This window comes from Equus asinus, chromosome 25, assembly GCF_041296235.1.
Source record: "Equus asinus isolate D_3611 breed Donkey chromosome 25, EquAss-T2T_v2, whole genome shotgun sequence".
In the NCBI taxonomy this organism is placed as follows: domain Eukaryota; kingdom Metazoa; phylum Chordata; class Mammalia; order Perissodactyla; family Equidae; genus Equus; species Equus asinus.
Window position 1 is genome coordinate 25,444,080 of NC_091814.1, and position 140,456 is coordinate 25,584,535.

At 42.8% G+C, this 140,456-nt stretch overlaps 1 protein-coding gene and 1 non-coding gene across 4 annotated transcripts; one reads left to right on the forward strand and one right to left on the reverse strand.

The window, feature by feature from the left end:
- Nucleotides 1-28,396: 28,396 nt before the first annotated feature.
- UCK2 (uridine-cytidine kinase 2) lies at nucleotides 28,397-106,081 on the reverse strand. 3 transcript variants are annotated; one of them, XM_014841149.3, is made up of 7 exons: nucleotides 105,629-106,081; nucleotides 50,318-50,477; nucleotides 49,370-49,466; nucleotides 42,103-42,245; nucleotides 35,768-35,865; nucleotides 33,588-33,636; nucleotides 28,397-32,225 (listed from the first exon to the last, which is right to left on the reverse strand). In XM_014841149.3, exons 1-7 carry the CDS (start codon nucleotides 105,725-105,727, stop codon nucleotides 32,086-32,088), a joined length of 786 nt encoding a protein of 261 aa, XP_014696635.1. In that variant the 5' UTR covers nucleotides 105,728-106,081; the 3' UTR covers nucleotides 28,397-32,085. The 3 variants fall into 3 exon arrangements, with proteins under 3 accessions (XP_014696635.1, XP_044614735.1, XP_014696637.1); XM_044758800.2 differs by lacking the exon at nucleotides 105,629-106,081 and adding an exon at nucleotides 105,479-105,592; XM_014841151.3 differs by lacking the exon at nucleotides 105,629-106,081 and adding an exon at nucleotides 76,093-76,320.
- On the forward strand, nucleotides 85,298-85,404 carry LOC123280920 (U6 spliceosomal RNA). The gene has a single exon (XR_006520222.2). It is a non-coding gene; the product is annotated as a U6 spliceosomal RNA (small nuclear RNA).
- Nucleotides 106,082-140,456: the final 34,375 nt, after the last annotated feature.

Genomic DNA, 140,456 nt, shown 5'->3' on the forward strand with positions numbered 1-140,456 from the left:
TAAGGTATAACTCTACATATGATGCTACTCTACACCCAAAAGAAACCTCGATGTCTCCTCATGCCAGCAAATTAAATCTAACATCTTTCCAAGCCTCAAACAAGCTGAACCTGACCTATTTTTCTAGCTCTATTTCATATTGCATAGGGTGCTATGATTTAGGAAAATCAAACATGGTCCACTCTCTGAACTTGCCCCTCATTATCCCTCGTGTGCAATTTTGCTTGTGTCATCCCCTCCACCTCAAGTACCCTCTCATCTCGTTGTACCTATTGAACATCTAGCCATCCTTCTGGAGTCAACCCAAACCTCAACAAACTCAGAGCTCACCTTCCTCTTAACCTCCATAGCACCTGAGGGATGCCTCACTTACGATGTCACATCCTGCTTCATACTGCAGCTACTGAGTAGTATGTCAGTCTCCTCTACTGCGTTAAAAGTTTCTACTAGGTGGGGAAGTTGGTAGAGACACTTTTGTTACTGAGAGTATCTCGTATGTACTAAATACTCAAAAATGTCCTTTTGAACGAGTGAATGTTAAGTGAAAGGAGAAAGAAACAGCATGCCAGTCGTCTCTCTTGGGCGTCGAGCAGCCCCCAAGTAAAAAAACCAATATCTGTCTCCTTGAAGTACTCTGTTTAGTGCCTGTGAAGCTGCTGAGTTTGGTTCCCCAGTGTAGTGCTCACTGAATTGACTGATCAATGCCTAAGAGATTAGAAAAACTCCATTCCAGATGCACTGCCTCTTCTCTTGCTAATTATCTCCAATGTCTCCCGAACAAATTGCTCCGTAATCAGTAACTTCATCCTCTGCAGAGAGAAAGCCTGGATCCAACTGAAGATGTGAAAAACGGCTCCATCTTCTCCCACCTCCAACTGGGATAAGACGGCAGTCAGCAGGCCTGAGAATGGGCCTCACCACTAAGTGGGTTCAACACTCAGGTAGGAAGGCTGCAAGAGCTCAAAGGAATCTTTGACTATCTGACCCAATGCTCTCCTTTTACACACAAAGAAATCGAAGATCCAAGGGGAAGGCATCACCTCCCCCAAGGTCATCTAAGTCCCTTAGAGGTAGAAATGAGACTGGAACTCTGAAGCCCTATTCCCAGGACTGTTCTTACCATTAATTATGCCAGTATTTTCCCAAATCTTCCTGAGCACACAAATCACCTTATTGATAAGAAGAAAGAATCATTAAAACTTTGTTACCACTGGGTTATGGGTGATAAAGAATGCAGACTAAAAGGTGACTGAGGTTCTATGCTTAGGGGATTGAAAAAGAAGAGGGACTTTAACTAGAGAAAGGGGAATCACAAGACAATGCTGAATTGGAGGAGAGGAAATGACTGTGATCACTAAATGACTAGCAAAGACTTCTTGGAGGAGATGATGCTTGAGCCAGACTTTAAGGAAGAGCAGCGTTTAAATGCTGCTGCAGAGGAGAGAGGAGCCAGAGGAGTGGGAGGAGGAGTAATTTGCATGGCATTTGAGACCAGCCGTCATCAATTAAGGGATCAGGGAGACTTGACAAGCCATCATCAATTAAGGGATCAGGGAGACTTAAGAAAAAATGTTACAGTCAGTTGAGTAAATGATGTTTCTTTTCCACGGTCTCTTCCACTTTCCTCCTCCTGGTGCTCCTCCGCATCCCTGAACACTCACTTTCCCTGCCTATATTGCCCAGTGCCTGCTCACGACAACACCCCATTTGGATCTGTCCTGTCCTAGACAACTCCCATATTCTCAGCCTTCTTAGTCCTTCTTCCGAACTCCCAACGTAAACCATCCAGATCCCACGTCTGATCACCTCCTGGCCTTTGCAAATGACTGACTGATGAAACTAATACCAAAGTGTCCATAATAGAAAGTAATTCAATATACTATTCCAATAATAATAATTAGTTGACAGTACTGAGGGCTTACTATGTGCCAGGGCCTGTGCCAAACAAATGACATAGAGCATCTAATTTAGTACTCAAAATTGAGTACTTATAGTAGATATGGTTATTATTAGCACTTAACAGAAGAGTAAAATGGGTGTAGGAGGCCAAATAGCGCCCACTACAAAAATGTCCACACTCTAATCCCCAGAACCTATGACTATGTTACCTTCCATGGCAAAAGGGATTTTGCAGATGTGATTAAGTATCTTGAGATGGATAAATTATCCTGGACCTTCTGAGTGGGCCCAGTGTAACCATGTGGGTCCCTTTAAGAGGGAGACAGAAGCATCAACGTCAGAGAGAAGAGGTGATGGCAGAAGCAGAGGTTCAATTCCTGCATCTTGAAGATGGAGGAAGGGGTCATGAGCCAAGGAATGCAGGCAGCCTCTAGAAACTGCAAAGGCAAGGAACTTGATTCTCTCCTAAGAGCTCCCAGGAGGAACAAAGCTCTGCTAACACCTTGATTTTAACCCACATGAGCCATTTCAGACTTCCGACGTCCAAACTGGAGGAAAATAAATTTGTGTGGTTTTAAGCTACTAAGTTTGTTGTAATTTGTTACAGCAGCCCTAGAAAATTAAAACACTGGGTTTATACAACATTTGCACTTAATTATTATCTTTTCAGTGGAGTTTCTTCAAACATAGGAAATGTCATAAAACCTGGCGGGCCAATAGGAGAGATGGGTGTATACGTGAGTGTGTCTGTCTGTCTGTCTGTCTGTCTGTCTGTCTATCTGTCTGTCTTGTAGGGTGTGAGTGAGAGAGTGCTATTGGAGTATTTACAAATTCATCAAAATGGCAACAATCTGTTCCACTGGAGAGAAGTCTCCAGGTGGTTAACCCCACATCCAGGATGAGATTCTGACCCAGGTAACTAAGGAGACCTGGCCGTCACAGACCACACAGAGACCTCACTCCTTGTAGGGCTTTCCCATCCCTCTCACAGCATTAATACTGGAATCAGTGGCTGCAGTCTTTGTTCTCCAGGAGCCTGCTGTCAACCTGACTAATTAGGGTGGTGCAACAATCAGAAATGGGGACCGTACAGGGAAAACTGCTGAGCAGTTGGCTGCTCATTAGAGAAGGGCTGTGCCTATCACTCCCCATTAATAAAAGAAAGGTGGGACTTTGCATCAACCCTCAGCTCTAATATTGCCTGGCTGGATTTTATCGGCCATGGGAGACTCTGGGCAGGAGTTGCTGAAACAGTTCAAAAGCACTTTATCTTATAAGATTTATTTTGCAATCAATGAGGCAAAGTAAAGTTGCTCTGCTGGTGGTTAGCTGGTGGTGCGGCAGCTGAGCATATATTTCAGAAAAATATAATCAGTTATTGGGGGAAAGAAGTAAAATCTACTTTATGGTGTGATGAAAATGGCACTTTACCTCTGTGGTCTTCCCCCCAAAAACCTGAATCCCAGTCCAATCATGAGAAAAACATCAGATAAATCCTGATTGAGGGGCAGTCTACAAAACACCTAACCAGTTCTCCTCTCAACCGCAGTGTGTCCTGGCATCTGCAGAGACGGCATGCTCTGCAGTGTGTGAAAGCTCTGGCTCCCTGCTAGGGGTCCCCTACCACCGAGACCATCCTAAAAGCATGGCCTCATGATCCAGGCACGCAGTTCTCCTAACCTGAGAAATAACCACAGTAAATAAGTATCTACAGTTGCACACTCAGGGCTCAGGAGACAGGAGACGTGACCTTGGGCAATCGTCCCCTCCAGAATGCTGGCTCCCATTTGTAAAGTGAGGAGGTCGGTTTAGATCAGGGCTTGTCAGTCTCTAACTGCAGACGAATCACCCAAGGAAAAGTCAGCTGCAGACCCTCATTCCGTATATTTAGGGTGGGGCCCAAGAATTCACTTCTAACAAGTTCCTAGGCAAGCCTGATGCTACTGGACCATAGACCACATTTTGAGAAGCAAGGGTCTGGATCCGTGGTTCTCAAATGGGGAGGATTTTGCCCCACAGGGGACATTTAGTAATTCCTGGAGACAATTTTGGTTGTCACAACTGGGAGGTGGGTACTACTGGCATCTAGTGGATAGAGGCCAGGGATGCTGCTAAACATCCTACAATGCACAGGACAGCCTCCATAACAAAGAATTATCCAGCCCAAAATGACAATAGTGCCGAGGTTGAGAAACCCTCCACTGGTCTAGATCAGTGTGGTCCAATCAAACTTTAGTGCGCATCAGAATCTCCTGGAGGAATTGCTGAAACACAGATTGTGGCTTTTCCCAGAGTATCTGACTCAGTAAGCCTGGGTGAGGCCTGAGACTTTGCATCTATAACGTGTTCCCAGGTGATGCTGATGCCGCTGGTCCCAGGATGCACTTTCAGAACCCTTGGTCTTGATGATGGCTAAGATCCTTGCAGCTCCAGCTTGCCTTGCTCCTCTCACTGCCCACATAGAGGAGGCAGCAACTCCTTAATCTAGAACACATCAACACAGTCAGAACTTGTTGATTCCAAGATAGGAAACTCATTGCTCCCCTGTGACAGCATTAGATCTAAAGACAGGGCAGAATTAAGAGGGTAGAGTGGCATCAACTCCATCTTGAAGAATATTCCTGATACATCTGGCCTCATGTTTAGGTGGATCCACTTTTAAAAGAAACTAAAGATAGTTCTTCTCCTGAGGCTGTAAACAAAGTATTGGGGGACAGCCTATCACCACTTTTACTGCCCCTTCCACTTTTTGCTCCTCACAAGTGAATATTAAACGTCAGAACCATGTACAGTGATTTAGCTAATAGGCAAAGGATGACATGTAGGATGACACCTTGGTGGGCCCATGAGATGGCACACAGTGTGACCAAACTACCCTAACCCCTCCATTCTCCTCCCATGAAACAGCACAGAAAAAACTATCCCAATTAACTAAGATGATGTAGGAATGAGTACTTGTGCTCCCACCTCCCAGCTTGCCCACTTCTGTGTGACCTTGGACAAGGCACTTGACCTCTTGAAGCTTTGGTTTATAATCTGTAAATGAGAATGGTACAAGTACTTCACAGGGCTATGGGGAGGACTCGCTACTGATGGGCCATGTGAGGCCACATGTTACTGATTTCCTACTATGTGCCAGCATCATTTTAAGCATTGGGGTTACAGCAGTGGACAAAACAGACAAAAATCCCTGCCCCACTGGCTCTGAGTAGGCCTTCAAATTTTTTGTTGAATTTACCAAAGGAAAATTAATAGGGACACCTCTCCTAAGAGATCTGTCCAACGCAGCTTCCAATCTACCCGCAAAGAAAACGCCACCAGGCAGGGCAGCTAAAGCAGAGAAAATGGAGCCCAGTGAGCCTTCTCCAGCATGACTTATTTTTAGCTCAAGATGGTACAGGGCTGCGGCTCCCCAAGCTTTAAATTTTAAGGGTTTCATTATGACTTTCTCATTACCCCAAGCAGTACATTGCAGGAGACAAAGCAGCTCAGTGTGACCAGGCAGGAGGGCAGGCTGACTCGTGTCACAAACCTGGTCCTTTTGGTCATGGAACTGAGAGCTCCTGGAGAACAGGACTGTGTCCTGTTTATCTATGCAATAACAGGGGCTGGGCCACGCTTTGTGCCAGGCATGGTGCTGGGCACTGGGGCCATGGCGGAACCCTGGGTGCTGAGTGACTGGCTCTGCAGCAGACTGCCACACCCTGCCCCAGGACTCCTGAGAACCAGTGCTTTCTGGATGAAGGCTTCTTCTAGAAGATATCGGTGAGCTCCTGGCTGGTCGATAGGCAGATTGATCCAGAGCCTCTGCAGGCCCAGCGTCATGGGTTCAGTTCAATGGGGCCAGCAGCCTTAAGCCTACCCCTGCCCTGAGTCTGCCTCCAGTTTTCCATCATGACTTCTCTTTCAGAGCCCCATCTGGCCCCACCGGGCTGCTTCTCCCTGTTACTTCCTTCTCCTAAGGGAAGACTTCTCCCAGCTTCAGGGTCCCTCTATCCACATCCTTCAATGCTTACCCAGGCTGAGTCCCTTTCTCTCTGTCCCCACTCCATGCTGTTGATGGCTACCCAGAGGAGGTCGGTTATTCTCCAGGCAGGGGACAGCAGATGCGTCTTACCAGTGTCACTCCTCCCACAACATTGATTCGGTAAACATATATTTAAATACTTTCTGTAGATCTTCTGGAGACCAATTCTTTCTTTTTGTTTTTTTGGGGGGAGGAAGATTGGTGCTGAGCTAACATCTGTTGCCAATCTTCCTCTTTTTGCTTGAGGGAGACTGTTGCTGAGCTGACATCTGTGTCAAGATTCCTCTATTTTATGTGGGATGCCACCACAGCATGGCTTGATGAGTGGTGCTTGGTCCCTGCCCAGGATCTGAATCCATGAACCCTGGGCCGCCAAAGCAGAGCACAGGAATTTAACCACTCTGCCACCAGGCCAGCCCCTGGAGACTATTTCTTAATCCAAGGGAATAATGGATGTGGAAATTTGCAGCACCATGGAAAAATGTCAGGGGATTAAAGATAAGATATACTGAGGGGGCGGCGATGGCAAGGGGGACATGTACTTCCTGCTGTGATGGGCTGCCAAAGTCACAACAGCCTTAAGAAATAGATATCACACAGGCAAATTTTGGTCAGGAAGATTGGCCTTGAGCTAACATCTGTTGCCAATCTTCCTCTTTTATTTTCTTTTCTCCCCAAAGCCCCAGTACATAGTTGTATATCCTAGTTGTAGGTCATTCTACTTCTTCTATGTGGGATGCCACCATAGCATGGCTTGATGAGCGGTGCATAGGTCCATGCCCAGGGTCCAAATCAGAGAACCCCAGGCTGCCAAAGCACAGCGTGTGAACCAAACCACTCAGCCACAGGTCCGGCCCCATCTTTGGGGCAAATTTTTACAAGTGAAGAATCTCTGGAACAGGAACCAGACAAGGATGCCCACTGTCACCACTCTTATTTAACATAGTATTGGATGTCCTAGCCAGAGCAATCAGGCAAGAAAAAGAAATAAAAGGGATCCAGATTGGAAAAGAAGGAAAACTGTCACTCTTTGCAGATGACATGATTTTATATCTGGAAAACCCTAAAGAATCCACTAAAAAACTTTGACAAACAATAAGTGAATACAGTCAAGTCACAGGATACAAAATCAACATACAAAAATTGGTTGTGTTTCTATACACCAATAACGAAGTAGCAGAAAGAGAAATTAAGAATACAATTCCATTTACAATTGCAACAAAAGCAATAAAATACCTAGGAATAAACCTAACCAAAGAGGTGAAACATCTGTACACCGAAAACTATAAAACATTGTTGAAAGAAGTTGAAGAAGACACAAAGAAATGGAAAGATATTCCGTGCTCTTGGATTGGAAGAGTTAACATCGTTAAAATGTCCATACTTCCTAAAACAATCTATAGATTCAATGCAATCCCTATCAAAGTTCCAACAACATTTTTCACAGAAATAGAACAAAGAATCCTAAAATTTATATGGAACAACAAAAGACTCCAAATAGCCAAAAGATTCCTGAGAAAAAAGAACAAAGCTGGAGGTGTCATACTCCCTGATTTCAAAATATACTACAAAGCCATAGTAACCAAAACAGCATAGTACTGGCACAAAACCAGACACACAGATCAAAGGAACAGAATCGAGAGCCCAGAAATAAACCCACACATTTATGGACAGCTAATATTCAACAAGGGAGCCAAGAACATATGATGGAGAAAGGAGAGTCTCTTCAATAAATGGTGTTGGGAAACTGGACAGCCACATGCAAAAGAATGAAAGTAGACCATTCCCTTACACCATGCACAAAAATCAACTCAAAATGGATTAAAGACTTAAATGTAAGACCCAAAAGCATGAAACTTCTAGAAGAAAACATTGGCAGTACACTCTCTGACATCAGTCTTAGCAGCATATTTTCAAGTACTATGTCTGACCAGGCAACGGAAACAAAAGAAAAAATGAACAAATGGGACTACATCAAACTAAAAAGCTTCTGCACAGCAAAGGAAACCCTCAACAAAACAAAAAGACAACCTAACAATTGGGAGAAGATGTTTGCAAACCATATATCAGATAAGGGGTTAATATCCAAAATATACAAAGAACTCATACAGCTCAACATGAAAAAAACCAATAACCCAATTAAAAAAATGGGCAAAAGATCTAAACAGAGATTTCTCCAAAGAAGATATACGGATGGCCAACAGGCATATGAAAAGATGCTCAACATCATTAGCTATCAAGGAAATGCAGATCAAAACTACAATGAGGCATCACCTCACTCCGGTCAGAATGGCTATAATTAACAAGACAGGAAACAACAAATGTTGGAGAGGGTGTGGAGAGAAGGGAACCCTTGTACACTGCTGGTAGGAGTGCAAACTGGTGCAGCCACTATGGAAAACAGTATGGAGTATCCTCAGAAAATTAAGAATAGATCTACCATATGATCCAGCTATCCCACTGCTGGGTATTTATCCAAAGAACTTGAAAACACAAAGGCATAAGGATACATGCACCCCTATGTTCATTGCAGCATTATTCACAATAGCCAAGACTTGGAAGCAACCTAGGTGCCCATCAAGGGACCAATGGAATTAGAAAATGTGGTATTTGTACACGATGGACTACTACTCAGCCATGAGAAATAACGAAATCCGGCCATTTGTGACAACATGGATGGACCTTGAGGGTATTATGCTGAGTGAAATAAGTCAGAGGGAGAAAGTCAGATACCATACGATTTCACTCATAAGTAGAAGATAAAAACAAACACATAGCAATGGAGAATGGATTGGTGGTTACCATAGGGGAAGTGGGGGGGAGGGCAAAAGGGGTGATGAGGCACATGTGAGGGGATGGACTATAATTAGTTTTTGGGTGGTGAACACGATGTAATCTATACAGAATTCGAAATATATTACGATGTACATCTGAAAGCTATATAATGTTATAATCCAACGTCACTGCAATTAAAAAAAATTTTTTAAAAAGAATCTCTGGATTAGAGAGCTTAAGGAACTTGCTCAAGGGTAACATAGCTGCCAAAAGACCTCCTCTCCAAGGGTTTTCTGAATCACAAGCCCATCACATCTCATGGAGGAGGGAGAATGAGTGCAATAGAGACCATCCATGAGGAGCGCAGCCTGCTGATAAAATTTGGGGTAGGGAGCCTGGAGATACGAGGCCTCCCCAAACATCTGCACTGAACTCCCCCCTCATTTTCACTCCTAGCCCCCCAAAGCCCCAGTCTGTGGGATGTACCTAAAACAATTAGAGAAAGAGGTCCCGCCTGTGCCCATGGGGGAAATGAAGACAGCTCAGGTGTCCCCTGACAGGAATCGCAGTCAAGATCCAGGTAGTGACCCCACCTGAGAGCTCAGAGTCCAAGCCAGCCAGCTCTGATGGCGACAGCTGGCCCTCTGGAGCGTGGCTTCCTCAAGCTCCTCCCGGGGGGTCTGATGGAAGCCAAGCTGGCCAGCTAAAGCGAGTTGCAACCTAACAACTGGTGGTGGCGTCAAACCTCAGCCCTCTTGGGTCACACTGGCATTTCAACAGCCAGCCTTCTTCACTTTGCTACATTGGGAAAAAGGAGACGTGTTTAAGAGAGAATTGGGGTCTTTCCTAGACCCAGAAAAGTTTTTGATTCCCCAAGTGCTACTTTTCTATTTCTTAGGCAAGCCTTCCCACTGCGGCTGCTTCTCATTTCTTTCCTGTTGCAGTGGGAAGAGCTCCCCGGCTTTCAGGGCCCCCCGCCTGTCTCTCTTAGGCAAGTCAGCTTAGCCTCGGCTGGGGCTCCTAATTAGGCAAGGGCTCCTGCTAATGGGCTCCCTCCGTTCTTCCCTGGCCCAGGCTGGGAGGGGTCTCTGATGCCCCTTCTGCTGCCTCCCTGACTCTGTGCCACCCTCCTCCCCACCCTACCTGGGATTTCTATCTCAGATCCAGGGCCTTTGACTGCTGTGTTCCTGCCAGCTCCAAGCCGACCTGCTGACAACATCCTCTACCATCCCCCGCCCCCCACGCATGTGCCGATCCTATCACACCCACACACGCCCAGGGTAAGACGGAAAGGGCCTAGCGCTCAGAGCCAGGTGAGTCAGGTGTGACTCCCAGCTCTGCCACTTGTTAACTGTGTGGCCTTACTCAGGACACGTCATCTCTAAGCTTCCGTTTCCTCACCTAAGAAAGGGAGAGGAAACTCATACCGGCCTCACTCATGAAGTCATTGTGAAGGTCAAATAGGATCACACATTTAGGGGCCGATCAATAATCCTCCTGTCTTCTCCTTCTGAGCTCACAACTAATGGAAAAAAGACAAAAATGAAACAGAGTGGGGCTTTTTAATTAGTTTATTTGGTCGAGCTGAATTGGAGAACATGGATTGGATTTGTGGCCAATGGGGCTCCCTAACATTTCCCTTTATGTCTCTCCTGAATGCAAATAGGAAGGCGGAAGGAATTCATGAGTGGCACTCGGGAACAGGGGAGATACCGTTTTTATCTCCAAGCATGACTCATGAGACCTGAGGCAGGTGGGGCTGTTACTCGTTACAGAAGAGGAGACTACAGCCCAAAGAGATGAGGTGACTGCTCTAAGCTCACACGCCGAGCAAGTTGCAGGGCTGGGGTCTGAACCTGCCAGTGGATTCCGAAGCCCAGGATCTCACCACTAGCCTGGAGGAAACCGGGCCCAGCCAGCGGGTGAGTGACTTTACTGCCACTAGAGGAAAGGCATAGGATGACAGTCTCAACTCAGGGGTAACACTCCCGCTTTTCAGAGCGATTCCACTTGTGTTATCTCATTTCATTCCTTCACCCATTCGATAAGTATTTATTGAGCACATCCATGTGCTAGACAATCCTCTCGATTCAGCAGATACAGCAGAAGACAACACGAAGTCCTTGCCCACAAACGCTTACCTTCCCGTAAGGGGACAGACCCAAAAGAACTATGCATAGAAGGAAAGATGGGTAGATGGATCTAGAGCTGGACATGGATGACCTCAGTGAACAAATTAAAGCAGGGTTAGAGGATAGGCAGAGCAGTCAAGGATGGCTGCTCTGAGTGTCACACGCAGCAGGGACCCAAATGAAGTGAGAAAACGTGAATATCAGGGAAAGAACATTCCAGGCAGAAGGAACAGCCTATGCAAAGTTCCCAAGAAGGGAGTGGTGCAGCAATCAAGTACCATCAAGTAAGACATTAGTGCTGAAAGCAGCAATGAGGAGGGTGGTAGGAGGTGAGGTCTTAGAGCTGGGGGAGCAGGGGTGACAAGGGAGGCATGGAGTGGGATATATAGCCTTGCTGGTCACAGGGAAGACTCTGGATTTTATTCTTAAATGTGTGGGACCTGGAGGACTACAGGAAAAGTGAGTGGCTTGATTCGATTTACATTTTTAAAATACGGCTGTGGCTGTTACAGGGAGAACAGGCTGTAAAGGGCAAGCATGGAAGCAGAGAGCCCAGTCCAGGTATAAAGCTATTAGAGAACTTCATCGGACAGGTCCTGGTGGCTTGTACAGGGAGTAAACAGCGGTGTTGAGGAGTGGTTGGATTCGGGCCCTATTTTCAAGATAGAGTCAACAGGATTGTGATCCTCAAAACCCACGTGTGAAGACAGCAGGGGGGTTTTATCCCCAGAAACAGAGAAGGAAATACAGAGCCCTAGAGCAGGAAGGGTAGGATGAGTGTGCGGTGCAGGAGGTGAGCAGTTAATGAGAGCTGGCCAGGGACCTCTGCACTGGAGACACCAGAAGAACACAGAACATCCCACTAGAGCCCCAGCACCAGCCAAGGAACTGTCCTGGGTTCCTCACCCCTCCCCTGCCAAGATGGCAGGCCAGATGCACCATCTAACATTTGTTGTGTGTTTTTCAAATGACATTTCCCTAATAGTGAAAACACAGCATGCCACTTTAATGCAAGATGGTGGAACAAAGGCACAACTCCGGGGGAGGCACTTCAAATCTCTCCCATCCAGGGAGCCACGCCGTATGTCCCACCGAGAAGCTGGGGATGCTTCATTTCGATACATGTTGGGGCTTGCTGACGTGCCGAGTTGGACATTACAGGGCACTGTGCTCTCAGGCTGATGGTGGACAAGAGGCTGCAGGGATACAGGAGGAGTGAGTGATGAACCCAGGAGTGAGGAAAGGGGACCAGGAGAAGGTCTTCAATGTGTGCGCTGAGCAGGACTTGGTGACGTTGAGGGGGAAGGTGGACAGTCAGGTAGGACCAAGTGTGAGCAGAGGCGTGAAGGTGTGGAAAGGCGTGGGCACAGAGTAGTCCCGTGCAGGGAGAGTCCAGTGTGACCTGAGACACACGACCTGCAGCAGAAACAACTAATACTTACTGAGCAAAGTGCCAGGCAGGCCCTGCACGAAGAGCTTAAAGGCATTCGCTCCCTTAGTCGTAGCAACCCCGCGCAGTGGGCATTAGCAGGGCCCCATGGTAAGGGAGGAGGAAACTGAGGCTCAGAGAGCTTAAGTGACTTGACCAAGACTACACAATTAGTAAGAGGTGAAATTTGGATGTTTTTAATAAAATTTTTTTTACTGAAATATGAAACATATAGAAAAGATCACAAATCCTAAAGTATACAGTGGGATAAACGGTCACAAAGAGAACACGCACAGTAACTAACACCCAGGTCAGGAAGAGAATCTCTCCACGCTGAAGCCCCTCTCCCACCCCTCTGCAAAGCCTTCCTCTCTCTCCTCCCCAGAGGTGAGCACTACCCTGACCTCCGGCTCCATAGATTAGTGTTTGGAGTTGAGATTTGCACCCAGGTCTGTGGGAATCCAGAGACCAGGATTTTTAGCGGGCACAGTAAACGATCTGCATACGATTGCCAGGACTGTTTTTCCAACTGTATCTCATTCTTTTTTTTTTTTTGAGGAAGATGAGCCCTGAGCTAACATCTGCTGCCCATCCTCTTCTTTTTTGCTGAAGAAGACTGGCCCTAAGCTAACATCAGTGCCCATCTTCCTCTACTTTATATGTGGGACGCCTGCCACAGCATGGCTTGCCAAGCAGCGCGTAGATCCACACCTGGGATCTGAACTGGCAAAACCCCAGGCTGCCAAAGCAGAACGTGTGCACTTAACCGCAGCAACATCAGGCCGGCCCCTGTATCGCATTCTATGCTGTTCTCCTTGTAATCTCCTGGGTGGCTGCTGGGAGATAGGTGACAGCTCTAAAGAGAACTCTGGAAACAAGTGTGGAAGCTGCCTGCACCCATCCAGATGAGTCCCTTCTGTGCTCAATGAAATGGATGCACACTAGACTATAGGTCAGTGTGGTTTCCCACACCCCATCTTCAGGAAAAGACGATTTAATGACAAGTATGTCCTTTTGGAGAGAGAAAAGCAATAGCCCTGAACTGTGTCCTTGAATAGATTTAACCAATTTGTGAAATGTGAAAACTCTGTAGTCATTGTAAAATAAAATTTAAAAACTCCACTTTGTCAACTGGATGTAAGACTCGTCCCCCGCTCCCCCGTCCCACCCTTTGGTCTGTGTTCTGGTATAAGAACAAGAAATCAGCATGAACTTCACTGAGAAGTGATTAACTGGGCCCCCCTGCAGGCCTGAGCAACACAGGCCCTAACTGTCTTCGGCTCCCTTCACCCCCAACCCCATTTTGGCCAAATCCTCAAGACAGAATTCCATAGTCCAGCTCTTTGCTGACCACTTTCCTCTCAGCAAATCTTTTTCCTTTCACTCAGGCTAAGGTCGACCCCTGACCATCTCAGGCACATCCATCACTGCCCCACTCTCCTTACCTGATAGCACCCTGCACGCTCCCAGGAGTTCAGGAAGGAGCCACCTACAGGGAGACTCGGGCCAACTCACAGATCTCATTCAAAGAAATGCACATGAAAAGATGCTCAACATCACTAACTATTAGGGAAATGCAAATCAAAACCACAATGGGATATCATCTCATGCCTGTCAGAATGGCTATAGTTAACAACACAAGAGATAACAAGTGTTGGAGAGGTTGTGGAGAAAAGGGAACCCTCATACACTGCTGGTGGGAATGCAAACTGGTACAGCCACTGTGGAAAACAGTATGGAGATTCCTCAAAAAATTAAAAATAGAAATACCATATGACCCGGCTATCCCATTACTGGGTATTTATCCAAAGAACACAAAAACACTAAATCCAAAACATATATGCCCCTCTATGTTCTTTGTAGCATTATTCACAATAGCCAAGACTTGGAAATAACCTAAGTGCCCATCAATGGGTGAGTGGATAAAGAAGACAGAATACTACTTAGCCATAGAAAGGATGAAATCTTGCCATTTGTGACAACATCAATGGACCCTGAGGGTATTATGCTAAACAAAGTTAAGTCAGGTGGAGAAAGACAAATACCATATGATTTCATTCATATGTGGAAGACAAACAAACAAACACATAGATACAGAGAACAGATTGGTGATTACTGGAGGGAAAGTGGCCGGGACAGAGTGAAAGGGGTAAAGGGGCAGCTGTATACAGTGACAGATGCAACTGGACTTTTGGTGGTGAACACGATGTAGACTATACAGAAGTTGAAATATAATGACGTACCCCTGAAATTTCTATAATGTTATAAACCAATGTTATCTTAATTAAAAAAGAAATGCAGATGCTCCAACAGAGTCTGAGTTGGAGAAGTCAGTGACAAGGCCCTTTAATATGCAGATAGGAACGATACAGTCCCAAACGGCGATGTTATATGGGAACATGAGGCCCAGGCCAGCAGGCTGGAGTAATAATCCTCTGCTGGTCAGGTGAACAGGGACTTCCCAGAACTAGTTTAGTGGAGAGCAGGGCACTTGCAAAGATATCCAGGTGGGGTGCCAAATCTCAGTCTTTGAGACTGCATGACAGAACGGGCAGCCAGAAGTAAGGTATAGAGTTTAAGCTTTGCAATCAGAAAAACATGGGTTCAAATTCCAGCTTCTCGGGGCATTGCTGACTTGACGTAATTTACTTAGCCTCTCCTAAACCTCAATTCCTATTATGGAAAGTGAGGTAATATAACCCACCTCATAGAAGTCAACTGATATTTTAGACAAAATAATGTATTTCAACGACAGACATACATTAGAGGCTAGCTAGATAAATGGTTGACAAACGAAATAATGGGGAGAAATTTCCACTACACCCCCTGGTGGAGTTTTGAAGCCTAGCACATTGGAGAATGAAAGGCGCGTTTAGGAGATGGTATAACTATAGGATGTGTCATGGCCACACATACACACAGTCTGCCTCTGCCAGATCCTCCTTGCTGCGACCGTAGCAGACAGAGGCGGCCACATGTTAGTCCTTCCTCCCTGCGCTCACACACACAAAATGCCACCAAGGGAAAAGGCTCCAGATCTGAGCGTGTCCGGAAGCTGTATTACAAAATATCTATTAGTAAGTTGGATGGTGTTGCTGCTGACTGAGTGATCCTTGCAGGAATAAACAACTCACCTAAAACAGCAGTCAGATTGCTGATTAGAAGCATCTCAGAGGAAATGCTCTTCTAAAACAGCCTTGCCTTTGGTGCCCCTCCTAACCCCCAGCAGCCCCTACGCCCACATATACACACATTACTAAATGTCAGCGTGGAAATCTCACTGCAACTGAAGATTTTAAAACACTGGTTGTGATGAAATTGATAAACAGATTGTTTTTAACAAAGATTCTGGTGGCAGAGGGACCTAAGCATCTCACGGAGGTGTTCTTTGATGCAGTAGGAAGATCAGCATGGTGACATCTCTCTGGGCTGTCCCCCTTCCCCTCTTCCCAGGGACCATGGATAGTATCTGAAGTCCCCCATAAGCTGGAGAAGGAGTCTGTCTCCTTCCCTCAAGAGTGAGTGGGGATGGGAGAGCCCCCACTAGCCATTCGGTTCCTTTGTCACATTGGTCCTGAAAAGTGACAGCAGCTTTTCTTCTTGGGAGCTTGTTTCAGGGGTTAGGGAAGTGTCACACGCCACCCATACAGCCCAACTGCACCCTGGATCTCCTCTTCCTCAAGACCCCTGCCTGGGGAGGAAAGGGGCGCTCCCCAGGCTGAGGCAGATCCCTCCCACAGGGCCTGAGACACCCCTTCTCGGATGCCAGGCCACACCGTGCCGGGGAGCATCACAGCATGCTGTTCAGCCCAGCACATCAACGACACTGCTGTGATCTCAGCTCTGAAGTTTGTGTGAACCAGCCTGGTAAATATACTTCAACTAGTTGTGGGTCTTCTCTTCCGGAAGAGTTTACATTCTAATCAATTCAGTAAATGCCCACAGTGGACCCAACTTCCCTGAAGGAATTTTAGGGAAATTTATATGAACAATTACTTTCATGCCTCATAAGTATATGGTACTTACGAATTTGCACAGCATTTTGACTTTTATTACTTCACTTAAATATGACCCAACCCTGTGAGGTGGTAAGGACCGATATTATGATCTCTAAATAAAAAAATGGAGGCTTAGAGAGTGGTTAATCCAGGGTCACACAACTAGTCAATTGCAAAGGTAGGCCTATGAGGCCTCTACAGGAAACCCTGATGGGAATGTTAAGACATATACACACGAAACAACCGTATGGAGGTTGGGTGAGACTGAGTGGGTGGGTGACACAGGTCCTGTAGGCTTCCCTTCTATAGACTGACCAGTCTGAGTTCTACCAGGAAGATGTCAACAGTTGCTCCTCCCTGAGACCCGCCTTGGTCTAGGAACGGGAATCATCTCTCTTTGTAAACGTTCCATTCTGCCTTGTATGAGCGCTGTGTGTCTATACGTGTGTGGCCGCTGGCCATTTATGAGGTCCCTGAGGGTGGGGAGGGCTTGGCACAGTACCTGGCACGTGGACGTTGTTCGATATTTTTGAATTGACTGTCTTACGGCTGTTCCGAAGGTTAAAACGGACCTTGACTGTGCTGCGGCTCACTCCCGCCATCTAGTGGCCGGTTCTAAAAGAAACAGACCACTGATGGAGGGGAGTTTCCCAAGCGCCCCCGCTTCTTGGCTACCGTGGACCCTTCTGGTCAGGAACAACTCATACGTTCTTTGAAAATATGTGTGTATCTCATGCTAGCACAGTGCCTGGCTTCAAAGTAACATTTGGCTCTCTAGACAAAGCAGAATTTTTCTGGAGAAAAAAGTTTGAGAAAACCAATGGGATACTTGTATTTTTTTCATTATCATGGCTCAGCTAACCAGAAAACCCTTTTGCCACAAAATACCTAGAAATTCTGGATAAAATACAAAAAAGTCTTGCTTAATGCACAGTTGAGCACATAAGAAAATGAAGAAATTCTACAGGAGCCAAGAATAGGAATTGAAACATAAGAATAAAACACTGTAGAAAATCAACAAGCAGATTTGCAACATGATGAAATAGTTTTTCTAAAAGCTAAAAATACGGCCAATGAAATTAAAAACTCAGTGGATAAGTTTTAGACAGCAGGCTAAATGTGGGTGAAGAGACAATAAGTGAATTGGAAATAGAGCTGAGAAACTTTGCAAAAACAGCCTTGAGAAGGTAAAAAGATGAAAACCAAAATGAGAATGAGAGATTTAGAGGAGAAAAGAAAGGGTCCTACACAGATATAACTACAGATTCAGAGAGAGGGAATACAGAGACAGGTCAGGAGGCACATTAGAAAAGATGATAACTATGAACTTTCTATAATAAATGAAACCTATAGACCTTGCCAATTAGGAAGCACAAGTAGGATAATTAAAAATAAATCCATGTCTTAACACTTTGTGGCCAATTGCAGAACATCAAAGACAAAGAGGACTCTTTTTTAAAAAAAAAAAAAAGAAGAAAGTAGAAAAATATGTTCAAAATGTTGAGAGAAAATACACAGCTAAATTATCATTCAAAAGTGCAGATAAAAGAAAGACATTTTCCAACAAAGAGTGTACCACTAATATCCTCTGCAAAAGAATCACTGAAGGATGTGCTTTAGGAAGAAAAGGGAATCCAAAACAAAGAACAAGGCAAACTGAAATCACAAACAAAGGCATGGTAAAATTCTGGGTAAATCAAAACAAGCACTGATAGCATAAAACAATAATGGTTTTTAAAAAACAATAATGATAACTAATTAAGGGATATGAAAGCAAGATGGAGCTAAAATACTTAGCAACACTAACGTGTAAGATGGTCAGCATGATCAGAGTTAAAGCTTTCTAAAGCTCTTCTATTGTTTGCAAGTTAGAGATATTGTCAAGTATGCAATCAGCAGAGTACGAAATATACAATGTGTAATTTCCAAACCTATGGAGATGATAAAAGTGAATACAGAAATCTCAAGAAATTCTGGTTAAATATGGCAGATTGAACCACTGTTTTATCTCTGCTCCCTCCTGAAACCACTCTAAAAATAATATTAATGCTAATAAGTGAGGTTAGCAAGGTTACAACATAAAAGACCAGTATACAAAAATCAACTGAATTTTAAATGCTAGCAACAATTAGAAATTTGAATTTTAGAAAATACTATTTACAATAGCATCAAAAAATATGAAATACGTAGGAATAAATCTGACAAAAGATCTATAAGACCTATAAACTGAAAACTGCAAAACACTACTGAGAGAATTGAAAGAAGATCAAAATAAATGGAGAGATATACCTTATTCATAGGTCAAAAGACACAACATCGTTAAGATGTCAATTGTCCCGAAATTGATCTATGGATTCAACACCATCCCAAATAAAGTTCCAACAGGACTTTTTGTAGAAATTGACAAGCTAATTCTAAAATTCATATAGAAATGCAAAGGACCTGGAATAGCCAAACCTATTTTGAAAAAGAAGAACAAAGTAGAAGGGTTAGCGCTATCTGATTTCAAAACATTATAAAGCTACAGTAATTAAGATAGTGTGGCATTGACATCAAAATAGACAGATCAATGGAACAGACAGTCCAGAAACCAGCCCACAAATATGAACAGTTGATTTTTTACAAAGGTGCGAAGGCAATTCAAGGAGGATAGTTTTTTCAACAATGGCACTGGGACAAATGGCTATCACATGCAAAATAATGAACTTCCATCTATACTGCACACCGTAAACACAAATTACCTCAAAATGGATCACAGACCTAAATGTAAAACCTAAAACTGTAAACCTTCTAGAAGACAACCTAGGAGAAAATTTTTGTGACAGTGGGTCATGCAAAGATTGTTTAGATATGACACCAAAAGTACAATCAATTAAAAAAAATTGATGAATCAGACTTCACCAAAATTTTAAACATTAGCTCTCTGAATGACACTGTCATAGGAAAGTAAAAAGACTAGTCACGGATTGAGAGAAAATACTGAAAATGACGTGTATCCAGAATATATATGGAATTCTCAAACTCATTAAGAAAACAAACCCCTCTCCCCCAAAAAAGGGCAAAAATTTGATACGACATGGATCTCAAAATTATGCTGAGTGACAAAGCCAGACAAAAAAAGAGTATATACTATATGACTCCACTTATATAAAATTCTAGAAAATATAAAGCAGTCTATAGTGAGAAAGCAGATCAGTGGTTACCTGAGGAAGGAGGGAGAGAATTACGAAAGGGTGTGAGGGAACTTTAGGGAGCAATGAATGTATTTACTATCTTGACCGTGGTGATGGTTTCAAGAGTATATACCTATGTCAAAATTTATCTAATTATACACTTTAAATACGTGTAGTGTATCGTATGTCAATTATACTTTAATAAAGCTTTTTAAAAAAACAAAGCAAAAATTATATTAACAGCTATCATTTATTGAGCACTTGCCACACTTGATTGTTTTTCTGCTTATATTATCTTTTATTATCTATTTCACTCAGAGCAGGAATGCACTCAGCAAAAAGAGCACATTTCCCCAATCTCCCAAGCAGATAGATATAGACATAGACTAAGTTCCGGCCAATGAGATGTAAGCAGAACTGTCATGTGGTACTTTTGAAAAATCTTTAACATGAATAACATGAAGCATGCTCTTCTTTTCTTTCTTTTGTAGGGAATGCAGACCTGTTGGCTGGAGCTCCAGCAGCCTTTTTGGACGACAAATTGATCTTGAAAATATAAACCAAGTTCTGGTAATAGAAACATAGAGGCCCGAATCCCTGACAACATGATGAAATCATCATATTAGCACTGGATTTCCTATCCCTAGACTTCTTTTATGAGAAAAACAAACTACCTTGATTACAGGCAATTATTTTGGCTTTAGTTTACTTTAGTTTAGTTTGTTGTTAGTTTTTCTGTTACATGCAGCTGAACCTAATCCTAACTGAAAGAGCCTATTTCACTGATGCTTGGCATGGTGGAGCTACTTCTCACACTTTGGGAAAGTTAGATCTTGTGACAGGTTGACACTTTGACCAGAGGTAAAGAATGAATATTGTCTTCATGCTTCCTGCTGGTTCACGGACACTGCCCCAAAGCCACACTCTCCAACACAGGCTTCAACTCCATGAATCTACTTTGCTGTTTTATCCACTCTAATCTCTTTTCCAGCTGTGTACAGATGTCTTATTTTCCTCACCAACACGTTGGTCTGAGTCACTCTTGATCGTTTCTTAAGACCACTTTGGCCCGGTTACACTTTCCACTGAAAATAAATAAACACTTTGTATTATGGTTTTTATTGTTTCTAACTCATGTTATACCTATTCTTTCACGTGATCTACTAAACTATTAAGTTGAGGAGGGCAGAGATCGTGCTCTCATTTCTCAGATGGAGAGGACTGGCAGGAGAAGTGATGTGAACTTCCGACATCACAAGGAAAGAGAGGATGTTCAGACCAGAACGAGGTTTCCTGACTCGGTTTCTCCCAACTCTGCACCCATGCTGTGCTGCCTGCAGAGCTCTCCCTCCCTCACTCATTCTTTTATTCCCTTTGCTTTTCAAATGTCTGTTGAGCACCTGTCTGTGGCAGAACTATGGCACACTGAGCGCTGGGGATACTAAGAGGAGCCAAACACACTCTTGGCTCTCAAGGAGCTCGCCCTGTAGGAGGAGAGACAACTAATTAGACACAACATGGTGTACACTGTGGACAAGTGTGCTAGCAGGAGTGTAGCATCTCTGTGTAGAAGGCTGAGCTGTGGTGAAGACGATTCCCTGGTGTCTTCCATTATCTGTTTTTAGGCAAGAACTAGAGGATTCTGGGACTTCCTCCTCTTCTGGTTTCATTCTCAGTCATTTCCACTTTCCATTTCACAATCATCTCCTTTTGACCTCCGTGGGATAAATGCATCTTTAAGGCGTTCCCATCTCTTTGATATCATCTCAAAGATTTTGCCTTACCACATTCCCTGTTGACAGTTTTCCTTCTATATCCCCCCACCCTGAATTTCTTTGAAAAGGTTGTTTTCTCCTCATCCATTGCTTAACCAGCATATATTCCTCTTGCTGGGATGTGACTCCTTCTGCCATCGCCATATCCCCCTTGAGCCCTTCACTCCTTCACGATTTTCTCTCTTTAGCTGTTTCCCTGGTATCCCTATTCACTGGGGTTCCAGAGGGGGCACCCCCAAACCTGGGCCTCTCCTGAAGGACTCAAAGCCTTTGGCCTCAGGCGTGGGAAAATGTAAACTTTCCCAAAGGGCAGCATCATGGCAGAATCCCCACCAGACTGGGGCCTAACCAAGGCCCGGCTCTCTAGCTGACTAGCCATGACCTGGGGCAGGTCTTACTCTCTCTGGGCCCCAGTACCCTCTTTGGTAAAAGGAGAGCATTAAGTTGGAGCCCTTGCCTGGCCCTGACACAAGAGAATTCCATCTATATTGACCTGCACAGTCCAATAAGGCAGCCACTAGCCATGTAGCCACTGAGCCCTTGACATGTGGCCAGTCCAAGTCAAGATGTGCTCTGAGTACAAAATAGGCACCAGATTTCAGACTCTGTACCAAAAAAAGGAGAAAAGAAATCTCTCACAATTTTTATACTGATTACTTGTTGAAATAATAGTATTTTGGATATTTGGGTTAAACAAAATACAATGATAAAATTAATTTCACCTTTTTATTCTTTTAAATGAGGTTCCAAGAACATTTTCCATTACATTTGTGATGCTCATTGTGTTGCTATTGGCCAGTGCCCGCACAGCTGTCTCACAAGAAGAAACCCAGCGCCATGGCTGGGGCCTGGCTTCCACGAGACACACAGCAAAAGGGAACAACTATGTCTGCCTTCATCACCAGGTGACCTGGAAGATTTGGTCTAGCCCAGCAGTTCTTAATCTCAGGATTAAGGACAGAAGCCTTGGGCAGAATTCAGGCGGTCTACCAACTTCAAAGTTTACATCTTGATTTTCACTAGCCTCTAACTGAAAATTAGCATTTCCTTCCAATATGCAAAAAATTTAGGCAACAAACCACGTGAATATTAGTTGTCCCTGTTTAGCAACAACAGAAATTGTTTTCTATATTATAGTTGCAGAATTTCAAAATATCATTTAGGTTCATCCCTACGACACCATCATGGTAGTTATTAGACTTGCTGCTGGATCTTATTATTCCATGTGTTAATAAGGAAGCACATATATATCTATATCACAGATTTGTTTTTACATTTTCGTAACTATGTCTCAATACAGTTTATTTCCTTTGATGTCTTTGCATGTTATTTCATGTATGTAAAAACCTTACTCTGAGAGGAGGTCCTTAGACTCCAGCTTGCTGAAAGGGTCCATGGCACTAAAAAAAGATTAAAAACCCTAATCAAGAAAGGCGAGGGACTTTCATCAGCCAGGGTCCCAGCACATCCTGAATGGTGGGGACCCCCGCCCGGAAGGGGGTGCCAGGCACAACGTAGGCTGTCCCACTGAAGGTGCCCAGAGCCCCACAGAGTCTTCAGCTACAGGAACAGAGGACACGACATCTGACTCCATTTTGGCGCCAGGACTTTTTGATATTCATTATTTTGAGGTCCTAAAAAGCACACAGTTAAGTTTTTGGATCCATTTGAAATTATTGAATAATATGTACAATGAAGATCCTTCTTTACTCCATCCCTGAACCCAACTCATCTCAGAGCCTCACACCATGGGAAGCGTCAGGGTTGACAGAGGCCCAGAAACGGGTGAGTCTCAGTCTGGAAGGCTCCTCGCCCTGGGGTGGGCTAAAGCTGTGAACCCCATGGGGTATGTCTCTGCATCAAAATAGCCTGTTTTGGTTTTGCTAAACCCTCCTCTGGCAGCAGATGAGCTCAGCCAGGGGGCAAGGCTCTAGAAGTGGCTGCAGGGATATCTAGTTTAAGGATTCGTCCCCAAACCAGTCAGCCTCTCCCAAATGACTTGAGCTACAGAGGAGAAAAGGCCTTCCAGCGACTCAGTCTCACCATGCAGCCCAATCACTAGGAGCACAAAAAACAGCCACCACTCCCTGGGCACCTGATGTCCACGCACAGTCCTGCCTCTCTGCCCACATGCCCTCATTCAACACTGGGGGCAAAGCAGGGGTCTTGTCCCTGGGTTACAGCCTGCCCAAGACCACACAGCTATTACGTGAAAGGGCCAACATTGCAAGTCAGGCCTGCTAAGTCCAGAGTTACTTCCCCCAACAGGCTGCTTCCCTTTTTAGCCAAAGCCAGACAACACTGTAATCATTGAGCAGAAGGGGGAATCCCTTTTACAAAACGCAGCTGATACCAGCTAACCAAATGTAATTTTTAAAACATTTTCCATGATCTTCTCCCCCCATTCTCCCGCCTTCTGCCAACCAAGTGTATATAACCCAGGTGATCCTGATGAGGATTTTTAGGCTGCTTAATTTTAAATGAGGATTTTTAGGCTGCTTAATTTTAAATGAGGATTTTTAGGCTGGTTACTTTTAAAACTACAGATGAGAGGGAGGCTCCAAGGAGTAGAATTTGCTTGTCCCTTTGTTGGGAAACATTTACGTTTCTAAGGGAAACCTCTACCTGTGTACTCTCCACCCAACTTTGCAGCAGAGGCAGCAGAAGCAGCAGAGGCAGCAGCAGAAGCAGCAGCAGAAGCGGCAGCAGCAACATGCCACCGGCAGCAGCTCTGCCTGCCCATGGGTCCTGTCCCCATGCCAGCGGCGGCAGCAGCAGCTCCCCATGCCAGCAGCATCTCTGACTGCCCGTGGGACCTGTCCCCACGCAGCAGCTCTGACTGCCCATGGGTCCTGTCCCCATGCCAGCGGCGGCAGCAGCAGCTCCCCATGCCAGCAGCATCTCTGACTGCCCGTGGGACCTGTCCCCACGCAGCAGCTCTGACTGCCCATGGGTCCTGTCCCCGTGCTATTCTACACTATTCTCTAAATAGAAGAGCACTACTGCCAGATCTTAAGAGTCAAAGAAATCTTTCTTTCAACTCCTCGGCTCACCGACCCCGCATCAATCCTTCCTGTAGTGGCCAGAAAGAATCAGTTCAAGAGCAGAAGGCTCATCCCAACTTTCGCCACCAATGCCTGCCCCTGGGGACGTTCCAAGAGGTTGTGCAGGAGGAGAGCGTTGTTTTCTTTTAAGCCCTAATCAGGTCAACGCAGACCTAGAGCCAAGTAGTAGGCTCTCAACCCAGTCACTTTGCCTCTGGCCCCTTGTTTCCTCACCTGTAAAATGAAGGGCTTGGGCTTAAACGGTTTCAAAGAAAACCCTGAGGGGTCCAGCCTAGCGGTGTGGTGGTTAAGTTTACATGTTCCACTTCGGTGGCCCGGGGTTTGCCTGTTGGGATCCCGGGTGTGGACCTACGCACCCCTTGTCAAGCCATGCTGTGGCAGGTGTCCCACATATAAAGTGGAGGAAGATGGGCATGGATGTTATCTCAGGGCCAGTCTTCCTCAGCAAAAAGAGGAGGATTGGCAGCAGATGTTACCTCAGGGCTAATCTTCCTCAAAAAAGAAAAAGAAGAAAGAAAACCCTGAGAATTCTCCAGGGAGAGGCCGGGTGCGACTCAAGACGCGCTCTTGCCGGCTTTACTCACATTTCTGTTCTCTACATCGAGGCTCCAGGTAAGACCTCCAGGTAAGGACTCCATGACTACAACACGCTTGAAGACCACTGGACTAGACGACTCCTACAAGCTTGCCCAGCTCTGAGGACATCCTAAGAACTTCCCCAGGGCAGCTGTAGTTTAGAGTCTCCTGGGGGGGGGGGGGGGGGTCTTACAACCTAAGAGGGCAGTGCTGGATGTGAATGGCTTAAGAGCAGACTCAAACCCTCTTTCCCGTCCCCATGCAGGCAGAGAAGAGCCGTAAGCAGCACAGACACAGTTCTGGGAGGAACGGGCTCCTCAGTGCAATGAACACCACAGATCTGAATGGTCTACATGGCTCCATACACAGGGCCCCTGGTTTCCAACCCCGCCCATGCATCTGACACACCTGTACAGCTGGTTATAAGAGATTCTCTCCCTAGACCTACAGAATCAGAATTCAGGAATGGATCTCACTGATGGCTTTAACAAGCCCCCCAGGAATGATGATTGCCAGCTTGGGGATCCAGCACAATAGACTGTAGCAATAGAGAAACTAAGAGGGTCAGCACCTATCTGCCCTAGTGAATCCCTTGTAGGGGAGGAAGACATTTCCTCTTCCCAAATGTGGGTTTGTCTGGACGGAGAACGAATTAAATTCACATGAGACAGAATAGCAAGAGAAAATTAAACAAAGCTTTATGAGGAACCACGGCCCGGGGCCTTTCTTCCCGAAGGAAGAAAGGGCACCGAAGAAGTGGGGTGCACAGAGTGGTTATATACCCCCAAACAGGATGTTTCACATATGATTGAAATGTCCCTCCCACAATAGTCACAAGATTGCCCTGTCAGCACAGCGCTTGATGGACACAGCAGGTAGTGGTCTGCTGTCTCAGAGGGCGTAGCAGGAGGCAAGTCTATTGTCTGGAGCTGGGCGGTCACAGGTGAGCGCAGCAATCAGTTCCTAGCCTAAGGAAAGATGCTTAATCCTTAAAGAAATGCCAACGTTGGGAGGGGGAGGGAAGTCAGTTACAGGTTACCAGACAAGCACAATAAAATGCAGATGTAAGTCCTTGCCTTTGGCATTGATTAAGAGTTTCTATTGAGAAGGTCATCTCCTTTCTTCTTCCAGGTACAGAGAGGGAGGCACCTTTTACAGATAGAGATTTACCTTACAAATGTAAATGTGTCCTAACAAAGGGCAAGTTCCATTCCTCAGAGCCTGCTTCCCTGTCCCAGTTTATCAAAAGCAATCAGCCTCAAATAATCCTGATGCCAAAGAGACATACCTTGGGGTGACCAATTTCAGACCCCTACATCCTTAATAAAGACTTTCCAGGAAAAAAACAAAAAGGAAATCACATCACTAGTTATACTTCTCTGGGCACTGTGACAGCTCTCTTAGAAACCACGGCACCCAAGCAAATGACGTTAGTCCAGCAACCCAAGGCAAAGCTCCTGTTGAGATGAGTCCCACCACTAGGTGGCAGACACGCACCGGACAGCCTTCCCATACAGCTTGTCCCAGTTATTAGCAGCTTTGGGTTAAGTCTGTTCCCTCAGAAAAACTAGAGCAGGACCGCATTCCTCACATACTTTGTAGGACAGCTTTAAGGATCAAATAAAGTGAAGTGAAAGTAGACTGAAGGCTAGAGAAGTCCGATGTGAATATTGCCATGAAAGTTGGAAATTTAAGGAACTGAAAAGAAAGGACATGGAATCTTGAAACATCGACAACTCTACTTTGCTTGAAAGAATCCCAGGCTTTTCAGGATGAAATCTCATCATGACATGTGAGCTTTTCAGGCAGAGGCCATGCTGGCTTTCCCTGGCCTGGGAGTCAGTCAGTCAACAAACACTGCAGGGGACCCCATGCCATTTTCAAATTAGGCAACATATCACAGGTACCACTGATCTATTCCAAACAAACCTTCAGCACAAAAGGGGCACGCCAAGCCTGGACTGGACTGTATGAGCAAACAAGCTTGTGTAAGGCACAGTTTCATGTCCTCCCGCCCCTCACCTCCATTCACTAAGTGAGAATGTGTGTCTGGATTTAGTCTAGCTCCAATTGATTCACGTGGCTATTTTATGTTATTTTAGCTCAGTTTATTGAAAAAATATGTAAGCATATATTCAGGCATAGCCCGAGATTTAGCAAGTGGGTTAACTACATTCTGGGTTTTAGAAAATGATCTGTTTAAACTCAGCTTTAAAATAGAAATCTAAACATGCCCCAGATGATGATAGAAACGCGTCTCTCTGGACACATCCTCTCAAAGCAGACTTTCCCACATCCCAGGTCTCCTTCCCCAGCCCTCTTCTTCAAAATCTTTAAGCAGGTCCTAAGAGGTTTCTTTTAATCTCAGCTGATGAATGGTTTGATTAAAGCAGCACTAGTCAAACGGGTGTCTCCTATTGGGCAGCAGAAGGGTGGGCAGACAAAGCAAATTTGCTCAAAGATTTCACTGGCCAGCACCCCTGTCTCCCCAGTTATGACAAAGGAGCCGAACTGAGTTCTGAGAAGTGAGCTGAGTCCCAAGCAAAGTGCAAACTCCAAAGGTGGTCCACGGGGGACAGGGGAGATGTGACGGCAACACAAAGAGAAAACTGGATCACAGCTAAACTGGCTTGCACAACCATTACCTGTGTGACACCAGGCAAGCCACTTACTCTGCGATTCACAGGGTCTCCATCCGTCTGAGGATGATGGTCACATCTGATAATACCAGCTCTCACAGAGGCACCTAAGTGTTAAAAGCACAGCAACCTTCTGAGGGTGCATCCTCTTAAACCCTTTGGATCTGCTTAATTCCTTGATGGGTTTGCATCCATCGGTGGAACGAGTAGGCTGGACAGAGCAGAGCTGCTCTGGACAATCACGAGGGCCATTTGTCACCTAGGAGGCAGTGGGGGAAGGGATGACAGGGAAGCTGAGAAAGGTGGAGAGGTGGTGGGGGGCTAGAGAGCTACCAACAGCACAAAAGCCAATTCTTTTAAAATTCTCAGGGGTGGGCGACCTAGGTCTTTAAAAACAGGGAGAGATATGAATACCTATGTTGACTGACACACAAAGATCAATGAGATGTATGCGTTCAGAAGAATCTCATTCATATATATGTATTCAACTTGAAGTTGTTCGCATCGGTATAATGTAAACTTTCCTCCAGCCACTCCCAAAAGTTTACTTTATTTAGGTTTTGTTTTGCTTGTTAGTGTAGAAGTTGAGGAAGGCGTAGTGAATGGCCCAGGGAAAGCAGTGAGGGGGGAGACTGCATAAACTAGATGACATCAGTGAAAGCAGGGAGCCAGAACGTCCCAGAGAACAGAGCCTCCCAAAAAGGGACAGAGGAGAAATGCACCAAGTCACTCATCCTGCGCCAGCTAACCAGCCCGGGATGGCGAGGCTTAGCGACAGCATAACTGTAACTGTATTCACTCAGCAAACTCGGGGCGCTCCCCTCCCATCAGCCGCGGAGCTCTCACAGCCCGCTGGCCTCACTCACTGTGCCGCCTGCCCAAGCACCACAGAGAACGCAAGAGCTGGCTCATTTTGTTCAGTCTTTATTTACAGCAAAGTACATGATATGTGGTCATTTCGTAACTGCTAACAATAAAGGCAGGGCAGCAGAAAGAAAAGGGGAAGAGCAAGCATCTGAAAGAAGAAATACAAGCCTAAGTCTTGATTCAGCTACTCACCCTCTTCCTGAGGCAGGACTGGCTAGGCACTCCTGCCTCTAAGAGCAGCAAAGAAGCTGATCTGTAACACCAGCCACCTGGCCCGAGGAGGGTAGTAGAAGGCCCAGAGACAAAAGATCAAGGGGACTCTGAGCTCTAGGCTCCACGGTGATCTTCCCAACCTCTCTCTCCTTGGTTCATCTGATACCAAGACTGTCTCCCCTACTCCACCCTGAGCACAGGGTGAAGAGCAGGAATGGTAGACAAGTCCAGTCGGCCCTTCCCAGCAGAGCTCTGGCATCGCTGACAGGCAGCGGGGAGACTCCAGGGCAGAGGAAAATCCATCCTGCAATGGCCTTGGGCGCTAGCACAGGTCTAGGCTGCTAAGTCAAGGAAAGGCGCACAAGGACAGCAAAGGAGGTGATGCATAAACCAACTGGGCTCCAGTCCCTCCTGCTTCCCAACAGCTCTGAGAAGTGTGCAAGCCTTCAGCCTGACCTAGTGGCCTAATGAGAGACTGGCAACCCACCCTGGGTGTGGAGACAAGCGTTCAATCCTAAGCCCAGCATCTGCAGGAAGCCAGCGTCCACACGACCGCTGAGCAGCCAAGGCCAGAGCGGGATGGTGCAGGGACGATTGGTCTGAAGGGTGACCTGGAGACCTTTCCCTCTCACCCTCCCCCAGATGGCTCTTCAGAGATCCTGTTGTCTAACCACCACGTCTTCGAGAGCTTATCCTATCCATTCCAAATCAAAGGACATCTGGGGTCGCAACACTTGCATCTTCCTTATACAGACTCCCGTCTCTCTGCCCCTACTGGTCTCAGGCTGCTCAAGAAAAAGAAACCTGGGTCAGAAGCCCCATTAGCATGAAAGAGTGTGAAGCCAGGCCTTCCCATGACATGAGGCTTGGATGAGTGCGTCCAAAATACTTGGTCCACAGACAATATCTGGCAGGAAGGGAGAAGCAAGCACCGTTGGTGGCTCTGAAGCTAAGGGATGCCCATGCACACACGACCGACATTACCCGACTCTGCTCCTCGGCGTCTCCTCCCTGGACAGAAGAGTACCCAGATGACTCGTGTCATGATTTCCAGTCTAATGAGTCTCCCCTTGACTCTCCAGTGGAAATAGAGAGCTCTTAAAATACCAAGTCCAGGATTTGTGATTTAGAAAGCTCAAGTGCAGATACTCAGTTGGCTAAATGCTGGGGTCGCCAGAGAGGGGCAGAGCTTCCCATCCCTTCTTCGCCTCAGAGTGTGTCACAGAACCAGAGGATTCACCAGCGCTGCCCAGTGAGTACAGCTATTCCCCCAGCCAAGCCACCAAGAACTGGTGATGGTCTTACCAGGAGGCAGGACAGCCCTAGAGCTGCTCCCAAGCTAGGCCTGGGCTACTTAGAGCCACTGGAGGCTTGGTCCCAACACCACAGGTAGATGAGGAAGCGGCTAAGTGAGTCAAGGCTCAGAGATGAGAAGAATCCATCTTCCAAGGCAGTGGGATACACAGCCAAGGCACTAAATGGTTTGGCACCTGGGAGCTTCAAGTAAAGGGGAGTGTGCCACCCACCAAAAGGCCAGGGCTTCCCCAGACAGGGATGGGCTTCCCCTGAGCACACACCAGCCCTATGAAGGCAAGAGGCCCTTGGGTCCTCAGGATCCTACCCAGGCCTGCCATCCACTCTGCATCTCAGAACCCTACAAGGCATGACTAGAAAGATAAATACTGATTCTGAAACACACAGTCCAGAACGCATACATCCTGGTGAGTCCCAGCCCTCAGAGAGGCACCTCGGGGGCCTTCCCTTGATCCAATCAGGCGGTTGCTGCTGCTGGGAGCTCCCTCCAGGGCCTGTAGCACAGTCTCCTGAATGTCTCGGGGTGGCAAAGCTCTGTTGCAGATTAGGTCTGACTTTTTGAAAGCAGTGAAAACAGAGTTTAGAATCAAACTGAGTCCAGAAAAGGGGAATCGAAGGGGATGGTGCTGAGTTTAAAGGGACAGTTCAGGGTGACCAGAGAGTAATGGCATCAGATGTATCTGAATGGCTCCAATGGCCTAGGAAAGCAACGGAAGGAGAAAGGTTCCCCATAATGTTCTGGTCAGTGGCAGCCACATGAAATAGCTCAGGGCGTGGCCTACCAGGCACTGAAATGGTCAACACTGAAATGACAAGGCTCTGGCTCTTCTGCAGTTAAAAGCTCAGGCTTTAAAACTTATAATCATACTTCCTCCATCTCGCTTGATGCCCCCCCACCGCTTCCTCCACCCCTCCACCAAGAATCTTGAGGAATCTGTACTTTTTGCAAAGAAGGAAATTTCCACCAAGAGGGAGCCCCCAGGAAAGCTGGAATTCATCACCCCAAGTGTTTTCAACCTAAGACTCCAACCTATGACTTAAATACTCTATTTCCTCTTCCCTGCTCTACATGCCCAAATCAGCTGGGCTGTGACGCTGCTGGTGACAATCACTGCTGAAAGGTGCATGCTATCTCACTGCAAATCCCCACATCTTGGTAAACAAAAGCGACTACTCCCTACATGGGCAGAGCTCTCCTGCCACCCTGTGAGGGGCAGCCAGGTGTCCTTCTGCCAGCAGAAGTCCTCAACCCAAGCCCAGGCTGCAAGGGGCCAATTGTGCACTCCACAGTCCAGGGAAGAGGCCAAGGAATGTGATCAGAGACTTCCCTGGGAGGCAGGAGGACCACTCAACAGGCACGGTTCTCCTCCCTCCTTCTCGATTCTCTCAGGAAGCGACCCCATCCAACCTGTATCAGGTAAGAAGAGAGAGGCAGCTCTGGCTCTTGGAAGTGGGAGAGTAAGGAAGGAGGTGTGGAGCTCCCCAAGCAGCCAGAGGTGGGGCACAGGGCAAGAATAAAATGCAGAAGACTTGTTCTCAGTGGGCCTCTTCCCTGAGTTTGATTTTTGAGTGGAGGTCTCACCCAATTTCAACTCAGAAAAAAAGAAAAGAGTATTTCTCATCGACTGTCATTGAGCTCCACTCCAAGAAGGTGGCATCTGGCAGGGAAGGCAATCAAAGGTTCCCAACTCCACTCCCACTGAGCCCCACAGGCACTCAGAGCAATGAGACATGAGCCTTGGTCCTCGCCCCCCATCTCCCACACAGATGCCTGAGCCTCCCCCACCTGCAACACAATAGGCAGTTTCCCCTCAGTGAGACGCCAGCTCCAGTCCCAAAACACTCCAGTACAGGTCCTCCTGCAAAATACTTATGGCAAACAGCTTTACAGTATTTGTACATTTACACAAAAATAGATCCTTTTATATATATATGTATTTATAACTGGTTACACGTTGGATTCATAATTAGGCATCACCAGTAGTAGTTGGCACAGTTTGTCATTTAAGCTCAGGGTCAAGTTCTGTTTCATTTTGCCGCTCCAAAGTACAAAAAAAAAAAAAAAATCAAAGGCATTTCATCTCCATGGTGTTTTCTTAAATACAGCAATGTCATAGGAAACCATATGTACAGATGAACAGTGCCTTCTAACCCCTCCTCCTGTCTCTTGAAGATAGGGGCCGGGGTCTGAAGGAGACGGGGGTCAATGTGGCCGGCTGCTGGACTCTGAGGCCTGCCTCTTGCGTGAAGGGGTATAGCCGTTGAGATAGCCATTGGTCTGCCGTTTGGAGATCCCTCCATTCAGGATGTCCTGGATGTGCTGCACGATGAGGTTGATGGCCACTGTGGGGCAGAGACCGGCAAAGTGTTAGGGATGTGGGGAGGGATGGGAGCACACGTGTAGGGCTGTGTGTCTATTTGGGTGGAAGGGCACACAGGAACCAGAGGCTCAGAACGCTTCCAGGTAACTGGCTCTGCCAGTTGTGGGCAAGTCACTCAAACCTCCAACATGGCTAATATGACCTCCCTCGCAGGAGAGTTCTTAAGACTAAGACAGATAATACCTGGGACACAGCAAACCCTGAATGAACGGGCTTCTTATCAGGAGATGATCAGTCAGAACTGGATGAAAGCCATCAGCCAGAATTCTGTGGACATGAGGACTAGCCTTCATTCTGACACCATTGACTAGCTGTGAGATGCTTCCACTAGGGAACCTACCAGCTGCGCATCCCAAGTAGAGTGACCCCACAGAAGGCCCTTTCCTTCAAAGATAATAAAGATAGGACTCTCTTTTCTTAGCATTAGAGATAAGTTAGGCACCCTATGAAGTTACCAATGTGCACATCACCAAACATGGGATACACATCAAATGCTTTCCAAGGTAATGCATGAAGAATATAACATCTCTTCTTGGTACTCTCCGGGTTGTATGCACCAAATCTAATCATGAGGACACGAAGACAAACCCGAGTTGAGGGCCATTCTACAAAACAATGGACCTGTACTCCTCAAAAATGTCAAAGGAGATTTTATCAATATTATGTTTCCTGAATGTGATGATTGCACTGTGGATAGGCATGAAAATGTCCTTATCTTTAAGAAATACAGTGAAATATTCCTTGCTGAGATGAACTCCCAAATGACTCAGCAAAAATATAAACTTTTTAAATGGAGGAAAATTGAAAAAAATTATAAAGAGAATGAGAAGACAGGGTCTTCTTGCAGATCAACTCTGCCCCACTATGCCTAAGTCCGGAGATATATCTGCTTCGTAGACAAGCCAAAACAAATAAATAAATGCACTAGTGGCAGCAACAAGCTCCCTTTAAGAAGGGCCACCTTGATGACAGGTCATTCTTAATTAGATTAAGAAGGAAATCTGCTTTTGCTTAAAAAAATTGGCCTCAGATACAAGGTATCCAATTGTCATCACTGGGGGGATAGACAGAGGTAGCCTACAGCCCTCTGACTTCTGCCAGAGAAGCACAAATTCACATCTGTCCCCATAGACGTACACACATATTCACAGGGGCCTGTTCCCAAGGCCAGACGCGTAGGTGGAAATTCCTCTCTGGCTCACAATGGCCGCCTGGCGGGTCAGCACGTCCATAGAGCCTTGTTTGGGCCACATCTTGCCCCAAAGTATGACTTAACAAAGGGCAGAAGTTATGCCCCACAAGATGACACCCCATGAGGACTCACCTAGATTATCTGCACCTCTAGGAATTATCACATCAGCGTATTTCTTTGTCTGTGGAGAAAGATATTGACATCGCATTAAAGAGGAGTTCAGAGAGAAACTGGCCCAAGGCCCTCTCTCAGGGAACATGGGGAGGCGCCAGCCTTCTCAGGACTGATCCCAGAGGGCCACAGCTTGAGGCTTCAAACAGTATTTTTTACCCATTTTATCTAAATTATAATATATCAGCTTTTTCTTGAGTTCTGATTATTAACGTTTAACATTGTTTCAGCTTACAACCTGCACACAGGACATGGTCTTTGAAACCAAACATGTAATTGCCTCTTCCCCACTAGAAAAAATATGAATTAGAAAAATGCAAACTAAAAAGAGAAGCAGTTCACCTTGGACTTCTACACACAGTCTGTCTAGCACAAGGGCAAACCCAGAAAAAGTAATCCCCATTGATGACCATTTTCATTGGCTCTGTTATTACATTATTTTTTTTAAAAGGCCATGATCAGACACAATCCTTTTTTTTTTCTTAATTGACTGAGATTTTGTGGACCATTTTACAAATAACTGTGTGCTGGTGTATACCCTAAGTTTAGGGTAGGAGGATCATATAAACAATGCCTTGGGTATGTGGGCATCTTTATTCTGCAGCATCCACACTAGAACTCCTGAAACACAGCTGCGTCAGGCTCAAACCCAACTTGACCTGGGCAGACGATTGATCAAGTCCAAGCTCCTGGCTTACATGGGAATGAGCTGATCATACTTGAGCACAGAGTGGCTGGACAGCAGGAACAAGGAGAAACAACCCAGAAAATGTGCAGAATTCTGAGCTCCATTATGACTAAGTTAAACAGCAGAAAATTGGTAGTTAACTCTAATTTGTGTCCAATAATAAGTTTACTTTGTGTTCTTAATATTAAGGTAAAAAGAGTAGGAGAGGTCCTCAGATAGAGAGATGGGTGGATAGAATTTCCCGGCTCCTGGCCCCCTCTGTTCTCTTCCCAGAAACCTAATCCTGTAACCCAATCCTCTCTAGGAGAATGAATAGCACATCCAGGTTACTCAGGCTGACTCACAAAGTGTCGGTCCCTGATCTGAAACAAAGTCAGGTCTGGTTTGACGCAAAACCTGCTAACAGACCTAAAGAAACAAAGATGGTTTCGGATCTCATTTTTCCAGGAGAGGAGAAAGAGAGAAGTTAATTATTAGGAGAAGCAGAGAAATTCCCACACCCAGCCTCACTCTACACCTCTTCTCAATGCCCTCACAGACTCCGGTCTCCCAAAAGAAGTCACCCAAGCCCAGGCCAAGTCCCAACCTCTCCGGCTGTCCCTCAGAGCTAAATTATAAATCATTAGGGAGACAGACCCTAGTCTGGCCACCTGGAAAAGACACCTGACACAGGTGTAGGAGTCTCCTGAATTAAACACTCTCGTTCACAAACTAGGCTCTGTCCCACATCTTCCTCCACCACAACCCCACCACTCCACACTTCTTGTCCCTTGGCTGCCTTCCCTCAACATTCACCTGTCTTTCCCTAGAAAGCTGAGGGTGTGTCCTGGGCTGAGGGCTAATTCACTGAAAATTGAGCATTTCCCCTGTCCCCAACCTTCTTTCTCTGAAAGCCACCTCACCAGAGAGTTCCCAGCTGCCAAGAGGAGGACTGATGAGTCTATGCCGTGGCAGAAGGACGGAAGCATATTCCAACATGGCTCGACGCTTCCCAAATGGGAACTTTTACAGGGGCCCAAGACAAGCTCAAAGCAGGGCTCAAATGTAGGGGGCAGAAGAGATTCAGAAGCGAACACCCACAGCTGAGCTCTCCCGGTACCAACACTCCAACCATCACAGGTCCAATGGTCGAGTCTACCCTGAGATATGATGCACCCTCAATAAAGGGTCTCACACCATGAGTCCATGAAGCAAGAGGTGTTGAGCTTGCTGGAAATTAGACAGCAGGATCCTAAAGGGCTAGCCCAAAAAAGAGTGGCAGGACAGAGCTCCTACAGAACACAATGGTAGGACCCAAAGCACCACAGGCTATCCTTTCCTGGGACTTCAGGATAGAGGGTCCCTCAGAGAGAGGAAAGAGATTCAGGCTGGGGAGCACCTTGCATACCTTTACTTGTATGATTAAATTTGAAATTCTAAATTCAACAAAAAACAAACAAAGAACACAACTCACTGGCAAGCAGAATTCCTCAAAGGCAGGCTTGACGAACGTAATGTACTGAGACAAAATCTGCTCAAGGTCCCTTCCTCTTTCGCTGATGTCCCTTAATACTATAAGAGAAGGAAAAACAACAATCAAGAAAATGGTGCGTGAGCCAACACATGTCTACCCTCCACGAGGCAGTCCGGGCTCACGCAGGCTCCACAATGATTCAAAAGCCAGATTCCTGAGAGAGTTGGCCAAGAGTAGGTCAGCAGCAGCTTCGGGAAAAACAAGTTACATTTTTATGTCTTACTGCAGTCAAATTCGGCTAGGACAAAAAGCTCTCTGAGGCAACAGGCCGTCTGGCCTAGGCCAACAGTTTTCTTGTGTCAAGCAACATGTGATCCAAATAAAATTGCATTGTGAACCAAAAAAAAAGCAGGACAGTTCTGGGGAGCTTCAGGAAGGAGATGGGGCTCAGAGAGGTGGCAGGGCTTCCTGGCAAAGGGGGCGAGTTGCCAGCAGACTTTCTCCTTTGCTCACCTTGGTCCTGTCCCCTTGCACACACTTACCTGTGTGCAGTCCAGTGACCTGCTGATGTGCCCCCTCATCACACCCAGCTCCCACCCACACTCCATCCCCTGTGGGGCGGAAGGCAGGCAGAGGGTCCAGCTGCAGTCAGCAATTCTTGCTGACTTCAAGCACAGAGGTGTGCAGACGGAAAACCATGGTTTAGGAAACTGTGTGCTGGAGCTCTGAAGGAGCCCAGATTGACCCAAACTCACCATTTTCTACCTTCTTCATCCTGGGCAGTGCTATTCAGGGACCTTCATCAGACTTTTTTAATAGAGTCTTTTGTCAAAAAAATGGGATAGGGGGGCTGGCCCTGTGGCCGAGTGGTTAAGTTCACGCGCTCCGCTGCAGGCGGCCCAGTGTTTCGTTGGTTCGAATCCTGGGCGCGGACATGGCACTGCTCATCAAACCACGCTGAGGCAGCGTCCCACATACCACAACTAGAGGGACCCACAACTAAGAATATGCAACTATGTACCAGAGGGGCTTTGGAGAGAAAAAGGAAAAAATAAAAAAAATCTAAAAAAAAAAAAAAAAAAAGGGATAGGGTCTGACCGTCTAAGGAACTGGAATCCTAGATCTGCCATTGTACATGAACCTCCCTGAGCCTCAGTTTCCCCCAAACACAGTAGTGAGTTTGGAAGACTTGTTTTAAATCTTAGTACCATGAGCTATTAAATCTTTCACCCCCACCCCAAAAGGGTATCCTAGCCATCTACAATCATTCGTGATGGCCCCTCGGCTCCTCTCACCATTTCTCAGGATACAGACTCAAGCGTGGGTTGAAAAGCAACGTAAACAAACACAGGGAGCAGTTGTGAGTGAATTTCTGGAAAACCATGCCTCTAAATAATTCAGTATTTATGTATGCACATGGGTGCGTGCATACATGCACGGGCAGGGAGGGGCAGGAAAGAGGGCAAGTGTCATGGTTCTGATCCAGGCTGGCATGACGTCTGTGAGATGGGACAGCTAGGAAACTGTCAGGAAGACCACATGCCAGACAGCGAGGTCACACTGCTCCCACCACCTTGGCTTTTCTACCAGCTCCTCAATTTACAGGAGTTTGTTCCACAAGTGCCCTGGTAATAAAATGGTTGGCTGGTTCCTAATGCGTCAGGACTTGCCTCACAATTCTCCCCAACCAGCAGCGGAGCCTTCCCCAGCCAGGAAATAGTCTTCTCGGATATTTCGACACAGGCCCCGCTCTGGCTGCCCCAGCAGCTCTGCCAGGGAGACTCGGCCAAGAAGGAGCCCGAAGAGCTGCCACGTGGCACACCCCCACGAGCCTCTGGCACGCAGGGTTAACGAGCTCAACTTGGCCAAAACACACAGCAGTGTGGCCTCCTGTCCTTCACACGTCTCCAGATAAAGTCCAAAGCAAAAAGGAAGCCAGACCAAAAGGGTATCAGAGCTGGGAAAAACCAAACACACGCCCGCACTGTTTAAGCACACACAAGCCCTGGAACAGCCTGATGCCAGGCTTGTTTCGCAAGAATGTGGATTTCACACAACTGTGGACAGCTTTAAGCACAGTGGGAACCTTCGTCCTTCCCCCAGCACGCGCACACATGCAGGCACGCTCCTTTCACGGAGCTCTCCCACTGCCCTCAGCCCGGGCCTGCAGCTCCCTGCCATCTCGCAGACCTGATGGCTTCACCTGTTACATCACTGGAGTGAGGACGGACCCGCAGGGAGACGGCAGGTAGAACAAGTGAGTCACACTGAGTCTGCTCTAGAGTCCATGTCACTTCTTGTTCCACCATCTAGAGCCATAAGGGCAAAACTGACCTCGATTTGAATCCGGAACCCACTAACCACTACCTCTGTGATCTCAGACAAGTTCCTTAACCTCTTTGAATCTCATTTTCCTTAACTGTAAAATAGAGACAATATTAGTATCCTTCTCTTAAAGTTGTTACTTAGGAATACAGGGAGATGTACATAAAAGTCTCTATTTAGCACTGTGGCTGGCACACATGTTCCATAAATCTGAGCTTCTATGGTGATTTCGATGACAACAGAACCTGAGGAAGCTTCAGGAGAGGGACAGCTCCTGATAGAGCAGACCTTTGGGAAACCACCGGGGGGCAGGAACCGTGAACTCGGGTAAACAGGTTAGACCCAGCTGAGAGTGGAGAGCCTGCAGAGCTGCTGGAAAGGTTGGGGTGGGAGCGTGGGAGGAGACAGCGGGACACAAACACATGGGAAGCCGAGAGGGAGACACAGGGAAGACAGGGAGGAGTCATCCTACGCTTTCCACCCTGGAAAAGGAAACAGGAAATGGGTCAGAATGTCGCCCAGACATCGGGAACGTGCAAAATCAAAAGGCATGGCCCGCCACTGCTCCCCAAGAGCCTTCCACCAAGTTATCACCAGACCGGGACCCTTCCGTGAGCCAAGGACAACACAGGACCAGCCAGTTCACTGCGCTGAAACGCCCTGCTCCTCTGGCGCAGGCAGGAAACGGGGCCAAGCCAAGGACTGAGTCAGAAACAAGGTCTTGGCACAAACCGGAAACTCCAGGGACTCAAAGCTGGCTCCCTCCTCATCCCTCTGACCCCGGCACATTTGCTGGGCCAGGACAGGCCCTTTCAGAGAATGAGTGAAGGGCAGAAACTACAGGTCTACCCACCTTCTCTGCTTGGCTTCTACTTCAGCCCTTCCAAATCCATTAGTGCTCCTTCTGGTCAGCCAAAGCCAAGAAAATTTAGAAGGACCCCAAATAAATACAATTTCTCAATGGTTAAGTCCATTCACTTTAAAAATGAGTTGAGGAAACGTGTTAGTCTAGTAAAAGGACAGACTGACTTTCTCAAGACCCACTGCTGCCCTAACGCTATGTGAACTGGGCCCAGAGAACTATGGCAGGAGACAGACTAGGTGTCAGCAGTCCTAGTCCCCCAGCTCAGGTCTTCCCCGTCCCCAAATTCAAGGGTTGGTTAGGGGAAATAATGCATATAGAGGGAAGGGGAAGGCAAGCATAGCTGGAAGGAGACCGATCCCCTAGAAGTACAAGGGGTCCCCATGGGAAGGAGGTCTTTCCAAGGCTGCAGGACTCAAAGGCAGATCCCCTCTCCCACACGAGGGTCAACTGGTATGTGAGGGTCACATGCCCAGGAGGGTGTGACACACAGATGGGTAAAACCATGGGGCTAACTCGGGGAATGTTCTTATGCCCAACAGCTGCTCCTGACTAAGCCCCGCCTCTCCCTTACCAGGCACCCTCCCACACCACAAAGCAGATGCCAGGCATGGCTTTTGTCCTATGTGGACAGAGAATGAATTTGTAGAAATAGCATGTGGAAAAGTCCCACAAGTCCACCAGGATGAAGTGACTCTCCAGGGGTTGACATGAGAAGACAGCAGATCTCAAAAGAGAAAGCAGCAAGGAGTACCATGGAAGACAGGGGTTACAGAACTGACCCCAAGAAACCCCCAGGAAGACCACCACTACCTCAAGTCTTTCCCCCATTTCACATAAGGATCCCAGTACAAGAAAGGGAGGGAGAATTTTCCATTTAATCTACACCATGTTTATCTGTTTGAATTAGAGGCCAAGATTCATTTGGTTTCCAAGGACACTGCCACTGCACAACCCTGGTTCTAATTTCTTGTGCAACGCCTTGCACTCCCTCCTCCCTTGAGCATAACTGCATCCCCTAGGACCTTAGTATCACCTGCTGGACCAATGATGGTTCAGCCCTGAGGATGTGACCGCTCGTAGGTTCTGATCAGCCCAGACAGAAACTCAGGAACACAGAACAAAATCTACCCCCTCAGGTGAAGCAGATTTCTGATCCACCATGTCGATATTTATCGACTAATGCACTGCCAGGCATTTACCTGCATTACCTCTAATCAGCACAACTATGCTAGGAGTGCTAATCATTACATGATCAACCAATAGAAAAATGAGGTACAAAGAGGTTAAAACATAATTTGCCCGAAATCACCCATCCACCAAATGCTGAAACCAGGATTTAAGTCCAGTTCACGAGACTCCAACTTTTCCCCCCAACACATCAAGCTGCCCTTCCTAATTTGGCAAGTTAATATGGACATGGAGCAGATCAACCCAGGCAGGACCTGGGTTTGTGGATTCAGGTGATAAACCAGGCCCTGGGGCAGATACATGAGGGATTGTCAGGCTCAGTTATCTCAATTATCTATGAAATCTCACCTGGCCAGAGTCACACCCTAAAAAACAGGCCTGTCTCCCTCATATTACCCACAAAGAAACCCAAGCCTGAGAGGTCTCAAGAACCACCAAAGTTACAAAGCTAGCTGAAGGCTCTGCTAGGACTAGAAGAATACAGGCCTCCCACTCTCCTTCCTTCTTCCATCACAGAGTCCTAGCCCCCCCCACCCACCTGGAGCTGAAGTGTGGCTCCATCTGACTAATAGAGTGTGGATCCTATTACTACCTGGGAGGGCAAAAACCAGGGACTCGTTTCTCCATATTCTGCTGGTTCCGTTTATAGTTCCTGCAATCAGACTACTGAATTGGATAAACTACAAATTTGTTTCATGAACCGAGAAGAGAAAATTTCACAGACTTCGAGGTCAGAAGGCTCTGGGCTGGAGCTTCCAAAAATCTGAATTTGCCAATGAGTTGCTCTGTGACTAGGAGCTCGCCTTTTCATTTCCTTTGCCTCTCTTCTCTTCCGCACAATGGAGACTCGAAGCCTTCATCCCCTTCCACCCCTCTCTTCAGTCACCCCCACCCCACTGCCTTTGCTGGGTCCTGTCAGCTCTAACTCTGCTGGTATGTTTCTCATCTCTCCCAGCTCTCCTTCCCTCTCCCACCACCTATGGACGACAGCCCTACCTATAGTCCAGATCAGCAAAGAAGTCCCCAAAAAGAACCCCCAGCCGCAATCTTCACTTAGGTTTCCTCTGTCAGAATAATCTTCCAAAGGAGAGCTGAGGCCATGTCATCACGCTGCTCAAAACCCCTTGGTAGCTTTCCCTCTTCTACCAGGAACCAAATTGGAAGCCAAATCTCCACAATCTGCTCCAAACTACTTTCTAGTGTCTCTTCGTTTAGCCCTCTATGAACTCCAGCCACCTGCCTCTTGGAACAGGCCATATGTGCCTGTATTTGCACTGTGTACCTCTTGGGTTGCCTACGTCATCACCCTACCACATCCAAGACCTACCCTTCTTCCTCCTGAAGCCTCCCAACCTCCCTAGTGGAAGCAAGCTCTCTGCTCAGTGTCCTACAGAGCTGAATTCACAGGCTCAGCTCCCCAACCCACGAGCAGTTCTGTGTCTTCAGTACACAGGCACGGGGCCTCACACAGGCACACGCAGAGGCCTGCAGAGGAAACCACCGACTTTGCTCTGGAGCTGGCTGGACAGAGTGACACAAACTCTGTAGAGCTTTCTGGAAAATAAAGGGCTAGAGAAGCAGGCTAGTAGAATGAGCTGCCCAGCACTGCAGGCAGAGGATGTCCTATAGTTAGTTCCTGGCTTGATTGTAGTGCTTGGGAAAATCATAAGGAACTAAGCATTTAACCCAACTTTTTTCCAGTGAAAGCAGAATGTAAACTTCTTCTTTCAGCTCTGTGATCTCATAGGGCTTGCATTATCCAAAACAGTAAGTGACTAATCCCTTCTCAAATATCCTGAACATTTGGATAGCAGGACATCCTGGGGCTGAACTGACACAGCTGGGCTGGGCCATGCGGCCAGAAGGCCACCTCAGGGAAAGCATGGGCTTCAGGCTCAGGGAGGCAGGGAGCTGTCACGGGCCACCAACAGGGCCACCAGAGGCTTTTAGAACGCACCTCTGCGGGAGAGCCGGGTGTCCGCATCTGTGTCCACGAAAAGCTTCATCTGGAACAGGTCCCGCACCTCCTGGGAGTAGAAGGCCAGGATCCCTTCGAAGAGCACCACGTCCGCGGGGTAGACGGTGACCGTCTCCTCCTTCCTGCAAAGCACAGAGCAGATGACGGGCCGAGCTGGGCAGGGTGAGCTAGAGGGGGAGAACAAGTGCAAGAGCATCTCTGGGGGCCTGGGGGCCTTCCCTTTCAGACTCAGAGTGGGGCTGAAAGGGTTTAACTAACAGGTGGCCCTCAGACCACCACTGAAGAGCCAAACAAGGGCAATCACAGCTGGGGCAAAGGTCTCCTTTGACCGGTTCTTCTGAGCTTTTGCCACAAAGCAGAAATGGAGCACAGCCCTCCTTCTCCCTGGGAGAAAAAACCTGCTGTTGAATGAAGAATAAAGACGGGCAAAAACAGACGTGATTTTTTTCTCCGAAGGCGTCTCCAGGAATGCTCTCAGGGCTGGCATTTCTGGAACCTAACACTGAACTTTCAAAAACAGAAACTCACAGTTTTCTCCCAACAACCCCACCCCTTTCCCCCAGTCCTGAGGCAGCTGGAAGGAGGGAGGAAGGGACAGGAAAAAAAGAAAGTTCAGAAAAGAGGATGGAGGAGAGAAAACATCTACACGGAAGTAAAGACTCACAAGTTCTGTCCGATCTGGCTCCGCCATAAGCCAGCTCTGTGGCCGTGGGTCATTCCCCAAGCTCCCTCGAGCTCCTCTTCCTCATCAATAAAGCAAGGATACGCATCACCTCATCCATCTACCCCACACGGTTGGGAAGTCCAAGGCAGAAACTAATGAAACATGACTTTTCAAAAGCCAGGGGGGTAAAACATTGCTAAATCGATAAAAGGAGCTGCTGGGTCCAGCTCCGCCTCGCCTCAACTTTCACTGTGTTCGTATCCTCTGATTCTGTCCTAAAACTACCTTGCACGTCACCTACTCTCTCTTGCTCAAAATTCACTGAAAGGGAAGCAATGATTGCCACTGCAAGGTTACTACTCACCCTGACTAGCAGACCAGCAAACGTCTGTGAATCAAACCAAATAAAACAATTTTCTTTAAAGTTCCTTAAGACAATAGGGTTATCTGTGCAAACGTAGGGAAGTCAGCAGCAGCTGCCAACTAAAGGGGAGGGCATTCAAACTTCCCTCCCATAAACACTCTTGGATTCCTTATTAGCTCAGACCCTTGGCTTCCTGCCTAAATTCTAAGGCAGGCGCTGCTGGAGCAGCTACCACGGAGGCGGAATACCAGGCAGAAAAGGACCAGGGTAGTAAGATCAGGAGACTCTAGAATAGTGGTCTAAGTCCAGATGTACTCAGAATCATCTGCGGAGCTTTTAAAAAATGTTTACACCTGGACACTACCCCCCTGGGGCTCTGATTTCGTTAGTCTAGGGTGGAGCTAAAACAATGATACTTATGGGTAGAAAAAAGGATCAATGAGTGAGTAAGTGAAATAATCAGCCACTCCAGGCAACTGCCCTGGGCCAAGGAGAGGATGGAAAGGATTTGCTGGGAAACAAATAACACGTGTGTGCAGGATTCCTAGGCTTCCACATGGAAAACCCTAACAGAAAATGCAAGGACAGTGCTGGGTTTAGATATATGGACGCTACCTCAAGCACTGATCAGGATGCCTAACTGATCAACACTAGAAAGGAACAGGTGGTTTTCCAACTCAACAGACCTCCCTTTTCAATCCTGGGAAAGTAAGGAGAACACAACTGCCTGTTTGTGGTCGGTGCCCCAAGAAGCTGGAACTGATCATTTCCCAAGTCCACACATAGGTCTGGGTGGGAGAAACTTTCCAAACAGCTCTGAGTTAAAAACATTTACTGAACAACTTCTAGCCCAGAATGTGCAAGGAGCCACATTCGGTGCAATATTCCATTTAAGAGTTTAGAGCTTGGCTGGGAAGTCCACATAAGAAACCCAGACTCTTTGAGCACTGCAGTAACCTAGTCCAACCTTCTCATTTGGCTTATGAGGAAGGGGAAGACCAGAGAAGAGTATTTACAGCAAATATGTGTCTGCTCAGCCTCGGTCCAACATTTGTTTGTATTGCACCATGAAAGGCCCATGGGTGGGACAGGATCAGTTAACTCTGAACAGCTGGGGCCCTAACAAGTGACCCCTGAGAGTTGGGGGCATTGCTGTGGTCTGGAGTGGGGGGTTGGGGGGAGAGTTTCACAGAAGAAGTGGGTCGTGGACCACTGAAGAACAGGGGTTTAAAATGTAAGTTATGAAAGGAATCAGGAGAATGAAGTGAACCATGTCTGGATGGGGAAATCTGCCGGGGTTTCTTTGGTTAAAACATAAACTTGATGGAGTTCACGCTGCATAAGGCACTCATCTCCATCCCTTGACGCCATGCTGGTCAGGCCCTGACTCCTGCCAACTACCCTCATGTCCACTGCCTTACTTCAGGCCTCTCATCCGGGTGAGCTTCATAAATAGCATCATAGATCCTCTCTTGCTGTCACCAGAATGACCCTTCCACTCCTACACAGCAGCCATCTGTGGCTCCCTACTGCCAACACATTTGCACTCCTGGCCTTGGCGTCCATGGCCCTTCCTGATCTGAGGCCTGCCTACCTTCCAGCTTCCTCCTTCTCCTGAGGCTCTCCCCACACACTGACCTCATCCCTCTACATCCCAGCTGCAATTCCCCACCAAGCTTGTCCCTGAAGTGCCTCCCGCCCATTACCTTGGAAATCCCTTTCCCCAACAACTACTTACACTTTCCAATATACAGCGTAAGTATCCCCTCCTCCATACAAGGTGCTCTAAATCCACAGCCATTCCTCCCTCCTTTACTCTCCTCCACAGGCCCTTTCCTTCGTTGTCATGCTGCATTTTAATTCTGCAGCAGTACCCCTGCCCTGGACCTGAGAGGTGATAGGCTAGACTCTCTCTTGTCAACGTGACATCACCAGCACTCCCTGCAAAGACAAGAAACTACAATTCCCAGAATCCCTTTCCCTACAGGGTCCCAGGTTACTTTGCCAATGAGAGATTTAGACGATGAAGTGAAACAAAATCTATAATTTTTATGAGATCATAACAGCCAGACAAGGAAACTTTGCAGACACACCGCAAGTTCCCACTTCGACACTATGGGCCCAGATGTGGCAACTTCTTGGACTTTCCATGAACCCTGGCTTCTTCTCTACTGCCTCAGGCTGCAATCAGTGACGATTATTTTCTCTGATTCTCTGGCTGCAGCCTCCCAGATCGTCACTCTCCCAGCCCCCTTATCATTCATGCTAGCTCCAGTTCCTACACTGAACCGCTTTATTCCTACATAGTCTGTAGTGGTTTGATGCTGGAGGGGTATCCTGAACTTTGACTCTCCAGCACAGTAGACTCTGGTCCGTATTAGGAAGCGCTGCAGAAGACACTGGTGAGGGATGAAGGTGAGCGCCACAGCAGCCTGGCCTTCCATCTCAACGTGCTCTTTCTCTTCTTCCTCTTCCAACCAAATCTCTGCCACACCCTCAAATTCTGGCTTGTGAGACGGGCATAGAACCTGTGAGGTAACTGCATTAAAGGCTGGCTGAGATGTGTACTAAAGGAACACACACGGACGTAAAGATTGGGCTTTTAATTATAGAAACATTTGGTAGGAAAAACCATATGAAATCTAATTTCCCATTTAAAAAAAAAAATCTCACTTCCTAACACATTCTACGAGGCCAACATCACACTGATACCAAAGCCTGACAGGGACAGCACGAAAAAGGAGAACGACAGGCCAATATCCCTGATGAACATAGATGCAAAACTTCTCAACAAAATTTTGGCAAGCTGAATTCAGCAATTCATCAAAAGGATCATACATCATGATCAAGTGGGATTCATACCAGGGACACAGGGATGGTTCAACATCTGCAAATCAATCAACGTGATACACCACATCAATAAATTGAGGAATAAAAACCACATGATCATCTCAATAGATGCAGAGAAAGCATTTGACAAGATCCAACAGCCATTTATGATAAAAACTGAACTAAATGGGGACAGAAGGGAACTACCCCAACATAATAAAGGCCATATACGACAAACCCATAGCCAATATCACACTCAATGGGCAAAAACTAAGCACCATCTCCCTGAAAACAGGAATGAGACAAGGATGCCCTCTATCACTACTCTTATTTAACATAGTACTGGAGGTTTTGCCCAGAGCAATTAGGCAAGAAAAAGGAATAAAAGGAATCCAAATAAGGAGGGAAGAAGTGAAACTCTCACTGTTTGCAGACGACATGATCTTATATATAGAAAACCCCAAAGAATCCATTGGAAAACTTTTAGAAGTAATCAACAACTACAGCAAAGTTGCAGGGTATAAAATCAATCTACATAAATCAGTAGCATTTCTATACTCTAATAACGACCTAACAGAAAAAGAACTCAAGAACACAATACCATTCACAATCGCAACAAAAAGAATAAAATACCTTGGGGTGAACTTAACTAATGAAATGAAAGACCTATACAACGAAAATTACAAGGCTTTTCTGAAAGAAATGGATGATGACATAAAGAGATGGAAAGACATTCCATGTACATGGATTGGAAGAATAAACATAGTTAAAATGTCCATTCTACCTAAAGCAATCTACAGATTCAATGCAATCCCACTCAGAATCCCAATGACATTCTTTACAGAAATAGAACAAAGAATCCTAAAATTCATATGGGGCAACAAAAGACCCCAAATAGTTAAAGCAATCCTGAGAAAAAAGAACAAAGCTGGAGGCATCACAATCCCTGACTTCAAAACATACTACAAAGCTACAGTAATCAAAACAGCATGGTACTGGTACAAAAACAGGTGCACAGATCAAAGGAACAAAATTGAAAGCCCAGGAATAAAACCACACATCTATGGACAGCTAGTCTTCAACAAAGGAGATGAGGGCATACGATAGATAAAAGTCTTTTCAACAAACGGTGCTGGGAAAACTGGAAAGCCACATGTAAAAGAATGAAAATTGACCATTCTTTTTCACCATTCACCAAAATTAACTCAAAATGGATCAAAGACCTAAATGTGAGACCTGAAACCATAAGGCTTCTAGAAGAAAATGTAGGCAGTACACTCTTTGACATCAGTATTAAAAGGATCTTTTTGGACACCATGTCTTCTCAGACAAGGGAAACAAGAGAAAGAATAAACAAATGGGACTTCATCAGACTAAAGAGCTTCTTCAAGGCAAAGGAAAACAGGATTGAAACAAAAAAACAACCCACTAACTGGGAAAAAATATTTGCAAGTCATACATCCAACAAAAGGTTAATATCCATAATATATAAAGAACTCACACAACTCAACAACAAAAAATCAAACAACCCAATCAAAAAATGGGCAGGGGACATGAACAGACATTTCTCCAAAGAAGATATACTGATGGCCAATAGGCACATGAAAAGATGCTCATCATCGCTGATCATCAGGGAAATGCAAATCAAAACTACACTAAGATATCACCTTACACCCATTAGAATGACAAAAATAACTAAAATAAATAGTAACAAATGTTGGAGAGGTTGTGGAGAAAAAGGAACCCTCATACACTGCTGGTGGGAATGCAAACTGGTGCAGCCACTATGGAAAACAGTATGGAGATTCTTCAAAAAATTAAAAATAGAACTACCATATGATCCAGATATCCCACTACTGGGTATCTATCCAAAGAGCTTGAAGTCAGCAATCCCAAAAGTCCCATGCACCCCAATGTTCATTGCAGCATTATTTACAATAGCCAAGACATGGAAGCAATCTAAGTGCTCATGAACAGATGATTGGATAAAGAAGATGTGGTATATATATATACAATGGAATACTACTCAGCTGTAAAACAGAACAAAATCATTCCATTTACAACAACATGGATGGACCTTGAGGGAATTATGTTAAGTGAAATAAGCCAGATAGAGAAGGATAATCTCTGTATGACTCCGCTCATATGAGGAATTTAAAAATGTGGATGAAGAGAACAGATTAGTGGCTACCAGGGGAAAGGTGGGGTAGGGGGTGGGCACAAAGGGTGAAGTGGTGCACCTACAACACGACTGACAAACAATAATGTACAACTGAAATTTCACAAGATTGTAATCTATCAACTCAATAAAACTTAAATTTAAGGGGCTGGCCCCGTGGCCGAGTGGTTAAGTTCGCGCGCTCCGCTGCAGGCGGCCCAGTGTTTCGTTGGTTCGAATCCTGGGCGTGGACATGGCACTGCTCGTCAGACCACACTGAGGCAGCATCCCACATGCCACAACTAGAAGAACACACAACGAAGAATACACAACTATGTACCAGGGGGCTTTGGGGAGAAAAAGGAAAAAAATAAAATCTTTAAAAAAAAAAAAAACAAAAATTAAATTAAAAAAAAAAAACTCAACTCAAGAGAGAATGGGATCCAGGAAGGAAGAATGAAAAGCAGATGGGAGAAACTTTCAAAACAGTCCATGGCTAAAAACAACATTTATTGAGCAATTACTAGCCCAGAATGTGGAAGGAACTATGTGTGGTGCCACTTAGGAGTTTCGAGTCAGCCTGGGAAGTCCCAAAGAAGAAGAGAGTGAGCAGAGAGCTCTGCAGAGCTCTGAAGGAGCCTGGGATCTGGCCAGCAGGAGAGGAGTCCTCCGGGAGCCCCTTCCCCCAACTCAGAGGGCAGGAAGACGAGATGGAAGTCAAGCCACTCCTCTATTCCTAATGAGCAACATGAACACAGATACATGGAAAGGACTGGTCTGATGTGACTGAGAACTTCTTTGGAAGGTTTAGTCTTTGGTCTCTGGCGACCTCAGCGTCCTCATATCTCTCCAAGTTCTTGGTCCAACCCCAAGTAAACCATGAGAGCAGACAGAATTTTGTTGTTCTTCCTGCCCTCCCTCTGCCCCGCCCCCTTACATCTTATTCCAGGAACAACAATTCGAGGATGTGGATGGGGACAAATGTCCCTCACCTGAGCCCAAATTCGTTAACCCATCCTTTAGCATTAATGGAACATGATGATCCGACTGTTCCAGGAAGTGCCTGGATGAACTCTGCAACCCATACTCACCCACGGCGCACGCTACTGCCACTGCCCCTTCACAGACAGGCTGCAGCGGGCAGCGGGAGGACAGAGACCTGGCACTCAAGAAATGGGGACACTCTGAGGAGCAACAAGTAGCCATCGCTGGCCCAGAGCCACTCACTTACCGGGAATGGGAGACAAAGTCATACACGGGAATCTGGACTGTTTTCCCTTCAGTGATTTCTTTGAGTGTTTTGAAGATGAGTTCATTGTCAAAGGCATCTGAAGGAAAGCAAACTGTTAAAATGTTTCTTAATTTTAAAATGACTTCTCCTATAATCATGCACAGGATATCCCTACAAACCTGTATTTCACATATGGATATCACAGCCTAGAGGAGCATATCACCGCCCCACCCAAAAAAGCCGGATTTCTACCCAAAGCAGAATGCAAATTCTCTGTGTCTCAAAACAGAATGTACGAATAAGTTCTGAGAAGTGGATTTCTTTTTTCTCCCTTGACATTGCCTCCCTGGCCTCAGACACCTCTCTCCCCACTCAAAATTCAGCTGCCCTCCCCGGAACTGGCACGTCAACCTGGACAGCCTGCCACAGTGAGGGGAGTGCAGCAGGCACCGTGCCAACAAGTTTTGATTCCAACAATTATACGAAACCCAAACCAGCTAAAGGGGCAGTGTGCTGATCTAGGACTGTCAGGGCAAAAGTCATTCAGGCCGCCATCCTGGACCATCCATCTCCCTCTCTGCTGGTCAGTGAGTTTCACACACATGCCATGTGCATGCATGTGCAGGGTGGTGGGGGAATGTGTGACACAGGCTGCTTCAGATCAGAGCAGGCAGAAGAACCAGCCGTGTATGTTCTATCCTGTGTCTGGCCCATCTTGAGTAACAGGGCTCACAGAGAGTCCCCCCTTGTTCGGACGCAGATTCGATCAGTATTTAAGGAACCAAGCACTACGTGACGTGTTGCAAAATTCCTTCCTTCCCATAAGCCCCACCATAACCCTGCAGGTACCTATTAGTCCTCTGTTTTATAGACGGGAAACAGACTCAGAGAGGTTAGGCAACTTCCTCAATCAACCAACACACATACTCTTTCAATTCCCCAACTCACCCGGGTGATCAAAATTGAACTGGCCCTTCAGGGCTTTGGCCTTCTGCTCTGAAGTGAGGACACGGTAGAAGCTATCCTGGCTCAGGATGACCACCTGCTTCTGGCGATAGTCCACCTCATTCTGTCCCAGGAGCTGCACAATCTTAGCACAGACGGAAGACTGCAAGGAGAGAAAAGAACACCAAGGTATACGGGGAAGTCCAGAGTCACTAAGCTGAAGCGCATGCTTGAGCGAGGGCTTTTAGAAGGAAGAACCCAAAGGCTGCCATCTTGTATGATGGATTAGAAGGATACACCTGCTGAGAAGGAACTCTGGGCCTCCCAAAGACTCTTCCTCCCCTTCCTTAACACAACGTACTACTCTTGGGTATCTGCAGGAAAGGCAGGGAGAGGGGAGCAGTAATTTCTACCTCCTCTTCCATAAAGCCTTTCCCAAAGCCACTAATAAAAAGATTACACTAATTTATTCTGTCCTGCTTGTGCCCTGGCACAGATATACAAAAAGGGCAGCAGAAAGTGGAAAGAGGGCACATTGACAATGTACGGATAGGCCACAGGGCCTCTGGGTCATGAAGTGACTGGGCATCCACGGGACATCTCTCAGCCCCTCCACATCTCTCTGTATCAAGAGAATCAAAAACCATAGCAGAGAGCTCAGCTGGTCAGCAGTAAGGCCAAAGTCGCAGCTTTCGTCCTACTTCCGTTACTTCCGCTCTAGTCCATGGCCGTGGACTTCTTCACCCTCACCGTAAACCACATGGCCTTTTCACAGATGTGTGTCACCACTTTCAGAGCTGGAGTGACATGGAACACAAGCATCATCAATACCTAAAACAAGTAGGGGTATCCCAACTAAGAGTGGAGACGTCAGTTCCAAAGGAACTCAAACCCACATGCTTAGTGTCGCCTTGCTAGTAACACACATATCTACCTCTTTTTATCTCCAATAACATATACTCCTTGTAAAAGGAAAAGTATAAAAACAAGGGCACTCAAAAGCATGAGATAGTGAAGGATTGTAGTTACCAAATAACACAGTTCCCTTTTTTTTCACTTGATACAAGGATTAATTTAAAAACAAGAATGTCCAGATTACAAAACCTCTAGAAGCTATAACCCAAGCCTCCTTATGGAACTGGTTGACCTAATTACAAGAGATGAAAAAATTAGCACAGTTAGAGTTTCTTGGGCTCAGCCTTAGGAACCTTACCATAACATTTATTTTCCCAACTGATTTTAACAGGGAAAAACCAGGAAACTTTTAAAAGTTAACAATACCTTTTTTTTTTTTTGCTGGGAAAGATTCGCCCTGAGGTAAGATCTGTTGCCAAGCTTCCTCTCTCTTTTTTTTTTTCTTTCCTCCCCAAAGCTCCAGTACATAGCTGTATATTCTAGTTGTAAGTCCTTCTAGTTCTTCTATGTGAGCCGCTGCCACAGCACGGCTATGACAGACAGATGACGTGGTTCCACACCTGGGAAGTCAACTCAGGCCACCAACGTGGAGTGTGCCGAACTTCAACCACTAGGCCATCACAGCTGGCCCTAAAAGTTACTATTCTTATAAAGCTGTGTGTTTGATTTGTCCAAGCATAACGGAAACTGGCCATTCCTGTTGCACTAGTCAATGCAAATTAAACGATTTTGTACAATATGTTCTATTGTACAAGTTGTGACACACAATCGAATAAGGATCTTCAGAGGAACAATATTTTGACTCAGTTGTTAATTATTTGAAAACTATTCTACTTTTTTTTTGACATTTTTGCATATTAACAGAGAAAAGCATTTAAAACTACTTAGGATTTTTGAAACAGCAGAGATGTCATAAAAAATGATTGGAAGGTAAAACTCAAACTAGATTCAAAAATGAAAATAATAAACAGAATCAAAGGCTCTATACAATTAGAGTCATGCACCACAGAACGACACTTCGGTCAACGACGGACCATGTATACCACAGTGGTCCCATAACATTAGTACCGTATACCCTAGGCGTGTAGTAGGCTATGCCATCTAGGTCTGTGTAAGGACACTCCTTGGTGTTCGCACAACATCGAAATCACCTAACAACACATTTCTCAGAAGGTGTTCTCGTTAAGCAACACATGACTATATAAAGCATAAGTTTTTAAAGACATGTAGGACCATCCTAGTTTCCATCTACTTCTTATATCCTAAGGGTATAGGAGGGTGCAGTCTATACCTGTAACCTTTACCAGTACACAGAATTCCTTCTAAAGGTCCAAAGAACAAAAATGTAAAGAGGGATTCAGGGAGCCAGATATAGATATCCAGTTATTCAAATCATGGTATTTTTTATTTGTAGTTAAAACCTACTACATGTTTCTTTTTAATATGAATAATAATCCCACCACTGCCCCCGAGAAAAGCATATAAAGAAGTTACACTACTTAATTTTGCAGACAATCATTTTCCTTAACCCAGGCACAACCGAGGACAGAACCTATACAATGGGCCAATAAAATTGGGGTAAACAGCAGACAATAGGTGTAATTCTAGAAAGTTAGTGCTTATCACAATTCTTTCTTTATCAAGGGTAAAGTCCAGCTGTTTTGTTGGTTCACAGCTTCCGTGTCTCAGTCCTATCTTTTCAAGGACCTGATTGGTGTTTCTTCTTTCCGCAAACACAGCCTCTCCAAAAGCTAACATTTTCACTGATCAATTTATTACGTGTCAGGCCCTAGGCCAAGCGCCCCGTTACAGCCACCCTTAGAAGTCACAAGAGCTATCCTCCATAGATGTGGAAACCGAATTACATGACTTGCTTACAATCATACAATCCTGGTTCTTTTTCCCCTCAGCCTAAAGGTAGTAAGAAGTTCCAAGGCAGAAGAAACACTTTATCACTTAGGAGACAAACATCGCTGCACAAACAAGCAAAGAAACACTTGCCTCTAGATTAATCTAGTAGTTTCTTCTTCCTGAAACTTGTTAAAAACGGGCCCCCCAAAAATCTAGATAATTACTGAATCAGGACATCTGGTGCATAGGAGTTCAATTCTATTAGTCTCTCTACTGGTGCGTCTGTTAGAATTTTCACACGATTGGGAGGAAGGAGCCCTACAGAGGCTCCACTCAGCCTGAGCGAATGGCCTTTTCCTTACTTAGCGCCCTCCTTTCATGTCTCCTTCACTTTCATTTCCCTTTTCTCCAATCCTGCCCTCTTCCAAAGGATGAAATAGAGCTGTGAGGCGTGCTGTTCCCTTAAGGAAGGAAATAATTCATTAACGACAAGGGTTTGACAAGGCAGGCAGTCCTGAGGTTACAGAAGGCTAAAAATGGGAGAGGGTGCAATTGCTATGGTGGGCTAAGACTTAAAATAATTACAGTCACAAAAAGACAAATACCGTTTGATCCCACTTATGTGAGGTTTCTAGAGGAGTCAAATTCATAGAAACAAAGTAGACTAGAGGTTGCCAGGGGCTGGAAGGAGGAGGAAACGAGGAGTTCAATGGATGGAGTCTCGGTTTTACACGATGAAAAAGTTCTGGAGATGGGTTGCCCAACATTGTGGATATACTTAACCCTACTGAAATATATACTTAAAGATGGTTAAGATGGTAAATTTTATGTTATGTATATTTCACCACACTTAAAAATAATAATTATTATAATCAGAATCCACATGTAACGGGCAATTTCTTCCTACGTGCTCAGTACTGGGCTCAATATTTTAAAATTATGTCATTTATGTATTACAACCATATTGATGGAAATTATTAATATACCCACTCTACTTATGGTGAAGACTGAGCTGAAGAGAGGTTAAATGACTTGCCCAAGGCAAGTGGCAATGGAACCAGGATCCCAACTGAAGCAGTCCAGCTCCATCCTGAGCCCACCCTCTTACCGGCTGCATCTCACAGGCAAAGTGATACTGCCCACTGGAGCTGGGGCTAAGCTTAATTATGCAGAATATCTCCATATTTAGAGCAATGCATCCAGAATATATTCTGTTCCTGCCACTTCCAGTACATTATTTTAAAGCAGGGTGGGGGGATAAGCCAGCTAGGACTGTGGGTTGCTGTCTGCATACAATGTTAAGACCAGGTCAATATGAGGTCATCTTTAGAAAAAGAGAGGGAAAAAGATCATACTGAAGAATCAGTGAAGGTGATTTACAATTTCTTCATTTGTATGGCATTTTGAAGACATTATGCTCATTTAATTCCATTACAACAAGATGTTATTATTTTATCTTTTTTTCTCCCAATGAGGAAACTGAAGCTTAGAGAATCAATCACGTTAAATGACTTGCTCGAGGTCACAGAGCTGAATCTCAAACCACAGACCTTCTAATTCCAAATGCACAGTTCTTTTCACTCTTCCAGAACTGAAGCAGCTTTTGCAGCATCTCCAATAGTCTCCATAAACTTACTCCACTTCTGGAGAACGATGATGGCAGAAGGAGACATGGAGGAAACTGGTTAGAAATATAATACTGTTTTGTCCCACTGCAACATTAAAGTCAACATTTACATTAAATTTCATTGACTTTCATATAACTAAAGGTAGGCAAGTAATTTGTATATTCAAAAGCTCAGGGCCGGCCCTGCGGCCGAGTGGTTAAGTTCGCCCGCTCTGCTGTGGCAGCCCAGGGTTTCGCTGGTTCAGATCCTGGACTTGGACATGGCGTCAAGCCATGCTGAGGTGGCGTCCCACGTGCCACAACTGCAAGGATCCACAACTAAAAATATACAACTATGTACCAGGGGGCTTTGGGAAGAAAAAGGAAAAATAAAATCTTTATTAAAAAAAAAAAGGACGCCGGAAGTACGTACACACACACACAAATGTTGAAGGTATTTGGAACCTAAATCTGGATTATGTTCATAAGAATCCACGTGTTGGGAGCCAGTAATTCTGGGGGCCCAGAGAATTCTCTGAAGAAAAACCTGTAGGACTAAATCTGATAAGCATCTCTGGTGATGGGAAACAACCCACAATGACTTTAAGATTCCTTCCAGTGCTGTGATTCTGTGACCAGGCCAACATTCAACTTCATAATCAGGCCAGTCCACCAGATGTGCTGGACAATGTGCCAGATTCCTTTCTCAGAGACACTTCCCATTCGGGAAGCCCCAGGAACGGTCAACTGCTACTCCACAGGCCCTACAAGCTTGTGGTTTCCAACAGGGCAGCTGTTGAGTCTGCACAGGTTCCTACATTGCGATTGGAAGTATATTTTTCTAAAACGATTCTCACATAGGAGGTGGCTCAGACAGCCCAGAACACCATGAGTGTGCTGTTTCTTTTTTTTCTTTTTTTTTGAGGAAGATTAGCCCTGAGCTAACATCTGCCACCAATCCTCCTCTTTTTTGCTGAGGAAGACTGGCCCTGAGCTAACATCCATGCCCATCTTCCTCTACTTTATATGTGGGATGCCTGCCACAGCATGGCTTGATGAACAGTGCTTAGGTCTGCACCCAGGATCCAAACCGGCAAACCCTGGGCCACTAAAGTGGAACATGTGAACTTAACTGCTGTGCCACCAGGCCAGCCCCTTAGTGTGCTATTTCTAGTGTGTGTGTCTTCCAGGATCTAATTCTTAAGACCTCTCGTCCAGGTCCAATATTGCTGAATGAGTAAAACAAACAGGGCAATTGAGCTCTGACAGCCTCTTTGTTAAGAACCCTCCACCCCAACACCGAACTGCTGAGAACCTGGACAGAGCCCAAGCTGGACAGCTCAGAGTAGCTTCACGCTGGGTGTCTCAAGGAGAACACGCTGGTATTTCTCATGGGCAACTCTACAGAAGAGTACAGGGCCAAGGGCTATCCGCCCACCATTTCAGAATCCCATCAAGTCATCTGTCCCACTCTGAGAGCTGCTTCAGATCAGAGGGCTGTTCAGAGGGAGGAAAATCTAGCAACTGCACAGCCCAGGGCTCACAACAACCAGCCAGCTCCAGGTGAAGCACATCGATTCATCCCTTCCTCCCCACCCTTCCCTATGGGTTGTGGACATCCATTAACACCTGCCCTGAACTCACCACCCAGCAGCTAATAGGGCAGGAAAGCCCGACAATTAGCCTCTTCGGGCAGGAAGACTCCATCCAGCTCCTTCACTCTGGGACTGTGCGCAAGTCACCTCAATTACTCTTGACAGTGGCTTTCCCCGTCACTATCATTAAGTAAGAATCACCACTAACTTACATGGGGCCCAGCAGGCCCTCCGATGTGACATCACATCACCCCTTTGGGGGCAGGGATGGCTCCCCACCAGCTCTGAAGCTCAATTTACAGGCATGAGAAAACCAAGGCACCAGTAAATTTGCCCTGGGGGAGACAGAACAAAGCCAAAACTTGACTCCCCTCTGGATCAAATCGACTGACAGTGTAGCAGCCAATAAGAAGGTGTCACTCCATGCTTCCCCGGGACTATCTGTAAGGCTATCCAGTCTTAGGGCCATGGATGACCCCAGAACCCATTGCTAAATTACAATACAATTACCACCAACACACACACCCACAAATAAGATCTAAATCAGACACTCACTACATTGCTATGTCATAAAAGGGTCTTAGATGCCAAAAAGCAGCCACAAGTTAAGCAGAGGGACCAGCTGTGACTCAGCTTTTATTCCCAGGGCCTGGCAGGACGCAGCCCCTGGGAAGCTCACTCAAATGTGTGTTGAAGGGATTACCACAGGAAATGTCTGAATTGACCTAGCCATCCTCTTTTTCTTTCAGACCTGGAATTTCAAAATGACAGCTTGCCTTGCTCATCCTTAGCATCAGCCTTGATTCCATCCTAAAGTAAGTAACATACTCAGGCAGAGACAGGGAGTTGTATACCCAAATCTCAGTCCCTGAGTTTTAGCGAGGCACATGCTGACATTCTGCAGCCTCCCTTGCAGCTTGTTTTAACTGTCCTAAGTTCTGGCCAATTAAATAAGCACAAGTGTGACGTGGGAGCTTCCTGTAAGGATCCCATTTTGACTGTCTTCTTCCTGTTGGCTGGAATGAAGATTTGATGAATGGAGCTCAAGCAGCCACTTTGCAGCATCAATATCATGCTAACTAAGGGGAGTGGAACAACTAAATAAAGAAGCCACAGACTCAATCATAGAACTGAGACAGGAATAAGAGTGAGGTAAACTATTTTGTTTAAACCTTATTGTTTGAGGTATTCTGTCACTTTCAACTAAAATGATCTTAATACTAATGTCAACATCCACATACCCAGTATACCTCAGTGTAAATGTTCTCTTAAAAGCTGGGGTAATCCTCCTCTCCTGGTCCAGGAGGCTGTCTTATTCGGTGCCACAAGCATCTCCTCAGCCAAGATATTTCCACGTGAGTTTTAAACAGCGAGGTGAGGCGCATTTTCCCGGACCAGTATCCCCAGATGACTGGGCACCTCTCTGCCACCTGCCAGCCTCTATGTATTTACCCTGATGTGTCAGCACAAGATGAAACATCCTCCCCACCTTTCAGCACCTTGCTTGTGCTGCAGGCCAAGCTCTCTAGAGAGGAAGCAGTCCCCAGGAGGGGGAGACCCTGAAGATTATAAACGCTCGATAAAAAATTCCTCAGAGTAGAAGCTCTCAGTGTTAATCCCTGATCCATATGCTGGTGCCACAAAGGTTGTCCGGCCTAGAAAAACCCAGATGTTAGACGGCATCCGAGAAAAAGTCTGGTTGATCAACAGTCACCAACATCAACACACTGCCAGGACTTTTCGGTGAATTGGCAAGCTCATTAAGCTCTATTCCTAGCAAAGGCATTTTAAAAATTCGCGTCTGGGTTTGTAAAATTACATGTTTGGCTCTGCTCTCTTTAGAGTCATGAGCACTTACTGAGAAACCGTCTCAAAGAGCACATACTCACGGAGCTAAACAGGTTTAGAGTCAACTGAGGGATGACAAATAGCGAACAGCTAACACACAGAATACACCATCTGCCAGGAACTGTTCTAAGACTTTATATGTCCTACATTATTTAATCCTCAAACCAACTCTGTGAGGTGGGTGTTCTTATTACGCCCATTTTACACAGAAGGAAATGGAGGCACAGAGAAGTAAGCTGAGTGACTTGGTCCGAGATCACACAGCTAGAAAGCAGCTGAACCAGTCTTCAAACTCAGGCAGGCTGGCTTCAGCATGCACGCTCTTAACAACTACACACACGGCCTTGCCTCGCCACACTGTCAGAAGGGGATGAAAACCTCTTCTCTTTCCAAGAGCCACAATCACCCTACAAACACGGGCGTCATGCCAACACTGGAGACACAGGAGCTGCCAGGAGCAAAACATTCTCAGCAGAACTCTGCAATTTCCTCCCCGTGGGCCCCGCAGAGCCCAGGCTTGTTGGACCTCCTTAGAAGTTAATTTTCTGATAAATATTTTACTAGGAAAAGGGCTATGACAAGTCACTTCTGATCCCCTACAATTCGGTCTTTGGTAGGAAATGGCACATGCTAAAGGGGGCTGGGACTGATGCTCTGGGAAACAGGCGAACCCAAGTAGATGTCTGGGGACAGAAATGAGCAAACTCTAAAACCTCACCACAGTGAAACAGATGCGCTCTTACTGGCTGGTGCGTTGTGAGGTGGTGATACCCTTTTAGAAAGCAGTACCGAGTAAGAATCATAGCAACATTCCTACCCTTTCAGCAAGTAAGAGACTTACAATGAGATCAGTGAAGGTTACAGGAATATGAGCAAAAGTGTAAGCAGAAAAGAGAGAACAGAAACTGGAGCATATACCGTGACTGAAATCGTGTAGAAGATATGAGTAAACAGGAGGGGGGAATCAGGACGGCAAATTGGTCAAAAATGAAAATTACTGTATTTCTTCTATATCATCTTAACAAGAAAAGGCGGGGTGGGTGCCCATACTCCTCAGGTGAAGCCAAATTCTCATTTCACCCTCAGCCTGGTTAACAGCTACCACCAAACAAAGGCAAAATGTCCCACGAGACAGAACTGTGCCTGGACTCTGTGGCAATACAGGCCTCCCAAAGGGATTAAAATTACTCAGTATAAAACAATGGCTGATTTCAGCCTCCTCTTGCTGATTCTGAGCCCGAATAAGGAATTTGTGGCTACTTCTCTGTATTTCCCACAGGACAAACATAAAAAGGTAGCACACACATACTCCCAAAAAACGGAAGGCATCTAGGCTTACTGCTAGCTTTGATGAAACTGCTGCTTATGAAGCCCTCTCGAAAGGTAGAAGCAAGGAGGCCTGCTGGAGGGTTGATTCCTACGGCCTCATGGGTGCAAGGGAGCTTGGGTCTATTGACTTCCCCTTTTTTTCTTGAGGGTTAGGAGGCAAGTTAAGCCCCAGCAACCTGAACCACTTATCCTAGGAAAAGAGGAGGACATCTTTGGACGAGGCACACCAAAACCCATCCACTTGCTGCAGTCTGGCTTCCCGAGCAAGGATAATATGCCTATTACAGAAACTAGGGCCCAGGACGCCAAGTCCTTCTGGGGGAGAGAGACAAAAAGAAAGTTGACTTTCCCTCTGTTTTTTAAAAAAATGAATGGATAAAGCAGAGCACAATATGCCAGCTGGATCCTCCGCTGAATCTTTGCAAATTGAAGGCCACACATGGGTAAACATTTAACGTGGCCCTAACAGCACAACTGTGCTTTGTTGTACAAAGTACGTTTGAGTTAACTCTTCTCCTCCAGCAATCCTTATCCAAACTGTCGAAAACCAGAAGTCAGACTATCTGGCTATCAAAAGATTTTTTTTTCTTTTAATTTCCTCTTAGGTCTCCTCCAGCACCCACATCTAACTATAGAGCAGCATGGGAGGAAACCAAAAGCATGTGCCCAGCACCCACTTCCCTTCTTTTTGAAAGTCTCTTTCATTGCCTTGGAAAACTCAATTTGCTATTTATTCCTCACAGCATTTGAAGAAAGGGTTCAGATCCCCTCTCAGCAGACTCAATTCCCTTGAGTTGTTCCTTCTAGATTTTGACAGATTCCTCCTCCGTCACCACCTCCTAAGTCTTCAAATTCCTCTGGAATCAAAAAAATAAATAAAAGGACTCCCAAAGCTACACAGAACATGTTACTCTATAAAGGATGAGGAGTTGACCGCACTGAAAGTCATCAAATTTTAGGGCTAATCTACTGTTGGCAAATAAAAGGAGTTAGAGCAAATAGCCTTTATAGAGAACGGTATTTTTTTTTTTTTACTAATTTGTGAAACTGAATGAACTATCATTAAATACAGGCCAAACTTTAGTTTCAGACCCATACAAATATGTCCAAGTGATTTGACAAAGGCACAAACGCAATTCAATGGAGGAAGGACAGCCTTTGTAAGAAATGGTGCTGGAGCGATGGGACACTGGTAGCCCAAAAGAATGAACCTTGACCTAAACCTCATACCTTCTACAAAAATTAACTCAGAATGGATCACAGGCTTATGCAAAACATAAAACTATAAAACTTATTAGGGAAAAACATAGGAGAGAGTCTTCAGGATCTAGTGCTTGGCAAGGATTTCTCAGACTTAACACCAAAAGCTTAGTCCATAAAAGGGAAAGTGGAGAAACTCAATTTCATCACAACTAAAATGTGCTCTGTAAAACATTCTCTCTTAAGAGGATGAAAAGAAAAGCTACAGACTGGGAGAAAATACTTGCAAAACACATATCTAATAAAGGACGGGTACCTAGAAATATATATAAGAATTCTCAAAACAACAGTAAAAAACCAAACAATCCAATTAGAATATGGGCACAGACATGAAGAGGCATTTCACCCAAGAGGGTATACAGATGGCGAATAAGCACACGGAAAGATGCTGAACATCATTCGCGATTAGGGAAATGGAAATTAAAACCAGGATGTCATGTCACCATACACCTATCAGAATAGCTAAAATAAAATAATAGCAACAACACTAAATGCTGGTGACAACGGGGAGAAAATGATCACTCATACACTGCTGGTGGAAATGCAGATGGTTCATTTACTCAGGAAAACAATTTGGCACTTTCTTTAAAAACTAAACACGCAACTACCATATATGATCCTGCAATGTACTCCTGGGCACTTATCCAAGAGAAATGAAAACATGTTCACAAATGTTCCTAGAAGCTTCGTTCATAATAGGCCAAAATTGGAAACCATCCAGATGCTCTTTCATGGGTAAGTGGTTAAACAAATTATAATGCATCCATCCCATGGAACACTACTGAGCAATTAAAAGGAACCAACTACTACCTGTATGAAACTCCAGATACTTGTGCTAAGGGGGGAAAAAAGGCAATCCTAAAAAGTTACATACTGTATGATTCCATTTACATAACGTTTTAGAAATGACAAAATTATGGTAATGGAGAACATGTTAGTGGTTGATGAGGATTAGGGTGAGGGGGGAATGGCTGTGGTGAGAGAAGGCAGAGGCAGCTAAGAAAGGGCAACATGAGGGAGGGAGGGATGCTGTGGTGACGGGAAGACTCTGTAGCTTTCCTTTACCAATGACAATACCCTGGTTGTGTTTTGCAAGATATTACCATTGGGGAAACTGAGTAAAGGATACATGGGATCTCTCTGTATGATTTCTTACAACTGTATGTAAATCTATAATTATCCCCTCAAAAATTTATCTAAAAAAAAGATCAATGACCGGGGCTGGCCCCATGGCAGAGTGGTTAAGTTCGCGCGCTCCGCTGCAGGCGGCCCAGTGTTTCGTTAGTTCGAATCCTGGGCGCGGACATGGCACTGCTCATCAGACCACGCTGAGGCAGCGTCCCACATGCCACAACTAGAAGAACCCACAACGAAAAATACACAACTATGTACCGGGGGGCTTTGGGGAGAAAAAGGAAAAAATAAAATCTTAAAAAAAAAAAAAAAAGATCAATGACCATCTATCTTCTGCGCTTTGTCCTTTATTTAGTACCAGAAATTCAACCTCTCACCTTTCAAAATTCTTTTCTCCTCACAAACCACTGTCAATTAATAATTAATTGATATGGCGTGAATGTATTTTGTATGTAGGACAGACATGAATTTGGGTTGAGAAGGGGAGAACAGACTGTCACGGGTTGCATTACGGACCCCAAAGAGATATGACTATGACCCAACTCCGGGAACCTCAGAATGTGCCCTTATTTGGAACAAAGGTCTTTGCAGACGTAACTAAGTTTAAAGATCTTGAGACGAGATCATCCTGGAATAGGGTGGACCTTAAAGCCAATGACTAACGTCCTTATAAGAAACAGAAAAGGAGAAAATACAGAGACACGGGGGAACCGTCATGTGAAAATGGAGGCAGAGATTAGAGCCATGGATCTATAAGCCAAGGAACTTCACAAGAAGCTAGGAGAGAAGCACAGAATGGATTTTCCTTCAGAGCTTCCAGAAGGAACCAACGCTGCCAAACACCTAGATTTTGGATTTCTGGCCTCCAGAACTGTAAGAGAATAAATTTCTGTTGTTTTAAGCCAGCAGGTTCATGGAAATTTGTTACTGCAGCCCTAGGAAACGAATAAACCTGTCATTTTTTAAGGGGTGTGTTCAATTTCTCTCCCTTTTTAATTACAGAGGATGTGAGCACTTTCTTCAACTTCTACTTATGTATACCCCTGGACACAGTGTTTTCCTTCTTCCAGAGGATCTATGTCATAAGGATGTATCATCTCATTTTATAATCTTTTCCCGCAGAACCTTCCCTGGTGTGTGTTTGCTCTCATAGTACACTATGGCTAGCTGGCATTATCGGAGTGTCTACTGCATCAAATGTCCTGGTTAATAATTATCAGACATTCTCAACAGACTCAACCAATTTTTAAAGACTTCAACTATACTTATAAGTAAAACTACACTGAGCAGTGGACTTAATCTCCTGTTTCCTTGGTAACCAAGAAGTTGCTTCCAGATCCAGCAATGTGCTTCAGGGTCTTCAAAATGAGTAGCAATTGCTAGGCTGCCGATGTATAAAAGTGCCATTCTACAGAGCTTTTATGTTTTGATAGAAATGCCCAACAAATTTCTGGACAAGATAGATTTTTTTTAAAAAAAAAGCAAGATGGATGAAAATTACACACTTACCACAACGTTTTAAAAAGCAAAAAATGGGTCCTCCAGAACCAGGCTAGGCTCACAGGACCCGGCTTGATTCCTGACTCTATCACACCCACCCCTTTTATCTCGGGCAGCTCAACCTCTCAGACCTTACTGTCCCTGTCACAAACTGTGAGGAAGGATATCCACTCTACAAGTGGGCTCTAGGTGTTAACGGGCACTGGCTAACACAAAGTACATTTTCAGTAAAAATTATTCTCTGCTCTAAGACCCGTCAAATTTTCATTTAGGCAAAGATTTCCTGGAAACAACCAGTTGGAAGCTTTTGATTTTGTACTCAAGTTGAAGACTTCCTCATGATTCTTGCCCACTCTTTTTTTTTTTCTTCACATCTATAAAATTCTACAAAAAAACCCCTACATCTCTCTCGCTCTTGCTCAGAATTCTGCAATTTGTCCCAGCTTCATTGTTAAATCTTCATGATCTTAAAACCTGAGCTGAAATTCTGGGTTTCTTTTTTTGCAGTTCTTACTTTGGTTTTTCTACTTACTTCTCTCTATTACCCTTTTCAAGGTAGTTAGCTTTTTGACTGGCAATATCTCCACCATGGTACAAAATTTAAAAGGTACAAAATAGCAGAGAGTACAAAGTCTATCCCCGTCCCATCCTACATCCCAACCACCTTTCTGACTACTTCTTGGCAGCCAGTGTTTTCAGTTTCATGCACATCCTTTCAGAGGTTGTTGGTCATTGCATATAAAAACATGAGCGTGTATAAACTTTTGAAACACTAACACAATGCTGTCTGTACCTTCATTCACTTATGTATTTTGAGGATTATCCCCTTAGTACATTTAAGACCACCTCCTTTTTAAGGGCTTCATAGTATCCCATTTATGAAGGAACCACAGCTAATACTTCCACTGATGGACATTTAAATTGTGCTCAGCTTTTTCTAAAATAACTTTATTTATGGGCATATGTATCTATCTGTAGGATAAATTTCTATAGTAGATTTGCTTGGGCAAAGAATTTTTTTTTTATATTTCCATACATAAGCCCAGATAGCCCACACTATCAATAGTGTACATATACCTATTTCCTCATACTCTTAATGGTATCTAACATAATGCTATCTAATTTATCTTCCTATTTTAAGTGAGGATAAACATCTTTTACACACCTAAAAGTGTGTTTTCTTTTTCTGAAACCAGTCTGTTGATATCCCATCCTCACTTCTCTGTTGAGTTACAGGTCTTTTCTTATTGATTTATAAAAGCTCTTTATATATTAAGAAAACTAGCCATTTCTCATTTGTAACACAAATATTCTTTGCAGTTAACTGTCTTTTTACTTTAAACTGATGTTTCCTGAAGAAAATTTTTTATTATTTAGTTAAGTTGATTTTGTAATACTTTTTATTATATTTAGAAAAAAACTTCATCACACAGAAATTTATAATAAATTCCCCTAAGTTTTCTTTCCCTTAGTGACCCTCTCTCACCCTTTCTTTGCCTTCATCTCCCAAGATCCCAACCAGATCAAAGGAGAACCACAAGAGGGCACCAATCCAGCAGCTCTCTGAACCCTGAACCTACAGGCCAGATACCGAGGGAGCAGAGGGGAAACAACTGAGAGGAAATGAGATCTAACGGAGTGGCTTGTATGGAACTTCCTGTGCACATACAAAGAGTTACAGAAAAACCTGCAGCTGTGTCCCTCTGGAATTCATCCGGAAAGAGACACAGGATCTGCTTTCAACCCTCTGGCCCACAGCTGCACACGTGCTAAGGGATCAGGCTTGTGGCACCACTTTAAGAGCAGAAATCTGCAGCAAGTTTGGAGGACATCATAGGTGAAGGCCATTGCTAAAGTTATCTTTCTTTAAAACACAGGTATATTTTCCCACCTCATGCAGGGTATTCTTTTAGGAGTGTGAAATCCTGTCTCTCCCTACCATGAAAAATAGCAAAAATAAGCACACACATATACACACCAAAAATTGCCACAAATTAAAAACTAGTGGGCAATGTCAGTCCAAAGAAGCCTTCAATAAATAATACATATATAATTGAAGACAGGAAATTAAGAAGCATATTAAATACCATGTTTCTAATCCTACCTTGATAATTTCCTTCTCCTTCCCTCCATCTCACTTGAAATGGCTTCGGGAGATTTCTAGGAAATCATACACAGAAAGTCCCCTCAGGGAAGCTTCCAGTGTGCTGTCTCTCCATAATGAAATGGAGGCTTGAATCTCTTCCTCCCACATCATTCAAACAGAACCCTCTTGCCAGACACTGCAGCTCAGTAACTCCTGTGAACAGCAGCTAAGCATCTTCTTTCATATGGTAACATTATCTTTCAACAAATTGTACTGGGTAAACTGGATACCCACATGCAAAAAGAATAAACTGGAACCTTACCTTACACAAGATACAAAAATTAACTCATATGGATCAAAGCCCTACATGTAAGAGCTGAAACTATAAAACTCTTAGAAGAAAACATAGGAGGAAAGCATCGTGACATTGGATTTGGTGATGATTTGTTGGATATGATACCAAAAGCACAGACAATAAAAGAAAAAATAAATAAGACGGACTTCATCAAAATCAAAAACTTCTGTGCATCAAAGCACACTATCAACAGAGTTAAAAAAGCCATCTAAGGAATGGGAGAAAATGTTTGCGAATCACATTATCTGATAAGGGACTGGTATCCAGAATACGTAAAAAATTCCTACAACTCAACAACAACAGAAACCTGATTAAAAAATGGGCAAAAGATTTGAACAGACATTTCTCCAAAGATATATAAATGGCCAATAAGTACATGAAAAGATCTTCAAAATTACTGATCATTAGGGAAACGCAAATCAAAACCACAATGAGATACCTCTTCATACCCATTAAGATGGCTATTAACAGAAGGGAAAAAAAACCCACAGAAAACAATAAGGGTGATTGAGGATGTCAAAAAAATTGGAACCCCGTGCACTGTTGGTGGGAATGTAAAATGGTGCAGCCACTGTGGAAAACAGGACGGCAATTCCTAAAAATTCAACATAGAATTGCCATATGATCCAGCAATTCCACTTCTAGGTATATACCCTAAAGAATTGAAAGAAGGAACAATGCAACATCTATTTACCCTTAAAAAGGAAGTTCTGACACACGCTACGACATAAATGTACTTGAGATAACTCCTCAAGGAATTAAGCCAAAGGAAATAAGCCAATCACTAAAGAATAAATACTGCACAATTCCACTTATATGAAGTTCCTAGAATAGTCAAATTCAGAGAAAGTAGAATGATGGCTACCAGGGGCTGGGGCGGGAGCGGGGTTGGGGGGGGGGGTGTTATTGTTCAATGAGTACAGAGCTTAAGTTGGAGAAAATGGAAAACGTTCTGGAGATGAATGGAGATGAAAGCTGTGCAACAATGTCTCAGTGTACTTAATGCCACACACACTTAAAAATGGTTCAAGTGGTAAATTTTATGTTATGTATATTCTACCACAATAAAAAAGTTATCTATGTTATTACTACTCTCCTCTCCACCACTAAACCACATAAATCAAGGGCAAGGATCTTATCTCAGTAATCTTCGCACACCTATCCCAGTCTACGAACTCAATAAAAGCATACTGAGCCTAAGTCACATTTCTCAGGTAGAGTCTCTAAAACCAAGATGTCCTTCCTCCAGGTTCAGGTTCAGCATCCGGAACCATGATGGGGGCAGGGAGACCTTGTTATAGAACCCTTTTCTCACTTATAGAAATCAATTCCCTCATTAAGAAATACTTTTTAAAAAAAATCAATAGCTTGTTTTACTAGTTATTGACTTCAAGCCAAGCTCTTCACAGCTTACTTCCTGGTACAGGCTAAAAGCACGGCATAGACTCCAAACTCCCAGAGTTAACTTCCTCTTCCAGGAAGCCTTCAAAGATTGCTCTTTTGAAAGTACCTTTGCTCCCTGTTCCTCCTTTTCCTCCTCCCCCTACTCCCCACACCAGCCAAGGGCTCAGATTTCCGCAGCCCTTGCTCAGTTTCTAGCTACACACCAACCCCCAAGGTAGTGAAGGAGAACTAGATAGAATGAGATGTTTCTGCTAAGCAGCTGGAAAGCATTAGGCTTGGTCTCACCCCTTCAGAGAATCAAGAGTCTTGACATGGGTTCTGTCACTCCTGATGGGAGTCAAGGCTGGTTAAGTGAGCGCTCTGTAATTAGTTACCGTGTTCACCATCCCCCTCCCTTTTCCAAGCATTCTCATGGGGTCCTTGGCTGTGAGCAGGGGTGTGTTTATTTCAGAGCACCTTTCCTGTCTTCTCAAGGCAGACGCTTCGTTTAAAGAGCAGCCTAGTGAAACGGAATGGAGAGTCAGAAAAACCTAAGGAAGATATCAACAGGCTGAATGAGAAAAAACACCAGTTGACCTTTCCGCCCAAAGAAAGCAAGAGCAAAAACAGTTAGGAACAACAGTTTTTCTAGCCTTTTCTACTGTGGCTCTCAGTGCTGTACTTGCCGTGCCTGCTGGGGGAGCCTGACTGCATTGCCACCCCAGCAACACACTGGGTCTGGGTCCCAGCTCTCCCAGAAAACTACTCACAGCGCTGCCCACAGCAAGCACCAAGGATTTTGCCCACCGATTTGGCAAGAGTATGAAAAGTGTTCATCCTTTTAACCAATAATTTGACTTCTGGGAATTTATCCTAAGGAAATAAAGAGAAGCAAAAATTTTATGAAGATGTTCATCACTGCAAAAAAGATGATGACAACCCACACAGTCAACAACGAGGGAAGTGGGAGTTGTTAAGTAAGTCTTGGTACAATGCATATAAAATATAAAACAGCTACCAAGCCATGTTGGCAAAGGGTATTTGATAATAAGGGGAAATGCTCAGGGTACATTAAGTTTAAAAAATTAAGATACAAAACTATATTTTTTTCTCAATTGTGTCCAAAACCAAAAATAAGTTCCACGGATGCATATATATTAAAGTTCAAAGAGAAACATAGCAGTTTTAACAATGGTTAGGTTTGGGTGAAGGAAGTATAAGTCATTTTTTCCTTCTTTATACTACTCCATTTATTTTTTTACTTTTTTGGTGAGGAAGATTGGCCCTGAGCTAACATCTGTTGCCAATCTTCCTCTTTTTGCTTGACGAAGACTGTTGCTGAGCTAACATCTGTGCCAATCTTCCTCTATTTTTAATGTGGGGTGCCACCACAGTGTGGCTTGATCAGCAGTGCTAGGTCCACACCTGGGATCCAAACCCATGAACCTTGGGTTGCTGAAGTGGAGTGCACGAACTTAACCACTATGCCACTGGGCCAGCCCCTCTAATTATTTTTTATATACCAAATGGCAAGGCTCAAGCAGAAAAGAGGTCCAACCCAGAACCCCATACACAAGATGCTAATACCCATAAAAATAATAAAACATTTGTTTCTGGAACGTTATTTTTTTCTTAAAAAAAATCATTCTATTTATAGTCCTTAAAAATGACTGCTAAGAGGAAAAGCTGTGTCCTCTGGTGAGGCTAAAATCCATTATCATTAGGACAGGTAGTGCTTGGGTGGAGACGGAAAAAATTCTGTGGTTTCCTATTCTTATTTGGCAGATTGAGTCTGACCACTACAAAAGCCAAGAATGCACAAAAACAGGGGGCAGATCCAGGACCCTGATTGTGTGGGGTCACTTACCTGGTTGTTGGAAAAATAAGGCAAGAACTATTAAAGAATAAACATGACTTTTTATGACACGTGTAAGGTGTGACTGCACATTTAACAAATACATAATTGATACATACCACATATGCTTTCTAAGTACATTTCAGAGATCTTTATCTTCATCACAGACCAAACGAGTTTGCAAACCAGCAATTACGAAGCACCAGATGATCTCTATGACTCCACTACTAACATTCTGCATTTCTAGAACACCCTATTTGAGGTTTTTCAGGTTCAATTATACTCAGCTCAAAACTAATTTTGAGCATGCTTTTTTAGCATCTGGTTCCAATATGACTCCCCTTTAGCCTGCGGAAGGCCCTGGCCTAAAAAGGATGTCTCCTTCTTTACAAAATACCCTACAAGTAGTCCCCAACTTACAAACACATTGCCACCCAAAAGTTCCCCGGCTGCATAAAAGTGGGAGCACATTTTGCCATACAAATGAGTGGGGATCAGGTTCTCAGCATGGCTTCTAATGCCCGTTTAACCCATATACCGCTGATGAAATACCCAAGATCTATTAAATAGAGAAAACAGTACTGCAGCAATTCTAAAATTTAAGTGAAAAAGAACACCAGTCCAACTGAGTAAACGCTGGTGCTTAAGGATAGAGACCTAGGTTTCTTCTGAAGGTTTTTTCTTCATGCCACTCACAGAAAATGGGCAAAGCAGCTTGGTCTCCAGTACAACCTGCCTGCCTCCCTGTGGACTTCTCTACTCCAAGACTCTCTGCTCCACTAATTTTCTGTGTGTCCTCAAGAGACGAGCCCTCAGGTGCATAAATCGCTCTGATGGTCAACCTATAAAGCAGATGTCTAGCATGCCTGGGTGCCTGGCACAGAAGAAGACAGAGCCATCGAACGGACATCCCAATGTTTCTAGGTTTCATTTCCCAGGGCCCATGGGCTCACACATAATTACACGTTTCTTATGTTCCAGATCTGCCTGAGGGCAGTTAAGAACCAGACAGTAAAAATTATCTTCAAGCAGCCAAATGCCTACCAAGGTCCCTGACTTAACTAAAGCTTTGTTTTTTCTACAAGGAGATCCTCAATTACAGGTCATTTACTCTCAATTTTTACAAACAAATCTAACAAGCTTCTCCTCCAGATTTCAAGTGAAACGGAAGGTAACTAACAATCGTTGAGCGCCTCTGTGCGGCACTATTTTATTCTCATTTAAGGGTTTAAGTGTCTTGTCAAGGTCACTCAGCAATGACACTGGACCTGTGAGCTGAAACTGGACCTCACCTGGTTGGCTCTGAGGTCAGTGGAGGGAGAGTTGCTGCCAGGAGCCAGCAGCCACCTGACTATCCTATTAAAGTAGTAAGACAAGCTGCTGTAAGTCTCAGGCTGCGGCAGTTCCATTCACTAACTGCTCCTTAGGGAAACAAAGAGGTGCGTGGAATACTTTTCAATCATTTCTCTCTAAAATTAAGTTTCCCCAAGTGCTGGTACTTAAAAGGGGCTATGTGAAACACTGTGAACCCCAAGATGCCAGGTGGGTGGGGTTGTTACTCCCAAGGACCTCGTACTGCCAATCACGTGAATCCAGCACGGCCTGGTGCACCGAGATTGAGCAGTGGTGATGTGGCCAGAGGACAGCCCTAAGGGGGTTTTCTCACGTGGATGCAGCAGCATCCTGGCCCTGCTGCCTTAGCAAGGACAGCTTCACTCTTCAGTGAGGGTTTGTGGCGCAGTAGGAAGACACACCTCAGAGCACAGGGGAAGGGCTTCGTTTCCGTGAGTTTTATCATCTGAGACTACTCAAAAGGAAGGGAAGACAGAAGGCATATGAACAAAGAAAGCGATGAGAATGCAAACCAGGTGACTTTTACGTTTTCAGTCAAGTATTCAGAAATCAAGGATTTCTACCAAGGAGCTAAGAGGACTTGGGATTTTCTTTTTAACAAGCAAGGACCTTCAAGTGGGAATCATTAAAGAGTAAAAAATGGTGAGGGCCTCTATCAGAACTCCTTCTATTTCCCAAGGGCCACTCAATAGTTATCAATCAGTTTACTAAAAATGATAACATAATTTATTGAAATTATAAAAGTGGCATCACAAAATTGGTGTGTATTTCCCTAGAGGCAGGATAGCAGGGTGAAGGGAAAATAGGCTTGAGTTACACAGATCTGAGGTTGAACCCAGCTGTGGCTGGGTGGCCTTGAGCAAAGTGGTTAGCTTCCTTTAGCCTCAGTTTCTTCATCCATAAGATGGCCAGGTAGGGGACACCCATCTCATAGGCATGTGGTAGACAGTCAACAAACCACAGCTAATTCATTTTACTGCTGCTTAGACACAAATTATAGCTGACAAGTTTTCTTTTCTTTTTCTTATTTTTTTTAAACAAAAAGCAGATTCAAGCACCTACTTACACCTAGTAAAGTATTAGGCATTGAAGGCAAATCATGCAGACTTAGTCCCTGCTCTCTTGGAGTTTATCATCACAATCCCAAGGATACTAACAAATAAGAGAGTGAAAAGATATAAGATTAAGAATTTACTCTGTATTAACATCCTGCATAATTGCAGGGAGGTGACCCAGAGTCCTTCGGTCATAGTCCCCTCCTCTTTCGTCAACAGTGGAAAGACTTAGAGAAACAGGCAGCTCAACCGTGGTGGTGTATAGCCTTAGAGACAACGCCAAGGAAGGAGGGCGCAAAGGTGGGGAAAAAAGAACAACTAAAAAGTTCATCCTGGGGCTGGCCCCGTGGCCGAGTGGTTAAGTTCGCGCGCTCCGCTGCAGGCGGCCCAGTGTTTCGTTGGTTCGAATCCTGGGCACGGACATGGCACTGCTCATCAAACCACGCTGAGGCGGCGTCCCACATGCCACAACTAGAAGGACCCACAACGAAATATACAACTATGTACCGGGGGGCTTTGGGGAGAAAAAGGAGAAAAAGAAAATCTTAAAAAAAAAAAAAAAGTTCATCCTGCAAGACAGGTGGTCAACACAGCCTGAAAACAGACAGTGGGACAGAGGGCAAACAGCTCAAATCTGCCCTGCGGTTCAACCAGTGCGCATGGAGTTAAGGCCTGGGCGGGTGCTGAGGAATCCGGGGCTCCTGTGGGAGAGGACGGGTCTGCACCACAGCAAATACGACAGTGATGGGAGCCTACTGAAAGCTGTGAGGGATGAACACTGATGGCCCTGGCCCCACACAGCAACCCAAAGAAGAGTGCGACCTGGCCACCCACAAGGAGACTGGGGGCAAAGGGGAGGGTGCTGCAGGGGAATGAGAGGCCTGTTGTCCCGGGCAAGGGAAAGAGGGCAGGGAGGGCACAGCATTCAAAAGAGGAAAGGAAGTCTCCTTGGGGTTTGAGTGTGGGAAGGACTTTCACTTTCAATCCAGTTGAACCTGCTAACTGGGTCCTATTTCTATCTGAAATGCAGGGGAAGGTTCAGAGGTCCATGCCCAGAAGGCAGACGACACTTTACTGAGAGCTGGGACACCTGTAATAAGGAAAGTAAATAAGAGACCAGGCAGAGGGCGGTTGAGGTTGACCAATTCAGACAGCAGCCAAGGATGGAGGCCAAGAGCCTCCATAAAGAAGGAAGATGGTGGCTCTGAACTGGAGGGGCTCCTCCAGACATCCAGAAAATTCATGGGTAGCAATGGGCGTCAACCTCCACTCTCGAGCTGGCAGCAGCCTCCTCAGCAGGGGAAGATGGGAGGACGGCACCCACTCGGAACACTTGTCCCGGGAAGTTCAAAGCACCTGTGGGGAACATGACCTTTTTCTATAGTTTTAATTACAGTCCTCCATGTCCTGTGTCGTAAACATCGCAATTTAGTGAAGCCTCTTATCTTGTTCGCTCTTCCAAGCATAGTCATGAAACGGGTTGTAGAAATAAAAAGCAATCCCAGCAGAGGATTTATCCAGCAGATGTCGATCTAGAGAACTTGATCCGTGGTTTTCCCAGCACTTTCAACACCCACTTCGCTAAGAGTCCATGAAGGCCTCACAAGGATGAGTACACATAAACCAGCACCCGTGCCGGCAGTTATTTCTGCTGTCTGGAACACAGCTGGAACGCCTGGCTACTCCTAATCACCTTGCCTCATGAGCAATTCATCTCTTCTCTCAAGAAGAGTCCCCGACCTGGGAAACTCTCCCTCCTGCAGTTGGGCCTCTCCTGGGCTGAGAGATGAGCACCAGGCAGGGAGCCGGCACTGGGACCACCTGTAAACTCACAGAATGAGAAATGAAGAACTGGGCACTGCTGGCTCGGCAGATTCTGCTAACATGCCCAGAAGCTTCTGCTGCACGGCCTGGCATAACCTTCCTGGACTTGGCCACTCTCTCTAGGGACACGTTCCCAGGCCTATCAGACCAGCTGGCTGCTTGCTTATTCATCTGTCAGCAAAACCAAGCTAATGTAAGCAAGGCTGCCAAGCAAACAAACTGGGAACCACTCTTTGCATGACACCCAGGGCAATACTAACAGACCCATGGACAGATGCAGAAGGCACAGGGCATGGTAGGAAGCATTGGATAGCCCCACATGCGAATCCTTGGTTCCATCCCTTGTTGGCTGAGCAATCTTAGGCAGGTTACTTAACCTCTCTGAGCCTCCACTCCTTCCCATGAAACAGAGGACGAGGACCTCCCACGTCAGGATATTAGTAAATGGGCATCTTTTTATCCTTATGTGCACCTTGCACAGTGGCTGGAACACTCAGTAAATGCAAGTGGTGCCTCCCACGCCCACCTCATGCACACACCTGATATACCCTAACTCGAGACTTTTTGTAACAGCCCAGAAGAACAAACCTTTCTCCAGTCCTCCTACCATGCTCACCTCCCTCAGTTTCTCAGAGTGCTAATTCTAGAGGCCAAGATCCTCAAAACTCCTTCTGGGCCACTCTCTTGATCCCTCCAGGAGACACCGATCTAGGGAAATCTCTCCTGGAAGACACAGAAGGCCTGGTGAGAGCATCTAACCATTTAACACGTGAGGCCAACACTGACAGCCTAAGGCAAAAGCTGGGAGGGGTAAAAAGGAGAAAGTAAGACAACAGGAGGTGGGGGAGCAGAATGACAGTCAGATAACAGCCGAGCAGCAGGTGAAGGACAGGTGGTGTACAGTGGCATTGGGACGTCATTCAGACACCTCGGCTTGGCACAGAGGGTTGTCAAGCTGGCCTTCAACTGCTGCTCCTGCTTCTCACTCCTGCTATGTCCCGGGTGTGAGCACACACTCCTGTTCCCAGCCCTTGGGTTCTGTCTGGAATGCCGCCCTGCGCATGGCCCTGCCCCCCTTTCCAATCTGGCTAACTCCTGCTCATCCTGCCTACTCCCGCTCAGCCATCACCTCCTGTCATCTGCCTTCTCCACCTTCCCGCCCCTACAATTACATCTCCCTCTGGGTGTTCCCACCATACCCTGTACTCCTTATCATGCCACTTGCACAACTGCACTGTCATTGCCTATATTAGTTATGGCTTCTGCTGCCTCACTCATCTTTCTATGCCAGGTACTAGGAACACAACAGGCACTCCATGTTTGCTGAATAAATCAATGACGCAGGTGGTACTTAGGACCATAGCTCGCCTACCACTTTGATAGAGCCTCATCCGCATAGCAGAAACCAGGATTCAGAGAGTACAGCGTTCAAGTTCTGGCTCTGCCATCTGCTGTGTGTGCCTGGGGAAGACACTTTCATTTCTGAACCTTACATTTATGACATATTAAAAGAAGGAAGGATGAACACCACCTCCTTCTTCACGTGACTGTGGTTGACCTCAGGATCACTGAGAAAGCAGGTGTTGAGGGAACTCGAGTAACTGTTGTGTGCTCTGAGAGTCCACATGCTTTCCTGGGCCCCCAAAACCGTTCCCTCTACAGAGAATGAGCCACAGCACGTGTACAACTGCCTTCCGGGTCTCATCTGTGTGAACCCGTTGCCAAACATTAAAAAGAAAGCCCCGGAGCCTAGGAGGGCTGCATTTAACGCCTATCCTTCATTCTCAGGCTCTAAATACTGGTCCCAGTTGACATCTGCAGCTGCCAAAGGAGTGACTTTTGATGCTGGAAGTGTTTTCCAATTAATTTATCTATTAAAGGTCTCCAGCTCCCACTAGCGAGGCCAAAGCCGAAGAGTTAGGAAAGTTAACAGTTAAATCAGCACCTGGCTGACTAGGCACAGCGAGCCAGCACCACCAAGGTCCCAGCTCCTAGTTCCCTCACTGAAGTCATTCCAAGTCTCTCTTCCTAAGAGACACCCCTCTGCTCAGCTGCAGGATAAATAGACAAAGGAATGACAACTATGAAATTAAGGCTAAGAACTAAGGCTGGAGTGGTTAAAAAGAGGAATATTTTTTGTTTTTAAACCCTCGTGCCTTTACACCTCATTATAAGTTACTTAGGGGGGAAAAAATCTAAAAAGAACAAGCAAACAAAACTCACATAGCACCTAAAATGCATACAACAGGCGCTTAACCTCTGCTGAATAAATTAATGTATCAGATGGTACCTAGGTGCCCTAAGTTGTCTCTTGTTTTGATGGACCTCAATCAACTTAGTAGAAATCAGGTTTCAAAAAAGAGCAGAGTCAAGCACAGACTATGGCATTTACTAGCTGGGTGAGTTTGGGAAAGACACATTTCTGAGACGTAGTTTTAGCATCTAGTATAAATGGGGATGGGTATATATTGTATATAATACATAACATATTGTCTAGAACACATAATACATAACACCCTCTACAAAAGAAGACACATACTATCTCATGGTTAGTTCTTTATGGTTTAAAATTATTTTCATACCTATTTTCACATTTTATTCTCTCAATACCTAGGAGCCACAGACACCTTCCTCTTTACAGAGACGACTGAAAATCGTGGAGGTTAGTCAGCTTGCACCAGGGCATAGCCAGAGGCTGAGCAGATTCAGAGTTTTTCAACTCCTCTACTCTGCGACTCTTCCCAGTGTTCCATGCTGGCCAGAACCGGGAGACAGTATCAACGCTCCCCCACCCAAGCTGCTCTGTGATGCACCCACCTCTGCACCCACCTGCTGTCCTGGAACCTCCATTTTCAACATCACAGGCGGCCCCTGCTTCCACACACCGCAGCTCAGACACTGAGACCTTCAGCATCACCCAAAGCAAGGTTCAAACAGTACACATTCTACTGTCCTGCATGTGTCCAGACATCAACGGAAACCCTGGGATGCACAATTCAGCTGACACAGGTTATGTGGGTCCCAGTTAGACAGGACAGAAGCAGCTTGTGATAGAAAATGCAAAAACTGGGAAGTGACCGAATATACACGTAAAAGCAGTTGTACTTCCTACCACGCTGGATTCTGTGCCTGCTGAAATGTGTTAAACTGTGAGCTGTTCTGAAACAAGATGCAAGGAAGTAGGTAGGATCTGTTGCTATATATAAGCGCCTAATTTGGGGACATCTTTGCTGCAAAATAAATGGAGATTCAGACAGGGACTAGGAATAGGCATTTACAGAAGGAATTCAGAAAGCTTGACTCATTGCAACTAACCTTCATATACTCAGACCTACTACTTCTGGAAAGAAGTCCAGAAGAGAGACTCCTGGACCCTACGAATGACAACCTACGTCCTGTCAGAGATAAACAACATCCTTTTCATTTACAAGTGTCCATCCCTCCAAGGTAGGACAGTTCAAAACAGGGAGGAAAAAGCACAAGCTGGCAAACACTGCACTACTTACTGTTCAAGGCGAAAAAGAGGCCATCGTCATGTTCCCCAGGGACATACCTTATTATAGATTCTGTCCCTTCTCTTTTCAGTGTCCCTGCATACAAAGTACCTAGCAAATTATTAATTACACCTTCAGAAGGGACCTTATTTAACTTTCCAAACCCAGTTAAAATCTTCTCAATTATGTTCTTCTAAAGTAGGGTTCACTAAGTGTAGGAAAGACAGGAGTATAAGGGAAAGAGTGAGGACTGGGGTAGGGAAAGTAAGCTATTTTTTACAGACTAGAAAAGATATGGAGAAGAGCTAAGCGGGGAGGGGAGGCAGCTGCTTCTGAGTGAAGAAATGAACAAAAACCAGGACAGAAACATAGGAAAGTACAGATTTTTTTTCAAATCTGAAGAGATTCAAAAGATATATTTTCTAAAAACAAGAAGGCTGAGTTAGCAATGTACAGTCTAAGAGACAGCGTTGGGGCCTGGGGGCAAGATACAGTTCACTGAAAAGGCCACTGGCACCCGGCAACACATCACACTGGTCCGCTGGTAGACTGGTACACACACTGCTGCACTGGCCACCCTGGCAACGGGGCCTTAGACTATCTGTCAGTTCTCGGCATCATTTGAGTGATGAGGTCCTAGAGGGAAACCAGAGAAACCAAGCTTCGTTTCCGTGGGATGGGTGGGAATCACCTGAATGAGGTGAACTGATATCGTAGGCCCAGATGCCATTTGCTCTCCCTCTCTCCCTGCGGCAGGGGTGGTATCAGCGGTGAAGCCCTGTCTTCTGTGTAGGATGCTGCAGGCATTCTCAAGCTTGCCCCCATGCGTCACGGTGCCTGAGGGGGGAAGACATCCCTGAACCCGCTATTTTCCTGCTTCTTATCTCTCCCTCAGGAGCTCTCCATGGGTGTCCTGCCTCACAGCCAGAACCCCAAAACAAAGGGTGATAACGAATGTGGCCTTAACTTTCACGCTTCTCCAGAAGAGTGTGGAATATCTGACTGCACAGCTCCAGCTGAGAAGGCTGGTGAAAGTTCAGCACCCCAGCATCTAAAACCGCTCAGGGAGAAACTCTGAAAGATGAGATCTTTACATTCAAGTAACTAAATACAACCGCTCCCATAAACGGACATTCCAAAAGCCCTGACTGTTTCTCCAGAGCCTTATGCTATGTGAGTCAAGAGCTCCCAAGAAGATAACTCAGTGGTCCCCAGTTGTGAAACACTCAAGAAGGGAGACACAATAAAGGCGTGGAGAAGGAAACGAAAAAGTTCCAGGAAATCACTGATATCTAAACCTGGTAATAGGAGGGGCCCAAAATGAATACTTTCTATTATTTCCACAGGTAATAAGCACCAAGGGGAGGAGGGAATGGAGAAGAAAAGAAACACTCTAAGAAATACATACAGATTCAGGAATGACATTCGGGGGTGGGGAGGACAGAGAGGTTAAGCAAAAGAACTTCTCTCTGATGACTGAAATTTCTTTTTGGATGAAGACTCTTTCTGCCAACACCTGGCAGGGGGCAGGGAGGTGGGGCAGAGAACCCACTGGATTTAGTAGGTAGACATAATACTTGGCCTGCTTTCAAAAATATAAATATTTGGCATGTTTTGTTTATTTTTCATGAAAAACAAAAATTCTCATAATTATACCTGACAAGTTAAGGGTTGGAAATGCAATAGGAGAATATCTTTCTCTTTTTACTTTGCAAATAGGGGTGGGCATTAAAGTCACTGAGCTGGTCTGCTCTACACTGAGTTGCTCCCTAGCACCTGAATTTTCCTATTTTCCCCATCTCTGATCGGATCCAGGAGAGACATCGTCAGGCGGTTCTGCTCTTTCTTGTGCCTCCTGGTGCCAGCCTGGAAGCCTGACAGCGGTCCACAGCTTTAGTCTGTTCTCCATGATCCACGTGATGCTGCCACACTCTGCTGGAAGATGGAGCTCACAGAGGCAGGACTGGGACCCTGATGGTCACGTGACCGTAACCCAAAATGAAAGGGGCAACTGGAAGAAAAGAAACCAGAGCCAGGGTACTGGGAGGGGGACAGCCTTGGGAACAACAGCCTTTCCTTGATATTTGAGAGACATTTGATTCAAAGCAACAGCAACTGCTTTACCAGCTTGACCTTGATTCTCATCCCTCTGTATGAGGACTTTTCACAAAGTCCCAACTAGGCTAGGCTGTACCAGGGATCCAGCCGGGGCTCTGGGCTCACTCCTGAGAACCACACCCAGATCCCAGAAAAAGAACAGGGGCACAAAATGAAAACGTTCAAAAAGAAACTAAGACAAAGGAAAGAGCATGAGAATCTGTGTGCTTGTGGGTGAAGCCAGCAGACAAAAGGATAACCCATAGAGAAAAGCCATCATCACAATGCCACCTTTTACACACTCTCCTGCTCCCCCCTGGGGGCGAGGGGGATGACATGATCTCAGAGATACCCAGGTGCGCAGGGTCAGCTCCAAAGTCTGAGACACAGGTAACAGAGGGAACAGAATCTTGTGTTTGCCTTTGCGAAGATTCAGACTATGTGACCTGGAAGGAACTTTAAGGGCTATTGAATCCAGTTCCCCTCAATTTGTACCTAAGGAAGAGAACTGTTCTGGGACACATAACGATCTCAGGTTCTTTTCCCTATTCCACATCATTTCTGGGTCATCCTGGTCAAAGCCCTCACCTGTCAATCGAGTCAATCTTTCTGAGTAATGGGTGTTATTAATTATGCCTACTTTACACAGATGACCTAGTACAGAGGCTTATGACTTTCAAGGAGTAGCTCCTCAGCAAAACCTGGGAAAGCCTAGGTGAAAAATGTGGAGTTAGGCACCATACCAAGAACAGAAAGGGAAGAAAAATGATATTGAACAAGAAAACCCTCTGCTACTCATTCCAAGAGACATGTTTTCCTGTCTAAAACGAGCTTTTCCAGTTTTTACAGATATTCCAGATTCCCTCACCACAATCACTTTCCAACACTGGTGGCTACCTCCCAACACCAAAAGTTTAGAGCCAAAGATGGGAAAAGGAGCAGAAATTAACCTCGTGTTTCTCGTTCTATGCTGGATCTTATCATCTTCTATAGAACTATCATTGGTACCCAAGCATGGGCTTCTTCATCTTACTTCTGCTCCTTCCCACTCCCACCAGCCTGCCCTGCCCCCTTGCCCTCTAAATCTCACAGGCCAGAAAGTCCCAGACCGGGGTCACTTCAGGACTACTTCATTAACTGCAGCCCCAGAGAGAAATTCTGCTTTGCTTCTGCGTTTCCCCCATCCCATCCCAAATCCAGGACCCACAATTTTGCCATGTACTGCACAAAGACGATGTCTTGCCTCCAGTTGGCGTTCTCAGAGCAGATGCAGTACACCACCTGACCTCCTCCACCTGGCTCATTGGTAAACACTCAAGATGCACAAAATCACAAGTCCCCCTTGTTCCTTATCCTCTGCCCCTCACCCGACTCTGGGTAAACTGTACAAAGTAAAAGGAAATCAATACTGACATTCCAACTATGAGAATCTGCCCAGTCCTTCTATTGAACGCACTTTTAAGAAATCTCTGCTCTTCCCTGCTATCATTCTTGTTCACTTTTCACAATCATATTAATTGCCTTTTCCCACATTGGGCTCATTTTGTTCCACGTGCAACTAAGCAGTCCCATCTTTGTGCTTTCCTGTGACACACCAAAGGCTTTCTATCCATAGATGACATCAGCCTAAGGATAAGGACACAAAGGGCAGCTAGTATCAAAAGCTGACACAGACCTACAGAGCACCATCCATTTCTACTCCAAACTCTCAGTCTATCTAAAAACCCAATATTTCTTCTAGAAGTTTAGGTCTACCAATTCTTTATAAGATTCCAGAATGGTTGTACAAACCAGTGAGGTAAAACTGAACATTGGAGGAGAAGAATGAGCAGGTCACAAAATAAAGCTAAACTGACATCAACCACACCACCACTTTTAACTTCACTCATAATTAAAGCCAAAACAACAATACCCCATTCATTTTTTCCAACTCAGATTAGCAGTTAAAATGTTAGATAACACCCAGCACTCTCATATGTTGTTGTGCGACTCAGGTGTCAACAATGTTTCTACGACCATAATAATGTAAACACTAAAGGTCACTCTAACCAAAACTTGATAGAATTATATTAGAAGAAAGAGAAGATGTGTGGGAAAGGGGTATCAATTAAAAGCTAATCATCTACAGTAGGAAATCAATAAAGAATGCCTAATATTGGGAGGGGGGAAATCAGGAAATGGCAGTATAAATGTGATTTTTTTAAGAGATAAATAAGAAGAGAAATAACCAAGAGTTGAAAGTGGCCGTCTCTGGGAAATGGGATGGGGTGAAGGAGGAAGGATTATTGACGCTGGGTCATAGGCCTTGCAGCAGAGGTAGCTGTCCTTATTGTAGTCATCATCTTCCTAAGGGCTAACTTTTTCTGATTTTATTGAGGTCATATTGGTTTATAACATTGTGTAATTTCAGGTACACATTATTATATACCAATTTTTGTATAGACTGCATCGTGCTCGCCACCAATAGTCTAGTTTTTATCCATCACCATAAATATGTGCCCCCTTACCCCTTTTGCTCACCCCCCCACCCTATTCTCCTCTGGTAACCACTAATCTGTTCTCTTTGTCCATGTGTTTGTTTATCTCCCACATGAGTTAAATTATACAGTGTTTGTCTTTCTCTGTCTGACTTATTTCACTTAACATCATACCCTCAAAGTCCATCCATGTTGTTGCAAATGGGACGATTCTGTCTTTTTTTATGGCTGAGTAGCATTCCATTGTATATATATACCACATCTTCTTTATCCATTTGTCCTTTGATGGGCACTTTGTTTGCTTCCACGTCTTGGCTATTGTGAACAACGCTGCAATGGACATAGGGTTGCATAGATCTTTTTGTATTGTTGATTTCATGTTCTTTGGATAAATACCGTGTAGTGGGATAGCTGGATCATATGGTATTTCTATGTTTTATTTTTGGAGGAATCTCCATGCTGTTTTCCCTAGTGGCTGCACCAGTTTGCATTCCTACCAGCAGAGTATGACGGTGCCCTTTTCTCCACATCCTCTCCAACACTTACTATTTCTTGTCTTATTAATTACAGCCATTCTGACAGGCATGAGGTAATATCTCATTGTAGTTTTGATTTGCATTTCCCTAATAATTAGTGACATTGAACATCTTTTCATGTGTCTGCTGGCCATCTGTATATTGGCTGCTTACCATGTACCAGGCAACATTTCAATTGCCTTCTCTGTATTATTTCATGTAAGCCTTACAATCTTTGAGAGGTGGGCACTATTTTGGTACCCATTTTACAGATGAGGAAAATGAGGCACAGCAAGTAACTTTGCCCAAGATTGCTGCACCAGGAAGAGGGAGAGCTGCGGCAGTCCTGTCTTTTTATACCACACACTTTTTTAACTTTTACCAAAGTAATAATAAATAGGCTAAATTGTAATCATGTCCATGCACACAAGCAGCAGCATTTGTAAACAAAAATGGCCAGTTAAATATGAGGGTGTGAGCTATTTCTAGTCTGCAAGATATAAGGCTCAGAAGGGGACAAAGCAGGTAAGACACTGCTGTCACACCAAAATGTGATTATTTAATCTGAACAGGTGCCCCCTGCATACAGGCTGAGCCTACACGTCTGCCCAACTAGTCAGATCCTCTGTGCCCTAATGAGGAAGAGTCCAAACTGCCCTCTCTGGAGTTTTACTCACACTCACCTCATTTTCTCAGACTGGGAAAAAATATTTCTAACTTTTTTTTTTTTATTTGAGGAAGATTAGCCCTGAGCTAACATCTGCTGCCAATCCTCCTCTTTTTGCTGAGGAAGACTGGCCCTGAGCTAACATCCCTACCCATTTTCCTCTGCTTTATATGTGGGACGCCTGCCACAGTATGGCTTGCCAAGTGGTGCTATGTCTGCACCCAGGATCCAAACTGACGAACCCAGGGCTGCCAAAGCAGAACATGCGAACTTAACCACTGTGCCACTGGGCCAGCCTCTCCATCTTCAAAATGGAGTCAGCTTCCAGGATTCTTGTAGCCTGAGACTGAGACTGTATTAATATCCACACCAAAAAGGGCTCTTTGCTGTCCTCATGCTTGATCTGGGATGGAATGTTCTCCTCAGCAAAATGTCCACACGTAACAAAATTCTACATACAGTTTCAAGAGATTGATGGCCCTTCTGAAGCCCATCCATGGACCCCAGGCTAATCTAAGAACCTTTGCCCTGCAGGAAAACCCTCTGCTCCCACTGGAGGGGAAGAGAAGGAAAGATAAGACCGAACCACCTCCCTAATGTTACTATAAAAAATTTTTTTAAAGAATCTTTTTTCTCTCATCAGCACAATTATAGGAACTAGAAAAAGACCACAGTCAGTAACCAAGATGCTCAAAATTCCAAATAAGGTATATCCTTAGAATTCTACAACATTAACTTTCTTTACAGGCACAGCACCTTCTAGTAAAAATTACCTGAAAACAGATGGCAGCCGCCATTGCAGGAGCACCCTCTCCTCAGGATATTGCTGATGAGGCAAAATTTGTCCCAAACCTCAAGGAAATGCACATTCAGCTAACGTAAAACCACCTCAGATCCTGTTAACTGTTGCACAGCTAAGATAATGTCACATCTTGAGGGACACGGTCCCCAAGAAGTTGTGGAGAAAAAAAAATATTTCCCGAGACGGGTAACATGAACGTAAAAAGGACTGTATCTGTGCCTAAGTATATGATCATAACTGAAAAGAAAAAGCTTTCTAAGGAAAACAACCAAATTGTACTGAGGAAGGCTGCTGAAGGGGGATTTTACTTTTACCTTCCACTGGTATATTTCGTGTTCCTTCCACACACCTGAGGGCCAGCCTCCTGCTGGCTGCTGCTTCCAGGTGCTGCCGGAAGTGGGCTCACCTGTCCTGTCAAGGTCACACTGACACTCAGGAGAGCAGAGTGGGTTTTTGGACTCTGGAGGGAGGCGACTTGGGCTTAAATTCCAGCCCCAGCACTTAGTGCTGATGGCACTGTGGATAGTTACTTAACTTCTCTGTCCTGAAATCTCCTTATCTGGAAATCGGGGATAATTACAGGAACTTCCCTCACGGGGCTCTTAGGACTAAAGGAGCTAATGCATATAAAACACTTAGAACAGCATGTATCCAGTGCTCAGAAAATATTAGCTATTATTAGTAAAAGCATTTTGAAAGGAAATAGATAATAAACACACATACAAATAATTTCAGATCATAGTAAGTGATATGAGGAAAATAAAATAAGGCAGTGGAATAGACAACTGATGGTGCTCCAACAGTACGCCCGTGTTCTAGAAGAGCATGTGTTACTTTTGATTAAGAAAACAAATATGGTAAAAGGTGATAAAAGTCTTTCTTTCTAATAAATTAAAAATTTCTGCCATCCCTGGGGCTGGCCCCGTGGCCGAGTGGTTAAGTCTGTGCGCTCCGCTGCAGGCGGCCCAGTGTTTCGTTGGTTCGAATCCTGGGCACGGACATGGCACTGCTCATCAGACCACGCTGAGGCAGCGTCCCACAGGCCACAACTAGAAGGACCCACAACGAAGAATATGCAACTATGTACCAGGGGGCTTTGGGGAAAAAAAGGAAAAAAAAAATCTTTAAAAGAAGAGAAAAATACCTCCTTACATTCACTCAATGTTATTTTTGAGCGCCTATGATATTCTAGGTATAGTGGATAGAGATGAAAAACATTGCTCTTAAAACGGTCAGTCTACTGGGAAGACAATTAAGTAAACAGCAGCACAGGGTGCTGGAGCAAGAAAACATAGGATGGGAACCTCACTGCAGACTGTAGTGGACTGACAGAGAACACTCCCTAGGGCTTTGAAGTGACCAGACCAAAGGGGAGGGGACGCTATTTCAAGCAGAAGCAGCAACACATCCAGAGGTGTGAAGGGGAGCTTTCTGAGATCTGAGAACTGGAAGAAGTTGACAGTTAGGATGGGAAAGGACAGCCATGGCGTATGGGAATGACAGGAAGTAAAGCTAGAGAGACTGAGCTGTAAGGCTTAGGTGGGAGGCAGTGCTGACAGCAAGACTGAAGGCAAAGAGCCACTAAAGAATTTTTAGGGGAGTGACAGGCATGATCAGAGCTGCATTTTTTTAAAGATCACTCCAGCAGCAATGTGGAGAATGTTTTGAAGGAGTTCCAGATCGGTGGCTGGGAAGTCAGCCACCGGAGAGTTATCTAGGCAGGAAATGATGGATGGGGGCGGGAGGGTAACTTCAAGAGAAATTCAGAAAGTAGAACTGACAGGACCCTGGAAGCCTGGATAGATGCAGGAGGATGGGGGAGCACTGGCTGGAGAGCAGCAGAGATGACACAAGGTTTGTGTCCTGTGCATTTGTGTGGAGAGAAAATACAGGGAGCACAGCAAGTGTGTGGTTGGGAGGAGGGGAGGTTAGGTATTAGGGATCTAGTTCTGAACAAACTTAGTTCAAGAACATCAAATGGTGTGCTCGTTTTGGCAGCACATATACTAAAATTGGAATGATACAGAGAAGATTAGCATGGCCCCTGTGCAAGGATGACACGCAAATTTGTGAAGTGTTCCGTATTTTTCTTTTTAAAAAAAAGAACATCAAATGGCAATGCCCAGGAGACAGCTGAATAAGCGGGAAAGGAAGCCAGGAAAGGACCTACGGCAGGAAATAACCTGGGAGTCATCAACAAATGGAGGAAACAGAATATGGAGAGGGAGGGGCCAGCGTGGTGGCACAGTGGTTAAGTGCGCACGTTCTGCTTCGGCGGCCCAGGGTTCACCAGTTTGGATCCTGGGTGCAGAAATGGCACCGCTTGTCAAGCCATGCTGTGGTAGGCGTCCCACATATAAAGCAGAAGAAGATAGGCACGGATGTTAGCTCAGGGCCAGTCTTCCTCAGCAAAAAGAGGAGGATTGGCAGCAGATGTTAGCTCAGGGCTAATCTTCCTCAAAAAAAAAAAAATATGGAGAGGGAAAAAAAGGTGAACCAAGGAGGGGATTCTGACACATGAATACTCCCAGGCAGAGAAACACCCACAGAGAGGACTGAGAAAGAATAGTGAGAGGTAGAAAGAAAGCCAGCCAAGAGCAAGAAAAATCAAGAAAGTTGCCCAGAGGAAAGGGTCATTGTCAAACTTACAGAAAAGTAAGATAAGGAACCAACAACTTTGAGGGGATTTAGGGATTAGGTGATTATTGGCGATTTCAGCAGGAAAAGCTTTATCATAGCCATTAACACTCTCCAACTCCTCTTGACCTCTGACAGCACTCACTGACTGCAACACTTACTTGGCACTTATCACACCTTCAATAATCAGACAGAAGCCCTCTCTAGGCAAGAGGCTTAGAAGACAAAGATAACCCGTATAAGTCAGAGGTATGATAGCTGACCACAATGCAAGAGGATGAATGCCACAGAACGGAAAAGGGAATATATTTAGTTCGGTTTGGCAGACATCTCTTAAACACCTACCACGCGGTCAGGTACTATGTTAGGCACTGGGTTAGGACAGATGGGTCAGACCTAGACATGTAAGCTCCACGAGGTCAAGAGTTTATCTAATGCACTGCTGTATTCCCAGCATCTAAAAGAGTGCCTGGCACTTTGTAAGAAATCAATAAATGTTTACTGAATGAACGAATGAATGAAGACACAGACCTTTGCCTTCAGGGACAGACAAGGGTGAAAGCTTCAGGAGACAATTTGTGAGCTAGATTAAAGGAGCAGGAGGATTTTGCTAGGCACATGGCGACTTTATTTTCATATTTATGTATCTCCTACAGAAGACTACGTTCCTACAGTCATACAAGTCTTGGTAACCCTACAGCTATAAAATGCTGCCTTGTCTCTACTAGGTCATCCAGAAATCATTGCCAGGAGGGGGTAATGATGGGAGGGGCTTTCTGGGGTGCTGGTCATAATCTATTTCTTGACTTTGGGGGAACTTACACACGTGTGTTCACTCTATGATAATTCACTGAACCATACATTTATAATTTACACACTTTCCTAGGCATTCTATTTTTTTATTAAGATTATGATAGTTAACAACCTTGTGAAATTACAGTTGTACATTATTGTTAGTCATGTTGTAGGTACACCACTTCACCCTTTGTGCCCTCCCCCCACCCTGCCTTTCCCCTGGTAACCACCGATCAGTTCTCTTTGTCTATATGTTAACTACCACCTATGAGTGGAGTCATACAGAGTTCGTCTTTCTCTGTCTGGCTTATTTCACTCAACATAATAGCCTCAAGGTCCATCCATGTTGTTGTGAATGGGACGACTTTGTCCTTTTTTATGGCTGAGTAGTACTCCATTGTATATATATACCATATCTTCTTTATCCAATCATCAGTTGCTGGGCACTTAGGTTGGTTCCACGTCTTGGCTATTGTGAATAATGCTGCGATGAACATAGGGGTGCATGGGACTTTTGGAATTGCTGATTTCAGGTTCTTAGGATATATACCCAGTAGTGGGATGGCTGGGTCATAAGGTATTTCTACTTTTAACTTTTTGAGAAATCTCCATACTGTTTTCCATAGTGGCTGCACCAGTTTGCATTCCCACCAATAGTGTATGAGGGTTCCTTTTTCTCCACAGCCTCTCCAACATTTGTCACTCTTGGTTTTGGATATTTTTACCATTCTAACAGGTGTAAGGTGATATCTTAGTGTAGTTTTGACTTGCATTTCCCTGATGATTAGTGATGATGAGCATCTTTTCATGTGTCTATTGGCCATCCGTATATCTTCTTTGGAGAAATGCCTGTTCATGTCCTCTGCCCATTTTTTGATCAGGTTGTTTGATTTTTTGTTGTTGAGCTGTGTGAGTTCTTTATATATTATGGAGATTAACCCTTTGTCAGATAAATAACTTGTAAATATTTATTCCCTATTAGTGGGCTGTCTTTTTGTTTCAATCCTGTTTTCCCTTTAGGCATTCTATTTTTAATTAAAAGGGTTTAAAAAAAAAAAATAACGTTGGGGCTGGCCCCGTGGCCGAATGGTTAAGTTCGCGCGCTCCGCTGCAGGCAGCCCAGTGTTTCGTTGGTTCGAATCCTGGGCGCAGACATGGCACTGCTCATCAGACCACGCTGAGGCAGCATCCCACATGCCACAACTAGAAGAACCCACAACGAAGAATACATAACTATGTACCGGGGGGCTTTGGGGAGAAAAAGGAAAAAATAAAATCTTTAAAAAAAAAATAAAATAAAATAATGTTAATAAACTGCTTTCCTTTCCCCTAATTACCCATTATAAAACAAGTCCACTTAACTCTTTTAAAGAAAAGATCCAACTTAACAACAGAAAAGGATTGCTAAGGACTACAGCAAGCTGATAACAAGAGAAGAAGAAAACTGAAAGGTCAGTCACAGAAGAGAGTGGCCAATATCTGGCCAGTCATGGGCCTTATCAGAAAAGAAAGGTTACTGCCTGAAATAAATAACATCATATTAGTGAGACTCAAACTGTCCCAACAGGTCCTCATCGCTATCAATGCCAGCACACCTGGACACCCGTCAGGCTCACGTGCCGGGGCAGCTGTGCTGGTTAGAAGTGGACAGCAAGGTGGCTGCTGTGACAGCACACCTGCCCCAAGGCACCAACCTTGGTGCCGGCAGACGAGTCTGCTCACGCAGAAACATGGCTATGTATATACTTTTGCACACATTTTCTCATTGAATCCTAACAATAATTCTACTTACTAGACATTATCTCCTTTTCACAGAGGTAGAAGGGAGTTCAGAAGAAACAGATTAAAAGTGGTCAAGCTGGGATGTTAACACGAGCCGCCTGGCTGACTCCGAAGGCCATGATATTTCCACCCCATCGAGCCATTTGGACTTACAGCAAGAAAGCATTTTCCAACAAACCAGGGAGCTCTAACTTCAATCTTTGTTTGAAGTAGAGACATCCTGAAGCTTCCATTCTGTTCCACACCAAAAAGACCTTAAACTCCACCAACACCTGCCAAAGGAGTCTCGTGGCAGGACTTAGCTCTTCTCAGAGGACATGTCCAAAACACAAGCTTTTCCACCTCAAGCTTGACATCTCCTGATCACGTCCTCCAAAAGCCAAATGGTCAATCCAGTGCACACTCCACTCCGCATCCTCCAGTCAGACAAGCAGAGGAGGGCTCCGCCTGCATCTCCTTCCAGAAGAGTATTCACCGCCTCTCCCCTTCAAATACTATGTGTCACTCCATATTCTCCTCTGTCTGCTTTCAAATGTTTACTTCCTCTACAAAGGGGGGGTGGAGAAAAATGAAGCTATTGACTAATCAAAATAGCGTGTTTTATTTCAATAGAAAAATCAACAGAAGAGGCGCCTCACCCGAAACAGCAGGAGTCTTAGCCAATCTCCTCATCAAGCTCAGTTTATAGAGAAATTCCAGAGAAAGCTCCCTCAGATAACCAATATGCCATACAATAGAAACGTACCCTCAGGGGCCAGCCCACAGCCGAGTGGTTAAGTTCGTGCGCTCTGCTTCAGCTGACCAGGGTTTCACGGGTTTGGATCCCGGGCACAGACACGGCACTGCTCATCAGGCCATGCTGAGGTGGCGTCCCACATAGCACATCCAGAAGGACCTACAACTAGAGTATACAACTATGTACTGCGGGCTTCGGGGAGAATAAGGAAAAAAAAAAAGGAAGATTGGCAACAGATGTTAGCTCAGGTGCCAATCTTTAAAAAAATAAATGCACCCTCAGAAACCCTCTACTGAGACAAAGGGCAGCCACACCACAGCTGCTTCAATAAACATCCACTGATCCCAGCACACCTGTTGGCAGAGATGCCAACCTGTGAGCCACACAGATGGGACAGGCTACCCAGGGTCCCCTGGGTATTTTGCCCTGGGTTCTGAGTTCTATTCCTGCTCAGAACTACTTCTTATTACCAATCCTATCATAAATGTACTAGAATAGTAAAGACCATAACTGCTTCAGTTTACAGAGTGCTTGCATTTGTTAAATGCAACTTTGTTAAAAAAAGAAAACGTTTTAAACAGCAGCACCTCAGATCTTGACACTGCTGTTTTACAGCAGAAACTAAAGTTTATAATACGTATAATTATATGTCATCTGTGTTGATGAAAGGAAGTACACAAATAATCCCAGTGGGACAACACAAAATTACACATAGCTTTGGAAAGTGTCTTTGTCACACCGTGTCTCTCCAATTCAATAAGGACATACCCTATTCCCTACAAGCCACACTAAACTCAGAGGAAGCTAAAAAGTTACCATGTTTGCCTACTTTATAGCTCTGCTCAGCACTTTCCCAACTCCAATCCATGCTACAAAAAGCCTATATTCAGGCTAATGCAAGCTGTCCAAAGCAGAGACAGTTTTTCTCTAGATGGATCTACCTTCCCCTAAGATAGGAAAGATAATCATTTTGGCTTAAAAGAGCTCCTCTTCTAGCATTTCTTGAGTTAAAGGAAAGATCCAGTTCGTATCAACAAGCATTTAATTAAACAAAATAGGTGACATCCCTAGTAAGAACTTGATAGCAAGATGTTAAGCTTACTCGTCAGTCGATTTTCTATCTTTAAAAATGCACCATTAGGGGCTGGCCCTGTGGCCGAGTGGTTAAGTTCATGCGCTCCGCTGCAGGCGGCCCAATGTTTCGTTGGTTCGAATCCTGGGCGTGGACATGGCACTGCTCATCAAACCATGCTGGGGCAGCGTCCCACATGCCACAACTAGAAGGACCCACAATGAAGAATATACAACTATGTACCGAGGGGCTTTGGGGAGAAAAAGGAAAAAAATAAAAAATCTTAAAAAAAAAAAATGCACCATTATGTTTACAATAGCCAAGACATGGAAGCAACCTAAGTGCCCATCAACAGACGAATGGATAAAGAAGATGTGGTACATATATACAATGGAATACTACTCAGCTGCAAAACAGAACAAAATCATTCCATTTGCAATATCATGGATGGACCTTGAGAGAATTATGTTAAGTGAAATAAGCCAGCAAGAGAAAGATAATCTGTGTATGACTCCACTAATATGAGGAATTTAAAACTATGGACCAAGAACAGTTTAGTGGATACCAGGGGAAAGGTGGGTGGGGGGTGGGCACAAAGGGTGAAGTGGTGCACCTACAACATGACTGACAAACATTAATGTACAATTGAAATTTCACAAGATTGTAACCTATCAATAACTCAATAAAAAAAAACTGAAAAAAAAAATGCACCATTAAACAGGCGCCTAAGCCATCTAGCATGTACAGCTACACTGAGCTCTGTGGATGACAATGTGTCAGCAGTCCTATCCAGGTGAAGGGACCGCAAGAGGAAGTGCAGTGTGCCCAGCAAAGGGACAACTACCCACATCTCCCAGCAACAGCCAAAGCAACCAGGTCTAAATGCTAACTAACATTAGAAGAGGTAACTGAGAGAAGGAATGCATTCTCCAACCACTCCTTCAACAAATATTTGAGGGCCTACTGAGTGCAATTGTACATAGGGTGACCGCAAGAAGGTGAGAGAATTAATCAGACTGATCTCTGAAGGAAGTGCTGTCCTCGCAGAATGAACAGCCAATGCAAGACCCATCTGTAGGACCTTGTGGATCTTTGTAAGGACTGTGGCTTTTATTGGGAGTGAAATGGGAGGCTATTGCAGGATTGTCAGTGGAGCAGGGAACTTATTATCCAATCTTCATGTTAACAGGATCACTCTGGCTGCTAGCTGTGATGAGAATAGAGCATTTAGGGACAAAGGCAGAACGGGGAGATGTGTTAGGACACTATAGCAATGACACAACTGAGAGATGCTGGTGGCTTGGACCAGGTGGAGGAAGTAGAGGTGAAAAGTGGTCAGTTTGTGGACATATAGGCAAGAAGATCAAGATTTCTCAATGGCTTGGATAGAAGTGAAAGACAGTAGTCAAGAATGACTCTAAGGCTTTAGGCCTGAGCAACTAGAAGGATGAAGATGTCATCAACTGAGATAAGGAACGTTACACAGGTTGAGTACGTTTGAGGGGAAGCTCAAGAGTTAAATATTGGACATACTGAGATTCCTGATATATATCCAAGTGAAGATGCCAAGGAGTTTGAGAAAGAGGTCCTTAATATTTAGTTATTCAACAAATATTTATTGAAAACCTACCTGGGCTGTTTTTAGCCCATGCATGAGTCTCCAACAACAGTGAGGAAAAACACAGTCCCTGATCCTAAGAACTCAGTCTAGAGAAGAGAATAGGCTAAACAAGCAAGGACCACACAGGGTGGAGGGAATTTTATCACTGAGGTCTGTTAAGATGCTTTAGCAACACAGCAAAGGGACACCCAATCACTCCAGGGAGGACTGCCTAGGAGAGGCCATGACAGAATGCATACAGAAAGATGAGCAGGGGTTATCCAGGTAAGGAAAAGGAAGGTGGGTGGAGGGAAGGAAGCTAGGAAAAAGGAACAACACCTGTGAGAGTAGGACACAGGGTCCTAGGACCTATGAGAAATCCAGTTGGTATCCAGTTGAGGGGAATGTTGGCAAGTGGCAAGGGATATCAATCCTTCAAGACATCACCAAAAGATTACAAATGCCGACCACCTTATGCAGGTTTGAATTCGAGAAGTACTTGGTATGTGCAATCAGTAGTGAGAAAACAATTATAGGACACTCAAGGCCAATTACAAAACTGTGGAATGTTAAGGGCTGAAGGAACCCTCTTCTATAGATAAATACTGATACTTAGTAAGTAACTGGCAAAGATAGGCAGGAATCCAAGTTTCCTAAATCAGTGGCCATACAAACAGATGATGTGAAATACTAGTGCTGACACTAAAAAGTGAATGAAAAGAAAAGAAAAGAAAGAAAGCCCTGAAAAGAAAGGGCATTAATTAGTAACAAGAACACATATGAAAGAATAAATTTCACTGTAAAGGTAAATATATTGTAAAGGTAGTGAATTAATCACTTATAAAGCTAGTATAAAGGTTAAAAGACAAAAGTAAAGATAATTATGATTATAATAATTAGTTAAGGGGTACACAAGATAAAAAAGATGTAAAATGTGACATCAAAAACAAAATATGGGGAGGAAAATAATAATGTTGAGCTTTACAATGGGATTAAACTTAACTTGTTATCAACATAAAATAGACTATTATAGATGTAAGTTGTTACATGTAAGCCTTATGGTAACCACAAAGCAAAAACCTATAGTAAATACACAAAAGATAAAGAGAAAGGAATACAAGCATACTACTAAAGAAAGTCATCCAACCACAAGAGAGGAGACCAAGAGAAGAAACAAAGAGAGGGAAACTACAAAAACAGCAAGAAAACAATTAACAAAAAGACAATAAGCACATACCTGTCAATAATCACTTTACATGTAAATGGACTAAATTCTCCAATCAAAAGACACAGAGTGGTGGCCAGCCCAGTGGCGTAGTGGTTAGGTTCGTCTGCTCTGCATTGGTGGCCTAGGGTTTGCCGGTTCAGATCCTGGGTGCAGACCTACATACTACTCATCAAGCCATGCACATCCCACATACAAAACAGAGGACGACTGGCAAAGATGTTAGCTCAGCAACAACCTTCCTCAAGCAAAAAGAGGAAGACTGGCAATAGATGTTTGTTCAGGGCCAATCTTCCTCAAAAAAAAAAAAAAGATATAGAGTGGCTGAATGGATAAAAATTTTTTAAAAGACCCTTGCCGCCTGCCTACAAGAAGCTCACTTTAGATGTAAGGACACACACAGACTGAAAATGAAGGGATGGAAAAAGATATTCCACACAAATGGAAACCAAAGTAACTATACTTATATCAGACAAAATAGACTTTAAAACAAAGACCGTAATAAGAGATAAAGAAGGGTGTTATACAATGATAAAGGGGTCAATCCAAGAAAAAGATATAAAATTTGTAAATATTTATGCATCCAACAGAGGGGCATCTAAATATATAAAACAAATATTAACAGGCCTAAAGGGAGAAATAGCAATACAATAATAGTAGGGGGCTTTAATACCCCACTTACATTAACAGGTAGATCATCCAGACAGAAAATCAATAAAGAAACAATGGCTTTAGATGACACATTAGACCAGTCGGACTTAACAAATATTTACCAAACATTCCATCCAAAATCAACAAAATTCACATTCTTATGAAGTGCACATGGAACACTTTCCAAGATAGATCATATGTTAGGCCACAAAACAAGTCTCAATCAATTTAAGAGGACTGAAATCATATCAAGCATCTTTTCTGACCATGAGGGTATGAAGCTAGAAATTAATTACATGAAGAAAATTGGAAAATTCACCAATAGGTGGAGATTAAACAACATGCTACTAAACAACCAATGGGTCAAAGATGAAATCAAAGGAGAAATCAAAAAATACCTTGAGACAATTGAAAATGGAAATGTAATGTATCAAAATTTATGGGATGCAGCAAAAGCAGTTCTAGGAGGGAAGTTCATAGCAAAAATGCCTACCTCAAGAAACATGAAAAGTCTCACATAAACAACCTAACTTTACTAGAAAAAAAAGAACAAATGAAACCCAAAGGTAGTAGAGGAAAAGAAATAGCAAAGGCTAGAGCAGAAATAAATGAAAGAAGAGACTAAAAAGACAATAGGAAAGACCAATGAAATTAAGAGTTGGTTCTTTGAAAAGACAAATAAAATTGACAAGCCTTTAGCTAGACTCATAAAGAAAAAAAGAGAGGACTCAAATAAATAAAATCAGAAATGAAAGAAATGTTACAGCTGACACCAGAGAAATACAAAGGATCATAAGAGACTACGATGAACAATCATACACCAACAAATTGGACAACCTAGAAGAAATGGATAAATTCCTAGAAACATACAGCAAATCTAGAAGAAACAGAAAATCTAAACAGACCGATTACTAGCAAGGAGATTGAATCAAATAATCAAAAGCCTCCCAATAAACAAAAGTACAGGGCCAAACATTTAAAGAATTAATACCAATTCTTCTCAAACTTCCAAAAAGTAAAAGAGGAAGGAACACTTCCAAACTCATTTTACAAGGCCAGCCTTACCCTGATACCAAAACCAGACAAGGACACCGCAAGAGAAGAAAATCACAGGCCAATATCCCTGATGAACACAGATGCAAAAATCCTCAACAAAATATTAGCAAACTGAATTCAACAATACATTAAAAGGATCATACACCAAGATCAAGTGTGATTCCAGGGATGCAAGGATGGTTCAATATCTGCAAATGAGTCAATGTGATATACGCCACATTAACAAAATGAAGGATGAAAATCATATGATCATTTCAATACATGCAGAGAACGCATCTGACAAAATTCAACATCCACTTATGATCAAAACTCTCAACAAAGCAGGTACCGAGGGAACATACCTAAACATAATAAAGGCCATATATGACAAGCTTACATCTAACATACTCAAAGAGAAAAGGTGAAAGCTTTCCTCTAAGATCAGGAACAAGACAAGGATGCCCACTCTCACCACTTTTGGGCATAGTATTGGAAGTCCTCGCCAGAAAATTAGGCAAGAAAAAGAAATAAAAGGCATCCAAACTGGAAAGGAAAACTGTCACTATTTGCAGATGGCATGATATTATATATGGAAAACCCTAAAGACTCCATCAAAAAAACTGTTAGAACTAATAAATTCAGTCAAGTCGCAGGATACAAAATCAGTACACAAAAATCTATTGTGGTTCTATACACTAATAATGAATTACCAGAAAGAGAAATTAAGAAAATCTCACTTACAATTGCATCAAGAAGAACAAAATACCTAGGAATAAATTTAACCAAGGAGGTGAAAGAATTGCATGTTGAAAACTACAAGACGCTGATGAAAGAAATCGAAGAACACACAAATAAATGGAAAGATATTCCATGCTCATGGATTGGAAGAATTAACATTGTTAAAATGTCCGTACTACCCAAAGATTCAATGCAATTCCTATCAAAATTCCAATGGCATTTTTCACAGAAAGAGAATAAACACTCCTAAAATTTGTATAGATAAAAGATCCCAAATAACTAAAGTAACCTTGAAAAAGAGCAAAGCTGGAGGCATCATGCTCCCCAATTTCAAACTGTATTACAAATCTATAGTAATTAAAACAGTTTGGTACTGGTATAAAAACAGACACATAGATCACTGGAACAGAATAGAGAGCCCAGAAATAAAACCACACATATATGTCAATTTACAACAAAGAAGCCAAGAATATACAACGAAGAAAGGACAGTCTCTTCAATAAATAGTAATGGGAAAATTGGACAGCCACATGGCAAAAGAATGAAACTGGACCACTATCTTACACCATACACAAAAATTAACTCAAAATAAATTATAGACTTGAACATAAGACCTGAAATTATAAAACTCCTAAAAGAAAACACAGGTGGTAAGCTCCTTGACATAGGTCTTGGTAATGATTTTTTTTAATCTGACACTAAAAGCAAAAAGTGACAAAAGCAAAAATAAACAAGTGGGGCTACATTGAACTAAAAATTTTCTGCACAGCCAAGGAGACACCACCAAAATAAAACAGTAATCTAGAGAATGGGAGAAAATATTTGCAAATCATATATCTGATAAGGGGCTAATATCCAAAACACATAAAGAACCATATAATTCAATAGCAAGAAAACAAACAATCCAATGTGAAAACAGGCAGAAGATCTGAATAGACATTTTTCCAAAGAGATATACAGATGGTCAACAGGTACATAAAAAGATGTTCTACATCATTAATCATCAGGGAAAAGCAAATCAAAATCACAATGAGATATCACCTCACACCTGTCAGTACGGTGGTCATCACAAAGGCGAGAGATAACAAGAGTTGGCAAGGATGTAAGAAAAAAGGGAATCCTTGTGCACTGTTAATGGGAATGTAAACTGTTGTAGCCACTATGGAAAACAATATGGAGGTTTCTCAAAAAGTTAAAAACAGAACTGTCACATGATCCAGCAATTCCACTTCTGGGTATTTATCCAAGGAAAATGAAAACACTAACTTAAAAAGATATACGTACCCCTACCATCACTGCAGCATTATTTACAATAGCCAAGATATGGAACCAACCTAAGTGCCCATCAACGGATAAATAGATAAAGAAACTGTGGTGTGTACACACACACAGGCACACACACATACACAATGGAATATTATTCAGCCATAAAAAAGAATGAAATTTTGCCATTTGCAGCAACAAAGATGGACCTCAAGGACATTAGGTTAAATGAAACAAGTCAGAAGGAGAAAGACATTATCTTATAATATCTTATACGTGAAATCTAAATATATATATTACAAGCTCTTAGATATAGAGAACAGATCAGTGGTTGCCAGAGGCAGGGGGTGGGGTGGTTAGAGAAACTGGTGAACTGTTTTTCATTTTTTTTAGTTTAAAAGAAAGGAAAATATATATATATTTAATCCAATACATCCAAAATATTATTTCAAGTTAAAATCCATATAAACAATGAATAAATAAAAATTTAAAATATAATTTAAAAAAGTGAATGAGAATGACTGAGTAACAAATCCTTCTACAAGTCTGGAAGCTTCTAGTTTTCTGCTTTCAATAAAATTAAAGGGGATAAGTGGCAACTGGTTGATTCATAAAAATACATTCAGTTCTGACCTATAATAGGAAAGGTAAAAACTGAGTGACCTTGATATAACAAAGTCCTTCCATTCCCATCTACTTATGTCAACAGCATTTCTCAAAGTTTCTATCTACACAAGTGAAAAAATCTTATTCTAGCAACGTAATGATCCACTAATACATGAAATACCTGGGTGGGAAAGCTCCATCTATCTCACCAAGTTGCTTTTCAATGAAATTCTACCTTTTATGTTTAATTACTTATCAAAATGTATATCTACTTGCTTTGATTAACTTATGCTAATAACTGTAGCAATGCAATCCAAAAGAAATTAACACTGAAGAGACTTATGAGAACAGGAAATAAAATCATTCCAATGTACCTACAGATTTTTGTTACAGAAGGATGAAAGACCAATCAAGAAAAAATTTTCGAGCACAAAAATAATTGAAATTAAGTTAACATTTTTTGGGGAAAGTGGAACTGAAATATGATTTCAAGGAGAAAAAAGGAAAAATGAACATTTCTGACGCAAATAAGAGCTTCTTCATGTATTTTTAAACAAATGACAATAGGGCAAATTATTACAGTATTTAGAGCCCACCAAATACATTTAAAAGAATTGAACCAATTATTTTAAAATGTTAATATTTACAATATGTCAGAAATTAACATCCTTTACAACTCTTTACTCATATGGTGAAAAAAGCTAGCGTCAAAGCTACGTGATAGGATAAAGAATTTTCCAAAATTCTCTTAGCACTTATGGATGCAAACATGTTTGAAGACCACTGTCCAAAATCACAGGTCAGCGCTCTTAGCACCCCATTCTACCACAAGCTCTCTCTACATAGCCTGAGAGAGACTACCAACCTGCACAGGACAGACTGCTCACCCTCCACTCTCTGGAGGAAGCAGTCCTAGAGATGTCTGCAACTGGAACTTCCTAGAGGACAGAAAACAGAGGGTGTTTGCTGAGATAAGCTAAAATGGCTCTTGAGCCAAGAAAAAATAAAAGGCCAAAATGTCAGACTAGATAGCATACTTATGGAATGATTAAAACAATAAAGGACAACTCTACTTTACCTACACACAAAATTCTTAGGCTTCTACCATGTATGCACCAGGCAAAATTCTTACAAAATCCTCACAATAACATGCCGCAAGTCACACAAACGGCATGTGGCAGAACCTTCTGTCACTATTATTGTGAAAATGAATGTTCTATCAAAGTGAAGTGCGGGACCCCACGGGACAGGAAGGAAAGGCACTGCTGGGCACATGTCTCATAAGGTACTCGAGATTACTAGGTAGGGTATTGCAGGTTACTATAGAAAGTGTGGGAGGTTCAAAGATACTCTGACACTTTTCCTACAGTTTCAGAGTAACCATGTACACCATGGTTCTTTTTAACCATGTTTTTTAAACCATGTTCTTTAAAGAACCATGTTCTTTTTAAAAGAAACCCATGCAACAGAAAGATCATTTCCAATAGCCACGGGGAAAAACAAACTGATATTTTTAGAAATATTACCCTCTTCCATCGTCATTCAAAATTCTCAAAGCATACCAAATTTGTTTTATAACCAATGCCCCCATATCCAACAAATTACGACTGATGAGAGGCCTGGAAGCACAATGCTTTATATGATTCTTTATATTTTTCAGGCTATTGTGTTAAATAGTCTACTGTTGGTACTTTTACAGTTGTAAATACTTTGGCTTTCTCTGCACGAACTCTCAAGGTAGATTAACTCTTGCGGGCATGTGAACTGAATGCTGATTAGGACTTTTTCTGTCAACACCTTACAACTGTTACATCTTTTATTTTGTCTTTTAGGAAATCCTATTTTTTGCCTTTATTTTCACGTAAATTTGGCAGCTACTTCTTCATTTGGAAATATTTCACTTTCAAAAATAAAGTTTTGCCTTGCTGTTTTACGTAGGATTGAAAGAAAATTAATACATTTATGAAAATCAAATGATCAAATTACCTGTTAAAAAGATACTTGAAAATGTTTCCACTGTTAAGCCACTTTGTTGCTAAAAACTATGTGTACACCTATAAAACTCATAAATGGAAACAAACTTGCAAAATACTCCAAATGAGGATTTTCAGTGGGTTTTGAATCCACTAGTTGAAAAACTTTAAATGGAGTACCCCGGTTTGCAAAAACAACTGATAAACAACAGGGAAGATGAAAATTTTCTAGCTGGTTTTTAACAAAAGCCACTGCATAATTGGGGGATGGGTGTATTGTGATTCAGTAAACACAGCAAATGATGAGTTTCTTGTACTTGGATCTTTTTAGGGGATAACTTTTTCAAACAGTCATTAAATCAAGATTTAAAAGACTAAACTTAGAACCAAAAATTCAGCCTTGTATTATCACCAAGACTAATATTACCAAGATTTTCCAAGATCCATGAATCATCATGTATGAAACAAGATTTTGAAAAATAAAACATTCTTTAGTCACAAACAAAAAATACTTTAGTAAAAACCAAAAGGTTTTATGCTGTTTAAAAAACTCACAATTTTAAGTGTTTATTTCATTTTTCTCATCCTTTCATAATTTCTATTTTTGTTTTATATTTATATATAGATTATACTTACATAATTCATATATATACATGCTACATTATGATAAGAGATGATCAAATGCGTTAATGATAAGTTGACAGTGATAAAAATGGTCTACTGGACAAGATAGCACATGCATACACACTCTCACACCAAGTATACCCTTCAACCATTTTTATTGCTGTAAAAAATTGAGTCACACATCTAAAAGACCTTAGAAATCTAGAGCAGTTCCAACAGCACCATCTCAAGCCCACTAGCAAAAAAGGTAGAGTCTTCAGCAGTGAAATTCCCAAATGCAATCTGTGTCTATCACAGAACCTCATAAAAACAAGACTCAACAAAGAAGTGATGACATCAGGCAGAAGACCTAAGCAAACGCCATGTAGTGAGCAGGGGTTAGGTGACCACAGAGTGAGCATCAGAAACCACACTTCCAAGACAAACAAGGAGTAAAGGAGGAAGCAGCTAACCACAGGCACAGCTGAGGAAAGGCAACAGCAGGAGAGGAACTACTGAGGCTGTAAGACCTGCTGTTTCTTCTTCATTCCACTGCGCTAGGCACTGGCACAATGAACACGAGAGTTTCAGGCAGAGCAAAGAGCAAGTGGGAAGCTCCTTGGGCAGGGGGACAGCATGGGGTGCCAAGCATCGGGTGTGGCTAGAATAGAGAGAGCAAGGGGGAAAGTGGCAGGAGGTTAGCAGGGCCAGATCGGGCCAGGCCTTGATGGCCATGACAGCAATTTGGGGTGGCAGAAAGCACACAACACCAGCTCTGAGAAAAAGAACAGAAGGACCAAACCAGTTCCACAGCTCTGGGAGCACCTGATAGAAGGAGGCCATGGAATGAGTAGGCTGGCCAGATGGGGATGGCTGCTGAGGCTCCTGGAACAGGGCAATGGGAGCCAAGGAGACGTAAGTCCAGAGCACATTCCAGAACACTCCCAAAGCAGATGCTGACTCACGGTCAAGCTGAGCTGAGATGACAGCTCACATCTCTGAGGGGATTGCAATTTCCTCTCTTGGTCCATATTACTCATACAGTCAGACCAACCTCCCTAAAAATACCTATAAGGACTGCTCACTCCTTGTGGAGAGAGTTCAAAACAGGTATAGATTTAGAAAAGGGAAAATCCAAGTTCTATCACTTACTAGCAGTGCAATCTCAGGCAAGTCAAAAGTTCTCCTGACCTCATCTTCCACTGTCACCCACCAAGGGGATCACATCTGTCTGACTTCAAAGGGAAGAGAAAAGCAAATGCTTTCATGATAAACTGACTTGAGGATAAAAGTGGTTTAAGCAGCTTAGAACTATAAAATACTGACAGAGACTTTCTCTCCTGTTTCCTTATATCCTGACTTCCCCCCCACCCCAAGCATTTAATCCACTGTTCCGCACAATGACATCCACTCAACAAATATCTATTTAGTAATAAATACTAGGCTCTGAATAAGCAATATCCATGTATTACGGTTGGAGGGGCTTTTTATTTCTTGGTCATTGCAACATGAGTAACACAGTTAAATATGGTTTCAACTGTGGCTTCAAATCCTAATTCAAATAGTCTTAGAATTAAAAAATAAAAGGGTAGTTATAAATTACGGTCTGCCTAGCTCAGTACAATAAACACCAACACTTTATCAAACATTGTAACGGGCATTAAGGCACAAATAAATGAGCCACTCTTATAGAACTTTTATTACAGTGGCGGAGGCAGTCCACAATTAACCACAGTACAAGGCAAAATGTGGAAAACTCTGGGAACATTAGAGACAAAAAATGACTCTGATTAGGGAAATAGATAACAAAGTTCCCTGGAGGAAGTATTAGCAGAACTGAAGCCTTAAAAGGATTAGATAGAGGCCATTCCAAAGAGAAAACCACAAAGAAGGTTTCAGTGAAAGCAGCTCCATAGATGTGTTGGTGTGCATTTGGGTGTAGGGGAGGGGGATAAACAAAAGGGGGGAAATAAACAGTCTGGGACCACATCTGGGGGCTAAGGGGATATGCGCTGTGCTGAAATATATGACCTGTAGTCTGGGCAAAGGGGAGTCATCCAAGAAGGAGAATGACACAAGCAGAGCTCTAGCTAAAGAAGACCACTCTGAGAAGCTATTTTAAATTGGCCAAAGAAGTCACAAGGGCAATAACAGCAAAAATGAAGTGAGAGAATGGCATCTAAAGTTATGGATATAGGGGCCGGCCCCGTGGCCGAGTGGTTAAGTTCGCGCGCTCCGCTGCAGGCGGCCCAGTGTTTCGTTGGTTCGAATCCTGGGTGCCGGCATGGCACTGCTCATCAAACCACGCTGAGGCAGCGTCCCACATGCCACAACTAGAAGGATCCACAACGAAGAATATACAACTATGTACCGGGGGGCTTTGGGGAGAAAAAGGAAAAAATAAAATCTATAAAAAAAAATAAAGTTATGGATATATATGCAAGCAAAGAAATTTAAACTGGTTTTTTTTTCCCCTTCCAGGGTTAACTTCTTGCTCTCTCTAGACTTGTCCTTTAGGAGGAAATACAAGAATCTGGTTTTTAACATAGATCAGACTAACTTTCTCGACCCACTACAAAGTTTTAAGATGAGCTTTTAACAATGATCTGCCAGGTCAGCCTAGCAAAGCTGACTGTAAAGTTCTCTAATTCATCTTCTTTTATAAAAGAAACTAACAAATGTGATATATGGAGCTGCAATCACTCTTTTTGCCTTCTACAACCGAAATAATTTAGTCTGAGATAAAATACTTGTACTCAGGGCAGCGACAACATTAAGACAAATTAGAGCCCTCAAGAGAAGCTGAAGAAGGAGTTGTTTTTTTCTTATAAAGGAGGGATGGGAGAGGGGAGAAAACTATCAAGATCTCTACTGCGGGTCCGCCAGTACAAAGCAATCCGCATTTCCGCTTCCTTTCGGGTCAAGTATCTCTGACACCATTCTGTAGCTATTCCCAAGCAGCCCCTTTCCAAGCCTAAGGTATAAACATGTTCTTCCCAAATGCCTTAGTCCATTCCTAAACAAGGCAATGGCAAGGACCGAGCAGGGCTGGTCTAGCGCTGGCTCTGCCACCAAATCTATGATCTGAATACGTTATTTCTCTCATCTATAAGCGATGAGACTAAGAGTTGAACTCCAGAGGCTCTGAGGTTCCTTCTAGCTCTAAAATTGTCATTTCTGATGATGCTCTTAGGCCCTTTGCCTTCTCCCAAATTCCCTTAACAGACACACAAACAAATAACAGGGGGCAGAGAACCAACCTTGCTTCTAGAGCCTCCTACACCACAAGATTCAAGCTTGAGACTTCCAAAGGAGGTCCAGTTTGTTGATGCTGACCATCCTTTAAAAAAAAAAAAAAAAAAAAACTCCTGTCCTTGGAGTAATAACAGAATCAAGATATAATTGCAGCAAACTGACTACAATATGGAATTATTTTATTATTTTTTATTTTTTTTGGTGAGGAAGACTGGTCCTGAGCAATCGTCTATTTTATGTGGGATGCCACCACAGCGTGGCTTGACGAGTGATGCTAGGTCTGTGCCTGGAATTCAAACCTGTGAACCCTGGGCCTCCAAAGCAGAGCCCACAAACTTAACCACTATGCCACCAGGCTGCCCCAATATAGAATTTTAGAATTCCAATGCTCCTTTGGACTTTTCTTCACAAAAACAAAAAATTATAAAATAGTCTTAAACGGTGACAAAGTATTTATCAATGCCCAAAGTGTATAACATGCTTTGAAACCTACATGCAAACGGACTCGTTCTTGGGAGTTTCTATAGTCTTCCTCCTTAAGGAAAAATGGGACAGCAGAGTTAGCTACTCCCATGATGGCTCACTACCAGCTCCCACTGGACAGGTTAGGGAAGTAACTCTTGCAACTTAGATTATCAACCGAGAACAGGTGATGACTGAGGAACACACAAGAAGAACAAGAACAGGGCAATTTCACCTTTCAGGATCTCAGTTTCCACCTCTGTAATGACTAAATTACTCAGAGAATTACCAAAGTCATTTTGTTTCTAAATGCTACACTCACCTGCCAATTTTAGTCTCCGTCCCCCTAGGAGGACTGGACCTCAGTTTAATATTTGGGACCAACTATATGCCAGGCATTGTGGTAGGAGCGCTGGGAAGACAGCCAGGAACAACGAAAAAAGGTCCCTTGCAACAGGAATTGCTATGGAAAGTGGGGGGTCAAGAATAATTCCAGAAGAACAGGTAAAGCTTCCTGAACGAGCCAGCATCCTGGTTTTGCTTCCAAGTACTAGTAACAGCAGTGGTAAAGAACAGGCTAAAAGTTGAAAAATGAAAAAATGCATTCAACTAGGGGGAAATGCAACATCAACTTCTGGGACCTAGGCAGATACCTAGCCCTAGGAGCCAGGGACGAGATTAACTTAAAGAAGTTCCACGGAGCCAGCTGCCGTGCCTGGGCCCCAGGCGCCAAAGTAGTCCAGAACTGGAGGGGAAAACGTAAAACCAAAATGGAGGAGGGGCTACGGCAGAGCCGGCTCCGGAACGAAAACCTCGTGGCTCGCTTCTCATGGCGCCAACCAGCCTTCCAGCTCCGCTCTCCCCAGTCCTGGGAGGCATCACCCCGCCTCGCCGACCCCAGCGCGCAGCACCCATCTCTCGCAGGAGCCCCTTGAGGAGCCCGTGCCCTAAATGAAGTTGGAGGTTGTTAGAACGGTAGGGGAAACAAATAGCCACATCTTAAAGGCAGTTAGGGGAGCAAAGAAACATCTGGGAGGACTCCAGCCTTCTCCACTTGCATTAAAAGCCCAGGGTAAAGCTAGGAGAGCATTTCTCTAGTCTCTCCTTGTCTTGCTCCGAGGGGAGTCATTCCCCCAGAGGGTGACCCCTTTCCGCGGATGCAAGACGGGTACGCCCCAGACATCGGAGAGCACAGAGCCAGTACAACTTTCTCATTGAAGCCGACCACGCTTCCTCTTATCACCATAAAACAGAGAAGCCCCGACTACTCTTATGTCATTGATGTCACCGCACCTATTTGGGTCTCAGGATTTTACCCGGAAACCCCTGCAATCCCCAGCTCCAGCTCAAGTCGGGCTCCCCTTCCCCGGGACGCCGCCTCGCGCGTTCTCGCAGCCCTCCGGGCTTTCCGGCTCGCTCCGCCCTCGGCGCCGGAGCTGCGCGGCCGGGCAGGCTCACCCAGGCAAGGCTGGGGGAAGGGGGTGCCTCGGGGGCTCATTGGGGACCCCGCTTAAAGCCCTCTCCCCCAACATCGCACTTACAAAACAATAAGCATCCGCTTTCTCTGCCCCTCCCCCACAGGACCCCCGCCACGAGTTACCGCCGCGGGGGAGAAAAGCGAGGGGGAGCGCGCCAGCCCTGTGATCCGTGGCCGGCGTACCCCTGGAACCTCAATGGCCCGGGTCCCTGCCCTCCCGTCCATCCCCCGCCGCGGAGCCCAGAGTCCGCACCGGGAAGACTCGGCGCTGGAGCGCGGCCAGGAGCCGAGGCGCGCGGGCCACGCGGTGGCTGCAGCAACTGACACGGCCCGCGGCCGCCGGCCACATGCGCCGCCGCCAGGCCCGGGCCGGGGAGGGGAGGGGAGCGCGGCCCCGCCGTACCTTGCCGCTGGCCGTGCCCCCACTGACGCCGATCAGGAAGGGCTCGCCGCCGTTGGGCTGCTGGTGGTTCTGCAGGGTCTGCTCGCTGTCCCCAGCCATGGCTCGCGCCGCCCCTCCTCCCGCTGTCTGTGCGAACAGACGCACGCTTTCCCGCCCGCGCCCGCGCCCGCGCCGGGCTCCCTCCGCTTCCCGCAGCCGCCGCTGGGCGCTGCCCGGCTCGAGGCTGCCGCCGCTCGCTGCGAGCCGCTCGGATCCCGGTGGTGGGGCTGGGTTTCCCGGAGCCGACGAGAGCCTTCCTCTGCCCGCAGCGGCTGGCCCGGTTTACATCCCAGGCAGAGGTCAGCGTGATGCTGCTGCTCCAATCCGGGCGGGCACCGCGCTGCTATTCGCCGAGGCGGAGGCGGCGAGGCGTCTGGCCCCAGCCTCCGCCCCTCCCGGGCCCCGCCGCCGCCCGAGGTCTCTGGGAAAGGTGTGCGCCCGACCCTCCTCCCTACCCACCCGGTTAACCCTTTTCCCGACGACCTTCGGCGGACGAGGGAAAAGAAACGAGCGTTCTGCCTTTGAATGTGGTATGCGACCACCTACTTCAAAAGGAATAAGAAGCTAGAAGGGCAGATGGAATAATAGAGGGGATGCCCCAGGTCCGAGAAGCAGAATTAGAACAAGCTTGGAAGATGAAGATGAAACAAAGAGTTAATCTCATTTACCCATTATCCAAGCTAAAAACTTGTGTTTTCCGAAAAGGAGAATTTTTTCCCCTTCCATTTGCCAGAAGAATATGTCAGCCGCTGGCTTTAAACATTTCCTCTCTTGGAAACCCCCAAACACCATCCTCCTAAACAGGCGGCTCCCTAGAGTCCTCCCTGAGAAGGGTAGTTTGAGGGGTTTATCTGAAGGGCGCCCCCCCTCCTGACATCAACGCCCTTTTGAACCACCATTTGAAATCCCAAATACTGAGGTTCCTGCGGAGTTAGTGTTTGTGGAAACATGAAAATAATATGTAATGCCATGTTGACCCATTAATACCTTTCATTGAACTGGTTTTTAAGAGACGGGCAATTAGTCACTTGGTTGGAAAGGCGGTACTTGCTGGTGACTCGGGGCAGTCTCCACCTCTGGAGCCAGATTTCTGGGTTCACGTGCAGTTCCTTGAGCAAGTGGCTTAATCTCCCTGTGCCTCAGTGTTTTCATCTGTTAAATGGGAATAATAATGGCTGTCACATCCTAGGGTTGTTATATTAAATGAATTATATTTAAAGTTCTTAGAATAGTGCCTGGCACAGTCTACACTGTATATAAGTGTTCGAAGAGAAAAGGTCCCTAAAGGGCTGAAACTGGAAAGGGAACTTTTGTTGGGGTACAGGGGAGAGACGTAGGACTATACTAGTAATTTGTAGCCTCTGTCCTGTGAACCTAGGACTGGTATCAATGAGCTGATGGGGGTCCTACAGATATTAGCATTCTCTTTTTAAAACTTAGTAAATTACCTTAAATTCAGAAATATTTGAAAAAATTACTAAGGACAGTTAAGAGTATTAGAGAACACAAATGTTCTTTTCACTTTTGAAATAGTTCAGGTCACTATCCCAAACTAAACTCCACAGAAGCTCAGACAGGAAACAAACATGGGGAGAGTGGCTCCCTGGTACCCAGAGGCAGGCATTTAGGAGAGGTTAGCTGGAAGGAGGGTATCTTACCAAATGGCTGTGGGGGAGGTGGGTTTTAGCTGATTCATGAGTCTGCCTCTTCTCCCCCAAAATCTTTTCTCCAATAAAGAGATGTAATGGGCCTTCAAGGACTTTTGCAGAGTCTTTCATAGCCCAAGATAAGGCCTGTTGGAACTTGGAACTTGATGGATCCATGGGTAAGGGTAGCTTAGAGGAAGAAGAGGAGGTTAAAAGGACACCACATCCTCCATGAGCTTTTCCCAAATCCCCACCTTCCTTATCATTCCTATCACTTGTTTCCACTGTATTTTATTGTACAAATTTTCAAACATAAAGTTGAAAGATTTTACAGTAAACACTGATATACCCACCACTAGATTCTACAATTAATATTGTACTATGCTTACTTTATCACACTAGTCATCTACCCATCGCTCTATGCATCACATTTTTATTACAGTATTTGTTTCTCTTTGCTTTGTTAGTTTTAAGTGGCTTACTCTGAACTGGTTGATACATTTCTTGCTTTTTTTTTTTTTAATTACTATATCCTCAGTACCTAGAACAGTTTCCGGCACATAGTAGGGTCTTTACATTTGTTTAATGAATGACAAGACACCAGGTCTCATTTCTATATTCCCAAGGCCCACTGAGCAGAATGACTGGCAAGTAGGAAGCATTCAATACATTTGTCAAATGAATGAATGAATGAACAAATGAACGAATATGGAAGAGGTAACAAAGTACCAACAAGTAAACTTCACTTTCACCATTTTGGAATGATAAGTGGTATTTGCTAGATTGTATTTATGTGACTACTACTCTTCTTTCTGAATGTTTTGTTTTCCTGGCATTCCAGGTAACTGTTTACATCTAGTCCTAGTGTGTGCATCTCTTAACTAGTTGAACTAACTTATTAACTGAGCTAACTCATTACAGTTATCTGTATCCTGTTTAATAATAATAATATTTGACCTCTGTGCATGAGTCAATATACATAAATGTGCTCGGACAGAAACAAAAGCTGTCTACATAAATCTAAGGCCTGATTAGCAAAGGACGTCCAGCTGCACTCCCTGTTTTCACTGTGCTGCTTTCCTCTCTCTTCTCTGTTCCTAGTGCTGGCTTACCCACACATAAGGAAGTTACCCACGTCCATTTAAATTAATAAGGGTATTCACAGCACTGGTCGCCTCAACAAGGACTTTTGCATCTCTGCTCTCTATAAAGCAAGGCAGGCTGTCTGTGCTATTCCCTGTGCTGTGTCATCCTCTCTTGGGAGCCTGGTCACCAAATCCCATAGCTAGGGATGTTCAAATCACGCTGGAGCCTACTGTAGCAATTACACTGCAGATTCTGAATTAAGTGATTTCCAGCTGTCCTTCCCCTCCCACTAAGAAAAAAACCAAACATTTTCACTAAAATCCAGAGTTAGAACAGATTCAAGGGAACACATTTTCTCGGTATCTGTGACCATTTTTTTAAAACATATATACAGATTTCAGTCTGATCAAGTTCTGGCCTGGTTAACATTCGGGTATGAAGTCAGCATGAGTATGCAACTGCAGCTGTAGCCAAAGAACAATTAGAGACATTGCTGTTGACAGTCATCTGTCTGCCTGCCTTCTCTCCTTAAGTTGCCATAGTTCCGAACCAGACAAAAAATGCTACATTTTGTCTCTAACTGAAAAGTTCCACCTCCAGGTGCCTCATGCACTGTGGTTAATTCTCTGATTGCTTATCACGTTTCCCAACCGGAAAAAAATGTTATCACACTTCAGCATGTCTCTGAAGCATTTTTGTTCTCTGTATTGCCTTTCTAACTACCTTCTGCCTTTTATCAATCAGCAATTGCTTTGACGGATCATAAATACAGTTCTGAAAAGATGAACAGATGATATTAAAGCTACTTCATCATCTAGCTCTGTGATCTTAATCAATCACACTCTCAGATACTGTTAGGCAACACGATATAGCACAGTCTCAGACCAGCAGCATAAGCAGCATCTGGGAATGCAGATGCTCGGGCTACACCCCGGGACTAGGGGATCTGAAACTCTGTGGGTAGAGCCCAGCAGTCTGTGTGGTAAGCCCTCCAGGTGACTCTGGTGCCCACAAAAGTTTGAGAATTACTGATCTTGTGGAAAGAAGACAATGAGCTCTGTTAGAAAAGCAAGGTTTACCTCCTTGCTTTGTTATTAACTTTGTAACCCTTGACAAGTTACTTAATTTCTATAAACCTCAGTTTGTTCAACTGTTAAAAGATAGGCTTGTAGGACGGTTGTGAAAATCATGGATCTATATTGGCACATAGTAGTTGTTAAATAAATATTTCCCTTCCCCTTCTATTTCTATCACAGCTCTCGGATTTATCACAGAAGTTCCACCATTTAGGGATGAGGAATTCCAAAGGCAAGAATTCCTAATCCCCAAGGACACTTTAAAGTAAAAATTAAAAGATAACATTGAGAATAGGCAAATTTATAGAGATGGAAAGTAGATTAGTGGTTGCCTATGTCTAGGGAGGTTGGGGGAAATGGAGAATGCCTGCTGATGGGTCCAGGATTTCTTTTTAGGGTAAAGGAAATGTTCTAAAATTGATTGTTGTGATCGTTGCACAACTTTGAATATCATAAGAACCATTGAATTGTACAATTTAAATTGGTGAATTGTACAGTATGTGAATTATATCTCAATAAAGCTGGTTAAAAAATAAGTCTCAACCAGCAGGCTAGGAGGGGAAAGAGATTTTTTTTTTTTTTGAGGAAGATTAGCCCTGAGCTAACTGCTGCCAATCCTCTTCTTTTTGCTGAGGAAGACGGGCCCTGAGCTAACATCCGTGCCCATCTTCCTCCACTTTATAGGTGGGACGCCTACCACAGCATGGCGTGCCAAGCGGTGCCATGTCCGCACCCGGAATCCGAACCGGCGAACCCTGGGCCGCCGAAGTGGAACATGTGCACTTAACCACTGTACCACCAGGCGGCCCCAGGGAAAGAGATTTTTAGGAATTGGGAACAGAAATGGGCAAAGGCACAGAGAAAAGACTGAGAATTAAAAAGATAATGTCATAGGACTTCGTAGCCTATAAAACATTACACAAACACAAGTTTTTACTTTTGTTAAATTCAACATAGCGATTTTTGCAAGTACACCCTTCCCCTCAAAAGATTAATAATTATACAAGGGCCTTTAAATTTTGGTTGGCCCAACTTCAGAAATCCCATATGCCCCAAGAAGGCTTCCCAGACTTTGAAAAAGTTAACATACTTTTAACAGATTTTAGTTCTGTCAAGATTTTCTGATTTTCTCTCCCCTCCCCATACCAGGATCTATTTTCTAATGTGATTCCATGAAACTAAGGCTGAGATAAAGAGTTCAGTTGTCTTGCCCAGCCAGCTACCAGCACCTGATAAGAGCAAGCTCCCGGCATCCTTATTGTGTCCTCCTCCGCGTTCTCAGCCATTGAGCGTCATCCTGCTCACAGACCTTATCCCAGACCCGTATCTGAGGCTTTGCTTCTTTTCCTATCTCCAGACTAAATCCTTGCTATCTACACTTTTCTGCATGACTTCCTTCACCTTCCCCAATTAGCTCCAAGGTCACCTTCTCTATACATAATCTACTTCTAAGCCCTCCCTCCCCCTGGGGCTGATGCTGTGTCCATCGTATCATAATGGATGCATTATAGCTGGTGCTGTTCAATGCTGGGACTAGGATGAGACAAGGCAGACCCCCTAGGGTACAGAACCTAAGGAGACTCTGATTCTCGGATGGAGCAAGTACAAGTGTCCCCTGGGCCTTAAAAAGGACCACCTCCTTACACATTTGCCCTACATGCCTTCCTTGCCTCACCCCAGTCCCAGCCTTTGTGATTGTCCACAAGAAGAGAAGCAGAGGATGGTACAGTTGATGGCATCAACCTCAGAGGAGTAGTTACATTTAGTCTGGTGGTTTGTGTTTAGACTGGTGGCCAAGGATGGCAGGTTGGATTGTCCTTGAGATGTTGGGCTGAGGTGCCAATTGGTGTTGGAGGCCAAATGAGATTAGCAGATTTAGCAGATCAGTCTTTGCTCGGGGTTCAAACAGTATGTTGTTGAAAAGTTATTTTAGCATGTTGAAGCGAACTCTCCCCAGGTCATTAGGAGAGAAAATTAGTTCAGTTCTGCTTCATAATGAAATTACCATTGTTCCTAGTGGCAAGGAGGCCTAAAGCTTCAAGAGGTGGAACCTAGTGTTTCAGAAATATTTTCAGTCAGAGACTAAAAGAACTATCAAAAGCAACAAATTCCCCAGGAAAACACGTGTGCACACACACACACAAGTAGAACTTTGAGTATAATTTTCTGAGGTGCAACGTAGCTCCAGTTATCAGCCTAGTAGCCAGAAGAGGAGGTGGGGGTGCAGGCAGCTTCAGAGGAGAGCACTTATTGCCAGCAGAGTGGAACTGTTAGCTCTTATTAGGGAATGTGGGCCATCTCTGCAAGCACAGAGTGTCTAGGGGCATGGTAGTTGCTGAAGCAATATCCTCAAAGGCATCCATCCAGATGTCTGGATCCTAGGATTTTACTACCAAGGCCCTAACTTTCTCCTAACACTGCTGCCTTGGCTGACCAATGCAAATAACTATGACATTCTATGACTCTGACAATTAGGTCTTCAGCATACTGCTCAAATGTGCCTGCCCTTCCACTGCAACAGATCAGGGCCTCTTTGTAAGTTACCACAGAGCTTGTCTGACTCTCACACTTGACCATTAACTGCCTGCTAACAGTAGTGTTTCGCCACAACTTAGCAGCAACCAGCCAACTCCACTGTGTTTGTAGGGATTGGTCCCCCATGTTTTTGAAAGGGCTGAAACATTGCACCTGCCACAGCTTTCTCTTCCACTGGGACATTTTCCCAGGTCACCACTAGTGAAATCTTTAGCAACTGAGCCACGACCTTATGCCGTGTCTCACTCCCAACCAGGTCAGCATCCTCTTCATCTGAAGGGCAGTAGGTAAGTCAGTCCCAAATCCCCATCTGACTACTTATTTTCTTGGACCATTCTTGGTATTGTTTGTGCTAATCTGGGTCCTCTAAGAAGCAGATGCCAAGATGGGATTTTATTAGGAGAAATGGCTGTGAGAGGAAATAGGGAGGGAGCTGGAAAAGCCTGAGAGAGAAAGCCTTCAGTCTGCAATACAGAGCTGACCCCGAGTGAAGGGGAGAGACAAGGAAGGTTGGGCAAAAGCATCCTAGACTACCATGCAGACTAAGAAAGGTTCAGCCAAGCCATTGGGAGTCCTCAGGTCAAAGTTGTTGACAATCATCAGAGTCTCACGTCTCCTAGGAATGGATCCACCTTAGTATTCCAACAACATACAGTCATTGGCTGGGAGTAGCCTATGTGAAGCATCGTCAGGGAACAAAGGCAGCAATTTATTTGAGAGCAGGTTAGCAGGGGCTCCTGGTCAGTTAGGTTCCTTGTAGGTGGAGGTCTTTGAGGTACTTCTCCTGGCCACCACATACCAAGAATGAAGTATTGAAATCTCCTACTAAAATTGTTGAATTATCTATTTTTCCTTTCACTTGTCACTTTTTTGCATCATGTATTTTGGAGCTGTTTTGTTAGATACATATACCTTTATGATTGGGTTGAGTTTTTTTTAATATATTGATCCTTTCTCATCATGTTTGTTTGTTTTGTTTTGTTTTGTTTTGCTTTTTTCGAGGAAGATTAGCCCTGAGCTAACTGCTGCCAATCCTCCTCTTTTCGCTGAGGAAGACTGGCCATGAGCTAACATCCGTGCCCATCTTCCTCTACTTTATATGTGGGACACCTATCACAGCATGGTGTGCCAAGCTGTGCCATGTCCACACCAGGGATCCAAACCGGCGAACCCCGGGCCCCTGAAGCGGAACGTGCGCACTTAACCGCTGCGCCACCCGGCCTGCCCCGATCCTTTCTCATAATGAAATACCCCTATTTATATCTAGGAATATTCTACGTCCTAAAGTCTATTTTGTCTAATATTAATATAGTCACTCCAGCTCTTATGGTTGGTGTTTGTGTGGTATATCATTTTCCATCTTTTAATTTTAACCTATTTGTGTCTGTGAACCTAAAGTATGTCTCTGGTTGGCAGTATATAAATGGATCTTGCTTTTTGATGCAGCCCGACGCTCTACAGTAGATCTAGCAGTACAGTAAGTCTGCTAGTAACATGTTCTCTCAGTTTTTGCTTAGCTGGTACCGTTGTTATTTCAATTTCCTTTCTAAAGAATGGTTTTGCTGGATGTAGAATTCTTGGTTGAGAGGTTGGTGTTTTTTCCCAGCTCTTTGAATATGTCATTCCACTGTCTTTCTGGCCTCCATTGTTTCTAATGAGAATATAGCTATTAATTGTATTGTTGTCCCCTTATGTATGACCAGTAATTTTCTCTTGCTGCTTTCAAGATTTTTTTCTTTGTCTCTGGCTTTCAGAAGTTTGACTAGATATGTTTAGGTGTGGTTCTCTTTTAGTTTATCCTGTTCAAGTTTCAGTGAGCTTTTGGTTCTGTAAGTTATGGTTTTTCGTTAAATTTGGGAAGTTTTCAGCCCCTATTTCTTGAAATATTTTCTTCTACTCTTTTGTTACTCCTGTCCCTTCCAGGATTCCCATTACACTTAAGTTAGAATGCTTGACTCCAAGGTTCTGTTTATTTTTCTTCAATCTTTTTTTCTCTGTTCTTTGTATTAGATAATTTCGATTAGTCTATCTTCAAATTCACTGATTATTTCTTCTGTTATTTCAGATCTGCTGTTGAGCCCATCTAGTGAATTTTTCATTTGAGTTATTGTGCTTTTCAACCCTAGAATTTTCATTTGGTTCTTTTTTATACTATTTCCTTATTTAGATTCCATTTTTGTTGACTCGTTAGCATCTCTAAAATTATTTGAACATACTTATAATAGCTGCTTTGAAGTATTGGCCTGCTAAGGCTAAAATATGGGCCCACTCAGAGTCAGTTTCTTCTGTTTTTTTTCCCTGGATATGGATCACATTTTCCTGGGGTTTTTTTTGCATGCCTAGTAGTTTTTTTTATTTTCTTTTTTTTTTTTTTTGAGGAAGATTAGCCCTGAGCTAACATCTGCTGCCAATCCTCTTCTTTTTGCTGAAGAAGACTGGCCCTGAGCTAACATCCATGCCCATCTTCCTCTACTTTATATGTGGGATGCCTACCACAGCATGGCTTGCCAAGTGGTGCCATGTCTGCACCCGGGATCCAAACCAGTGAACCCTAGGCCACAGAAGCAGAACATGCAAACTTAACTGCTGTGCCACTGGGCCAGCCCCGTGCCTAGTATTTTTTGATTAAAAAAGTGGATGTTTCAGGTAATATATTGTAGCAACTCTGAGTTGTTTTATATTTTACATTGCTGGTTGTTGGTTCATTTTTATTTTTAAATAACATGCCTGGATTTAAACTGAAGAATCTGTCTCCCTGGTGTGCAGCCACTAATGTCTCTACTATTTTGTTTTTGTTTGTTAGTTTGTTGTATTTCTTTAGCCTGGTTCCCTAGGTATTGCCTCTGTGACTGCAGTCAATGGTTTGGGCAGAGGTTGTGCTCAAACCTCTTCAGCCATTTAGGCTTCCACTCTCTGCTGGTTGATATGTGTGGATTGAGGAATGCATTCAAAGTTTCAGCCACTTCTCAGGTCTCCTTTGTCCTTTGCTTTTTCCTGGGCTCTCCAAGGTCTCTTGGGTCTACTCCACCTATGCATGGTGTCCCAGTCAGCCAAGATGCTTGGGGAGCTGATCTCAGCCATTCTATGCCTCTCTCATTTCCAGGATTTCTTTGTGAAATTTCTGGCTGTTTCACCACTTGCTCTGAACCAGTACCTCATCTTCAAGCTGGCAGAGCTGCTTGAAGCATTTTCCCTCTTTGTGCCCAACTAAGTCCACCCTTCATTGCTGGCAAGGCTGTGGAGCTCTGCCCTCCACAATGAATGGAATCTGTCTCCTCTTGCAAAAGTGAAATCCTCTTGCAAAATTGAAAACTTTCCAGTGAAACAGAACACAACAAAATAAAATTCCTGGCCCTGATACTTTTACCAGTGAATTCTACCAAACATTCAAAGGAGAGTTAACACCAAGATTACACAAACTCTACCGGAAATAAGGAAAGGATTGAACCCTTCACAACTCATTTTATGAGACCAGTGTAACCTTAACACCAAAACCTAACAACATATTACAAGAATGGAAAATTAAAGGCCAGTTCCTCTAATGGGCATAAAATGTAAAACTCCTGAACAAAATTTTAACAAACCAAATCCAGCAATACGTAAGAAGGCTAATACATCACAACCAAGTTTTGTTCATTCAGAAAATGTAAGGTTAGTTTAATATTTGAAAAATCTATGCTTTAAATAATCTAGATCTGCCTCAAAAACAATGTGCAAAGAGCAGTGTGAATCTGTGATAAGAAGGAGCCGAGCCCTTCATTACCCCTCACTATGAAAAGAACTCTTTCTTGAGCACCCTAAAGTGGTGTTTCCCAAAATAAGTGCCTTGAATAGTTGTTCTGGGGGGAAATAAGAAATTGGGAACAAATAAGTTTGGAAAAAACTGTGAACTACACTCTCTTCCCACTTTACCTTCTTGGAGAGAGTCACAATGTGCATTAGCACATTCCACACCCTGAGAAATACTGCAGTAAAGAAGCTTATTTAGATTTGTTTAAACCAGTGTTTTACCAAAGTTACCAAACCACAGAATCCTTTTTTCTGGTATGCCTATTACCGAGGGGCAGAACTAATGTTCTGTGGAGCTCACCCTAAGAAATGCTTCTCTATAGTACCAGGTGTCCATACAGCAAATTAACTCTTAACCAGAAAATAAACAGTATTTTGGCTTCTTGGAATAAGTCCTAAGAAACCTATTTATATTAAGAAGGATATTTACTGACTTTAGCTTTCTATTAGACAGATGTCTCATGTTTAATATTCAGTTATTAGTAATTTATTATGATTGAATTCTGGCTTAAAAAATTATAGATGTTTACTGTAAAAAAATAAAACAATGCAGAAAAATTTATATATATATAAATTTATATAAAATTTATATACAAATTTTATATTGAAAGTTAAATACAAAAGGGAAGATTAAAAAAGAAACAAACCCTCAGGAAAAGAAATCTGAAGATCGTGGAATCAATAACTTAAAACAAGAAATAGGGGCCGGCCCAGTGGCACAGTGATTAAGTGCACACGTTCCGCTTTGGTGGCCCAGGGTTTCCTGGTTGGGATCCCAGGTGTGGACGTGGCACCGCTTGGCATGCCATGCTGTGGTAGGCGTCCCACATATAAAGTAGAGGAAGATGGGCATGGATGTTAGCTCAGGGCCAGTCTTCCTCAGAAAAAAACAAACAAACAAAAACAAAACAAGAAATAGAACACACCCAGGGCAGGTGGGTGATGTAGCAGTTAAGTTCGCACGCCCCTTTGGTGTCCCAGGTTTGCTGGTTTAGATCACAGGTGCGAACCTATGCACTGCTTATCAATCCATGCTGTGGCAGGCATCACATGTATAAAGCAGAGGAAGATGGGTACGGATGTTAGCTCAGGGCTAATCTTCCTTAAAAAAAAGAGAACACACCAAAAATGTGAAACAAAGGGGTAATTTATTTATTTTAGGATACACAAAACACTTACCTTTGGAATGCTCTGACAGTATCAAAAAGAGTTTCCACTATAGCGATTATGAATCAAGACATACTTACACAGGAAAATATTCATAGTCACAAAACTATTGTTTATACCAAAAAGAGAAAATGAATAAAAGACATCAGTAGTTGATAGTTATGATTGATGAGGAGGTGTATCTCATCCATAACAATCTAGGATTTGGAATGAAATGAAGATTAACAGAGGAGGGAATCCAGACAAGTGTCATCTTGTTGACACCTGAAGCATCACTGATGGTCACCAGAGCAAACAACAACCAGGTATTTATTTTCCCCTCTCCATTGATGGTGTTTCTGGGTACCAAGAGGAGTTTGAAATGACGAGAAAAGGAATTTCGTAAATAAGACCATATGAATGATCATACTGGATCAGTCTTATGGATCATTTAATTCATGACAGAATATCTGACAGGAGCATCCAGGGATATTTTGTGGAAGGGTCTCATTTTCTTCTATGCTGACAACCTCAAAGGTTCAGGTGCAGTCCCATCAATTACATTTTCTTTAACATCTCAGGCTGAAATGTCAGATGTTTTTATCCTATTCTCAGTCCTTCAAACTCTCAGATCAATTTCATTTCCCCCTGTGACCCTTCACTAGCTTTAGTGTATTTTTCTTTCCGGTTTGGACACAGAACTCCTACAATATTCCACATGTGGAATCTTATTTTCTGTTTCCTTTACAATGCCATGCCTAATGACCTCAAATTTTTGTTGGTCTTTGTGGCTGAAAAGCAAATCTGGACCAGCACGTTCAAAGAGTGAGATGATCGTCTCTGACCCATTTTTCCTGGACTTCACTGATAGTCCATCCTTCTTTAAGTTTGATGGAAAGGGAATGAGACCAGCAAGTCAGGAGACCTGGCTCACCATCTGGTATTATCAAATCAATAATGAGCACTGTGACCATAGAAGTTATTTAAATTGTATTGGCTTCAATTTATTCATCTATTAAATGAAGGGATTGACTTTTAGATGTTCTAAGTTCCCTCTCTGCTCTGAATTTATATAATTATAACATTGTAGCTTATATACATTGTAGCCACTTTTCTCTACATTATTATACCTCATAGGGACTTTTAGTAGTATATTTCTATTTTGGCATTTCATTTACTGGAATTGGTTAGTTTCAACTACAAATGTAAATATTTCATTTTAAAATCTCAAATCTTAAATGTAAGACACACTTCTTCATCAGTATGTAATGAACAATCTCCATGGTGCTTTTTAAAACTCCCTCCTTTTATTTCCTAGCTCTAAATCGGAACTCAATCCATTCATTCATTTATACATTTTTTCATTAAATATTAAGTTCTTATTATGTGCCAGTAAGACAGACATCATTCCTACTCTTACTGAGCTTACAATTCAGAAAGAAAGACAGGTACTCAAACAAGCCATGACAGTAAAATGTGATTCTAGAGAAAGTGCTAGGGAATACACAGCAGACATCTAACCAAGTCCGAGAGGAACTTCAGATTTAAAATAACCTTTGGGTTCGCTATCTGAAACTTTGAAAATGTAAATAAGTTACATCTGCTGTTCTCCTTTATTCAAGATGAAGTAATTAAATTAATAACATTTAGAAATTCTGCTTTCCCTAAAAAAGTAGCTACATTCAAGCACTTCTGTATCAATAACACCTTACAACCCAGGAGAATATTTTCCTTTTTTTTTTTTTGAGGAAGATTAGCCCTGAGCTAACTACTGCCTATCTTCCTCTTTTTGCTGAGGAAGACTGGCCCTGAGCTAACGTCCATGCCCATCTTCCTCTATTTTATACATGGGACGCCTACCACAGCATGGCTTTTGCCAAGCGGTGCCATGTCTGCACCCAGAATCCGAACTGGTGAACCCCAGGCTGCCAAGAAGTGGAACGTGTGCACTTAACCGCTGCACCACTGGGCCGGCCCCAGGAGAATATCTTCCAAATGGCCTTGCATTTCCTAGTAGTTGGGGAACTGCTTCCTTCCTTTTATACATTAGTTGGTAAACAACCTGGCATTTTCCCCAAGTATTGTGCAAAAGTGGCCTGACATAGGTGAAATGAATCAAATCCAATATAATTTATCCGTTGTTCACAGAAATGTTTCGGCCGTATTCTACACAGAATGCCCCAGAAATCAGCGTAATGCATTCTCTACAAATGGACATAATGGCCAACACAGACAATAGTCTTTTGTGTATTTGAGAGAGTAAGGCTTCACTGTTGTTGTTATTGTTAAATTTTTTTAATCTTAAATTTAATGGTTTTGACTTTTATTATTCTCCATTATTTAAGTAATATAGAATTATAGACGAATTAGGAATTTTTTTTAAAGATTTTATTTTTTCCTCTTTCTCCCCAAAGCCCTCCGGTACATAGTTGTGTATTCTTCGTTGTGGGTCCTTCTAGTTGTGGCATGTGGGGCACCGCCTCAGTGTGGTTCAATGAGCAGTGCCATGTCCGCGCCCAGGATTCGAACCGACGAAACACTGGGCCGCCTGCAACGGAGCATGCAAACTTAACCACTCGACCACGGGGCCAGCCCCAGGAATTCTTAAGTGAGTGAAAAGAAAACAATCACCTTGAAAGTCCCAGTCAGAGATAACTACCATTAATAGTTGAGTGTATAAAGTCCTAGATGATTTTTCCCTTCCCTTTCTCTTATTTCTTTAATGGACTTCAACTATACAGATTTGAAATGATCGTAACCCTTATTTTGTAACACATTCTCATCATTAACCCTCTTTATTATTTATTTAGTAAGCTAATAAACATCTGCCACCCTATGCTAGATCTAGAATATTGATAATAAATTATGTTATTGTCAATATTCTAGATTTTTTTATACATAATATATATATAACTTTTTTAAAAGTGGTCCTTTTTAGCCAAAATTTCATTAGCCAAGTCCCCACAGTTAGGAGATTGCACTAAGAAGCAAAGATTGTCCCTACACACACTTAGCAATGAACCAATATAGTCACATGATATATTGTGAACTTTCAATGCAAGCAATATATATTTATATTATTTTAAATACTGAACAATATTCCATTGCATAAATTTGTTATAATTTATTTAACCAGTCCTCTTTTTTAACATTTAGATATTTTGCTTTTTTAATTAGGTAAGAATATGAAAACATCCTTAAATATGCTTCTTGGCCCATCTGTCTTATTATTTCCTCCTGTTGGATCAAAGGATATGCACATTTTTAAGGCCTTTGATGCATTCTGCTAAATTGCTTTTAAAGCTTAAGCCAATTTAGGCTCCAGTGGCCTCACTACGGGGACAGAAGTTCCTGATGCCAGAAGACCTCAGGCAGCTGGAAGTTGGCAGAGTAAATACAACAGTCAGACCCGAGGGTGGGCAGGGTACTGACAGAGTCAGCTATGTGTTAGGAAAAAGTCATACAAGTCATTTAATTTGGGATGTTTCAGCATATTTTTAGGTTATATGTGCAAGAGTAACAGTAAAACCTGTGATAGAATAAAAAGTCACAGAAACGAAACTTAGTGTGGCCAGGGGTGCAAGTTTCTATCAGAAAAACCAGATTATATGAGGAGTTTGGAAATCATTTATAAAAACAAAAAATTTAACTGTTAATCCTAACCAATTTTTATGTATCTGTAACCCTTAGGCCAACTTGAATGTGTAATATTTAAGCTTTCAGGTAGATGGAGACCTAGAAAAAATATTTTTAAACTCTTATTTGTATATGCTTCTATATATGAGTGTAACAAACTCATTTAAATACTTTTCAAATCCAAATTTAGTAATATTCCAACATCATTCCTGTCCTCCTGCTTACTAGTTATTTTAGGTGTCATAAGTAGTAAAAAAATTGTAAAATAAGATTTATATATATATAAATCTTATATATATAATTTATATATATGTAAATTGAATAGGTAATATATGTACAAGGTAAAAAACTTAAGCAATAGTAAAGAGTATAAGTAAAAAAAGTAAATCTTGGAGCTGGCCCCGTGGCCGAGTGGTTAAGTTCTCGCGCTCTGCTGCAGGCAGCCCAGTGTTTCGGTGGTTCAAATCCTGGGTGCGGACACGGCACTGCTCATTGAACCACGCTGAGGCAGCGTCCCACATGCCACAACTAGAAGGACCCACAACAAAGAATACACAACTATGTACTGGGGGGCTTTGGGGAGAGCAAGGAAAAAATAAAATCTTAAAAAAAAAAAGTAAACAGAATTCGAAATACAATGTACATCCGAAAAAAAAAAAAAAGTAAATCTTTACCATATGTATTCCCAGCATTACTACCCAAAGGCAATCACTCTTACTGGTTTCTCATGTATCCTTTAAGATAGTCTGTGGCATTTAAGAAACCCAGTACACACGCACACCCACAAATATATACATGAGTATGTGTATGTGTGTATTCTCCCTCCAGTCAAAAAGAAAAAAAGTAGCATATGCTACACACTGTTGTGCATTTTGGTTTTATCATTATACCTTAGAGAACATTCCATATCAGTACAGAGGTATTAAAAACAAAAATTTTTTTTAATTAAAGGCTCAAAACAAAATAGTTTCAAGGCCTAGAAGAAATTACTTTTGAAGAAGGCTAAGGAGATATTCTGAGATATGTTATTGTAACAAGAAAAAGATGAGGGAGATAGCCATTCATTCATTCCTTCATTTACTCATTCAACATGTTTTGAATGTTTACCATGTATGAGGCACTTACTGGGTACTAGGAGTATAAAGATGAATTAGAAACCATTTCTACCTTCTAGGAGTCACAGACTATTAGGAAATACACTCACATAAACAATTCAGCAATGGTAATACTGCGTGATGTGATATTATGGTATACGGTGGCAACAAAAAGGATTAAGTAATCAACTTAACCTGTGCCAGGTACAAATGCTAAGTACTTCATGAGCATTATCTTATATAATACTCACTGCAACCCTATTTAATGCCTGTAGGGGGTCCTTATTAGTCACAACTTCATTAGCTAAGTCCCCACAGTTAAGAGATTACACTAAGAAGCAAACGTTGCCCTACCATATATTTACCAATGAAACAGTCATTTATAAAATTAGTCATCAAACATCCCTCTTCACTTAACATACCTTTCTGTTCCCATTCGTCCATTTGCAAGTTCATTCCAAGCTGTTTGCAAAGTGAAATTGCAAATCTCTTGCAAAAGATGTAGGGCTTCCATAAAGTCACAGGAAGTAATAGTGGAGAACTGCTCGAATAACAAGCAAGGCCACTGAGAAAAATAAGGATGTTGTGGAAGTAGACAAGTTAATAATTAAAGAAGGGAGAATCAACAAGAGTAGTGATATAAACTGACATTTCACAAGAAAATGATTTCAATGGAAAAGAATTCAAAAGTAAAACATTTTTCTGTTTTATGTAAGCTTCATGGTAACCAAAGGCAAAATCTATAGTAGATACACAAAAGATAACAACAAAGGAATCTAAGCACAGCCCTACAGAAAATCGTTAAATCACAAAGGAAGAGACCAAGAGAAGATGAAGGAATAAAGGAGCTACAAAATAGCCGGTAATAATTAACACAATGTCAATAGTAACTACATACCTATCAATAATTACTTTAAATGCAAATGGACTAAATTCTCTAATCAAGAGACATAGTCTCTAAAAGGATTTAAAAAACCCAGCAAAACAACTGTATGCTGACTACAAGAGACTTACTTCAGCTCTAAGGACACACACAGACTGAAAGTGAAGGGATGGAAAAAGGTATTCTATGCAAATGGAAACCAAAAGAAAGCAGGAATAGTCATACTTAAATCAGATAAAATAGACTTTAAGCCAAAGACAGTAATAGGAAACAAAAAAAGTCACTATACAATGATAAAGGGGTCAATCCAAAAAGATGATATAACATTTGTATTTATGCACCCAACATAGGAGCACCTAAATATATAAAGCAAATATTAACAGACCTGAAGGGAGATATAGCAATACAGTAATAGTAGGGGACTTCAATAACCCATTTTCAATGATGGATAGAAAATCCAGACATAAAATCAATAAGGAAACATTGCACTTAAACTGCATGTTAGACCAGAGGGATTTAACAGACATTTACAGAACATTCCATCCAACAGCAGCAGAATAGGCATTCTTATTAAGTGCACATGCAGTATTCTCCAGGATAGATCATACATTAGACCACAAAACATGCCAGAATAAATTTAAGAAGAACAAAGACACTAATTTGAGAAGATATATGCACCATAGTGTTCATTGCAGCATTATTTACAATAGCCAAGATTGGAAGCAACCTAAGTGTCCATTGATAGATGAATGGATAAAGAAGATGTGGCATATATATAGAGAGAGATATACTCAATGGAATATTACTCAGCCATAAAAAAAGAATGAAATCCTGCCATTTGCAACAACATGGATGAACCTAGAGGGTATTATGCTAAGTGAATTAAGACAGATAGAGAAAACAAATATCATATGATTTCACTCATATGTGGATTCTAAAAAACAAAACAAATAAACAAACATAATAAAACAGAAACAAACTCATAGATATAGAGAACAAACTACTAGTTGCCAGAGGGGATGAGGGGGTGAGAGGTAAAATAGGTGAAAGGGATCAAGAGATAAAAACTTCCATTTATAAAATAAATAATTCATGGAAATATGTACAGCATAGGAAATATAGACAATAATATTGTAATAATGCGTGGTGACAGATGGTAACTAGACCAAGCACAGGGATCATTTCATTGTATACAAAAATATCAAATCACTGTGTTGTACACCTGAAACTAATTTAATATTGTATGCAAATTATACTTTAATAAAAAACAAAAAAGTTATAAATAATGTCAGAAAATAAATTTAGAAAGATTAAAATTATAACAAGCATCTTTTCTGACCACCAGGGTATGATACTAGAAAAGTTACAAGAAGAAAACTGGAAAATTTACAAATATGTGGAGATTAAACAACATGCTACCGAACAACCAATGCGTTAAAAAAAAAATCAAAAGGCAAATTAAAAAATATCTTGAGACACATAAAAATGGAAACAAACATACCAAAACTTATGGGATGCATCAAAAGTTCATAGCAATAACACCTACATGAGGAAAAAAATAAAGATATCAAATGACCTAACTTCACACCTCAAGGAACTAGAAAAAGAACAAACGAAACCCCAAGTTATTAGAAAGAAGGAAAAACAAAGATCAGAGTGGATAAATGAAATAAGGACTAAAAAGAGAATAGAAAAGATCAATGAAACTGAGAACTGTTTCTTCACATAGATAAATAAATAAAATAGACAAACCTTAAACTAGACTTTCTAAGAAAAAAAGAGAGAGGACACAAATAAAATTGGAAATGAAAGAGGAGACATTACAACTGATACTACACAAATACAAAGGATCATAAGAGATACTTTGAACAATAATGCACTAACAAATTACACAACCTAGAAGAAATGGATAAATTCCTAGAAATATACAACCTACCAAGACTGAATCTAGAAGAAAGAGAAAATCTGAACAGACTGATTACTAGTAAGGAGACTGAATCAATAATCGAAAACCTCCCAACAAACAAAAGCCCAGGACCAGATGACATCACTGGTGAATTCTACCAAATATTTAAAGAGGAATTAATACCAATCCTTCTCAAACTCTTCCAAAAAATAGAAGAGGGAACACTTCCAAAGTCATTTTACAAGGCCAGTATTACCCTGATACCAAAACCAGACAAGGACACCACAAGAAAAGAAAATTACAGGCTAATATCCCTAATAAACATAGATGCAAAAATCCTCAACAAAATATTAGTAAACCAAATTCAACAATACATTAAAAGGATCATACACCATGATCACGTGGCATTTATTCCAGGGATGCAAGAATGGTTCAACATCGGCAAATCAATCAATGTGATATGCCTCATTAACAAAATGAAGGATAAAAATCATATGATCATCTCAATAGATGCAGAAAAAGCATTTAAAAATTCAACATCCATTCATGATAAAAACTCAAGAAAGTGAGCATAGAAGGAAAGTACCTCAAAATAATAAAGCCCATTTATGGTAAGCCCACAGCTAACATCATACTCAACAGTGAAAAGCTGAAAAGTTTTCATCTAAGATGAGGAACAAGACAGGGATACCTACTCTTGCTACTTGTATTCAACATGATACTGTAAGACCCAGCCAGAGCAATTAGGCAAGAAAAAGAAAGAAAGGCATCCAAATTGGAAAGGAGGAAATAAAACTATCTCTGTTTGCAGATGATATGACATTATATAGAAAACCCTAAAGACTCCATCAAAAAACTGTTACAACTGGGGCCGGCCCCATGACTGAGTGGTTGGGTTCACACACTCTGCTTTGACAGCCTGGGGTTTTGCCAGTTCAGATCCTGGTTGCAGACATGGCACTGCTCATTAGGCTATGCTGAGGTCGCATCCCACATGCCACAACTAGAAGGACCCACAACTAAAAATATACAACTATCTACTGGGGGGATTTGGAGAGAAAAAGCAGGAGAGAAAAAGCAGGGGAAAAAAAGGGGCCCGGCCCGGTGGTGCAGCGGTTAAGTTCGCACGTTCTGCTTTGGTGGCCCAGGGTTTGCCAGTTTGGATCCCAGGTGCAGACATGGCACCGCTTGGCAAGCCATACTGTGGCAGGAGTCTCACATATAAAGTAGAGGAAGATGGACGTGGATGTTAGCTCAGGGCCAGTCTTCCTCACCAAAAAGAGGAGGATTGGCAGCAGATGTTAGCTCAGGGCTAATTTTCCTCAAAAAAAAAAAAAAAAGATTGGCAACAGTTGTTGGCTCAGGTGCCAGTCCTTAAAAAAACAAAAAACAAACCCTGTTAGAACTAATAAATTTAGTAAAGTTGCAGGATACAAAGTCAATATACAAAAATTAGTTGTGTTTTAAAACAATGAACTATCAGGAAGAGAAATTAAGAAAACAATCTCATTGACAATTTCGTCAGAAAAAAATAAAATACCTAGGAATAAATTTAACCAAGGAGGTGAACTATCAGTACCCTGAAAATTAGAAAACACTCATGAAAGAAATTGAAGAAGACATAAATAAATGGAAAAATATTCTGTACTCATGAATTGGAAGAATTAATATTTTTAAAAATGTTCATACTACCAAAAGAAATCTAAAATTCAATGCAATCCATATCAAAATTCCAATGGCACTTTCCACAGAAGTAGAAGAAACAATCTTAAAATTCACAGGGAACCACAATAGACCCTTAATAGCCAAAACAATTTTGAGAAAGAAGAACAAAGCTGCAGGCATCACATTTTCTGATTTGAAACTGTATTACAAAGCTATAACAATCAAAACAGTACGGTATTGGCACAAAAACAGACGCATAGATCAATTGAACAGAATAAAGAGCCCAGAAATAAATCAACACATATATGGTCTATTAATTTACAACAAAAGAACCATGAATATACATATGGGAAAGAACATTCTCTTCAATAAATGGTGTTGGGAAAACTGGACAGCCACAAAAATGAAACTGGACCCCTATCTTACATCATACACAAAAATCAATTCATAATGGATTAAAGACTTGAATGTAAGACCTGAAATCATAAAACTCCTGGAAGAAAGCATAGGGGGTAAGCTCTTTGCCATCAGTCTTTTTCCTTTTTTTGTTTTTTGAGGAAGATCAGCCCTGAGCTAACATCTGCTGCCAATCCTTTTCTTTTCTTCTTCTTCTTTTTTTTTTTTTTTTGCTGAGGAAGATTGGCCCTGAAGTAACATCTGTGCCCATCTTCCTCTGTTTTATATGTGGGATGCCTACCACAGCATGGCTTGATAAGCGGTGCATAGGTCTGTGCCCAGGATCTGAACTGGCAAATCCTGAGCCACTGAAGTGGAGCATGCAAACTTAACCACTACACCACCAGGCAGGCTGCTGACATCAGTTTTAGTAATGATTTTTTTGATTTGTCACCCAAAGCAAAGGCAATGAAAGCGAAAATAAACAAGTGAGACAACATCAAACTAAAAGATTTTGCACAGGAAAGAAATCATTAACAAAATGAAAAGGCAACCTACTGAATGGGAGAAAATATTTGCAAATCATATATTTGATAAGGGGGTAACATCCAAAATATATAAGGAACACATACAACTCAATAGCAAAAAAACCCCAAACAGTCTGATTAAAAAATGAGCAAAGGAATTGAATATATGCTTTTCTAAAGACATAAAAAAGGACAACAGGTACATAAAAAGGTGCCCAACATAACTAATCATCAGGGAAATGCAAATCAAAACCACAATGAAATTTACACAATGCTATAAGCCAATATGACTTCAATTAAAAAAATCCACACAATGAGATATCACCTCACCCCTGTTAGAATGGCTATCAATAGAAAGACAGATTACAAAGTGTTGGCGGATGTGGAGAAAAGAGAACCTTTGTGCATTGTTGGTGGGAATGTAAACTGGTGCAGCAACTATGGAAAATAGTATGGAGGTTCTTCAAAAAATTAACGTGGGGGACTGGCCCCCATGGCTGAGTGGTTAAGTTTGCCTCTCTTCGGCTGCCCAGGGTTTCTCCGGTTCAGATCATGGGCGCAGACCTAGCACCACTCAGCAAGCCATGCTGAGGCAGCGTCCCAAACAGCACAACCAGAAGGACCTACAACTAGAATATACAACTATGTGCTGGGGGGCTTTGGGGAGAAGAAGAAGAAGAGAAAAAGAATATTGGCAACAGATCTTAGCTCAGGTGCCAATCTTTAAAAGAAAAACCTAAAGCTAGAACTACCATATGATCTAGCAATCCCACTTCTGGATATATATCCAAAGGAAATGAAAACAGGATATCAGAAAGATAGCTGCACTCCCATGCCACTTCTGAATTATTTATAATAGCCAAGATATGGAAACAACCTAAGTGTCCATCAATGCATGAAAGGATAAAGAAGAGGTGATACACACACACACACACACGCACAAATATTGTGCAGCTTTATAAAGAAGGAGATCTGCCATTTGCGACAACATGGATGGATTTTCAGTTTATTCTGCTAAGTGAAATAAGCCAGAGAGAGAAAGACAAATACTGCATTGTATCATTTATATGTGGAATATTAAAAAAAGAAAGGCAAACTCATTGAAAAGAAAAGTTATTGCCAGGGGCTGGGGGTGGGGAAAATAGGGAGAGGTTAGTAAACGAGTACAAGATTTTAGCTATAAGATGTATAAGATCTGAGGATCTAATATAAAACATGGGGACTATAGTTGATAATGCCCTACTCAAATTTGCTAAGAGAGTAGAACTTAAATCTTCTCAACACACACATACACAGGATGTGAGGTGATGGACGTGTTAATTATCTAAATGGGGGGAATCATTCACAATGTGTATACATACATCAAATCACCATGATGTACATTTTAAATGTCTTACAATTTCATTTGTCAATTATACTTCAATAAAACTGAAATGAAAAAAAAAGTAAAACATCTTTCAAAAATGATCCATTTCAAAAAATGTCCCCTCTAGGGACATGATGGCAAACTTGGGCTGAAGTCTTCCTCCTCCAACATAGTTGTAAAGATACCATAGTAGCAAGAAGGATGTTGTTGGATTCCAGAACTTAACATAATTATTGCTAAGAAACCTCTGGGGGAGAAAAAAAAACAGTGTGTCAGTTCCTAAATGGGAAAAAATGGCAGGCTGAACATGTACAAAGGCCAGTACCATGAAAGTGAATATTCTGGGTTAGAATTTAGTCGTTTTTTTCTTTCTCCCTCACATTGTCTCTTCAAGATGATGTCCTAAAAATCGATTTGCGTGTGTAATTTTATTAGATAATGCCAAATTCCCTTGAACGAGGTTGTACAATTTTGCACTGCCATCAGTAATGTATGAGAGTTTCTGATAATTCAAGCCATGCTAACAGAGTGTGTTGTCAAATTTTTTTATTTCTAGCAGTTTGATCGTTGAGATGAGATGATAGTTGAGAAATGGTGTTGTTTTAAACTGACTTTCTCTTACTATGAGTGAGCTCAACTATCTTTTCATTTGTTTAAGGGACATTCTTCTGTCTTTTTTTGTGAACTGTTTGTGAATTTTGTCCATTGTCCTATCATGCTTTTGTTCTCATCATTTCAGTTTTTTATGTAAACCAGCCTTTGGTCTGTGGTACAAGTTGCAATTATCTTCTCTCAGATTTTCATTTGTCTTTTGCTATGCTTTAAAAATTTTTTTTAATCCTTAAGTATTTAAACTTATCAGCCTTTACTATCATTTCTTCTGATTTTGGGTAGTAGTTAAGATTTCCCCTCTTCTAGTTTTAAATGAATTTATGCTGGTTTCTTCTAGGGCTTGTATAGTTTCATGTTTTTTACATTTAGATCTCAAATCTATTTTGCTAATAATGTTTTTCAAGTATTTTATATCTTGACTGATTTTCTGTCTACTTGTATCAAGCTATAATTATGTATTTATTTATTTTTTTCCTTTCCAGACTGTTTTTACATCATGTATTTTGAAGTTCTGAATTAGGTGCATATAACATCGAAGACTGTTGTCTTTATGTTGAACTGACCCTTTTATTGTTATGAAAGATCCCTTTATTCCTGGGAATATACTTGTCTTGAAGTTTACTTTGTCTCATGTTAATATAGTCATTCAGCATTCTTATGAGTAATATTTGCAAGCTATTTCTTTTAACTTACATGTGTTTTAATATTTAAGAATATACTATATTCTTGCATACATATATTGTTGTGTTCTTGTGTAATGACATAATTGGATTTTTTAATTCAGTATGAAAATGCCTTTTTAGTTTTTAGACCATTTATATCTAATGTAATTTTCCATATGATTAGGTTTAAATTTACTATCTTGTTGTTTGTTTTCTATTTTTCTGATCTATTCATTGTTCTTCTTTATCTTTTCCTGTCTTTTTTGGCTTTATTATCTTTTTATTATTCTATTTAATTTCCACTGCTGGCTTATTAGCTACGTTTTTATATTGACTTTTTAGTGCTTGATCTAGAGTTTACACTGTGTATTTTTAACTTATACTCTACCTTCAAATATTATTATACCACATCATAAATTGTAAAAATCATGCAAGAGTATTCTTCTATTTCTCCCATCCATCTTTTATGCTATCGTTGTCATACATTTTACTTTTACATATGTTATTAACCCATTATACAGCTAGTACTTTTGCTTTAAACAGATATTTTTTAAAAATTTAAAATATTTCTTTTAAAAACGTTATAGTTTCTTTATGAGAACCATTATATTTACCATATTTGTTATTCCTGGGATTTTCATTCCTTTGCGTAAATCCAAGTTTCCATCTTGTATCATTTGCCTTCAGCCTGGAGAACGTCAATATTTCTTTTAGTGTCATAAAATCTTTTAGTGAAAAACTCTGTCAGATTTTCTGAAAATATCTTTATTTTACCTTGATTTTTGAAGGATATTTTTGTTGCACAAAGAGTTCAGACAGTTTTTTTTCTTTCAGCACATTAAAAATGGTCTTTTTATTGCATAGGTTCTTTTCGTGTGTGTGTGTGAGGAAGATTGTCCCTGAGCTAACATCTGTGCCAATCTTCCTTTATTTTCTATATGGGACATCACCACAGTATGGCTTGATGAGTGGTCTGTATGCCTGTGCCTGGGATCCGAACTTGTGAAACCTGGGCTGCCAAAGTGGAGCATATGAACTTGACCACTATTCCACCAGGCTGGCCCCTAGATTTTTTTTCCTGAGGAAGATTTGCCCTGAGCTAATATCTGTTGCCAAGTTGCCAATCTTCCTCTTTTTTTTTTCTTGAGGAAGATTAGCCTTGAGCTAACATCTGTGCCAGTCTTCCTCTATTTTGTATGTGGGTTGCTGCCACAGCATGGCTGATGAGTGGTTTAGGTCTGCTCCTGGGATCTAAACCTGTGAACCTGGGCTGCTGAAGCACAGCACACTGAACTTAACTACTAAGCCATGGGGTTGGCCCCGGCTTACATAGGTTCTAATGAGAATGTTGTTGTTGTTTTAATCTTTGTTTCTCTGTGTTTTTTTTCCTCTGTTTGCTTTTCAATTTTCCCTTTATTAGAGGTTTTCAGCAATATGATTATAATGTGCCTTGATGTGCTTTTATTTTTCTTTTCTTTTTTTTTTTTTTTGAGAAAGATTAGCCCTGAGCTAACTGCTGCCGATCCTCCTCCTTTTGCTGAGGAAGACTAGCCCTGAGCTAACATCCGTGCTCATCTTCCTCTACTTTATATGTGGGATGCCTACCACAGCATGGCATACCAAGTGGCGCCATGTCTGCACCCAGGATCCAAACCAGCGAACCCCTGGCCGCTGAGAAGCAGAACATGTGAACTTAACTGCTGTGCCACCAGGCTGGCCCCAATGTGCTTTTCTTTTTACATGTGTCCTACTTGGGTTTACTTGAGATTCTTGGATCCAGGGAGGTAGTTAAAAGCAGTATAAAACAGTGTTATATATCTCTGTATTCCATATGGTCAAGAAGCTAAAGGAAAGACTGAATATGTTAAGTAGAAACATGAAAGATATAAAAAAGTTACAAATTGAACTCTTAGAAAAGAAGACCGTAATGTCGTAGATGAAAAATACACTGGATAGAAGTAACAGCATATTCGACATTGCAGAAAAATCATCAGTGAATTTGAAGATAAAGCACCAGAAACCATCCCATAGGAAACATGGAGAGAGGAAATTTACCACAGATTACCTTAAATTTCTGAGAAGAAAGAAATGAGGTTACCGAATAAAAATGAGATGAGCTCCAATGTGGTAAAAGATGTGAGAGAGGTGGGAAAGATTCTAAAAGGGAGATGGGATAAGGCTTTAGCAAAGGAGATCAATAAAAAGATCAACAAAGAGCATACAAGACCAAACTGAGTTTGTATTATATGGTTTTTGTTATGGATCCATTTTCCCATCAGCTACACCAGAAACACCAGAGTAATTTTCTCCACTTCTCCTTTCTCTATACTCCAAGCCATGCTAAATTAGTCCCATGAATTACCTCCTGGTTTCTCTAGAATTCATCTTTCTTTTCAATGACACTCTAGTTCTGGCTCTTTTTTCTTTATGTCTAGACTTCAATAGTTTTCTAATTGATCTGCCATCCAACCTGAATTGCGGTGCCAAATTCATTTTCCTAGGGTACCACTTTGATCACATCACTTTTTTTGTTCTAAAATCTTCAAAGGCCCCACTGTCTTCAGAATAAAGTTTGGACTGTGTTTTACCTGCAATTCAAAGTCCTACCTGTTTTTCTAGCTTTTTAAGTCTTATGACATATCTGTACTAATTATGTGTTATCTCCAACAAACTTTCACTTCATTGCCTCTTACTTAATCATTAACTTAACAAATACTTACTGAGCACCTACTATGTGGCATTAGTCTAAAAACCAGGGATAAAGTCACTTTCACTCAATCTAATTTAGTGGAGATCTGATCACCTTCATATGAATCCATAATAATCAAGTTCCTGAACTTTCAAAGTTGCACATCAGACCTCAGATAGAGGTAAAATCCCTATGGTTCAGTGACTTCAGGAAGTTTTACCTGAAATAGCCAACTGGCCTCTCTCCATGTTCAGAACCCATGAATGACTTATTTCCATAGGGTTCAAGAGAGAGTACTGAGAACAGACCACTGAACAATAAGTGAGAATCATATTGAAGTGAATGAAAGCAGTCTAACTAGAGCTGTAGAGAGCAATTTCCCTCTGCCTGGGAAAGGTAAGTGATCTGTATCACATGAATGGAACGTTAAAAACTCCCTGTGCTTTGGTGGAGTGCTTTTATATGTAGAACATGTATTTCATCCCTTTCACAAATATTTTTGAGTATCCACTAAGAGGCCTTGTGCTTGATGTATAGGTCAATTTGAGACTGAGCTCCGGAAAAGGCCTAGAGTCAGAGAAGTGAAGCATGGACATTCAATACTATTACTTATGGTATTTATGTTTCTCTGTGAATAAAATCAATGTCTTTTTGGCAGCAAAGTGAATTACTCAGGTAAAGGGTATGAGTCTAAATAGTGAGTAAATGTGGATTATTAGGCAACAGTATATCATAGGAATACTGAGTAAGCACGACAGTATGTATTTGTTCCTCAGACTTTGGGCTTCTATTAAGATGACCCAGACTCATGCATGAGAAAAGGAATGTGGATTTGTTTAGGTATTTATGTATTTTCAGAGGGTCTTTCTAAGTCTAGTGTTATAGAAGTCTATGGTCAAAACTGAAGTTTTATATTTTCCTCTCTTAAAAGGCTATCCTTCCCAGCCACTCTGTGTCAGGTTTGTGACCATATAGGTTAAAATCCAAACACAGATTTACCATGAAATTAATGAAACTCAAGCATCTGAGATCCTCATCTGCACTGGCCCTTTCCAAATAAGTACTCACTTTTGTACTTAATTTTGACAAGTAATTCCATATTCTTTTTCTTTAAGAGTCCCAATAATGTATAAACTTCAGGTCACATACAACCTAGAAATGTCCCTGGTAGAAACCTTAGAATTATTGTAGTATTCTTCTTATTCACCTCTTCATATTTAATTCTAAGAATTACTATCTCATCCTTCAAAATTCTCTTGGATTTACTCTTTCTTCTCAATTTCTGCTGATACTACTTCTTTAGTTCAGGGCTTCCTCACTTGAAAACTGCATCATGATTATAGTCTGACAGTTGGTTTTCCTGACTGCAATCTCTCTCCCAAATGACTCTATCCTATATAAAGCTGCCAGAGCAATTTTTTTTAAAAAAAGAAAACACTGGTTATTTTGCAAAATTCCCATCTAAGCTCAAAATATTTTGGAGACTTTCGGCTATCACTGATCTTCTAAAACTGGGGTGCTTAAATGCCCAGGCAAAAGTGGCAATCAATCAGAGGATATTTTAAGCCACAAGAGAGATGTGACACATTTTCCTAGAGTATCATTTTCACTTGATGGCAAGTAATTTAAAAGGTTACTTTTCTCCCCTTTCCTCTCCTTACTTATCTCAAACAAGCAGAGTTGAATGCAAAAAGAAAAAGCTTTTTTTGAGTTCAGAGGCAGAGAATTAGATTCATCATTATTTTTGGCTCATGACACATTCTGGTCATTGGTGCATTCATCATTTCATTTAAAATAATACAACAAATACCCGTGAAATCACCACCAACATGAAAACTAAGACATGAATTTACATTTACCTTCACCTCTTTGATCCTCTATTGCATCACCCAACCTCTTCCCATTCAAGGTAACACTATCTAAATCATTCTCTTGCTTTTCTTTTTAATTATAGGTAAATATATTCCTAAACAGTGTTGGTGGGGGGGGGGGGTTAGATGTTATTAACTTTATAAAAAGTCTACTGTATGCTGTATATAATTCTTAAAGACTTACTCTTTTCACTCAATATTATATTGCTAGGATTAATCCATATTGTGGCATATAACTGTAGTAAATTCACTTGGAGTCCTGCATAAATATATCCTATTTATCTATTCCTCCACCTATAGATGGGGCATTTGGGTTGTTTTCAGATTTTAGTATTAAGGAGACTGCTCACATGAACAATCTTGCACGTGTCCTAGTACCTGTTCAAAAGTTTCTTTGGGGTGTATACCTAGGAGCAAAATGGTAGGTCAAATGATATGCAAATGTTTATCTTTACAGGGTAATGACAGACTTTCCAAGGGGGCTGCACCAGTTTACACTCAGGAGACCTCTAGATATGGCCAACTTAAAAAAAAATTTTTTTTGAATTATGGTAACATATACATAACATCAAGTTTACCATTCTAACCCTGTCTGAGGGTACAGTTCAGTGGTTTTAAGTACATTCACATTGTTATACAATGATCACCCACCTCCAGACCTTTTTCATCTTCCCAAACTGAAACTCCGTACCCATTAAACAATAACTCTCCAGTCTCCTCTCTTCCCAGTTCCTAGCAAATACCATTCTACTTTCTGTCTCTATGGATTTGACTACTCTAGGTACCTCCTATAAGTGGAATCATACCATATTTGTCCTTTTGTGACTGGCTTATTTCACTTAGTATAATGTCTTCAAGGCTCATCCATGTTGTTACATGTGTCAGAATTTCCTCCTTTTTAAGGTTGAATAATATTCCATTGTGTGTATGTATGTACTATACACAAACACATTTTGGTTATCCATTTTATCCATCAATGGACACTTGGGTTGCTTCCACCTTTTGGCTATTGTGAATAATGCTGCTTTGAATATGAGTGTACAAATATCTGTTCAAGTTCCTGTTTTCTTTTGGATATATGTATACTCAGAAGTAGAAAGAAGTAGAATTGCTGATCATATGTAATTCTATGTTTAACTTTTTGAGGAATCGCCATACTGTTTTTCACAGTGTTTGCACCATTTTACATTCCCTCCAGCAATGCATAAGTGTTCCAATTTCTCCACATCTTCACCAACATGTTTTTTGGGTCTTTTTTTTTTTTTTATAATTGCCATCTTACTGGGTGTGAAGTGCTATCTCATAGTTTTGATTTGCATTCCTATGATTAGTGATGTTGAACATTCACTCATGTACTTATTGGCCATTTGTATGTCTTCTTAGGAGAAATGCCTGTTTTAAGCCCTTTGCCCATTTTTGAATTGTTTTTTTTGTTGGTGTGGTTGAGTTATGAGTTCTTTATATATTCTGAATTTTAATCCCTTATCAGATATATGATTTGCAAATATTTTCTCCAATTCCATGAGTTGCCTTTTCTCTTTGTTCATTATGTCCTTTCATGCACAAAAGCTTTTAATTTTGATGAGGTCCTATTTATCTATTTTTGTTGTTGTTGCCTATGCTTTTGATGTCATATCCAATAAATCATTGCCAAATCCAATGTCATTCAGCTTTTCCCCTATGTTTTCTTCTAAGAGTTTTATAGTTTTAGCTCTTATGTTTAAGTCTTTGATTTTGAGTTAATTGTATATGGTGTATGGTAAGGATCCAACTTCATTCTTTTGCATGTGGATGTCCAGTTTTCTCAACACCATTTATTAAAAGACTGTCCTTTCCCTATTGAATGGTCTTGGTGCCCTTATTGAAAAACATTGACCAAATATGCAAGGTTTATTTTTGGGCTCTCTCTTCTATCCCATATGTCTGTCTTTATGTCAGTATCACACTTTTTTCATTCCTGTAGCTTTGTAATTCTTAAAGACAGGAAGGACTAGACCTTCAACTTTTTTCTTCCTATTCAAGATTGTTTTGGCTATTCAGGGTCCTTTGAAGTTCCACATGAATTTTCGGATGACTTTTTCTATTTCTGCAAAACCCGTCAGAACTTTGACAGGGATTGCATTGAATCTGTAGTGCTCTTAGAGTAGTATTGCCATCTTAACGACATTAAGTCTTTCAATCCGTGAATGCAAGATGTCTTTCTATTTATTTGTGTCTTCTCTAATTCCTTTCATTAATGTTTTGTAATTTTCAGTGTACAAATCATTCACCTCCTTAATTAAGTTTATTCCTAAGTATTTTATTTTTGTTGCTATTGTAAAAAGAATTGTTCCAATTTCCTTTTTGGATTGTTTATTGGTATAGAACACAACTGATTTTTGTGTTGATTTTGTATTCTCTAGCTCTGCTGAAATTTGTATAGTAGTTCTAACCGTTGCTTTTCTGTGTGGAATCGTTAGGGTTTTCTACATATAAGATCATGTCATCGGCAAACAAAGATTAATTTTAATTGTTCCTTTCCAATTTCCAATGGCCCACCTTTTTGCCAGCTCAACAGAATGGGCCTGAATTACAGTTCCCCTAGTCACTAATGAGACTGAATGTCTTTTGATGTGGAAGCATTAATACCAGGTGCTTAATGCAAAATCACAAATAATATTAGGATAAATATAAAATCCCAATCTTTAGGCTCTACCTCCAGATCTTAGGCACTCATTCCTACCCTTCTGCTCCTAAGGAGTACTGTAGTCAAAAATTTTTGGACTGGCTACAGCATCGAGCTTAACACTTTTTATCAGTCTCTCAAATGTACAACATAAATAATTCCTAACATTTATTGGTTTATAAACTTTGATAATTTGATGAAAACTACGAATCCTCAATTCAGAAAAAAGTGCACATCCAAAGTTCTGCATACAGTATCAGGAGATTTGTGGATCTCCTGAAGTTCAACCATGGACCTCTTACAGATGTAATCCTTATTCACCTTACATAGTCAATCCTATTTCTACTGAACACAGCCTCTTCAGACATTTGTTTATTTCAACTACACACCAGCTCTGATGTTCTGCCTCTTTCTCGTTCCTAACTCAATGCTTTTGATCACTGCTTCTCCCACATCCTAATTAAATTTTACTTTATCTTCAAGGTCCAACTAAAATTCCAAATTCTTCCAAGATATCTGTCCAACCTGTCATCCTCTCTTCCAACAGTATCATTCATTCATTCAATAAATACATATTGAGTAGCTTCTCTGTGCCAGGCCATATTCCAAAAGCTAGGGATACAACAATGAATAAGACTTAGTCTCTGTCCTCAAAAACAGTGTTCCGTTACCCAAAAGGCAGATTAAACATGTACTTAGGACACACACATAGACTCACAGAGAGAAAATTATTTAAAAAAATTTTTCAAAAAGTAATAAACTCATTTTCATTTTAGTATTAGTTTTATTTTTAATTCTATTTTGGGAAGGGACTTCATAATCTTTTCAGGGCTTAGGGTGTCCAAAGGTTTTAATCTAGTCCTGCGAGCTAGTAGGAAAAAAAAAATCATCTTCCCCTAAAACCCTGATACCTCTCCTGTTTTCTCTGATTTGAATATATGCATGTGTCCAAGAAGAAAATCTGAGAGCTGCCTTCAACTCCTTCCTCTTCTAAATTCTCCATATCCAATGATCTTTGTATTTGAGAAAGATCACTATTGGCTACATGAAAAAAATGTCCTGGAGGGGACAGTAGGTTGGTGTATAACTAGAAATCAACCAGTTAGAGCTGGAATACAAAGGAAGACAATGGTTCAGGAAGACCTGAACTAAAGTGTAGTAAAGGGGATTGAAAGATGTGGAAAAGAAGAGATATGAAGGAGGGAGAATTTATCAAACTTGATGATTAGATGTGTAGGATAAAGGAGTTATTGAGGATAGTTCCTATATTTCTGGCTTGAAAAACTAGGCAGATGATAGTACTACTCATTAAGAGAATAAGGGAAGAAGAAAAGATTGGAGTTTGGGTAAAAGAATTGAATAGGTTCAGTCTGGGATATCCAAATGGAAATGTCCAGTTGGCAGTTAGATACTAGGTCTGAAAATCAGGAAAGAGACTTGGGCTATAGATACTATTTTATGAATCATCAGTGGATAGATGGCAACTGAAGCTATTGAAGAGAATAAGATCACAGGGGAAATGAATAGAATGAGAAAAAAATTAGTTCAGAGATTATGTGCTAGGTGGTTTAATAGAACAAATAATAATAAACACTTATTGTGCCCTTTCTATGAGTCAGGTATAGTTCTAAAGACTTTACTCACATAATCTTTAAAAAAATAACTAAAACCCTTTGGACCTAGGTACTATTATTATTATGCCATTTTACACTTAAGGAAACCAAAGCAAAGCACAGTGAAATAATTTGCCTAAAATTGTCTATGTGGTTGAGTGGTGAAGCCAAGACTTGAATGCAGGTAGTCTGACTCCAGAACTTTGCTGTCAATCTATATAAACCACACGATAATTCTGGAAGGTAGTATTTTTCCCTCTACAGATTAAAAAAAAAAAAAAAGAGGCTCAGAGAAATTAAATAACTTGCTAAAGTAATACAGCTTACATGTCGTGGGGTTAAGATTCAAACCTAAAGCCCATACACATCCTTTCATACCTCGGTTATAAGTAGGGATTTCTCTCATAATCTTTTACAGTGCATAGCCTAGTGCTAAACATTTGTTTAAAGAACAGTATTATTACTACTACTACTAATAATAATAATGTAAGAACATTGAAAGTTTAGCTCCCATTTACCCTTGACAGGAAGTTACTTAAGGTTGTACCACAACATAAAGAAAGTATAAACTAAGGCCGATTTGTAAACAGTAAAAGGAAGTCCCAGGACAAAAGCCATGTAGTGGTCAGAGAAATTGGAGCAGGACAATTGGGAGGGTGGTCTTCATGGGAAAAACTCTGAAATATAAAAATGACTACAAGAGAGAGCTTAGAAAACTTGGAAGTATGATAAAGGAATCCGGTAGAATGTAGTAAAGGTGTTATATTGGACTTGCCTCTAGCACTGCTCTTCAACAAGGGGCATCGGGTCATGATATCGTTGCTCTAGAGAAGGAAATGTTATGCTAGCAGTCCATGGTTCTAAAGTAAACATTTACATGGGCATAACTGAAATTCTTTTTATTACTGTTTCATGGATTGTAAGACTTCTTTTTTTTCCACATTTTAACACCTCTGAATGGGATGCATCTTACAAGCGATGGTGTGTCATGGTTTAATAAATTGTTTATTCTCTTTCTTAGTAGTATATAAAATAACGGTGCATTTTACAATCAGCAGCCTGTTGGATTTAATGAATTATGTGTGCCAGGCACAGCTTTAAATGCTTTATAATACACTCTTTCTCATTTAATCTTCGTAACAGTTTTATGCAGCTGGTGTTTTTATCACCATTTTACAGATAAGGAAATTGAGGCTCAAAGATGTTAAACCATATGCTCAAGGACTGCTGTCAATTAAGTGGCAAAGCCAGAATTGAAAACCAGGTCAGACTTCAAAGGTTATGCTCTTACTGCACCTCAACATTTACCAGAGGTGATAAAGAGTTGAATAAAAACCTAGGCTATCTGAACTTCTACTCAAATCAAGGTCTAGGTCAACAGTGTAGCCTTCCCAACTCCTCCAGGAAGAACCAATCTCGCCCTCATCTCTGCTCCCATAACATTTTATGAACACCTCTATTGTACCTTATTATAATGTATAAATTCCAAAGAGCAGCTTGGAAGTCAGGAATAGTATCTTAATCACCCTCTCTGACCCTACAGTGCCTACCATTGTTCCTGACACATAGTAGCAGCTCAATGTCTGTTAAAAGGAGCCAGGGTCTCTGCTGCCAAATCTAAAGAGGGGACAAGAAATGCACATACAACTAACAAAGGCCAAAAGTAGTTATAGGAGAGCTATAAATAAAGTGCATTGGCATCTAAGAGAAAAGAACCAAGGATAGAAAGCACAAGTCAAGGGGAGACAGTTCAGCCAGCTTGCAGAGTTTCATACACACTCACACACGCATACTCTGGCTCACACCAAGCTGCTGAGACATTTTCTTGAACTTACACAGCATTTTTTAATTTTCATGAGTTGCCAACATTTATAAATTGAACTTTCAAATAAAATCGGGATTTCTGGATTTTCTTGAAAAATGGGA

What these genes read in the sequence shown, in the direction of transcription:
- UCK2 (XM_014841149.3), bottom strand. Translation starts at nt 105,727, where the DNA reads ATGGCTGGGGACAGCGAGCAGACCCTGCAGAACCACCAGCAGCCCAAC. An exon ending in CACCCGGCTCTCCCGCAGAG is followed by an intron (nt 35,866 to 42,102) that starts GTGCGTTCTAAA and finishes CTTCTCTTATAG; the next exon opens with TATTAAGGGACATCAGCGAA. An exon ending in TAGAGGTGCAGATAATCTAG is followed by an intron (nt 32,226 to 33,587) that starts GTGAGTCCTCAT and finishes TCTGCCCCACAG; the next exon opens with TGGCCATCAACCTCATCGTG.